The following is a 135,321-nucleotide window of genomic DNA, read 5'->3' as shown; positions in this document are numbered from 1 at the left end:
ATCTTCAGGTGAATGAAATGAAAATATAACACACCAAAACTTATGGGATAAAACAAGGACAGTGCTGAGAGGCAAATTTATAGCTCTAAATGAAGAAAGACTTCACATCAGAGGCCTAACCTCAAAACTGGAAGGACTAGAAAAAGAAAAGAAAAGTAAATCTAAAGCGAGCTGAAGGAAGGAAATAGAAAATATTAGAGAGGTGGTAAATGACATAAAAAAAAATAGGGAGAAATCAACAAAACCAAAAGTTGGGTCTTTGAAAAGATAAATAAATCCACAAACCTTTAGCTAGATTGACAAAGGAAAAAGAGAAAGAATACAAATAATGAAAACAAGGAATGAAATGGGGGACATTACTAACAACACTGGTGAAATAAAAGAACTGTAAGAGGATACTATGAACAATCATACATCAAAAAATTAGATAAACTAGATGAAATGGAGAAATTCTCAGAAACACACAAACTACCTACACAGACTCAAGAAGAAATGGAAGATCTCAACAAATCAATTGTTAGTAAAGAGACTAAATCAGTAACCAAAAATGTCCCAACAAAGAAAAATCCAGGACCAGATGTCTTCACAGGGTAATTACAGCAAACATTCCATGAAGAGTACCAGCCAATTCTGCTCAAACTCTTCAAAAACACTGAAGAAGACGGAAACTCTAATTCATTCAATGAGGTCAACATCACTCTCAGACCAAAGCCAGATAAAGATATCACAAGAAAAGATCAATATCTCTTTTTTAAAATATATTTTTATTTATTTTTAAAAGATACTCAGACTACATAAAATGCCAAACAATAACAACAACAACAACAAAAAACAACACAAGGGATTCCCACATGCTCCACTCCCACACCTTCCACCTTTCCCCACAATAACAACTTCCTTCATTAGCGTGATACATTCAATGCAACTGATGAACACATTTTGGAGCATTGCCACACAGCCATAGATCATAGTTCACACTCTCTCACTCCATTCTGCAAGTTATGGCAGGATATATAATGTCCTATATCTGTCTTTGCAAAGTCATTCAGGACAATTCCAAGTCCTGAAAATGCCCCCATATTACACCTCTTTTTCCCTCTCCCTGCCTTCAGCAACTCCAGTGGCTACTGTCTCCACATCAGTAATATAATTTCTTCCATTGCTGGAATCACAATAAGTCTGTAATAGAATACCAGTAAGTCCACTCTAGTCCATATTTTATTCCCCAGTCCTGAGGATTCTGGGATGGTGATGCCCACTTCACCTCTAATTGAGAGGGGGCTTCAATCCTATATGGCTGATGGATGGGACTCTCTTGCTTGCAGTTGTAGACTCTCTTGGTTCCTTTGTATGGTAGTTGTCCATCCTCACCTTCCTGTTAGCTGTCCTGGGTGAGTTGAATAAACTGGAGAGTAACTCTTGCAACTCTGCTGGCACATGGACAGCCTGGAGATTCAAGTCTCTTGGACATATGCCTACCAACTCTAGCCACAACTATAGGTTCAATATAAGGAACAGAAGAGGCATGCATAGAGAAGTTACATCTGAGTCCAACTCTGTCACACTTGGGACTACAAACTCCAAAGTAGGGCCCACTGGCAAGATGCGACGGTTTGCTCGGTCGGTAGAGGTGGGGTCTGGCTGTGGACGAGGGGTCGGTCCAGCTCTGGATGAGGGGTCGGTCCCGCTTGGGACGAGGGGTCGGTCCCACCTGGGACGAGGGGTCGGCCTGGCAGCAGACGAGGGATCGGTCTCACAAGGGGTTGTGCGGTTCGGCTGACGGGGTCGCCCGGCGAAGCCGGCGACGAAGGGGTCGCCCGGAGAAGCAGGCGACGAAGGGGTCGCCCGGAGAAGCAGGCGACGAACTGGGGACAAGGGAGGCCAGGCCCTTGTCGGGGAATCTCAGGACTGGAGGGCGCACGGCAGAAGAACTACCACGGAGACAAGGTAAACACGCAAGTCCACTTTATTGAGGGAGAGGCAACAGTTTTATAGGGGCTGGGGAAGGCTGATTGGTCGAAGCCATGCCCTGTTCTGATTGGTTGCCGGCAAAAGGTCAGTGGGCGGTACTGGACGGGGGAGGGGTGGTGGTTAGGGATTGGCTGTCGCTGTTGCTGGGGGAAGGGGCAGGGTTTAGGGATTGGTGGCTGCTGTTGCTAGGGTGGAGGGCAGACTTGAGTTTCCTGCCCACGCCTGGCTGTTGCTGCTGTCGGGGGAGGGAAAAGGGCAGACTGGAATTTTCCGCCCTGCGCCTGTGCAGGGAGAAGGAAGAAGAAGGGTGCCACCCCACAGGCATCCGGTGGCGCCATCCGGGAGGAGGGGCGGCCGCGGAAGCATGACTGCCGAGAAGGGGAGACCCGAGGGCACTCTGCGCCCATGCCGAGCTTCCTTCAGGGGTGGCGGTGGGCCCGACCAACCACCCTATTATGGGGGCAGCGGAATTAGGCCTACCGCGGCCGCTCCCCTCACCAGGCCAGCAAACCACACTTCAGCCCGAGGGGTGACCGCAGCAAGACATCAAACTACAGAGCTATTTGTCATGACCATAGGATCTAGATGTCTCCAGAGCCCTTAGGATTCTCACTATTTGGGGTAGTATCTACTTTGGCTATCTATGAGATCCTGCTGAGATGTGCATAAATGTTACCTCTCTGATGACCTCCTAAATCATTTTGAAGTCTCTTAGCCATATAAACTTATTTGTCTCTACCATTTCCCCCTCTCATTCAAGGTCTTTTTCCAATTGCATCACCAGCCAGTGCCTGGTGGTAATCCCTTGGTGCCAGGGAGGCTCATCCCCAGGAGTCATGTCCCATGCTGGGGGAACAATATCTCTGATAAATGCAGATGTAAATTCCTCAATAAAATATTAGAAAACAAAATCTAACAGCACATTAATATAATTATTTTTTTTAAAGATTTATTTATTTCTCTCCCCTTACCCCCCCACCCAGGTTGTCAGTTCTCTGGGTCTATTTGCTGCATCTTCTTCTTTGTCCACTTCTGTTGTTGTCAGTGGCATGGGAATCTGTGTTTCTTTTTGTTGTGTCATCTTGTTGTGTCAGCTCTCTGTGTGAGTGGCACCATTCCTGGGCAGGCTGCACTTACTTTCATGCTGGTCGGCTCTCATTATGGGGCACACTCCTTGCATGTGGGGCTCCCCTATGTGGGGGACACCCCTGCATGGCATGGCACTCCTTGCACACATCAGCACTGCATGTGGGCCAGCTCCACACAGGTCAAGGAAGCCCGGGGTTTGAACCGCGGACCTCCCATGTGGTAGACAGACGCCCTAACCACTGGGCCAAGTCCGTCACCCACAGAATTATAAATAATAATCAAGTGGGATTTATCTTGGTATGCAAGGGTGGCTCAACATAAATCACTTAATTTAATGGACATTAAGAGAATGAAGGGAAAAACTCCACATGATTATCTCAATTGATAAAGAAAAGACATTTGGCAAAGTCCAGCAACCCTTCTTTATTAAAACATTTAGAACAAGAGAAGTAGATGACAACTTCCTCAACATGATAAAGGGCATATATGAAAAACCCAAAGTTAACATTGACTTAATGGTGAAAGACTGAAAATTTTCCCTCTCACATCAGGAAAAAGACAATTTGTCCACTTTCACAACTTTTATTCAACATTATACCAGAAGTTCTAGCTAGAGAAAATGAAGAAGAAAAAGAAATAAAAGGCATTCAAATTGGAAAGGAAGAAGTAAAACTTTCCCTCTTTGCAGATGACATGATTCTATATTCAGAAAATCCTGAAAAATCCACAAGAAATCTAAAGCTAGTAAACAAAGTCAGCAAAGTGGTAGGATACAAGATCAAATGCAAAAGAGAAATATTTCTATACACAAGCAATGAACAATAAGAAGAGGAAATCAAGAAAAAAATTCATTCACAATAGCAATTAAAAGATCATACCTAGTAATACATTTAACCAAGGATGTAAATGAGTTGACACAGAAAACTACAAAACATTGCAAAAAGAAATAAAAGAAGACCTCAGTAAATGGAAGGGCATTCAGAGTTCATAGATTGGAAGGCTAAATATTGTTACAATGGTGGGGTGGCTTGCTCGGTCGGTAGAGGTGGGGTCTGGCTGCAGATGAGGGGTCGGTCCAGCTCTGGACGAGGGGTCGGTCCCGCTTGGGATGAGGGGTCGGTCCCACTTGGGACGAGGGGTCGGTCCGGCAGCAGACGAGGGATCGGTCTCACAAGGGGTTGCGCAGTTCGGCTGACGGGGTCGCCTGGTGAAGCCGGCGACGAAGGGGTCGCCCGGAGAAGCAGGCGATGAAGGGGTCGCCTGGAGAAGCAGGCGACGAACTGGGGACAAGGGAGGCCAGGCCCTTGTCGGGGGCTCTCAGGACTGGAGGGCGCACGGCAGAAGAACTACCGCGGAGACAAGGTAAACACGCAAGTCCAACTTTATTGAGGGAGAGGCAACAGTTTTATAGGGGCTGGGGAAGGCTGATTGGTCGAAGCCACGCCCTGTTCTGATTGGTTGCCGGTGAAAGGTCAGTGGGCGGTACTGGATGGGGGAGGGGTGGTGGTTAGGGATTGGCTGTCGCTGTTGCTGGGGGAAGGGGCAGGGTTTAGGGATTGGTGGCTGCTGTTGCTGGGGTGGAGGGCAGACTTGAGTTTCCTGCCCACGCCTGGCTGTTGCTGCTGTCAGGGGAAGGGAAAAGGGCAGACTGGATTTTTCCGCCCATGCCTGGCTGTTGCTGCTGTCGGGGGAGGGAAAAGGGCAGACTGAAATTTTCCACCCTGCGCCTGCGCAGGGAGAAAGAAGAAGAAGGGTGCCGCCCCACAGGCATCCGGTGGCGCCATCCGGGAGGAGGGGCGGCCACGGAAGCATGGCTGCCGAGAAGGGGAGACCCGAGGGCACTCTGCGCCCATGCCGAGCTTCCTTCAGGGGTGGCAGTGGGCCCGACCAACCACCCTATTATGGGGGCAGCGGAATTAGGCCTACCGCGGCCGCTCCCCTGCCAGGCCAGCAAACCACACTTCAGCCCGAGGGGTGACCGCACAATGGCAATCCTACCTAAAGCAATTTATAGATTCAATACAAACCCAATCAAAATCCCAACAAACTTCTTTGCAGAAATGGAAAAGCCAATTATCCAATTTATACAGAACACTAAGGGGCCCCAAACAACCAAATAGCCAAAGCTCACTTTCCAATCTTAAAACATATTACAAAGCCACAGTAAACAAAACATCTTGTGGTACTGGCACAAGGACAGATAGCAGCCAATGGAATTGAATGAAGAGCTCAGAAATCAACCATCACAACTAGAGCCAACAGATTTTTAACAAAGGGGCAAGGTCACACAATTGCAAAAGAACAGTCTCTTTAACAAATGGTGCTTGGAAAACCGGATCTCCAATTTGACAGAAAAAGGGAAAAAAAAGGAAGACCCTTACCTCACACCACATACAAAAATCCACTCAAAATGAATCAAACACCTAAATATTTTAAAAAGCCAGAACTATCAAACTCATTGAAGAAAACATAGAGAAACATCTTCAGGACTTTATGCCACAAAATAGTTTGTTAGACTTTACACCCAAAGCTCAAGCAACAACAACAAAAGATAAATGGAACATCATCAAAATTTAAGACTTTTTTTTTTAGTGTGGTACATTCATTGCATTTGATGAGTACATTTTGGAGCATTGCTACACATTTTGACCCTCAAAAGACTTTACCATGAAGGTAAAATAACAACCTGTACAATAGGAGAAAATATGTGGAAACCATATATCTGAAAAAGGTTTAATATCCAGAATATATAAAGAAATCCTTCAACTTAATAACAAAAAGGCAAACAACCCAATTAAAAATGGACAAAAGACTTGAATAGACGTCACTCCAAAAAAGATATACAAATGGCCAGAAACCACATGAAAATATGCTTAACATCATTAGCCACGAGGGAAACGCAAATCAAAAGTATAATGAGATACTATGTCGTACACATTAGAATGGCTGCTATTAAGAAAATGGAAAATAACAAAATACTGGAGACGATGCAGAGAAATAGGAACACTCTCTCATTGCTGGTGGCAATGTAAAATGGTACAGCCTCTGAGGAAGACAGCTTGGCACTTCCTAGAAAGTTAATTATAGAACTACCATATGGCATGACAATCCCACTTCTAGGTATATACCCAAAAAGACTTGAAAGCAGGGACTCAAATAGATATTTGTACACTGATGTTCATAGTGGGATTATTCCCAGTTGTCAAAAGATGGAAGCAACCCAAGTGTCCATCCGCCAATGATTAGATAAACAACATGTGGTATATATGTACAATGTCATATTATTCAGCCAAAAAAAGGAATAAAGTTCTGATGAATGGGAAGACATGGATGATATTCTGATACATGCAACAGCAGAGATGAACCATGAAGACGTCACACTGAGTGAAATAAATCAGACACAAAAGGACAAACATTATATAATCTGACATTAAACAATTAGAATAAGCAAACTTACAGAATCAATCTAGAATATAGGTTAACATGGGATGGAGTAGAAATAGGGAATGGGAAGTCAAGGCTTAAAATGTACAGGGTTCCTATTTGGAATCATGAAATGCTTTGATAGTGGATGGGGGTGATGATAGCACAACACTGTGAACATAATGAGCAGCAATGAAATATATATATGTAAATGTGGTTTAAAAGGAAAATGTTAGACTGTATATATAGTAACAGAATAAAAATTAAAAAAAAAAATCCATGCACTACACAAACAGTGAACCATAAGTTAAACCATGGACTACAGTTACTAGTACAATTTTTAAAGTGTGTTTTGAATAATTGTAACAAATGCTCCATACTAATGCAAGGTGTTAATAATAGCATGGTATATTGAAATCCTGCATTGTTCTGTAAACCCACTATTTTTCTAATAAAGAAAAAAAAGGAAGAGATTGTCAGATTAGATTAAAAAACATGATCCAATTACATGTTGTCACTTTCTTAAAAAACAAAACACACACCTACCAAACAGCCCAGCAGTTGCACTGCAGGGCATTTATTCCAGATAAATGATAATTTACGTTCACCCAAAAACATGAACACAAATGCCCAGAAGCCTTTTTTTCAATAACAAAAAATTAGAAACAACCAAAATGTTCCTCAATAGGTGAATGGTTAAACAAACTGTGGTACATCCGTACCATGGAATAATACTCAGCAATAAAAAGGAATTGACTTATGATACACAATAACTTGGAAGGAGTTCAATGGTATTATGCTGAATGAGAAGAGCCAGTATCAAAAAGCTACATATTGCATAATTCCATTTATTTAACATTCTTAAAATGGCAAAAATATAGAGGTGGAAAAAAGATTAATGTTGGCAAGGGGTTATGGATGTGGCAGAGGGAGAAGTGTGGGTGTGACTATATAGTTACATAAGGGAGATTTTTTAGGTGATGTAATATCTTGATTTTGGTGATATTTATATAAAACAGTAAGTGATAAAATAGTACATAACTAAATGTGCTACATTGTACCAATGGCAGCTTTCTGGTTTTGATATTGTACTATTTAGTAAAATACAGTAAGGATACAGCAAGCAGTTGAGTGCCTGCCTCCCAAATAGGAGGTCCCATGTTTGGTTCCCAGTGCCTCCTGAAAAACAAAAACAAACAACAAGCAAAATAAATGAAAAAAACAACTCAGGGAAGCCTATGTGGCTCAGTGGTTGAGTGCTGGCTTTCCACATTTGAGGTCCCAGGTTCAATCTCTGGGCCCTGGTACCTCAAAAAAAAAAAAATACCAACTGTATTGTACTATAAAATATAACCATTGAGTGAAACTGGGTGAAGGGTATCCAGGTGCTCTCTGCACTATTTTCACAACTTCTTGTGAATCTATATTTTGTAAAATGCTTTTTTAAAAGTAAAAAAGAAAAATTCTTGATCAGAATATGTAGAAGGGCAAAAAGCTTGTTCAAGAGAGCTCTTTGAGGATCTGTACTCCAGGAGAATGCTGCACAACCGCCAGGAGGGCAAGGGATAGAGAGATGAAGAAGCCTAAATGAAAATCCTGAGTTACTAACCCAAGAGGTGGAAAAGTTACCCATCCTTCACACTCAAGGCCAAAAACCTGGATATAAAATCTGTGACTCACTGCAGAGAACTTAGAAGGGAACAGATGTCTTCCTCCCTGGGAAGAGAGTGCCATGGAGGCCAAAAAGAGGTTTTTCTCGGTGAATTTGGCTAGCAGAACTCACTTTGAATCTTGGCTCTGGTCAGACTAGAATCATGGGCAAGTGGAGGCTGAAAGACACACCTCTGTAGAAAGATTTGCCAATGAGCAGCATCTGCCAGCCAACAGGGAAACAGCAAGGAGAAAAACTGCTTTTAGAAGTCTCTCACACTTGGAGTGGAGCTGTGACCCATTAGTGAGTCCCTGGCACTGTTTTGATAACTTAAACTGGGAAAATTTTAAGTTTTGGAATAAGTTGATCCAAATATCAAAGAACTGTGAAACAATAACAAAAAGCAAGAGAGAGAAATTGTCTCTCAGTGTAAATTTACCAACATATTTAGATGCCTAGACATCAGCAAAAAATTATAAGCCATACTAAGAAATATGAAGAGATCACCCAGCCAAAGGAACAAACCAAAAATCCTGATGAGACACCAGACATAAAACAAAATCAGTGATACTCACACAAATCTCCTAAATCAATTCAAGGAGTTGAAGGAAAATATGACTAAAAAGATAAAGGATATTAAGAAGACACCAGGGGGGCAGATGTAGCTCAAGTGGCTGAGTACCTGCTGCCCATGTATGAGTTTCTGAGTTCGATCCCTGGTACCTCCTAAAAAAAAATACTGTAAAAAAAATTATGACACTGGTGAGCATAAAGAACAATTTGAAAGCCTGCAAAGAAAGTTAACAGTGCTTATGGGAATGAAAGACACAATGGATAAGATTAAAAATACATTAGAGGCATATGACAGCAGATTTGAATGATGAAAGACTGAATTATTGTCTTGGAGGACTGAGCATCTGAACTTGAAAAGACAGGAGAAGAGAATGGGAAAAATGGAACAGGGTCTCAGGAAATTGAATGACAATGTGAAATGCACAAGCATATGCATTATCAGTGTCCCAGAAGGAGAAGAAAGTGGATAAGGGGCAGAAAGAATATTTGAGGAAATGATGACCAAAAGTTTCACAACTCTTTTGGAAGACATAAACATCAATATCCAGAAAGACAACACAAGCCAAACAGAATAAATCCAAATAGATGTACTTCAAGACACTTGCCATTCAGAATGACAAATATCAGAGATAAAGAGAGGATACTGAAAGCAGCAAAAGAAAAGCAGTGTATCAGTTACATGGGAACCTCAATAAGGCTAAGAGCCAGTCTCTCACAAGGAACCAAGGAGGCAAGAAGAAAGTAGTATAATGTATTTACCATACTGAAAGGGAAAAACAGTCAGCCAGAATTCTTTATTTGGCAAAACCACCTTCAAAAATGAGGGTGTGTTTAAAGCCTTCATAGATAAACAAAAACTAAAAAAGTATGTCACCAATAGGCTAGATTTACAAAAGATATTAAAGGGAGTGCTGCAGCCACAAAGGAAAAAACAAGGGTGATAGACTTGGAGAACTGTGTAGAAATGGATATTAGTAGTAAGGGCAACTTAAAGGGTAAAAAGACAAACAATAGTAAGATATGACAACAGAAAGCCAAATAATAAAATGGATTAACTAAGCAATGACTATACAGTACTAATATTGAACATTAATGACTTGAACTCCCCAGTCAAAAGACATAGATTGACAGAATGGATTAAAAAAAAATATGAGTCACCTAATATGCTGCTGACAAGAGACTCACCTCAGACATATGGACACAATCAGGTTGAAAATGAAAGACTGGAAAAAGATATCCCATGCAAATAATAACCAAAAAAAATCTGGAGTAGCAATACTAATATTGGACACGATTGATTTGAAATGCAAAACTGCTATAAGAAATGAAGGAGGTCATTATATATATTAATAAAAGGGGCAGTGGCAGACTTGGCCCAGTGGTTAGGGCATCCATCTACCACATGGGAGGTCCGCGGTTCAAACCCTGGGCCTCCTTGACCCGTGTGCAGCTGGCCCATGTGCAGTGCTGATGCAAGAAAGGAGTGCCATGCCATGCAGGGGTGTCCCCTGCATAGGGGAGCCCCACCCACAAGTAGTGCACCCCGTAAGGAGAGCCACCCAGCACGAAAGTGCAGCCTGCCCAGGAATGGTGCCGCACACATGGAGAACTAACACAACAAGATGATGCAACAAAAAGAAACACAGATTCCCATGCCACTGACAACAACAGAAGCGGACAAAGAAGACGCAGAAAATAGACACAGAAAACAGACAACCGGGATGGGGGGGAAGGGGAGAGAAATAAATAAATAAATAATTCTTTAAAAAAAATAAAAGGGGCAATTTACCAAGAAGAAATAAGCATTATAATTATTTATGCACTTAACCTGGGTGCCCCATGGTGCATGAGGCACACACTGGCAAAAAAGAAGGGAGAAACAAGACATTTCCCAATAATAGTTGAAGACTTCAATACACCACTCTCAGCATTGAACAGAACATCTGGACAGAGGATAAATAAGGAAAAAAAGAACTTGAATAATATGATAAATTAACTAGATTTAACAGACATTTATAGAGCATTACACCCCAAAACAGCAGGGTATACATTCTTCTCCAGGGCTCATGATTGCTTCTCCAGAATAGACCATATTTTGGGTCACAAGACAGGTCTCAATAAATTTTAAAAGACTGAATTTATATAAAACACTTTCTCTGATCAAAATGGAATAAAGTTGGAAATTAATAACAGGCAGAAAAAGGGAAAATTCACAAATATTTGGAGATTAAACAACACACTCCTAACTTAAACTAGATTAAAGATGAAATTTCAAGAGCAATCACTAAATACCTTGAGATGAACAAAAAATAAAACACAACATATCAAAACCTATGGGACACCTCAAAGGCAGTCCTGAGAGAGAAATTTATGGCCCTCAATGCTTACATTAAAAAAGAAGAAAGTGTGTGTGTGATAAATAAATAAAATGAATCTTTAAAAAAGAAGAAGAAAGAGATAAAATCAAAACCCTAATTACACACCTGGAGGAACTAGAAAAAGAACAGCAAACTAATCCAAAACCAAGCTGAAGGAAAGAAATAATAAAGATCAGACCATAAACAAATGAGAGGGGGAACATTACCATTGACCCTGCAAAACTAAGGGAGATCATAAGAGGATATTATGAACAACTGTATGCCAACAAACTAGACAATGTAGATGGAATGGAAACATTTCTAGAAAGACACAAAAATCCTACACTGACCCTAGAAGAAATAGAAGACCTCAAAAAACCAATCACAAATGAAGAGATTGAAACAGTCACCAAAAACCTCCCAAAAATGAAAGGACCCAGAACCAGATGTCTTCACAGGTGAATTCTGCCAAGCATTCGAAGAAGATTTAGTACCAATCTTACTCAAACTCTTCCAATAAATTGAACAAGAAGGAACACTACCAAACTCATTCTATGAAGTCAACATCACCCTAATTGCAAAACCAATTAAGATATTATGGAAAAGAAAATTACAGATCCATTTCCTTAATGAACACAGATGCAAAAATGCTCAACTAAATACTCACTAATGGACTTCAACAACACATTAAAAGAATTATTCAAGGCGGGGCAAGATGGTGGCTGAGTGAACTTGCCTGATAGTATCTCCTGCAGGGAGGCAGCTGGGCGGTGTTGGAGGCTCTTCGGGACCGGGCTGTTTTGGGATTTTTGCTGGTCGGGAGGTGTCTGGACATTGATTTGGTGGGAAGGTAACAGAGAGGATACGTCTATAAAATATACACGGAGGTCCCAGCTGCGCGCGGAAAGTTCCCTCCTTGGATAGGCGGAGCTGCGGCATCGGGCGCTGCCACGGCATGGGAGCTGCCACAGCGGTTTTTTTTTTTTTTTGAGGCTCTGCAGTACTGGGGAATTCGTGGGCTCTGGGCGGCCTATTGGGGGATTGATAGGACGGGAGGCGCTTGCAGACCGATTTGGGGAGACAAACGGGAGTTTTATGGCAAAGCGGGGGAAATTTTTAATTGTGGACACAAACAATAGCGCTTCTGCCTAGAGCCACGCCCCACCCCAAGCCCGGCTGCTGATCTACAGTGGTCTTAAAGTGATAGCAATAAAGAGATGCCACCAGGGTCTGGTAGGGTGGGAGACGTTTGGAAGCTGATTAGGGGAATATTTTGCGAATTGTGGGAATTTCGGGTTTGGACTCTGTTATTAGCGTTTCTGGCTGGAGCTCCTCCCCCGGACCTGGCTATTGATCTGAGTCATTAAATTGGCTGCAGCCTAGAGGCGCCCCCAGGTGGCCGTTCCGGGGGATCACAGGGTGGGAGGGGTCCTGAAGTCAATTGGTGATATATCCACAGAATAGACCGTAGTGAGTGAATGAATTGTAGGGTACAGAACACAGGATAGAGCTTGTGGATGTGACCTCATCCATAGGGCTGGCACCCAGCTGCGGGGATCCCTGAAGACTGTGATGCACTGTGGTGCTCCCAGGCTTCCTGTTAACCAGACTTGAGGTTGCCAGGTCTGAGTCCCCTAAACCCTGGTGGCCCACACCCCAGAGACTCACACCTCTTGAGTCCTCAATATCTCAGACTTTCCATCCCTGAATCCATCATGCCCTGAGGTCCATCTGAGGTCCTTGACTGTCCTAGCCCTCAACATTTGTGTTTTTTCTTTTTTGTTTTGTTTTGTTTTGATTTTTATTCTATATTTATTTTTTATTTTATTTTTTTAATGTTCCGATTGCTAACATTGCATTATCCCCTAGTCTTTTCTCCCAGCGTATCCCCCAAAGTCTTTCTTTTTTCTCTCTCTCTCTTGTCCCCCATCTTCTTCTTATTCTATTTTAACTATACAATAGGTGCTGCAGGAAACACCTCACATTTGCTGGGTTTCCTGATCCTCCACTGCCTCATTTCTGTGTGAATAGATTTTGGCTATCTACGCTATCCCCTTTCCCCTACATCTTGATATCCTCCATTATCTACTATCTCTCCTATATTCCACCTCCCTTTCTTTGATCCACAAAGTGTCTAACTCTTAATTTCTAATACCTTTGTTTTGTTTTCTGTCTGGTATCCACTCTTGAAACTATTACCTTTCTTTTCTCTTTCTCTTTGTCACGAAAACAATAGCTTTTTAGTTCATACCATATTCCTCCAATATTCAGTCGTCTACCTCATTATAGGTACTCTACCTACTGCTATAACTCTACACAATTTACATGAATCTAACCTCCATCCTCCCAGATCTCATATTGTTGCTTTGTTAACATATATCACCAATACTACTTTATACTTTTTCCTTGCTTACACAATTGCCTTTCCCCAGCACTAATACTTTCCTTTAAAGTGAACTTAACCAGCAATAAGAAATTATAATAAGAAGAACAAAGTGACAAAGAGAAGATATAACACTTACGCAAAAACAACAGCTAATTAATCTCCAAGACTAGACAAAGAAGCTAAGGAACTGATTAAACCCGTCAAGAAAAAATGATGACCAGACAGCAACAAAAATCTACAAACCAAACCAGTAATCAGGAAAACATGGCTGAATCCAATCAACAAACTAAAATCAGGAAGGGGAGCAGAACTTTGCACAAGCAATGAAAGATCTTAGAACATTTATCACCGACAAATTTGATGAAGTAAAGGAAGAGGTTAACAACATAAAGACAACATTTGGAGGGGAAATTGCAAACATACGCAAAAAGATAACAGATATGATGGGAATGAACACCACAGTTCAAGAAATCAAAAATACACTTGCAGCAAATATCAGCAGACTAGAAGAGGCAGAGCAGAGAATTAGTGATGTGGAAGACAGTGCATTGGAAATCAAACAGATAGTAGAAGTGGTCGATAAAAAGATAGAAAAAATCCAGCTAGGACTTAGGGACCTGAATGATAATGCAAAACACTCAAACATAAGTATTATAGGCATTTCAGAGGGAGAAGAGAAGGGAAAGGGGTCAGAAGGAGTGTTGCAGGAAATAATGGCTGAAAACTTCCCTAATCTACTGAAAGAGACAGATGTACATATCCAAGAAGCACAGTGTACTCCACTGGTCATGAACCCCAACAGGCCCACCCCAAGACATATACTTGTCAAATTATCCAATGTTCAAGACAAAGAGAAAATTCTAAAAGCAGCAAGAGAAAAGAAAACCATCACATACAAGGGAAGCTCCATAAGATTAAGTGCTGATTTCTCATCTGAAACCATGGAGGCAAGAAGGCAGTGGTATGATATAGTCAAGGTACTAAAGGAAAAAAATTTCCAACCAAGAATACTCTATCCAGCTAAACTAGCATTCAAAAATGATGGAGAGTTCAAAATATTCACAGATAAACAGAAACTGAAAGAGTATACCAACAAGAAACCTCCCCTTCAAGAAATTCTAAAGGGAGTTCTGCAGGAAGAAAGGAAAAAATAGGACAGGCAGAGTTGGAGGAGAGTGTAAGAGCAACAAAAAAGACAAAAATAGAAGGGAAAAAAATACAAACAAAATATGACAAACACAAATCCAATCAAAATATGGCTAACACAAATAATTCCTTGAAAGTAATAACACTGAATGTCAATGGATTAAACTCACCTATCAAAAGATTAAGACTGGGACATTGGATAAGGAAATATGACTCATCTATATGCTGTCTACAAGAGTCACATCTTAGACCCAGAGACTCATGGAGGTTGAAAGTGAATGGCTGGAAAACAATCATACAAGCAAACAATAACCAAGAAAAGGCAGGAGTAGCTATATTAATATCAGACAAAATAGACTTTAAATGTGAAACAATTGTGAGAGACAAAGAAGGATACTACATTTTAGTGAAAGGGACAATCTGTCAAGAAGATCGAACATCATAAATATTTATGATCCTAACAAGGGTGCCTCTAAATACGTGAGGCAAACGCTGGAAAAACTAAGTGAAAAAATAGATGCATCTACAATTATAGTGGGGGATTTTAATACACCACTATCAACTCTGGACAGAACATCTCAAAAGAGAATCACTAAAGAAACAAAACATTTGAACAGTATATTAGAGGAGCTGTATCTAATAGACATATATAGATCATTACACCCAAACACAGCAGGATATACATTTTTCTCAAGCGCACACGGATCATTCTCCAAGATAGACCATATGCTAGGCCACAAAGAAAGGCTTAAAGAATTCAGAAAGATCGAAATCATACAAAACAATATCTCTGACCACAGTGGAGTGAAGTTGGAAATTTGCAAGGGACAGAGGCCCAGATTTCACACCACGATTTGGAAATTAAACAGCACACTCTTAGAAAAACAGTGGGTCAAAGAGGAAATCTCAAAAGAAATCAATGACTACCTTGAAACAAATGATAATGATAACACAACATACCAAAATTTATGGGATGCAGCAAAAGCAGTACTGAGAGGGAAATTTATAGCCATAAATTTATACATCAAAAAAGAAGAAAGAGCAAAAATTGAAGAACTAACTGCACTTTTGAAGGAATTAGAAAAACAACAACAAAGTGTCCCAACAGGAAGAAGAAGGAAGGAAATAACAAAGATAAGAGCAGAACTAAATGAAATAGAAAATAAGAAAGCACTTAAAAAGATAAACAAGACCAAGAGCTGGTTTTTTGAGAATATCAACAAAATTGACAAACCTTTAGTGAGACTAACAAAGAAAAAAAGAGAGAAGATGCAAATACACAAAATAAGAAATGAGAAAGGCGAGATCACCACTGACCCCACAGAAATAAAGACGATCATAAGAGGATACTTTGAAAAACTATATTCCAACAAAAATGACAATTTAGAGGAAATGGACAAATTCCTAGAAACACATAAGCAGCCCATATTGATGAAAGAAGAAATTGATGATCTTAACAAACCAATCACAAGCAAAGAGATAGAATCAGTCATTAAAAATCTCCCAACTAAGAAGAGCCCAGGGCCAGATGGCTTCACAGGTGAATTCTACAAAACATTCTGGAAAGAACTAACACCAATCCTGCTGAAACTATTCCAAAAAATTGAAACAGAAGGAACATTGCCGAACTCCTTCTATGATGCCAACATTACCCTAGTACCAAAGCCAAACAAAGACACCACAAGAAAGGAAAATTACAGACCAATTTCTCTAATGAACCTAGGCGCAAAAATACTTGCTAATCATATTCAACAACACATTAAACGAATTATACACCACGACCAAGTGGGATTTATTCCAGGTATGCAAGGATGGTTCAACATAAGAAAATCAATCAATGTAATACACCATATAAACAGATTGAAGGAAAAAAATCACATGTTATATCTATAGATGCAGAAAAAGCATTTGACAAAATACAGCACATTTCTTGATAAAAACACTCCAAAAGATCGGAATACAAGAAACTTTTTGAACATGATAAAGAGTATATATGAAAAACCTACAGCCAACATTGTTTACAATGGAGAAATCCTAAAATCCTTCCCTCTAAACTCAGGAACAAGACAAGGATGCCCATTGTCTCCGCTCCTATTTAACATTGTCTTAGAAGTACTTGCTCGAGCACTGAGGCAAGAAGCAGATATAAAAGGCATTCAAATTGGAAAGGAAGAAGTCAAAATTTCATTATTTGCAGATGACATGATCCTATACATAGAAAACCCTGAGAGGTCTACAACAAAGCTTCTAGAACTCATAAATGAGTTCAGTAAAGTCGCAGGTTATAAGATCAATGCACAAAAATCAGTAGCATTTCTGTACACCAATAATGAGCAAGATCAGGAGGAAATCAAGAAACAAATACCATTCACAATAGTAAATAAAAAAATCAAATACTTAGGAATAAATTTAACTAAAGAGGTAAAAAACCTATACACCGAGAACTATACAAGACTCTTCAAGGAAATCAAAGAAGACCTAAATAAATGGAAGAATATTCCTTGTTCATGGATAGGAAGACTGAATATTATTAAGATGTCTATCCTACCAAAACTGATCTACACATTCAATGCAATCCCAATAAAAATCAACACAGCCTTCTTTAAGGAACTAGAAAAACTAACTATGAAATTTATTTGGAAAGGAAAGAGGCCCCGAATAGCCAAAGACATATTGAAAAAGAAAAATGAAATTGGAAGAATCACACTTCCTGACTTCAAAACATACTACAAAGCTATAGTAGTGAAAACAGCATGGTATTGGCATAAGGAGAGACACACAGACCAATGGAATCGAATTGAAAGTTCTGATATAGAACCTCATATATATAGCCATATAATATTCGATAAAGCCACCAAACCCTCTCAACTGGGAGAGAATGGCCTATTCAACAAATGGTGCCTGGAGAACTGGATAGCCATATGTAGAAAAATGAAAGAGGAATACCATCTCACACCTTATACAAAGATCAACTCAAGATGGATCAAAGACCTAAATATAAGAGCCAAGACCATAAAAACTTTGGAAAGCAGTGTAGGGAAACATCTACAGGACCTTGTAATAGGAAATGGCTTCATGAATATCACACCAAAAGCACGAGCAGCAAAAGAACAAATAGATAAATGGGACTTCCTTAAAATTAAAGCCTTCTGCACCTCAAAGGAGTTTGTCAAGAAAGTAAAAAGGGAACCCACACAATGGGAGAAAATATTTGGCAACCATATATCTGATAAGAGACTTATAACTTGCATATATAAAGAACTCATAGATCTTGAAAATAAAAAGATAAACAACCCATTTAAAAAATGGGGAAAAGATTTAAACAGACACTTCTCCAAAGAAGAAATACAAATGGCTAAAAAGCACATGAAAAAATGCTCCAAATCTCTAGCTGTCAGGGAAATGCAAATCAAAACTACAATGAGATACCATCTTACTCCCATAAGATTGGCACCTATGAAAAAAACAGAAGAATACAAATGCTGGAGAGGATGTGAAGAAAGGGGAACACTCATCCACTGCTGGTGGGAATGCAGAAGGATCCAACCATTCTGGAGGACAGTTTGGCGGTTTCTCAAAAAACTAACCATAGATTTGCCATATGACCCAGCAATACCACTGCTGGGTATATACCCAGCAGAACTGAAAACAAGGACACAAACCAATATATGTACACCAATGATCATAGCAGCATTGTTCACTATCGCCAAAAGTTGGAATCAACCCAAATGCCCATCAACAGATGAGTGGATCAATAAAATGTGGTATATACACACAATGGAATACTACTCGGCTGTAAGAACAAATACACTACAAACACACGTGATAACATGGATGAATCTTGAGAACCTTATGTTGAGTGAAGCAACCCAGGCATTGAAGGACAAATACTACATGACCTCAATGATATGAAATAAGCAACCTGCCTCAGAGAGCTAGAGACTGGAAAATAGGCTTACAGGAAATTGGGGGGTGGAGGAAGGATGTGAGCTGACGTCTGCAGGGGTGGAATCTATGATGAGCTGGCGCTAAGTATGAGCACAAAGAAGAGATAAAATGGGGGCAAGGGGATGCCTTCGGGTGGGGCTTTGTAGGTTTGAGGGGGGCTGGGGATGGGCGGAGGGGTAATATTGCCCAAAAAATTGGGGGGAGGGAGGGGCAACATATGAACATAGGAGAGTGTCAGGTGTTGGCTGAGAGTAAAATGCTGAGAAAATCGTATCAAAATATAATTAGGAGGGTTACCTGTTTAGGATGCTCAGAGGGGATGGTCTGATGCAGGACGGACTCCTGGGGAATGGCTGAAGACTCATTTTGCCAGGGTGGGTTGTACCATTGGGTAGAGACCCAAGAAGTGAGAATTGGGGTGGACCCACATCCTGGGGAGGACTAATGCATCAAATAGAGAGAACTGTATCTCTCGAGAGAAAGGGTGGCTCCCAGGGCATTAGGGCAGTTGAGAAAGTCCTGAACACTGCTGCAAGTATTTCTCTGGACGTGGCTCCTCGGGAAATGGAGATTGGCTGTCACTGTGGGCCCCAAGGGGAGGGGAAAATGGATGTGGAATGGATGGAACCAAGGTAAATGTGGGGGCAAGAGAGGAGTTTCGCGAGAGTACACGAGGATGAATATAAAACATGTAATATTACACCAAAAACATATAGGGGACGACAGACTAATAATGTAAACAAACATAGGATAACTAAAAAATTTAGAAAACTGTATATCCTAAAGTATGGACCACATTGTAAGCACAGATGTCTCCTTGTTTGAAAGCTATTGTTTCGGGGTCTGTACATCAGTTTCAGGAAATATGATATGAATAAGTTAAAAGATTATTGCTGTGAAAGGGAAAAGGTTTTATGGTGGATGTGTGGGGGTACTGTATATTGTATATATGAATTCCTGTGATCTAAGACTGTTGTGAAGAGAAGCTCAATAATTAGGAAAAAAGAAAAGAAAAAGATAGGATGTAGAAATTTTTCCAAATCAATATGTACTCTAGATCTAACCTTTAAACTCATCACTATATTCCATTTTACTAGTAAGGGAAACTGACATTATATTGGGATTCACTTTACAGGAAGTTTTGGATCACAGAGTGGTTCAACAATGGCGGCGGAGAAATACTGGTATGGGATGTTATTGACAGGCTATATATGGTTGACAGGGAGTTATACAGGGCATATGTCCAGGGTGCATGGTAATGTTTAGATACACTCATAGTGGAAACAATTAAAAACAACAGCTGGGGGGTACTGGGTTCCTGGCCGGGGGGGCTCTGTCGTGGTCCCTAAGGGAGCAGCAGCAGTCCCCCAGGTGCAACGGTAAGAACCAGGAAGGAATGAAGGTCCAACAGTGGGCTCCTGATACTAATGGCTATGCTTGTGAGCCTATACACCTGCAATAAGAACAAGGCCTAGAGCAGCATTGTGCCTGGGAGTTTCCTCCTGACAGCCTTCATGTTACTCAAATGTGGCCACTCTCGAAGCCAAACTCAGCATGTAGATGCAATGCATTCCCCCCAGCGTGGGACATGACACCCAGGGATGAGCCTCCCTGGCACCGAGGGATCACTACCAAATACCAGCTGAAGATGCAACTAGAAAATGACCTTGAATTAAAGGTTCAATGTGGATCAGCAGAATATCCCTGTCTACATATAATAACATGACTTCAAAATGCTGTTTGACCTAATGTAAGGGGGAAATGGAAAGGAGAAATGAGTTTATATGGCTATGAGTCTCTAAAAAAGAGTCTGGAGGTTGTCAGAAGGATTGCACTTATGCACAACTGAGCAGAGTCTAAGAGACAGATAAAGTAGATACAACCCCAGGTATTGGTTCTTTTGAGGGATAAAGAGACCCATGGGTTCTATGGTCATGGCAGATGGGGTTCACTGCCATATCAGATGGCCCTTCTTTGGAGCTGGTGTTTCTGCGTGATGGAACTGGACTCAGATGGGATCTCTTTTCACAAGACTTTCATGCTACTCTACTGGAATTGTAGTTGGTGCTGGGGTTTAAGATATATTTAGGGGATTTGAATCTCCAGACTGACAATATGATAGCCAGGCCCTGAGCCTCAACAGACTTCAGCTCCTACAATCTGATTTATTGGACTTACCCCACTCAGCTAACATGGAGTTGAAGAATGTCAACCACCACACTATGGAGCCTAGAGTGCCTACAACTGAAAGCAGGAGGATTGTATCCAGTATCCATGTGGAATCTAAGCCCCCACTTGACATAGAGGTGCAATGGACACAACCAATTCAATGTCCACAGAGAAAATGTGGCATTGATGTGGGAAGGGTGGCCATGGTGGCTGCTGGGTGTGGGGAATGGGGGGAAGAGATGAGATGGGGAGGCGTTTTCGGGACATGGAGTTGTCCTGGGTGGTGCTTCACGGACAACTACAGGACATTGTAGATCCCCCCCAGGGCCCACTGGATGGAACGTGGGAGAGTGTGGTCTATGATGTGGACCATTGACTATGGGGTGCAGCGATGCCCAGAGATGTACTTACCAGGTGCGATGGATGTGTCACGACGATGGGAGAGAGTGTTGCTGTGGGGGGAGTGGGGGGTGGGGGCGGTGGGGTTGAATGGGACCTCATTTTTTTTAATGTAATACTTTTTAAAAAAATGAATTAAAAAAATAAATTAAAAAAAAAAAAGAATTATTCATCAGGATTAAGTGGGTTTTATACCAGGCATGCAAGGGTGATTCAACACAAGAAAATCAATCAACATAATATAACACGTTAATAAATCAAAGAAGAAAAATCACATGATCATCTCAAATGATGCAGAAAAGGCTTTTGACAAAACACAGCAGCCCTTCTTGATAAAAATATTCCAAAAGATTGGAATTAAAGGAAACTTTCTCAATATGATAAAGGGCATATATGAAAATCCACAGCTAATATAGTACACAATGGTGAAAGACTGAAAGTTTTCCCATTGAGATTGGGGAAAAGACAAGAATGCTCACTGTCACCACTGTTGTTCAATATAATGCTAGAGGTTCTAGCTAGAGCAAGCAGGCAAGAAAAAGAAATAAAAGGAGTCCATATTGGAAAAGAAGAAGTAAAACTTTTGCTATTCACAGATGATGTGATCTGTAACTAGAAAGTCCCTAAAAATCTACAACAGAGCCACTAGAGCTAATAAATGAGTTCAGTAGAGTGGCAGGATTCAAGATTAATATGCAAAAATCAGCAATGTTTCTATACACTGGTAATGAGCAATTTTAGAAGGAAGTCAGGAAAAAATTCCATTTACAATAGGGACTAAAAGAATCAAATTTTTAGGAATAAACTTAACTGAGGATGTAAAGCACTTGTATTCAGAAAACTACAATGCATTGCTAAAACAAATGAAAGCTTATTGCTCAAGCAGTTGAGCACTGGTTTCCCACATATAAGGTCCTGGGTTTGATCCCCAGTACCTCCTGAAAAGCAAACATACAAACAAGCAAATGAAAAAACCAACTCGGGAAAGCCAATGTAGCTCAGTGCCTAGCACCAGCTTCCCACACACAAGGTTCTGGGTTCAATCCCCAGCACCAGTACCTTGGAAGGAAAAAAAGGGAAATCGAAGAAGACCAAAAATAAATTGAAGAACATTCTGTGTTCATGGATAGGAAGACTAAATATTGTTAAGATTTCAATTCTACCCAAATTGGTATACAGATTCAATGCAATCCTGATAAAAAATTCCACCAGCCTTTTTAAAAGAATGGAAAACACAATTATCAAATTTATTGGGAAGGGTAAGGAGCTTCCAATAGCCAGAAACATCTTTAAAAGGAAGTATGAAGTTGGAGGACTTTCACTTCCAGAACTTAAATCATATTACCTAGTTTCGGGGGTTAAAAAACAGCATGAAACTGGCATAAAGAGAGACATATTGACCAAAAGAACCAGACTGATGGTTCAGAAACAGACCCTCATATGTATGGTCAAGTGACTTTTTTTTTTTAAGGAGGTAGTCAAAATTGAACCCAGGACCTTATACATGGGAAGCAGGTGCTCAACCACTGAGCTACATCTGCTACCCATATGGTCAAGTTTTTTTTTTCCAAAGATTTATTTTTTATTTACTTTTCCCCCCTTCCCCCCCCCCACCCCAGTTGTCTGCTTTCTGTGTTCATTTGCTGTGTGTTCTTCTGTGACAGCCTCTATCCTTATCAGCGGCACCAGGAATCTGTGTTTCTTTTTGCCACGTCATCTTGTTGTGTCAGCTCTCCGTGTGTGTGGCGCCATTCCTGGGCAGGCTGCACCTTCCTTCGCGCAGGGTGGCTCTCCTTACGGGGTGCACTCCTTGCGCGTGGGGCTCCCGTACACGGGGACACCCCTGTGTGGCAGGGCACTCATTGCGCGCATCAGCACTGCGCATGGGCCAGCTCCAAACGGGTCAGGGAGACCTGGGGTTTGAACCACAAACCTCCCATGTGGTAGACGGATGCCCTAACCACTGGGCCAAGTCCGCTTCCCTGGTCAAGTGATTTTTGATAAGGCTGTCAAAGCCACCCACCTGGGGCAGAACACTCTATTCAACAAATGGTTCTGGGAGAACTGCATATCCATATCCAAAAGAAAGAGGACCCTTATCTCACACCATACACAAAAATTAACTCAAAATGGATCAAAGACCTAAACATAGATGCTAGAACCATTAAACGTCAAGACAAAAATATAGGGAAACATCTTCAAGACCTGGTGGTAGGTGATGGATTCTTTTTTTCTTTCTTTTTTTTTTTTTTAAATATTACATTCAAAAAATATGAGGTCCCATTCAAGGTGATGGATTCTTAAACCTTACATTGAAAGCAGGAGCAATGATAGAACAAAAAAAATGAGTAAATGGGATCTCCTCAAACTTAATTACTCTTATGACTCAAAGGCCTTTGCCAAAAAGGTGAAAAATTAGCCCATACAATGGAAGAAAATATTTGGAAACCACATATCCAATAAAGGTTTGATTTCCACTCTATATAAAGAGATCATACAACTCAACAATAAAAGAGCAAGCAATCCAATTTAAAAATGGGCAAAAGACTTAATAGGCATTTAATCAAATGACAAAAAAGCACATGAAAAAATGGTCAATATGATTAGCTATTAGGGAAATGCAAATCAAAACTACAATGAGATATCTCACACTTCATAGAATGGCCTTTTTTTTTTTTAAATTAAAAACAAAAACAAAAACAATGAACAAGTGCTGGAGAGGATGTGGAGAAATAGGAACATTCTTTCACCGTTGGTTGGAATATATAATGGTGCCATCTCTGTGGAAGAAATTTTGGTGGTTCTTCAGAAAGCTAAATAAAGAACTGTCAAATGACCCAGTAATCCCTCTACTAAGAATATATCCAGAAGAAAGGAAAACAGTGATGTTCAGAGCAACATTATTCACAATAGCCAAGAGATGGAAACAACCCAGTTGTCCATTCACCAATGGATATACAAAATGTGTTACATACATATGATGGAATACTGTGCTACTGTAAGAAGAAATGAAATTGGGACACACATGATAACATGGCTGAACCTAGAGGACATTATACTAAGTGAAATAACCCAGACACAAAAGGACAAAGATTGTATGGTCTCACTAATATTAACTAAATATGAAGAATAAACGCATGGAGTTAAAATCTAGATTACAGGTTACTAGGAGATGGGGGTACTGATGTTTATTGTTTTAAATTAGCTTAACTGTAAAAGTGTGGAAATGGATAGAGTTGATGGTAACACATTATGGTGAGCATAACTAACATGGCTGGTTTATAAATGGGATTGTGGCTGAAAGGGGTAGTCTAGGGATGTAAATGTCAATTAAAAGAAAGCTAGGGAATAATCTAGGGGCTGAATAACATAGTGAACCCATGGTGGATGAAGATTGTGGTTAATTATCTAAATATAATAATGTTCTTCTATGAACTAGAAAAAATGTACATCATTATTACAAGGTGGTAAGAATATGGAGATGCATCGGAAAATACAATTATTTTTAGTTATGGACTATAGTTAACAGCAATATTGTAATATTCTTGCATCGGTGTCAAAGAAAGTACTGTATCAATGCTAAGTGTCAATAATAGGGGAGCATGGGATTTTTTTCTTTTGGACTAAGGAAAACATTCAAAGATTTACTGGGGCAATGACTGCAGAATTCTGTAATGAAAGTGAAAGCCATTTAGTGTACAATTTGGATAGAATGTACAAAGCATGGGACTGCATAACACAGTGAAGTATATGTGGTTAACAGTACAAATATGAGAGTGTTCTTTCATGAACTATAACAAATGTACAATACTAATACAGTGTTAATAATGGGGGTATAAGGGAAAAAATATACCAGTGTACACTATGGACCATAGTTAGTGGTAAGAATCGGATCATGTTCTCTCATAGTCTGTAACAAATGTTCCACAAAAATGGAAAGTTCTGGTGAAGGGTTGATGTATGGGAAATTCTGCACGTTATGCATGATTGCTTTGTAAGCTCACAACTTCTCTAATAGAAAAATGAAAAAAAAGAGAGATCATACAACTCAACAATAAAAGAACACGCAATCCACTTTAAAAATGAGCAAAAGTCTTAAATATACATTTTTCCAATGAGGAAATACAAATGGTGAAAAAGCACATGAAAAAATATTCAATATCATTAGCTATTAGGGAAATGAGAATCAAAACTACAATGAGATATCTCATACCTCATAGAACAGCGATTATTATTTAAAAAAAAAACAAAACAGAAAACAATAAGTGCTGGAAAGGATGTGGAGAAATAGGAACACTCCTTCACTGTTGGTGGGAAAGCAGAATAGGGCAGCTTCTGCGGAAGACAGTTTGGCGTTCCTCAGATAGCTAAATACAGAACTGATACATGATCGGCAGTTCCTCTACTAGGAATATATCCTGAAGAACTGAAAACAGTGACACGACAGTGATGTGAACAGACATTTGCACACTCATGTTCATAGCAGCATTATTCACAATTGCGAAAAGAAACAATCCAAGTGTCCATCAATTGATGAATGGATAAACAAAATGTGGTATATACATATTGTGCTGCTGTAAGAAGAAATGAAATTGGAACACACATGGTAACATGGATGAACTTTGAAGACATGCTAAATGAAATAATCCAGACACAATAGGATAACTATTGTATGGTCTCACCAATATGAACTAAATACAAAGAATAAATTCATAGAGCTAAAACCTAGAGTATAGATTATTAGGAGACAGGATGAGGGCTGAGAAGGAGTATTGATGCTTAATGTATGTAGAATTTTTAATTAGCTTGACTGTGTGGAAATGGATAGAGTTGGTAACAAATTATAGTGTGTATAACTAACACAGCTCGTTTATAAATGGTATTGTGGCTGAAAGGGGTAGTCTAGTAAATGTCAACTGAAAGAAAGCTAGAGAATAATGTAGGGGCTGAATAACAGTGAACTCAGTGGTGGATGAGGATTGTGGTTAACTGTATAAATACAAGAAAGCTCTTCTATGAACTAGAACAAATGTACATCACTATTATAAGGTAGTAAGAATATGGAGATGCATGGGAAAAATAGAATTAATGTAACTTATGGACTATGGTTAACAGCAATATTGTGATTTTCTTGCATCAATATCAAAGAAGGCATTGTGTTAATAATAGGGGGGTATGGAAAAAATACACCAAATGTACACTATAGACCATAGTTAGTGATAATAGTCTGATGATGTTCTCTCATAATCTGTAAGAAATGTTTCACAATGTAATGTGTTGGTGCAGGGGTGTTGTATGGGAATTCTGCACATTGTGCATGATAGTTTTTTAAGTTCACAACTTCTCTAATAAAAAATATAAAATTTTACAAAGTAGGTATCAACTAATTCTCTGGATAAGCCATAAAAAAAGTGAGCTAATTTGCAATTTAAATCACATACTCATCCATTTGGCAACATAGGAAACTCTCTCTTCCCTTGATTCTCCAACTTTGAAAAATCCAGCGTTGGCGTTGAGAAGGCTCGCTGCCACATGGAGCCATGAATAAAATCAGATCGCAAAATCCAAATCAAATGCCAAAGTCACCATTACCTAGGGCCATAGAAAACTTCTCTTAGGCAATAATACACAAGGTTAAATTGGGCATCCTTGTGTCCGTATGTCTACCAAGCTCATTTCCAGCTAAAACAATTAAAATAGTAAGGATTCCATATGGAGTCAATGTAAAGAAAGTAGATTTTGCAGTCTTTTGAATTGTTTCACAACAACAGGTCAACAAATAAAAATAAATATTCCAATATGCAGGACACAGACATGAAATGGTGGTGATGATGATGACAATGGAGATAGTAAATCTTACATTAGTGTCCAACATTTACTGTAGTATCATGTGATAGCACCATGCTTATCACTGTATACATACTATCTCATTTAATCCATACAACATTTTGCAGATGATGAAACAGAAGCTTAAGTAATTTGCTTAAGACTGCACAGCTGATATGGGGAAGGACCAGGATTTGAACTGTTATCTTAACTACATACAAACTATCCCATAGCAGTAGGGTCTTTGAAGACAGAGCAAGAGCAAGACTTGGCAGCAAAGAGCAAATTTTCAATCTCTAGAAGTCTTTCTTCAGAAGGAAGACAGAAACATAAATGATTATGCCCATCCCTGAAATGAATGTTATATTTTTACAACCATCTCAACCTAAGATTTCAAAGCTTCTTTTATTAATTACCATTTTGTTCTTTTTACAATTTCTATCCTTATGTTCTCTAATTCTCCCAACTTTAATATGTCTAGGAATTCACCAGATGCACCTTATAAAACCAGGTGACTGGATGCCTATTCTATATTACTCAGAGAATGAGCTATGTCAGGGAATTTCCCGACAGACCTAGTAGTCTGGAATGAACTTAATTTCTATTTAATCAGTCTTTCTTATAGAAAGGCCACAAAACCAGCAGCCTCTAGGTCCTAGTCATCCCCTGATTATAAAAAACCATGTCAGAAATCCCAAACTAAGGGATATTACTTTCCTACCTAAACCTCCTATTATTTTGGGGGTGAGGGGATAAGGGAGAGACAATTACAATGTTAATGAAGCCTTTTCAGGCTTATGTTTCTTTGAAGTAAAAGACATTTAAAAAATCAAACATACACAAAAACAGAGTGAAAACAATAGAATTGACAGTACAGTATAAACCCATAAATTTAAGGCCAACTGATTTTAGACAAGGGTGTCAAATCCATTCAATGGGGAAAGAATATTCTCTTCAACAAATGGTGCTAGGAAAACTGGAATTTGACATGCAAAATAATGAAGTCAGATATTCACCTCTTACCATATACAAAAATTAACTCAAAATTGATCAATGGCCTAAATATAAGAAAACCATTAAACTATTAAAAGAAAATAGGGGTAAATCTCTATAACTTTGGATTTGGGAATGTATTCATAGATATGATACCAAAAGCATAAGCAAATAAGAAAAAATATATAAATTGGACTTCATGAAAATTAAAACATTAGTGCCACAGAGGACATTATCTTGAAAGTGAAAAGGCCACCTATTAAATGAGAGAAAATACTTGCAAATCATATATCTGATGAGGGTTTAATATCCAGAATATATAAAGAATTACAACTCAACGACAAAAAGGGGAAAAAAAGCAATTAATAAAAGGGTAAAGGACTTGAATAGACGGTTTTCCAAAGAAAATATAGAAATCCAATTAGCACATGAAAAGATGCTCAACACCATTAGTCATTAGGGAAATGCAAATCAAAACCACAAATCATACCCACTAGGATGGCTATTTTAAAAAAAAGGATGTGAGGATGTGAAGAAACTGGAATCTTAGTGTATGGCTGGTGGGAATGTAAAATGGTCCATCTGCTGTGGAGGACAGGTTGATGATTCCTCAAAAAGTTAATGAAAAATTCCCAAGCGACACATAAATTCCACTCCTAGGTATATGCCCCAAAGAATTGAAAGCAGGGATTCAGATATTTGTACACCACTGGTTACAGCAGCATTATTCACAAAACCTAAAAGGTGGAAGCAACACAAGTGTCTATCAATTGATGAATGTATAAATAAAATGTGGTATATACATACAATGGAATATTATTCAGCCATAAAAAGGAATGAAGTTCTGATACACACTACAACACAGATGAGCCCTGAGGACAATAGGTTGAGTGATATAAGCCAGACATAAAAGAAAACTATTGTATAATTTCTCTTATACAAAATACTTGCATAAGCAAATTGACAGAGGCAGAAAGTAGAATAGTGGTTAACAGGGGTCGGGGAGAGAGGGGTGGGGAGTCATTGCTAAATGAGATGAGTTTTGAGACGATGAAAACCGTATGGAAATAGTAGTGAAAGTTACACCATATTGTCAGTATACCTAATGGCAAAGAATTGTCCACTTAAAATGGTTAAAATAAACTTTATATTTTTCACAACTAAAAATAAATTTTTAAAACCTAAAAAAAAAAAGGAAAGATGTTCTGATACATAATGCAACATGGATGAACACTGTAACATTATGCTAAGTGAAATAGGCCAGACACAAAAGGAGAAACATTGTATGATTGATTCCGCTTGTATGAAATATCTACAATAAGCAAATTCATGGAGAGGGAAAGAAGATTAGAGCTTACCGGTAGCCTGGAAGAAGGGAGTATGGGGAGTTATTGTTTAATGGGCAGAGTTTCTGTTTGAGATGATAAAGTTCCGAAAGTGGATGAATACTGGTGATGGTAGCACAACATGGTAAATGTAATAAATGACACGGAATTGAATATTTAAAAATGTTTAAAATGGAAAATTTTACATTACACATATTTTATCACAATAATTTTTTAAGTGGGAAAAAAAGTTATTAAAATGATTTGAGTAACCATTTTCTTAATTCTCCCAAAGATGGTACATAAGTAGTACATACCATTTTAGATAAGAGGAGAAGTTAAATAAATTTTCAATAAATTTTTACTATTATAAAAATGAGTGTCAATAATTTGACAGTCTTATTCCTGGCCATCATAAAAAGACTAAAAAGGCAAGGGTGATGCCTGCACAATTAAGTAATATACTGGAACACTGCATTTGAGAGGACAGAGAAGTTTATTAAATCAAAGCAATTGGAGCATGCTGTTCCAGGCTGGACTGCTCAGACAAATGGGCCTTATACCAGCTTTTAAAAAATCATTGTTATTTTAGGAAAACTGATACATGAATATCCCTTGTTGCTGAAACAAACCTGCAATTATCTCTGTCACATACATGCTCCATCTCTTGGCATGGGTTCAGGAAGTTATCTTCTGGAGAAGAGCGAAAGCTGGGTTTTATGGGGTTGTATCTCTCTCGTTGGACTCATGCCCATACTCTCCCATGTTCTCTGACTCTGCCCTTTTATTCCACTTTGACCTATGGAACTTGGAACTACGTTGACAATGAAACTTGCCCACCCTTATCCCACTGTATACAAATAAAAGCTACCATTAGTCCACAGGAACACACCCTGAACAGAGAATGAAAAAACTGAAGGAAGAGTCAGTTAAAAGTTAAAATATAATTAATATATTAACAAGAATGTTAGAATTACAGGGTAGACTGGAAGTCTTTTGGGGTAAACTTTTCTTTTATAGAAGAGAAAGCTGCAGCCCAGAGAAGTTAAATTATTTTTCCCAAATCACAGTGGCAATGAATGAATGGAAAAGTAAAATGAGTGCTAAAGACTTTTGAGTAAAGATAAAAAATTAGGTAAAACTACTAAGCATGTAGAAATATTTGAAAATTTAAAAACAATTGGCTGACTCATTTAACAAATATTTATTCAGTCTACTAAATGCTATATTATGTATCAAAAAGTAAAGGAGAGAAAGGGAAGAGGGAGTATATGTGGAGGGAGAAGGGCAGGATGGGTAGGGAGGTTGCATTTTAGAATAGCGTGGTTAGGGAAGGCCTCTCTGATCATGCATATTTGAACAAAGACTTAAAAGAGGCCATGTTTGTTAGCCAAACATTATCTGAGAGAACAGCAAGCAGCAAATGCCTTGACGCAAAAATATCCCTGGAACGTTCAAGGAAGATCAAGGAAGTCAATGTGGCTGAGTAGGAGGAGGAAAGAGGAAAGTAGTGGGAGATAAGGTCTCAGAAATAATTGGGACCAGGCTGTGGAATGCTGTGCATGACCTTATAAGGATTTTGGCTTTTCCTCTGAGTAAAATCAAGGTCTCAGGAATAATTGATGGGATATGGTTATGAAAAGATAGTGGAGTAGGAAACTCCAGGAATCAGTCCCTCCACCAGCACAAACATTAAACAAGCTATAACTATCTGAATCAACTATTTCAAAACTCCAGAGTCCAACAGAACACTGTACAGCATCCAGGGAAGGAAGATATTGATAAATTGTAGTAAATAGGTAAATTGCTCTCTCGGCAGTGGTTACTGTCACCTATACCTCACCCTTGTGGCAGGTTGCTGTGGGGTCTGTCCCCTGGCATATCTTGCTGGTGCCAAAAAGGGACATAAAAATCCACTTGAGATCTGTGCGGGCACGGGCCAATCACTGCTCGTGGTTTTTGACCAGCTACTTTGGCTCACTGGGGGCCAGCTCTGAGAGTGGCATTGTTCTCCCTTCCCCCGGAAAAGGCGGAGGAAGACCCTGAAAGATGGCAAACCTGCTCAGAGCTGCAGAGGACAGGTGAAGGACTGAATTTGCTGAGCAGGTCAGGAAAGCACAGCTTTGGGGAGCTGTGGAAGAAGCTACCGGGGCCTTTCCTGGTCTCACCCTCACCCCAACTCCTGGGCAGTCTGGAGCCTGCCCACTCTCCTTTTGCCTTGTTCCATCTGGGGAGGACTGATTGGAACACTCCTCTCTGGGGTGTCTCTTTCCTCCTACCCCCCATAGAATTTGCCTGCTGGGCAAAAGCAGTTTGAGTTAACAAAAGAAACAATTGAGGCAGAGGGTCTGGTAAAGTAGACTTACCTAATTTAAGACTAGGAGTGGAATATCCAGGAGAGGGAAAATGTCTGTTTCCTGGGAAGTAAAGCGGGCATTCAGGCGCCGGTAAACAGACAAAATCCTAAAGCCACGAACAAACACAAGCCCAGACAAGATACAACATTATGAACATAATTAACAGCACTGAATTATATATTTGAATGTGATTACAAAGGGAAAATTTAGGTTGTATATGTTACTAGAATAAAATTTTTTTTAAAAATCCATGTAACTGCACAATATAGTGAGCTCTAAGTTGAACAATGGGCTACAGTTAATAGTACAATTGAAAAATGTGCTTTTATAAATTGTAACGAAAGTACAATACCAGTGGAAGATGTTAATAATAGTGCTGCTGGATTATCTCTAGATGCTTGGTTATGTTACAAAAAAGGAAATTTAAGTACATGTCAGTTTAGTTAGGCCAGTCGTTTACTAAGAAAATGAGAGAAGACATGTGGGAAAGAAGATGATGGGTCCCAGGCAGAGATAGAAAAGGGCTAAACTGGGCTAGAAAGGGCTGATTTACAGAATACAAGTCCCCCTTACAGATTACAAATCCCCAGGTGTACTTGCATGCTAATCAAGGCAGGGAGAGAAAGGGCAAAACAGAGAAGGGGTGATTCAGCTTTTGTGCTGGCTTTTTAAACCATTAATCACCCCTCCCCCCCCTTTTTTAAAGGTTTGTTTATTTATTTATTTATTTCTCTCCCCCCCCCCACCCCCAGTTGTCTGCTGTGTCCATTTACTGTGTGTTCTTCTGTGACCGCTTCTATTCTTATCAGCAGCACCAGGAATCTGTGTTTCTTTTTGTTGCGTCATCTTGTGTCAGCTCTCTTGTGTGTGTGGCGCCATTCTTGGGCAGGCTGCACTTTCTTTTGTGCTCCGCGGCTTTCCTAACGGGGTGCACTCCTTGCACGTGGGACTCCCCTATGCGGGGGACACCCCTGCATGGGGGATCAGCACTGCACGTGAGCCAGCTCCACACGGGTCAGGAGGCCCGGGGTTTGAACCGTGGACCTCCCATGTGGTAGGCGGAGGCCCTATCCACTGGGCCAAGTCTGCTTCCCTTCTCCCTTTGTTAATGTTTGGGGGATGAGTCCCAGATGTTGCAGTTTTGATTGGTTATCCCACCTGTCAATTCCCCTGGGGGGCCCGATGGCAAGGTTCCTTGAAAATATCCAGGACTTTTCCTTGATCCTGGACAAAATCCTGTTTCAAATGGGAAATTATCATGAGATTCTTCCAGCAGCTATCTTATGAGGTCCTTCCCTCAGGGATGATCCTCATGGCCATGTGTTTTACAGCTGTGGTTTTCTGCCAGGTCCCAGATTCATCTTCTCATTCCCTAAACTAGTCTGTTTCAATAGGGTGTATATGGGAGCCCTTTATTTTATGCATGATGTTCTGCAAACGTAAAATTTCTCTAATAAAAAATAAAATTTAAATTTTTTTTTTAAAGATTTATTTATTTAATTCCCCCACCCCTCCCCCAGTTGTCTGTTCTCGGTGTCTATTTGCTGCGTCTTGTTACTTTGTCCGCCTCTGTTGACGTCAGCGGCACCGGAAGTGTGGGCAGCGCCATTCCGGGGCAGGCTGCACTTTCTTTCACGCTGGGCGGCTCTCCTCATGGGTGCACTCCTTGCGTGTGGGGCTCCCTTACGCGGGGGACACCCCTGCGTGGCACGGCACTCCTTGCGTGCATCAGCACTGCGCATGGGCCAGCTCCACACAGGTCAAGGAGGCCTGGGGTTTGAACCGCGGACCTCCCATATGGTAGACGGACGCCCTAGCCACTGGGCCAAGTCCGTTTTCCCAAAATTTAAATTTAAAAACTGAAATAATCAGGACAGATTGTGGAAGGCCTTGCATTACGGTGTATAAGGACTTTGGCTTTTCCTTTAGTAAAATAAAGAGCCAAATGACTCAGCAAAGGAGTGATAGGGTCTTATGTTTTCCAAAAGAACTGCTCTGGCTGGTATGCTAAGAACAATCTCCAGAGGGTAAGAATAGATGCAAGAAAACTAATTAGGAAGCTATTGCAATACTTCTGCTGAGACATGATGACTTGGACCATGGTGGTACAAAGACAGATATTGAAAAATAGTTGTATTTTGTTCTATGCATGTGAATGATTTTTTGGCAATTTCACAACTTCTGTAATAAAAATATATTTTAAAAATATATATAATAGGGTGGGTTGGGGGAAAAATAAAACCAAATGTAAGATATGGACTATAGTTAGTAGTAAGATTCTGATGATATTCTTTCATAATTTGTAAAAAATGTTTTACAACAATGCAAGGTATTGGTGGTGGGTTGATATATGGGACCCTGTATGATGTTATGCATGTTTGTTTTGTAATTTCACAAATTTTATGGTATAATTATTGTTTATGTATATGCATGTATGAATGATATACTTCAATAAAATTTAAATCAATTAATGCAAAAATAGTTGTATTTTGAACATATTTTCAAGATAGAGACAACAATAATTAAAGGTGGACTGTATAAGAAAGAAAGAAGGGAAGCAGATATGGCTCAGATGATAGGGCCTCCATCTACCATATGGGAGGACCCGGGTTCAATCCCTGGGGCCTTCTGGTGAAAAAGAAGAGAAAGCATGCCTGCGCAGTGAGCTGAGAGCCGTGCGGTAAGTCAAGTGCCCACGCAAGTGCCTGCGTGGTGAGCCAGTGCCCATGTGGCAAGCCGAGTGTCCACATGGTGAGCCAGTGCCTGCGCAAGTGAGTCATGCAGCAAGATGATGACGCAGCAAAAGAGAGACAAAGGGGATAGTCAAAGTGAAGTGTATCAGAGACTAGGAACTAAGGTGGCACAATTGACAGGGAACCTCTCTCCACATCAGAGGTGCCCAGGATTGAATCCTGGTGAATCCTAGAGGAGAAAAAGAAGACAAAAAGAGAAACAGATACAGAAGATCACACAACGAATGGATACAGACAGCAAAAACAGCAGGACAGGGGGGTTGGGAGGCTAGAGGGGTAGGGGGGCTAGAGGGGTAGGGGAAAAAAAAGGAAGATGTTAACATTGATACCACACTTTCTTTTTGGCCAGAACAACCAGGAAAATGGAGTTGTCCATTTACTAAGATGGGAAAGATTGTAGAAGGAAGAGATTTTTTTGTCATTGGTTTATTTGATTGTTATGGATTGGGCAATGATCAAAAAGTTGACTTTTGGATGTGTTAAAGTTTAGGTGCTTTGTTAGGAAAGTAAGCAAGGGGGATGTAGACAGATTACTTAGAAAACTCTTCCAATAATCCATGAAAGAGATGATGGTACTTTGGACCAGGGGTCTGGTAGTGGAAGTAATGTGAAGTGGAAATATATTTTGAAGGTAATGCTGCCACAATTTGTTAATGGATTTATAAAAGTTGAAAGAGAAAGAAAGAGGAGAGTCAATGACTTTCCAAGGTTTGGTGGTAGCTGACGAAAGATATGGGATAAAGAAAAGTGGGTTTTGGGAAACGGACTTGGCCCACTGGTTAGGGCGTCCGTCTACCACATGGGAGGTCTGCGGTTCAAACCCCGGGCCTCCTTGACCCATGTGGAGCTGGCCCATGTGCAGTGCTGATGCGCGCATGGAGTGCCCTGCCATGCAGGGGTGTCCCCCGTGTAGGGGAGCCCCACACGCAAGGAGTGCGCCCGTAAGGAGAGGCGCCCAGCACAAAAGAAAGTGCAGCCTGCCCAGGAATGGCGCTGCCCACACTTCCGGTGCCGCTGACAACAACAGAAGCGGACAAAAAGAAACAAGATGCAGCAAATAGACACCAAGAACAGACAACCGGGGGAGGGGGAGGAATTAAATAAAATAAAAATAAATCTTTTAAAAAAAAAAAAAGAAAGAAAAGTGGGTTTTTTTCTTTCTTTCTTACAGGTCCCTGCTAATCTAGAAAACTGGTAGAATTTGTTATCACAACCCTGATTACACACCCTATAAATTCAAGAACACTCTTTAGATTCTAGGCTCATTTCCAAAGTATATTTATCCAATTCAAACAGAATTTGCCACATTACCATCATGAAGGGCCATGAGAATTACCTTTCTCTTTGATAGCTACTAGCTATCCCAGTATTCTCTAACTCCACAAAAAATAAATCATTAGGCATGGTCCACATATGATCAAATTACAATGCAAAAAGATTTATATTCATAGGCTGAGCCTAGATCAAGACAACTTGAAAGTTCCCTAATCCTACACAAGATCTAATCCAATCTTCACCCTATAACTAACTTGAAATCAGACAAGTTAATTCACCTGTTTCAGATAATGAAACTAAAAAAAAGAACACACACACAAAAGCAAAAATCTTGTTGTACTAAACCAAAGAAACAAACAAATGCAAACCAATACAACTTATCCTAGAAATGCAAAGTTGGATTAACATCTGAAAATCATTTAGTATATCACATTAATAAAGGATTAAACACTACATAATAATCTCAAAAGATACAGAAAATGCACTTGACAAAATCCAATGTCTTCTTCCAATAAAAATATTCAACAAATTATGAACAGGAGGGAACTCCCTCAACTTGATAAAGGGCATGTAGGAAAAACCCACAGCCAACCCCATATTTAATGGTTAAAGACAAATATTTTCCCCTAAGAGCAGGAACAAGGCAAAGATGTTCTCTTTACCATTTCTATCTATGGTAGTTTGAGACTGTATGTACCCCAGAAAAATATGTTCTTAAAACTGGTCCATTCCTGTGGGTGTGAATCTATCATGGGTAAGACCCTTTGATTAAGTTACTTCAGCTCAGGGCATTTGGAATAGGTTACTTCAGTTAAGGCATAGCCCAGCATAGGTCTTAATCCTCTTACTGGAGTCTCTTATAAATGGAATGAATTCAGACAAAAAGAGTGACTAGAGAAACAGGAAGCTGAAGGCAAGGAAGCCTGAATAATGGAGAGCCCAGCAGACACCACCATGTGCCTTGCCATGTTTCAGAGGAGTTCAGGATCACTGGCAACCAGGCTTTGGAGAGAAAGCATTACCCGATGATAACTTGATTTGGACATTTTCACAGCCTCAGAACTGTAAGCTTGCAAGCCAACCCATTTCTGGTACATTGCATTTTGGCAGTCTACCAGACAAAAACACTATTCAACACTGAAATGGATGATCAAGCCAGAGCCAAGAGAAAAAAAAAGGAATAAAAGCATTTCAGATTGTAAAGGTAGAAGTAAACCTATGTCTTGGCATATTACATAATCTTGTATATTAAAAAATTTCTAAGGAATCCATTTAAAAACTATCAAAACTAATAAATGAGTTCAGCAAGATGGCAGGATACAAGATCAATATAAAAAGTCTAATTGTATTTTTTACATGTGCAATGAACCATCCAGAAATGAAATTAAGAAAACAATTCCATTTTCAAAGCATTAAAAATAATAAAATACTTAGGAATAAATTTAATAAAGGAAGTGAAAATTTTATACTCAAGAAACAACAAAAATTGTTGAAATTAAAGATCTAAATGATTAGAAAGACATCCCATGTTCATGGATTGGATGACAATACTCTCCCAATTGGTCTACAGATTCAATATAATCCCTATGAAAATCCAAATTGGCTTTTCTTATAAGAATTGACAAGGTGAACCTAAAATACATTTAAGGAAACAAGGGGGTCAGAATAGCAAAACAATCTTGAAAAAGAAGAGCCATGTTGGAAGACTTACACTTTCCAACTTCAAAACCTACTATAAAGCTACATTAATCAAGGCAGTGTGGTAATGGTACATAAACATATGCACAGACATAGAAAAATGGAATAGAATTAAGAGTCCAGAATTAAATCCATACCTGTACGGCCAACCAATTTTTAAAAATTTATTATTGAAGTTGTGAGTTTACAGAACAGTCATGAATAATGTGCAGAATTCCTATATATCACCCCTCTACCACACCTTGCATTATTGTAGGACATTTGTTATAAAGTATGAAAGGACATGATCAAAATGTAACTACTAACTATGGCCCATAGCATATATTTGGTATATTTTTTCCATACACCACCCGATTATTAACACCATGCATTAGTATTGTACATTTATTAGAATTCATGAGAACATTCTCATATTTGTCCTGTTAAACATGGGCCATCATCCACCACACGGTTCACTGCATTATACTGTCCCATGCCTTGTACCATCCATCCCAAGTGTATACTCAGTGACTTTCACTAGAGTTCTGCAGGCATTACCTCAGTAAATTTGTGAACATTTTCCTTATTCTAAAAGAAAAAATCCCATACACCCATATTACTGATCATTAGTATTGATATAGTACCTTCTTTTACATTTATGAAAGAATATTTCAATATTGATGTTAACTATAGTCCTTAAATTACATTAACTATATTTTCCCTTGCATCACCATATACTTACCACCTTGTAAGATCACAGAACATTCTTGTATTATTTTACTATTATGACAACCCTCATCCACCACCGGGCTCATTGTGGTATTCAGCCCCTAGATTATTCTCTAGCTTTCTTTCAGTTGACATTTATGTCCCTAAACTATCCCTTTCAGTCACAATTCCATTTTAAAAATAGCTGGGCTATATCACTGTAATGTGTTCCTATCGATTCTATCCATTTCCACACTTCTGCAGTCAAACTAATTAAAAATACAACATACATTAGGCATTAGTACACACTCTCAACCCTCATACTATCTCTTAGTAACCTATACTCTAGATCTTAACTCCATGTGTTTATTTTTCATATTTAGTTCATATTGGTGACATCATGCAATATTTGTCCTTTTATGCCTGGTTTATTTCACTCAGCATAATGTTCTCGAGTTTAATCCATGTTGTCATATGTGTCCCAACTTCATTTATTCTTACAGCAACACAGTATTCCATCATATGTAAATAGTACATTTTGTTTATTCATTGGTGGATGGACACTTCGTAATTGTGATTAACACCACTATCAACATCAGTGTGCAAATGTCAGTTCTTCTGGATATATTCCTAGTAGAGGGTTTGCCAGTTCATATGGCAGTTCTATATTTAGAGTACTGGGGAACCACCAAACCATCTTCCACAGAGGCCATTACACATTCCGATCAACAAAGAAAGAGTGTTCCTATTTCTCTACATCCTCTCCAGCACTTGTAGTTTTTTGATTTTTAAAAATACTGACCATCCTAAAGGGGTGAGATGATATCTCATTGTAATTTTGGCTTGCTTTTTCTTAATAGCTAGTGATATTGGACATTTCTTCATATGCTTTCTCACCAGTTGTATTTCCTCTTTGGAAAAATGTCTATTTAAGTCTCTTGTCCATTTAAAAATTGTGTTGCTTGCCCTTTTATCATTGAGTTGCATGAACTCTTTTACAGTATGGAAATCAAACTCTTACTGGATAAGTGGTTTCCAAATATTTTCTCCCATTGACTAGACTGCCTTTTCACCAATTCTTGACAAAGTTCTTTGAAGCAAAAGAAGTGTTTTAAGTTCAACAAGTTCCCATATGTCCATTTTTTATTCCATTGCTCATGCTTTGGGTATAAGTTTTAAGAAACCACCACCTACCACAAATACTGGAAAATGTATCCCTACATCTCAGAGTTTTATGGTTTTAGCCTTTATATTTAGGTCTTTGGTCCTTTTGAGTTAATTTGTGTAAAAGGTGTGTTAGCTGTCCTCTTTCTTTCTTTTTGGATATGGATATCCACTTCTTCCAGCACCTTTGTTGGAGACTGTTCTGCTCCAGCTGGGTATGATTGACAGTCCTGTCTAAATCACATGACCATAGATGTGAGAGGGTCTGTTTCTGAGCAATCAATTCAGTTTCATTGGTCTACATGACTATTTTTATGCAAGTTTCATGCTGTTTTTACCATTGTAGCTAGGTAGTATGATTTAAAGTCCAGAAGTGAGAGTTCTCCAACTTAGTCCTTCATTTTTAAGATGTTTTTGGCTACTCAGGGCCCCTTGCCCTTCCAAATTTTTTTGATAATTGGCTTTTCCCTTTCTTTTAAAAAGGCTGTTGGGATTTTTATTAGCTTTTGCATTGAATCTGTAAATTAACTTGGGTAAAACTAACATCTTAAAGATATTTAGTCTTTCCATCCATGAACACAGAACTTCTCTTTTTTTAGGTCATCTTTGATTTCTTTTAGCAATGCATTGTAGAGTTCTGAATACAGATCCTTTACATCGTTTAAGTTTATTCTTAATATGTGATTCTTTTAGTCACTATTTAAATGGAGGTTTTTCCTGACTTCTTTCTCAGATTGCTCATTACTAGTGTATAGAAACACTGATTTTTGCATATTAATCTTATGTACTGCCACTCTGCTGAGTTTGTTTATTAGCTCTAGTAGCATTGTGGTAGATTTTCTTTTTTATTATTGAAGTGTATCATTCATACATGAACATACATAAACAATAAGTGCATAGTAGAAGTTATGAACTTACAAAATAAACATGCATGACATCATACAGGGATCCCATACATCATCCCTCCACCAACACCTTGCATTTCTGTGAAACATTTGTTACCACTATGCCAGAGCATCGTCAAAATATTACAACTAACTATAGTCCATATCTTACATTTGCTGTATTTTCCCCCCTAACCCATCCTATTTTTTAAAATAAATCAATTTTCACAATAGGGCAATCACACAGTATTTGTCCTTTCGTGTCTGGCTTACTTCACTCAACATAATGCTCTCCAGATTCATCCATGTTGTCATATTAATAAAGCATACAATGTATCCAAAATGCACAATCAATGGTATTTAGTATAATCACATAGTTGTGCATTCATCACTTCAATCATTACGAAAGCATTTTCATTATTTCAATTATAATAAACAAAAACAGACAAGAAAATTTATCACCTCTCAATCTCTCCATGTTTCCCTGCTGTACAAAGCTGCTATTTCTGGATATTCTTGCACAATGATTTATTTATTAAGCAGTTTTATCGAGATATAGTCACATATCATCTACTCAAAGTATAGAATCAATGGCTTGTAGTATAATCACAATGTGGTATATTCATCATCTCAAAACTTTAGAATAATTCCATTACTCCAAAAAAAGAGACTCCATATCCCTTAGCATTCCTTCCTCAGCCCTACATAACCACTACTCTAATTTCATCTTTATAAATTGGTTTATATTTACTTTTTAAATAAATGGAATCATACAATATGTAGAACTCTGTGTCTTGTCTCCTTCACTTAGTATAATGTTTTGTTTTGTCTGATAGTAACTTTTTGTAGAATTCACCTGTATTTGTTCAACTTCAAAGAAAAACGGTCTTATATTTGCAATTTATCCATATTCATATTTTACATAATATATTTACATTTCGCATATTTATTTAGTTCATAAAAGGGCAATCACACAATATTTGTCCTTTTGTTTCTGGCTTGCTTCACTCAACATAATGTCCTCCAGGTTCATCATGTTGTTATATGTTTCACAGTTTCATTTCTTCTTACTGCTGCACAATATTCCATCATGTGTATACTCCACAATTTGTTTATCCATTCTTTAGTTGATGGGCACCTGGGTTGTCTCCAACTTTTGACTATTGTGAATAATGCTGCTATAACATCGGTGTGCAGATGTCTATTCATGTCTCTGCTCTCAATTCTTCTGCGTAATTCCTAGCAATGGTCTTGCCGGGTCTCACAGTAAGTCTATATTCAACTTCCTTAGGAAATGCCAAACAGTCTTCCACAATGGCCATACCATTCTCCATTCCCACCAACAGTGGGAATAAGAGTTCTTCTCTCTCCACATCTTCTCCAACATTTAGTTTTCCAACTTTTTTAATAACGGCCAGTCTAACAGGTGTGAAATGATATATTATTGTAGTTTTGATTTGCATTTCCTTAATTGCTAGTGATGTTGAGCAATATTTCATGTGTTTCCTCACCATCTGTATTTCTTCTTTGGACAGTTGTCTTTTCAAGTCTTTTACCCATTTTTTCATTGGATATTTTATCTTTTTATTGTTGAGTTGTATGATCTCCTTATATATCATGGATATTAAACTCTTATCAGTTATGTGATTGCCAAATATTTTCTCCCATTGAGTTGGCTGCCTTTTCACCCTTTTGACAAAGTCCTTTCAGGTGCAAAGGTGTTTCACTTTGAGGAGGTCCCAATTATATATATTTTTTGTTGTTGCCTGTGCTTTGCATGTAAGGTTTAAGAAACTACCACCTACCACAAAATCTTAAAGCAAAGCTGGTTTCTTGGTAACAAATTCTCTTGGTATCTAGTTATCTGTGAATATTCTAAACTCACCCTCATTTTTGAAAGACCATCTTGCCAGATAGAAGATTCTTGGCTGGTAGTTTCCCCCTTTAGTATCTTAAAGATATCATAGTGCTTTCTTGTGTCATGATTTCTGAAGAGAAATCAGCACTTAATTTCATTTGGCATCCCTTGTGTGTGATGAATCACTTTTCTCTTGCTGCTTTCTGAATTCCCTTTTTATCTTTGACATTTGACATTCTGATTAGTATGTGTCTCAGAGTAAGTCTATTTGTATTTATTTGGATTAGAGTATATTGTATCTCTTGGACACTGATATCTATGTCCTTCAATAGAGTTGGTAAATTTTCTCCCATTATTTCCTGTAATATTGTTCTGCCCATTTTCCCTTCTCTTCTCCTTCTGGGACACCCATGGCATATATATTTGCATATTTTTTGTCATTGTTTATTTCCCTGAGACCCTGTTTGATTTTTCCATTCTTTTTTTCAATCTGTTCTTTTGTGTGTTCACTTTCAGAGGCCCTCTCTTCAATCTCACTGAACCTTTCTTCTGCCTCTTCAAATCTGCTGTTATATGCCTCCACCATATTAATTTCCTTTATTGTGACTTTCATTCCCATAAGATCTGCTATTTTCATATGTATGCTTTCAAAATTCTTTGCTCTCACCTAGCATCTTCTGAATATCCTTAATCTCTTTAAACTTCTCATTGAATTTATTAAGATTTGTTTGAACATCTGTGATTTTTTGTGTCAATTCCTTTATATGATCTGGAGATTTTGTTTGTTCCTTTGACTGGGCCATATCTTCCTGTTGCTTGGTGTGGTGTGCAATTTTTTGTTGCTGTTTTGGCATCTGATTTCCTTGTATTTATTGTGGTCTCAGTTTCTCTTTAGTCTAGGGCTTTCTACTTGATTAGCTTTGTGCTACAGACCTTCAACTTATTTTGGAATTTTACAATGGCTCGTGTTTAGCCAATTTGAATCTTTTCAGTTCTTTTTCATCTGTTTATTACCCATTGTATTAGTCAGCTAAAGGGGTTCTAGTGCAAAATACCAGACATGAATTGGTTTTTATAAAGGGTATTTATTTGGGGTAGGAGCTTACAGATACCAGGCTATAAAGCATAAGTTACTTCCCTCACCAAAGTCTATTTTCACATGTTGGAGCAAGATGGCTGCCAACAGCTTTTGAGGGTTCAGACTTCCTGGGTTCCTCTCTTTCAGGGTCTTGCTTCTTCCTGGGCTCAGGGTTCTTCTCTTCCTGGGGCTTGCTTCTGTTTGCTCTGTCAGTTTACTTCCCTGGGTTCCAGCTTAAGGCTTCAGCATCAAACTCCAACCTCAAAACTCCAACATCAAAAACCCTCAAACTCTCTCCTTTGCCATGCCTTTTATCCGCGAGTCCCCACCCACCAAGGGGTGGGGACTCAGTACCCTAATGATGTGGCCCAATCAAAGCCCTAATCATAACTTAATCATGGCCAGGTACAGACCAGATTACAAACATAATCCAATATCTAATTTTTTTAAAGGTTTATTTTTATTTATTTCTCTCCCCATCCCCCTTCCCCCATTGTCTGCTCTCTGTGTCCATTTGCTGTGTGTTCTTCTGTGTCTGCTTGCATTCTTGTCAGTGGCACCAGGAACATCTCTTTTTATTGCATCATCTTGCTGCATCAGCTCTTTGTGTGTGTGGCGCCACTCCTGGGCAGGCTATGCATTTTTCGCATGGGGCAGCTCTCCTTGCAGGGCACACTCCTTGTGCATGGGGCTCCACTAAGTGGGGGACACCCCTGCATGGCACAGCACTCCTTGCGTGCATCAGCACTGCATGTGGGCCAGCTCACCATGGGTCAGGAGGCCCTGGGTTTGAACCCTGGACCTCCCATATGGTAGGTGGATGCTCTACCAGTTGAGTCAAATCTGATTCCCCCAATATCTATTTTTGGAATTCATAACTATATCAAACTGCTACACCCATTTTTCCTTTTTGGGATGGAGATGGAGCCAAGGATGTGGTTGGTACTGTAAGCCATGGAGGCCGAAGCTGCCTGCATTGCCCCAGGAACCTATGAAGCTTCTCCCACCTATCTCCCTTACCAGGAGTGGGGATGGAACCACACTTGCGTGTAGTAATCCATGTTTTGCAGGCCAAGACATGTAGTTGTCTAGAGAGCCTAATGAAGCACCATGCCCTTTCCTCCCCTGCATGGGGGTAGGAATGGAGCCACAGGTATGAGTAGTAAACTAACTCTTATGGGGCAAAACTGAACACAGTTGTCCAGATAGACTGATGAAGCACTGGCCCCCTACCACCTCTGCCAGGAGCAGAGATGGAGCCACAGGTATGCCCAACATTCTAATATATATTGGCTAAAAGCAAGTACTGTTGCCCAGAGAAGCTGAGGGAGCACTGCTCCTCCTCTTGCACTGTCATAGGCAGGAATGGAGCTACAGGCATACCCAGTAACCCAGTCTGTGCAGACATAAAGTACTTTCATTGCCCAGAGAGGCTGAGGAAGCACTATCATTCTTGCCTTGTCAGGGGAGGGATGGAGCCACAGGTGTCCCTACAATCTAGTCCATGCCGGCCATAAGCACCTGTAGTTACCTGGAGAGTCTGAAGAAACACCGCCTCCCCTCCTCTCCTTTTGGGGGTGCAGACGTAGGCACATGGGTTTCCAATAATCTAGTCCATGCAGGTCAAAAGCAAGCACAGTTGCTCAGAAAGGCTAGTGTGCATCCCCTCAACTTCCTTCCTCTCAGAAGCAGGGCTAGAGCCCAGGTTAGGGCAACAACCCGACCTGTGTGGAAAGTAGCCAGTCCCTACCATCACTGAGATTTTCAACCAGCCCCACTGCCCCTCAGGCTGGGGATAGAGTTAAAATGGAGGCTACTGGCCTCTTTCTGACTTGGACTGCCAGCTGAATTTACTAATCAGAAACTGAAGTTGGTGCCCAATTGTCTCTTCCTCACAGTTTTGCAAAGTGGAGCTTCCCATTCCAGCCAGGAAATAGCAACCAAGACATTCTGTGCCACCAATGGGGCATTGGTACTGGCCTCTGTGGTGGGTAGTGCTCTACTCACATATCTTCACTGTAGATGGGCAGTCTCCTCCTTCCATTCTTCCAAGGATTTTGAAGGATGCTCTCCTGGTTTCCTAGGTCCCCAAACAGGTGATTTAGATACCCTGGCCAATTACTAACTGCACTGTAGGACAAGCTGACTCTTGGAGCATCCTACACAGCTGCCATCTTGCTCCTCCCTGGCCAACTGATTTTTGACAAGTGTGTCAAAATAATTCAATGGGGAAAGAATAGTCTTTTCAACAAATGGTACTGGGACAACTGGATAAACACATGCAAAAAAAATGAAGATGGGCCCCTGCATAACATAATACACAAATAACTCATTGGATCAGAGACCTAAATGTAAAAAGTATAAGTATAAAACACTAAGAAGAAAACACAGGTCTAAATTCTTGTGGCTTGGTTTCAACAATGGATTCTTACATATTACACCCAAAGCACTAGTAACAAGAGAACAAATGGACAAACTGGATATCATCAAAATTTAAAACTTTTGTGCTTCAAAGGATACTATCAAGAAAGTGAAAAGACAACCGACAGAATGGGAGAAAGCATTTGCATATTACATATTTGATAAGGGACCCATATGTAGAATATATAAAGAGCACTTTATCTAAATAATACAAAGACAAATAACCCAATTGTAAAATGGACCAAAGATCTGAATAAATATTTCTCTAAAGAATATTTCATGCATTAAAAGCATGAAAATATGTTCAATATCATTAGATATCAGCAAAATTCTAATCGAAACCAAAATGAAATGCCACTTCATATCCCCAAGGTTGGTTATAATCAAAAAGAAGAAAACATGTATTGTCAAGAATACAGAGAAACTGGAACACACATTCACTACTGATAGGTATGTAAAATGGTGTAGCCACATTGGAAAACTTTTGGCAGTTCCTTAAAAGGTGAAACATAGAGCTACCATATGGCCCAGCAATTTCACTCCTAGGAATTACCCAAGGGAAATGAAAACACATGTACATGCAAAAACTTGTACACAAATGTTCACAGCAGCATAAATAATAATAGCCAAGAAGGAAAAACAACCCAAATGTCCATTGACTGATGAATGCATAAATAAAATGTAGTATATCCATACTATGAAATATAATTTTCCAATAAAAAAGAGTGAAGTTCTGATACATGCTACAACATGGATGAAATTTGAAAATGTGCACAGTGAAATAAATCAGTCACAAAGACAGCATATTGTATGATTCCATTTATGTGAAGAGTTGAGAATTCCATTATGGAAGAGATTCCATTATGTGAAGAGTTGAGAATAAATATTAATAAATAGAGACAGAAGGGAGACTAGTGTTGCCTATGGCCGGGATGGGGCAGGGGTTTAGGCGAAAAGAGGAGAAACTGATCCTGGGTATAGGGTTTCTTTTGGGATGAGGAAAATGTTCTAAAATTGATTGAAATGATGGTTGTACAATCCTATGAATATATTAATAGTGAATGGCATAGTTTCAATGGCTGAATTGTATAGTATGTGAATTATATCTCTATAAAGTTGTCAAGAGAACAAAATCATTTTTTTATTAATTTTATTTATTCATTTTTTTAAAAAATATTACATTAAAAAAATATGAGGTCCCCATTTATCCCCACCTCCCCCACCCCACACAAAATAATTCTTAAAGGCTGAATCCAAGATATAATTGCTTCAAGGATCTTTATTGAAGTATGTCATTAATCTGGTAAAATAATGAGCTGATCTTGTCATATAGGTAATTTTGACTCCTATGTTCAATGTGCTGGCTAGAGAATTAAGCATTTATGGAGACCTAACCTAAGTTCTTCTTCAGCAATGAACATTAGAGAAAGTAGGAGAAAGCAGTTGTCAGTATCTGTTTAATTCATCGGGACTTGGAGTTGTCCTAAATGATATGGACATTATATATCCTCCCATAACCCACTGAATGTACTGGGGTAGAGTGTAAACTGCAATGTAAACTCTTACCCATGTGATGCAGCAGTGCTCCAAAACATATTCACCAAATGCAATTAATGTGCCACAATGATGAAAGAGGTTGTTGATGTGGGAGAAGTGGGGTGGGGTGGGGTGGGTGTGGGGTATATGGGAACCTCTTATATTTTTTGTTATCCATGTATCCTCCAAAAAATACAATTAAAAAAAAAAAGCAGCACATGTGCATGATTGTTTTATAAGTTTACATCTTCTGTCATAAAAAAATATATATTTAAAAAATAATAATAGGGTAGGTTGGGGGAAAAAAACACACCAAATGTAAGATTTTGACAGTGTTCTTTCATAGTTTGTAACAAACGTCTCATGATAATGCAAGGTGTTGGTGGAGGGTTGATGTATGGGACCCCTGTATGATGTTATGCATGTTTGCTTTTTAAGTTCACAAACTTTAACTATACACTTAATTGTTTATGCATGTTTATATATAAATAACATAAAGATAATAATCGGATTGGTTAGGGGAAAAATACTTTGTTTAGTAGTAATATTTTGACAATGCTCTTTAATCATTAGTTAAAAAGGTTTAAAAACAATGCAAGTTATTGGTGGTAGGGTGAGATGTTATATATGTTTGTTTTGTAAATTCACAACTATATTTATTGTTTATGTATGTTTATGTATGAGTGATATATTTTAATACATTTTTTTAAAAAGTGATATATGGTTAAATATATTAAACCTTTACATATTTTGTGTCAGGAAATATTATGAAAAAATACCAAATTTATACTAAATATAGCAATTTTTATTTCATCTGCTCTATAGGTGTGTCATTCACCAATTTAAAAAAAAAAAAGATTTATTTATTTATTTATTTCTCTCCCCTTCTCCCCCTCTTGGTTGTCTGTTTTCTGTGTCTATTCGCTGCGTGTTCTTCTTTGTCCGCTTCTGTTGTTGTCAGAGGCACGGGAATCTGGTTACTTTTTGTTGCATCATCTTGTGTCAGCTCTCCGTGTGGGCGGTGCCATTCCTGGGCAGGCTGCGCTTCCTTTTGTGCTGGGCGGCTCTTCTTACAGGGCGCACTCCTGGCACGTGGGGCTCCCCTACGCGGGGACACCCCTGCATGGCAGGGCACTCCTTGTGTGCATTGGCACTGCATGTAGGCCAGTTCCACACGGGTCAAGGAGGCCCAGGGTTTGAACCGCGGACCTCCCATGTGGTAGATGGACGCCCTAACCACTGGGCCAAGTCCGCTTCCCTCATTCACCAATTTTTAAAGAAAGGAAAATAAGGCAGGCTATTACTTATTTTAACTTCAGGTTCACTTTTAGAAATGATACAATTATTTCATGTAGAATATGCTCAAATGGCAGGGTTTATTTACTTTATTTGCAATAAAAAGTATAAAATTAAACATAAGAAGACATATGTCCAATGTCACTGAAAGGGGAAAGAGATAATAAATAAAATTTTTAAAATAGGAGAGAGAAACTTTGAAAAAATGTTACCAAATTCAGTCTTCTCATCTCCAACTGAAAAAGCTAATAGCAATAGCAGCCATAATACTTCTTAGAAACTCATTTCACCTTCTTTTCTGCTTCATCCAGGCACTTTCAATTTTGTCAACTCAAAGATCCAGTTTAGAAAGATGATGAATGAGGATTTCAAAGATTTCTCATGACCTCTTCTAGATTAGAGCAGAGCAAAGTAAGAGAAACCTTACTGGTTTGATCCTTTTTAAAAACAATATGGTTCACAACAAAGAAGAGACAAGTTTGAAAGTCACCTTTCTTTCTTTGTCCCAAGGCAAAGACTGAAAGTATACTTACGATCTAATTATAGAGATGGTTGGTATGTGGGACAATCTTTCTTTTCAGAATTATATATCTGATACATTTTTTCAGCTTTTACTAAATAATCTCTTTCAAGTGAAGACTGAAATACTACCACTTGATTTCAGATTCTTCTTACAGATTTTTCAAAGATCGTCCGTGTACAGAAGCAAAGTAGTGGATGATAGTTCGAAGAGCTGAGTTCCCCTCAGGGATATCACAGGAATTGATGACTGAATGGAGTGCCCGAGTATATGCTACAAATAAAGATTCACACAGTAATGAATGAAGTGAAATTCTGAACAACTCTCCGTCATGACCTCTTTCCTATTAGTACTGCTTCTCTATCCAGAATCCCCAAGGTGGTAACTACAACTATCCATTGAAAAATATTTACTACATGTCAAGCACTCTGTGAAAGCAAAAGATAATAGAAAGGATGGACACAAAAATAACTAAATTGCTGTATATTACTTTCAAAATAGAGGCATATATAATACATCATCACAAAATGAAGCTGGGAATGAATTAATATTTAGGAAAGGATAGAAAAGATTTCCAGAAGTGGTAATACTTAAGACGCGTTTTGATGGATTAATTAATAGAAGTTAAGGAGAAAAGGTATTCTAGGCATAAAAATGAATATGTGAGGCAAAAAAGTGCAAAAGAATACGGCATGTTCTGGAAATAGCAAGTCTGATATGGCTACAGTGGGATCTGGGGCCAGAGAGAAAGTATGGCAATATAAGCATTTTATAGTTTAAGTTGGGGAATCCTAGATGTTTTAGAATAGGAGAATGGTGTTTTTAAAAATACAATTCACAGGACTAATAATCAACTTATATCATGCAGATGGGGCACTAGGAACTGAATAGTGGAAGAATTTTCAGTGTGTACATGAGACACACCTAATTTCTAGACAATGGAAATCAATATATTTAAAGATAGACAGGAAACAAAAACATTAATGATAGTACGAAAGACTACATTTTCCCTATCAAAGACTCCTCATAAAGACAGCTTATACTGTTCCCCGTTTTTGTCAGGGTCCTCTGGCAGAAGTGACAGTCTAATGTAAATGCATATGCTAATATGTCTGTGTTAGATAATATTAAATTATTTGGATATCAGGAAATTCAACTGGACAGTCTTAATTTAGATGGCCATATAATCCAAGCTCTAATATTCCTCAGTTAAAGGAGCACCCAAGGCTCCTTATGGTGGAGTAAGCTGGAAATATTTCCTCAGCACAAAAGGGTAGAAGAATATAACAGATCTCAAAGAAAACCATAATTCACTGTAATTATTTTATTGACTTACAGGGTTGTTGTGTAAAGAGGTTACAGCAGTCTCTGTTCTACAGTAAATACTCACTGAATGACAATACTACTACTGTCACTATTACTTTTTTGTGTTATCAGGCCCAAACTGTCCTTCAAGAAACTTACCTCTGTGATTTCTGTAGAAAATACAATTGTTGGCGCAGGTATCAGGATGAGCATCCCAAAAGTCAGGACCACAACAGCATAGTGGAGGTAAAGTAATATTATACAGCTGCATTTTCTCCTGGATCTGGGCTCTTAAAGCATCTACATATCTATAACAATACAGTATGAGCAGGCAAAGTGAGTCAATAGGAAGAGAGGTGGGCATAAATTCATTGCAGAAGTAGTCCTGATTTTACTACGCGCTTTAAATGTTAAAAGTATTTCATATCTCTGTGTCTCTATCTTTCCTCTTGGTACTGGGAAATAGCACTGGGAAAAATGGGGTACTATTTCCTACTGGCATCAGGCAATGAAGAAATGTGGTGAAGTTTGTATCCCCATTGAACGAAAGTGTGAGAAGACACAGTCATCTCCTTTTTAAGGAAAATGAGAACACTGACTTTCCCCAAGCCTCCTTTACAACCAGAATTTCAAAAAGAACTTTTCAAAGTACCTTAGGTATTCCTTTTCTTTCTGTTGCTGTTTTTCTCTGGCTCCTTTTATTTCTTCAAGTTGTAACTGGGCTAATCTCTCACTCAACTTTTCCCTTGAATTTAGATCATCATGAAGTGTCATTCTCAGGATCCTTTGCTCTTCAGCATAACGTTGCTGCTCTTTCTTTTTCTTAATTCTGAGAATAAAACCATAATACTTTGAGGAATTACGTAAAATCATTATTTAGAATGAGCTTCTCAATGAAAATAACTCTAGACATTCCTAAAAACAAGGAAGTCAGGAAATTAGTTTAACACCTCAAATATATCTACAAAAATTTCTGTTGGCTAGTTTGAGTTCATATTGCAGCTCATCTATATTCAGAGGCTTTCAAAAGGAAATGACCAACGGTTAATATTAAAAGAGTCTTAAAAAGAATTTTTTGTAAAAATCCTAACACAAGAGCCTTTCATATTAAAACTACAAATAGAAAGGATTTCTGTTTTTCACTAAAATGGAGAAACAGGGACCAGATTTGCCCACCCACCTTAAAATGACAACAACAAAACAAACCAGACAAAAGAAAAGAAACAGTGGTTTTGAAGACATTGGATATCAGGCAACAAAAGACAGTGTTCTGGTGAAAGACAGGAAACAAGCAAGGTAAGTCCTATAGTTCCCCTAGTTTACTGCCTTGAAACTTTCCAAGCAATGGCTCAGGGAAGAGGATTTGATGTGGGGCCTGGTGGACTCCCTGACTTGAGAAGATGGAGCTGAGAGTCATGGAGATAATGGCAACTAGAATGCATAGGACAGAATACCAGAGAGGAGAAAGGTATTCAGAGAGAGAACCCCAGAGATTTACAGTTTCTTTGAGTACACATTAAACATAGACAAGAAAGATACAAAAAGGCTGAAACTGAAGTTCTAGAGATGAAAACTACATCGTCTGAGATTAAAAAACCAACAACACCGGATGGGATTACCAGCAGATTACACATCGCAGAAGTAAATCTGAAAGCAAAGTTTCAGAAACTATACAAAATGAACCACAGAAAAAGAATCCAAAAAAAAAAAATGAAAAGAGAATCAGTGAACTGTGGAACAACTTAAAGCTTTCTAATATTATTTGAGTCCCTGAAGGAGAGAGGAAAGAGGGACAGAAAAGAATTAGAAATAATAGTTGGAAATACTAGAAATTTAATGAAAGCTATAAGCCCACACATCTAAGAAGCTCCAAGGAACAACAACAATAAAGAAGCATTTAAAGTCTGGGGCAGGTAGGGAGAGAGACAAAAACCTGTCAACTTAGAATTCCATATCTGATAAAAATATCTTTCAAAAACAAAGTTGAAATAAAGATGTTTTCAGACATATAAAAGCTCAAGAAAATCATCACCAGTACATCTGCAATTATAAGACATGTTAAAGTATAACCTTCAAGCAAGAGGAAAATACTAATAATGCATTATATGTATAAGATTCTTTTTATTATTTAAATCTCTTTGATAATTGACTATTTAAAAATAACAGTGGATCTGAGGGAACTGCTTTAGGGACCAACAGACCAAGAGAGTGCTGCAGGCATTGTCCAGGAGGGCTGGGGACAGAGAGTAGAAGGGGCCAAAAGGAAAACTGTGAGCTGGCTCCTGCATTTGGAAAGTCTGCCCATCACCCCCCTACCTTCCACCCCCGCTCTGAGGTTTACAGCCTTGGTAAAACCTGCAGCTGGTCAGCCAATGGACTGGGGAAGAACCAGTCCTTCTTGGGAAGAAGGAGGGGGCAGTGAGGGTTGAGTATGGTTTCTCTTCAGTGACTTTTACCACCATAACTTGGTTTTGAATTGCTGGTTCAGAAGAGCTAGTCAGTGGAAACTGAAGGATTCATTTTCTTGGAAAGGTTTGCCAAAGAAAGCCATTTGGTAGGAAAGTGAAAGAAGATAAAGCTTTTTTCTTCTGTTTTTTTATCCCAAGTGCTGTAGATCTGTCTATGCCCCATTAGTGGCTGATAACTTAAATAATATTTTTGAAAAAACTGAATGAAAAAATCAAAGAAGAACTGTGAAATAACCACTATTCAAGAGAGAAAAATTGATCAACAGAGTAAAATCATCAACACAATCAGATGCCTGAATATCAACAAAAGCTAACAAGCCATACTAAGAAACAGGAAGATAGGGCCCAGACAAAGGAATAAACCAAGAATGCAGATGAGACACAGGATTTAACACAACTAATCAATGATGTTCACAGAAATCTCCTTACTCAATTTAAGAAACTGAAGGAAAATATGGTTAAAGAGATAAGGGATATTAGAATGATACTATGTGAGCACAAACTCAAATTTGGAGGTCTGCAAAAAAAGTAATAGCTTATGGGAATGAAAGACACAATGGATGAGATTAAAAATACATTAGAGATTTGAATTGTATAAGGACTGAATCAGCGAACTAGAAGACAAGCAGTTGAACTTGAAAAGACAGAAGAAAACAAAAACAAAAGAATGGGAAAAAAAAGAACAGGGTATCAGGGAATTGAATGATAGCATGAAACACACAAACATACACATTATAGGTGTCCCTAAGGAGAAGTGAATGGAAAGGGGGCAGAAAGAATATTTGAGGAAACACAAAAGAATATTGAGGAAAGACATGTATATCAACATTCAAGGACAATGTACACCAAACAGAATAAATCCAAATAGACCTATCCTGAAAAATCTACTATTCAGAATGTTAAATGCCATAAATAGAGGATTATGAAAGCTACAAGAGAAAAGCAATGTAACACTTACAAGGGAGCCTCAATAAGGCTAAAAGCCGATCTCTCATCAGAAACCATGGAGGCAAGATGGCAACGGCATGATATATTTAAGGTGCTGAAAGAGAAAAAATGCCAGCCAAGAATTCTTTATCTGGCAAAACTCTCATTCAGAAATAAAGGTGAGTTTAAAACCTTCACAGAGGAGGTGGACTTGCCCAGTGGTTAGGGCGTCCGTCTACCACAGGGGAGGTCCGTGTTTCAAACCCCGGGCCTCCTTGACCTGTGTGGTGCTGGCCCATGCGCAGTGCTGATGTGTGCAAGGAGTGCCGTGCCACGCAGGGGTGTCCCCCGCGTAGGGGAGCCCCACGTACAAGGAGTGTGCCCCATAAGGAGAGCCGCCCAGCGTGAAAGAAAGTATGGCCTGCCTAAGAATGGTGCCGCCCACATGGAGAACTGACATCAACAAGATGATGCAATAAAAAGAAACACAGATTTCCATGCCACTGGCAACAACAGAAGCGGATAAAGAAGCCAACGCAGCAAATAGACACAGAGAAGAGACAACCGGGGCAGGGGTGGGGGGGAAGGGGAGAGAAATAAATAAATAAATCTTTAAAACAATTAAAAAAAATAAAATCTCTTTTAAAAAATCTTCACAGACAAAGAAAAACTGAGAGAGTCTATTACCAAGAGACTAGATCTACAGGAAATATTAAAGGGTGTGTTACAGCCTAAAAGGAAAAGACAAGGGTTAGAGGCCTGGAGAAGAGTGTGAAAATGAAGAACATAAATAAGATAAATTGAAAGGGTTAGAAGACTGGCAATAGTAAGATATGACAACAGAAAGCCACGGGGTAAAATAGATGAAGGAAATAACGCCTTTACAATAGTAACATTGAATGTTAATGGACTGAACTTCCCAATCAAAAGACATAGAATGTATTAAAAAACAAACAAACAAAAAACAGGAGCCATCTATTTGTTGTCTACAAGAGACTCACCTTAGACGCAAGGACACAATCAGGCTAAAAGTGAAAGGCTGCAAAAAGGTATACTACACAAAGAGTAACCAAAAAAGATATGGAGTAGTGATACTAATATCAGATAAAATAGACTTTAACTGCAAATGACCTAACAGACATTTATAGAGCATTACACCCCAAAACAGCAGGATATATATATTCTTCTCAAGTGCTCATGGTTGCTCTTCCTGGGTAGACCATATTTTGGTCACAAGACAGGTCTCAATAAATTTAAAAAGACTGAAATTATACAAAGCACTTTCTCTGATCATAATGGAATAAAGTTGGAAATTAATAACAGGCAGAAAAAGGGAAAATTCACAGATATATGGAGATTAAAACAATACTCTTGTAATAACCTGTGAGTAAAAGAAGAAATTTCAAGAGAAATCAATAAATACCTCAAGATGAATGAAAATGAATAAAAAATTATGGGATGCAGTGAAGGTAGTTCTGAAAGGGAAATTTATAACCCTTAATGATTATATTTTAAAAAAAGAAAGCTAAGATCAAAGACCTATCTGCACTCCTAGATAAACTAGAAAAAGTATAGCAAACCAGTTCCAAAGCAAGTTAAAGAAATGATAATTAGAGCAGAAATACATGAAAAAGAATAAAAAATAATTGCATCAAAAGAACTAAAAGTTGGTTCTTCAAGAAAATCAACAAAATCAACAAACTCTTAGCTATATTAACAAATAAAAAATAAAGATATAAATAAATAAAATCAGAAATGAGAAGGCGGACATTACCACCGACCAAGTAGAAATAAAAGAAATTATGAGAAGGAACTATGAAAAACTGTACACCAACAAACTAGACAAGGTGGATGAAATGGACAAATTCACAGAAACACACAACCAACCTGCACTGACCCTAGAAGAAACAGAAGATCACAATAAACCCATCACAAGTAAAGAAATTGAAATATTCATCAAAAACTTGTTCAAAATGAAAAGTCCAGGACCAGATGAGTTTAACCAATCATTAAAAGAAAAGCTAATACCAATCTTTTCAAATTCTTCCAAAAAATTAAACAGGAAGGAATGCTACCAAACTCCTTCTATGAAGCCAACATCACCCATCACCCTAACACCAAAGCCAAATAAAGACATTATGATAAAAGAAAATTACATACCAATTTCTAATGAATATAGATGCAAAAATCCTTGAGAAAATACTTGTTAACTGAATCCAAAAGCATATTAAAAGAATTACACATGACAATCAAGTGGGTTTTATTGCAGGTATGCAAGGATGGTTTAACACAAGAAAATCAATTATTGTAATACACCACATAGATAAATCAAAAAGGAAAGATCACGATCATTTTGATTGACGCAGAAGAAGCATTTGACAAAAATACAGCAAACTTTCTTGACGAAAACATTCCAAAAGATAGGAATAGAAGGAAATATTCTCAACATGATAAAGGACATTTATGAAAAACACAGAACTAACATGGTACTCATCAGTGAAAGACTGAAAGCTTTCTTGCTAAGATTGGGAACAAGACAAGGATGCCCACTATTAACACTGTTATTCAATAGTGTGCTAGAAGTTCTAGCTAGAGCAATTACACTAGATAAAGAAATTAAAGGACCCACATAGGGAAGGAAGAAGTAAAACTCTCACTATTTGCTGATGATATGCTCCTATACCTAGAAAACCCTGAAAAATCTGCAACAAAGCTACTAGAATTAATAAACAAGTTCAGCAAAGTGGCAGGATACAAAATTAATACTCAATAATCAATAGTGTTTCTATACACTACTGATATGCAATCTGAGGAGGAAATCAGAAAAAAAAATTCATTTATAAAAGTAACTAAGAGAATCAAATATTTAGGAGTAAACTTAAGGACATAAATGAACTGTATTCAGAAAACTACAAAACAATACTAAAAGAAACCAAAGAAGACCTAAATAAATGGAAGGACGTTCTGTGATCATGGATTGGAAGACTAAATATTGTTATGGTGTCAGTTCTACCTAAACTTAATTACAGATTCAATGCAATCCCAATAAAGATCCCAACTGCCTTTTTTTTTTTTTACAAAAATGGAAAAGCCAATTATCAAATTTATTTGGAAGGGTAAGGGCCCCAAAGAGCCAAAAAAATCAATGACCTCAGTTTCTACCTTAAGAAAATAAAAAAGATGAGAATATCAGAGGCTTGTGGCAAGAGGTAAGAGTATGGAGCTCCAGGATTTAGTCCTTATACCAGAACAACTATTAAACAGAGAGGAACTGTCTGAAACACCTATTTAGAAACTCTGGAGGCTAAAAGAACACTGTGTAGCATCCAGGGATGAGCATGAGGAAGAAGCTGATAAATTACAGTAAAGAACAGAAAATTGCTCTCTCCATGGAGCAGCCACCAGAGCCCATTCCTGACTCTTGGAGTAGGCTTTTGTGGGATCCTGCCCCTAACTAGCTTGCTGGTGACAGAAGGTGACATAAAAAAGAAAACAAAGGCTAAGAGTACTTAAGTGATTTGCCCAGGATCACCCAAATAAATGGCAGCAGAGGGATTACCCTGAGTTTTTGGTCAGACCTGCTACTGTACTGCACTCTCCTGTAACCCCAATACCTAGCAGGTTGTCATTCTATTAATACTTGTCTGAATGATTATATAAACAAATGAATAAATGAAAACCAAAACCAAAACAACCCTCTACTACAAGACCAGGGGTGGACATAGCCAATAACTGAAAATGACTTTTGATTAGTGACTTCAGATCACCAGGGAATGGCTCTGAGGGCAGCCAATGGCTCAACCCACCCCAGACAAAGGCAGAGGTAGCCATTGTTTCAACCTACCTTGGACAAAGGTCACAATAGAGGAGACAAAGATTCTACACTTCCTTAGTGCTGCAGGGGACAGTTAGTTGAAGGGTTGCATTTGTCAGCAGGCCAAGAAAATCCAACTTTGGGAAGTCAAGAGAGAAACCTTTAGTCCCCTTCCTGATTCCCTCCACAGGGCACTTTAGAGGCAGTCTGCATTCACTTTGTGGGTCCTTGATCATTTTTTCTTGGGAATGACTGACTCCTTCCAGAATATGCCTCCCAGGTATAAGCAGCTTGAACACAATGAAAGGAGTATAAAAAATTATATAAGCATATAGTCTGGAGCAGAGGCTTGTCAGCTTCAAACACCAGGGAGAAGGTGGTTTGTCTCCTGGGAAACAGAGGGGACAAACAAATTCCTGTGAAGAGGGGGACTCCAAAACAACTAAAAAGCAAAAGTCTAGGACAAGACAAAGGCACAGAAAAAGACATGGAAAACTCTGTAAACTGCATTTGCCTTCGGCAAACCTTCCTGATAGAACGGTTGAAGCTCAAGAAAATCTCGGTCTTATCACAAGCAAGTTACAAAATCAAGAAAGAGACAACTCAGGAAATAAATACAAGATTTAAATTTTTTAAATATCAAAACGTACAGTGTGCAACATAAGAGTAAAAAACAAATAGGAAATAATAACCCATCCAAAGGAAAAGGATCTAAAAAAACCAGAAAATACCAAATGTGGTGTTTGTGTTGGTGAATGTGGACATACCAAACAACAACTTTTTTAAAAAAAGATCATAAAAATGCTCAAGGAGATGAAAGAAGAGAGAAAGTAAGAACTAAAGGATACCAGGGGGAAAATGAATGAGCAATATGAGATCTTAGTAGAGAAAGAAGTTTTTAAAAGGAACCAAGCAGAACTACTGGAACTAAAGACTATATTACTGAAGTAAAAAATTCCCAGGAGGATTTCAAGGGCAGATTGGAGCTGGCAGAGGAAACAACAAACTGAAAAACACAAAACACTTGAAATGAGTCAGGCTGAGGTACAGAAAAAAAAAACACAAGAATGATAAAAAGTGAAAATAGCCTAAGACACCTCTGGGACATGCCAATATACAATTACTGGAGTCCCATATGGAGAAGAAAGATAGAAAGGGACAGAAGGATTATTCAAAGAAATAAAAACAGAGAACTTCCCAAACCTAGGAAAAGATGTGAATATGCAAAACCGAGAAATCCAGAGAATACTACATGGATGAAAAATGAAGTAAAAATGTATCCTGCCATATTTGGATCACACACTATCAAATAAATGCAAAGGATAAGGAGAGAGTTCTGAAAGCTCCAAGATAAAAGCAATGTGTTAAGTACAAGGGCGTCCCAGGTAGATTGAGTGCCAATTTCTCATCAGAAACCGTGGAGGCAAGAAGGTAGTGGGTTGAAATACTTAAAAAGTGCTGAAAGAAAACAACTGCCAACCAAGAATTTTATATCCCACAAGACTTTCTTTCAAAAATGAGGAAGAGATGAAGATATTCCCAGATAAACAAAAGCTGAGGGAATTCATCACCACTAGATCTGCCCAAAAGCACTGCTAAAGGGAGTTCTTCAATTGAAAGGAAAGGACATAAAAGAGTGGATTAAAGCAGAATAAAGATATAAAGAAAAGATAATCATTTGCATAATTATAGATACCCAGTATTACAGTAGTATATTGTTGGTATGTAACTCCATTTTGCACCTCCTAAAAGAGCAAAAATGCATATGCCTAAAATATAATGATAAATCTATTTATTTTGTACTTACAATGTACAAAGATATGAGTTAACAAGTACACAAAAAAGGTGGGTGGACTACTGAAGTTAAGTTGATATCAAACAAAACATGATTGTTATATATTTAGAATGTTAAATCTTAACCCTATGGTAACCAAGGGAAAATAGATGAAAAACATATCCAGACAGAAAAGAGAAGACACTCAATATGGTACAATACAAAAAGTAGGCATAAAAAGAAGAATTGGTGGACAAAAAGGCAAAAGACAAAGGCTAAATAGCAAAATGGTAGAAGAGAGTCCTACATTATCAGAGTAACTTTAAATGTAAATGGGGGGAGCAGATGTGGCTCAAGCGACTGGGCTTCCACCTGCCACATGGGAGGACCTGGGTTCAGTGGCCGGTGCCTCCTGGAGAAGGCAAGCTGGCGCAGTGAGCAGGCATGGGGAGCTGACACAACAAGATGATGCAACAAAAGAGACACAAAGAGGAAAGACAATGAGAGACACAACAAACCAGGGAGCTCAGGTGGCTCAGGACCTCTCTTCCACATGGGAGGTCCCGGGTTTGGTTCCCGGTGCCTCCTAAAGAGAAGATGAACAGACACAGAGAGCACACAGCAAATGGACCCAGAGAGCAGACAGCAACTGCAAACAACAGGGGGAGGGGGTGATTGGAGATAAAGAAATAAAATAAATCTTTTTTAAAAATGCAAATGTATTAAACTCTTCAGACAAAAGGCAGAGATTGGCAGAATGGATAAAAAACCATGACCCAACTCTGCAAGAGACTCCCCTTAAATTCAAAAATACCAGAAGGTTGAAAGTCAAAGGATGGAAAAAATATACCACTCAAGTGGTAACCAAAAGAGAGCTGAGATAGCTATACTAGTACCAGATAAAATAGATGTTAAATAAAAAAAAAACAGATATGAAAGTAAAAAGATGGTCATTATATATTGATAAAGGAAATAATTCAACAAGATGTAACAATTATAAACATATATGTATCTAACAGCAGAGACCCAAAATATATGAAGCAAATACTGACAGATTTGAAGGGAGAAACTGTCAGTTCTACATTAAGAGTAAGAGACTTTAATATGTCATATTCAATAATGGACAGAACATCTAGTTAGAAGATGAATGAGAAACTACAAGACTTGAATGATATATTAAACCAAGAGGACCAACAGACATATATAGAAAACTTCAACCAACAAAAACAGAATACACATTTTCCTTGTGTGCATGTGGATCTTTGTTCACAACAGACCATACATTAGGTAACAAGTCTCAAAAAATATAAAAACTTGAGTCATAAAATGATATTATCTGACAATGGAATAAAGCTACAAGTCAATAATAACAGAGGGAGAAATGCAAAAACATACTATTAAAAAAATGGGTTAAAGAGGAAATCACAGGCAAAATTAGTAAATATCTTGAGGCAATTGAAAATAAAAATATAGCATACCAAAAGTTACAGCATGCAGTGAAGGCAGTGCTGAGAGGGAAATTTACGGCCACTTCAGAGCTACTTCAAAAACTTTGTTTTTTGATGTTTCATACTCTGTTCAGAATTCAGAATTATTTTTCTTGTTTTTATTTTTGGGTATTTGGTGCCATGTTACTGTTGGTGCCTTCACACCTATATGTGCAAGTATTTAATCACTTCTTTATCAAGTCCCACCTGGTTTGTGCTACCATAAAGCCTCTCCTGCCAGTTGTACAGTGTTGCAAAAACAGTAAATGAAAATGGTGTTTTTAATACAAAAAAAAGAAAAGAAAAAGTAAGACTTCAAATCAGAGGCCTAACCTCAAAACCAGAAGAACTAGAAACAGAAAGGCAAACTAAACCCAAAGCAAGCAGAAGGAAGGAAATAATGAGTAGAGCAGAGGAAAATGAAATAGGAAAAACAAAACAAAACAAGAACGAATCAACAAAACCAAAAGTGGTGCTTTGAAAAGATCAATAAAATAGGCAAATCTTTTAGGTAGACTGACAAAGAAAAAAAGAGGATACAAATAATGAAAATCAGAAATGAAAATTGCAGACATTAGTACCGACCCTGCTGAAATAAAAGGGACTATAAAGAATACTACGAACCAGTGTATACCAATACTGGATGAAATGGACAAATTCTTGGAAACACACAAACTACCAACATTGAATTAAGAAGAAATAGAGGATCTCAACAAACCAATCACTAATAAAGAGACTGAATCAGTAATGAAAAACCTCCCAACAAAGAAAAGCCAAGGATCAGATGGCTTCACAGGAGAATTCTACCAAATAATCCAAGAAAACTCGATTCTGCTCAAACTCTTCTAAAAAACTGAAAGCCAGGAACACTCTCTAATTCATTCTACACTTTCTAATTAATTCTTCATTTAATTTCTACTCTCTAATTCACCCTCAAACCAAAGCCAGATAAAGACACAACAAAGAAAATTTAAGACCAATATTGCTTATGAATATAAACACAAAAACTCAACAAAATACAAGCCAAATCAAACATCACATTAAAAGATTATACACCATGATAAAATGGGTTTATCCCTACTATGCACGGTTGGTTCAACTGAAGAAAATCAATTAATATAATATATCACATTAACAGAATGAAGGGGGAAAAAAAACAACACTGTCAACTCAACAGACACAGAAAATGTATCTGACAAAATTCAGCACCCCATCATCATAAAACCACTTGGAACACGAGGAGTAGAAAGAAACTTCCTCAACATGATTCAGGGAATATATTAATTTAAAAAACCCACCATAACATCCTACTTAATGGTGGGTTTTTTTCTTTTTGGAGTAAAGAAAATACTCTAATATTGATTTGCTGATAAATGCATGACTCTGTGATTATATCAAAAGTACATTTTAGATGGACTATATGGTATGTGATTATGTCTCAATAAAATTGCTTTAAAATAAAAATGTTATTGATATTAAAGAGCTAAACACATGGAGAAAGAAACCTTGCTCTTGAGTTAGAAGACTCAATGTTGTTAAAATGACACTGCTCTCCAAATTATCTATAGATTCAACACAATTAAAATTCCAAGAGGCTTTTTTTGGTAGAAATTGATACACTGATTTGATAATTCATATAGAAATGGAAATGCCCTAGAAGGGCCAAGACAAATCTGAAAAGAACAAAATTGGAGGGCTACAACTATCTGTTTTCTAGCATTATTATGAAGCTATACTAATCAGGACAGTACAGTATTAGCATAAAGATACACAAAAAGATTAATAGAACAGAAGAGTGTAGAAATAAACCCACATATATATGGGTAACAGATTTTTTAATAGCTTTAATGAGTTATAATTTATACACTATGAGTTTACCATCATCACATTATAATTAGAAAACATTTTCTTCACCCCACAAAGAAACTTTGTACCATTACCAATCACTCTGCATCCTTCCTCCCTCACACTCCTAGCCCTAGGCAATCACTAATTTACTTTCTGCTCTGTAGATTTGCCTATTCTAGACATTTCACATAAATAGGATCATACATATGTGGCCTTCTGTGACTGACTTCTTTCATTTAGTATGCTGTCTTTAAAGTTCATCTGTGTTGTAATGTGTATCAGTACTTCATTCCTATTTATTGACAACTAGTGTGGTTTGAAGCTGTATGAACCCCAGAAAAACATGCTCTTAAATCTAATCCATTCCTGTGGGTGCAAACTCATTATAAGTAGGACGTTTCGATAAGGTTACTTCAGTTAAGGTGTGTCCCACAATCAGGATGGGTCTTCATCCTATTACTGGAGTCCTTCATAAGAGAATGAAATTCAAGCAGAGAGAGAGAAAGGCACAGGAAACAAGGAGCTGAAATCAACAAGAAGGAAGAGACCAGGAGAAACCACCATGTCCCTGACCTTATGACAGAGGAGCCAAGGATTGCTGGGAGTCACTCTCAGAACACCAGTATTTGGGGAGAAGCATCACCTTGATGATACCTTTGTTTTGACTTTCTTTTAGTCTCAAAACTGTAAGCTAATAAATTCTCATTGTTTAAGCCAACTCATTTCAAGGTATTTGATGGGCATTTGATTTGTTTCCACCTCTTGGTTAGTATGAATATAGCTGCTATGAGCACTTGTGTATAGTTCTTGTGTGTGGACGTATGTTTCATTTTTCCTAGAAGGAATTGGTGGGTCATATGGTGATGTGGATAGGTCTCTATGTCTAACCTTTGGAAAAACTGCCAAATTGTTTTCCAAAGCAGTTGCATTATTTTACATTCCCACCAGGAACGTGTGGTGTTTTAGTTTGCTAAAAGCTTCTGAAAGCAGTATCCAAAAATGGATTGGCTTTCACAATGGAGATTTATTAGCCTAAAAGCTTACAATTCTGAGGATGAGAAAAGTACCCAAATCAAGGCATCAGGCATCTTCTCCTCTGGGCTCTTTAGGTTTCAGCTTCTATCTGCTTGTCTGTGGCTTCCTCTCTCAGATTACGTGGGTTCCTCTCTAAGTTCCTGTTTGTCTCTGCAGTCCCCTCTCTTCATATTCATTCTTTTTATAAGGGACTCCAGTAAGAAGATTAAAACCCACCTTGAGCCATGCCATATGGAAGTAATCTAATCAAATGGTCCCAACTACAATAAGTTCATACACACAGGAACAGACCAGTTTCAAGAATATGATTTTCTGGTGTACACAGAGTCTCAAACTATCACATAAGGGGACTCCAGTTTCACAGTATCTTAGCTAACACTTTTCATGTTTTTTGTTTTGTTTTTTATAGCCGTATTAGTGTGCATGAAGCTGTATTGCACTGTAGTTTTTATTTGTCTTATCCAGAAACCAAGGATGTACCCAAGGTAAAAGGTAATATATATCCATACAAAGAACTGCACATGAATGTTCATTACACCTTAATTTGTAATAGCCCAAAACTGAAAACCCAAATGTCCAATAATAAATGAATGGATAAACAAATTGTGGTACATCCACATAATGAAATACCATTCAGCAATAAAAAGAAATGAACTACTGATACCACAAAACAGCAAGGATGAATTTCAAAATAATTATGCTGAGTAAAAGGAGCTAGGCACATTAGAGTACACACTGCATGGTACCATTTATACAAAACTCTAGAAAAAACACAAACTAATCTATAGTGACAGAAAGCAGAAGAGTAGTTGCTTAGGAAAGAAGATACAGGGAGGGATAGGTAAGTACCAAGGGGCATGGGGAAATTTTGGAAGATGGATATGTCCACAGTCTTCACTGTGGTAGTGGTTTCACATGTATATGCATAGGTCACAACAAATTTTACACTTTCAATATGTGGAGTTTATTGTATGTCAATTAAACGTTTAAAATATGAAAGAAACTTCCTAAAAGTAGAGAAGAAATCAGTTTTCTCAGTGAGAAAATCATCAAAAACCTAAATAAAGAGCTTTTACCAAGAAATCTGACTGACTCAAGACTGGAATTCATAAACACATGCTAATGAAAACAGCTGTGAAAAATTACTTGGAAACAAATGAACTATTGTTTTCTGAATAATACAAGGCAACCTCACACTCACAGAATGCTGAAAACTCTAGGCTTCTAATAATTTGTGGTGGCTATTCACTACAGGGGAATTATACCCTTCCTTTATTTTAGATTAACACAGGTATAAGTTAAGAACCAAGAAGCTGTCCTACAAAGGCTGAAATGTCAGGTACCGGAAAAATAGAAGAGATGTGGTAGTTATTGTAGGTGGAACCAAGTCCATCCAGATTCTGAAAGCTGGTGGGTGGGGACTCACAGATAAAAGACATGGCAAAGGACAAAGTTGGGGGTTTTTGTTGTTGGAGTCTGATGCTGAAGGCTTAAGCTGGAGCTCCCGGAAGTAAACACACAGAGGAAAGAGAAGCAAGCCCCAGAAAGAGAGGAACCCTAAGCCCAGGAAGAAGCAAGACCCAGGAAGAGAGGAACCCAGGAAGCCTGAACCCTTGCAGATGTTGGCAGCCATCTTGCTCCAACATGTTAAAATAGACTTTGGTGAAGAAAGTAACTTAAGCTTTATGGCCTGGTATCTGTAAGCTCCTACCCCAAATAAATACCTTTTATAATGGCTAGCAGATTTCTGGTATTTTGCATCAGCACCCCTTTGGCTGACTAATAAAAGCTTCTAGCTAAATTGACAAAGAAAAAAGGACAGGACACAAGTAATTAAAACCAGAAATGGAAAGGGGGACACTACTATATTGACCCTCACTCAATTCTCCCATTAATGCCTGTCATATTCATTTCATTTTTTGCATTATACCATTTTGAGTCCCTTTTCATTGCTTTCTGAATGTATTTTTCAAGTATTTTCCTTGTGGTTACCATGGGGTTAAAATTTAGCATCCTAAATCTACAACAATCACACTTGACTTGGTACCACCTTATTTTCAATTACAATTACAAAGCTACAGTGGTCAAAACAGTACAGTGGTACTGGGAAGCGGACTTGGTCCAATGAATAGGGTGTCCACGGTTCAAACCCTGGGTCTCCCTTGACCTGTGTGGAGCTGGCTCATGTGCAGTGCTGATGCGTGCAAGGAGTTCCATGCCACGCAGGGGTGTCGCCCACGTAGGGGAGCCCCAAGCACAAGGAGTGCACCCCATAAGGAGAGCCGTCCAGGGCGAAAGAAAGTGCAGCCTGCCCAAGAATGGTGCTGCACACACCAAGAGCTGACAAAACAAAGATGATGCAACAAAAAGAAAACACAGATTCCCGGTGCTGCTTATAAGGATAGAAGCAGTCACAGAAGAACATGCAGTGAATGAACACAGAGAACAGACAACTGAAGGGGAGGGAGGGGAGAAAAATAAAAATAAATAAATGAATCTTTAAAAAAAAAAACCCAGCATGGTACTGACAGAAGTACAGATATATTGACCAACAAAATTGAATCGAGAGTTCAGAAACAGACCCTTAAATCTATGGCCAATTGATTTTATTTTAAATCAACTTTATAGCTACATATTCATAAAACATACAATCCATCCAAAGTGTACAATCAATGGTATTTGGTATAAACAGAGAGTTGTGCATTCATCATTTCAGTCAATATTCAGGTGTTTTTATCACTTCAATAATAAAAATAATAAACAAAAAAAACCCATAAAAAACAAACAACTCTACTTCTTAATAATCACCTCTCAATCTCCCTATCCTTTCCCTGCCATACACAGCTGTTATTTTGTTTCCCTCTCTCAAATTTATTTGTATTTATATTTAGTACAGATGGAATCAAGCAATATGTAGTACGTTTTGTCTAGTTTCTTTCACTTAGTATTTTCCTTTTTTTCACCCTTAATGGAATATTACTATATTGCTATACATTACTTGCTTTGGTTGCATTTTTGCCTGATAGTAACATCGTGTATCATCAACATACAGTTGTTCTGTTTCAATAAAAACAGTATTATATATGCAATATTACCCACATTCATATTTCATATGAGGTTTTGCTATGCTATGCTATACAGTCCCATGTTACATTTTTTAGCTTTCATTCTAGTAGTCTCATAATATCCTTTTAGGATCCTTCTAGTTCTGATTTTATATATTTGCATCTTTTTTCTTTGTTAGTCTAACTAAGGGTTTCTCCATTTTACGGTTCTTTTCAAGGAAACAGCTTTTGGTTTTGTTCATTTTCCCAAATGTTTTTTTGTTCTCAACTTCATTTATTTCTACTTTAATTTTTATTATTTCTTTCATTGTGCTTGTTTTGGGGGATAAAACCCTCGGCCTCTATGTAGTCTTGAAATTCACTGACGAATTCATCAGCAGTCTTTTTATCAGCACTCACTGCTTCACCATGCCTCTTGACACTATGGATGCCAAGCCTCTTTTTAAAATTATCAAATCAGCCATGGCTGGCCTGAAAAACTTCAATGCTCTCATCACTCAGCTCTGGTTTGAAAGAGCGGCATGCAACACTTTCACTTTTTCATTTATCATAGTTTCTGATACGCTGGCGCCCGCTGCTTCTTGTTTACCCAAATTACTAACAGCGTTTCCACTTAAGTATTTGGGAACGCTGCTTTGTTATTGCCTTAACTCCTTTCACAACATCAGCCTTTTTTTTTTAATCACTTCTTTATTCTTAATGATGGTGGAGACTGTTGTTCTAGGTATACCGTATTCCCTAGCAAGATCATATTTACCGTTTATTTATTTATTTATTTATTTATTTTTCTCAATGGTGGTACGAAGTAATTTTCTTTTCTGCTCAGTGCTATCACTGCTCATTTTCTTAGGACCCATGATGAGGAAAAAAAACACAAAAATACACAAAAGGACCACAGAAGCTACAAAAAGACCACAGCAGGATGTGCACAGGGCAAGACTAACATGCAATCCTTTGTTTCGACTTGATAAGGGATTTAGTCATGAGGCAACTGACACTGAAAAGTTCTAGCTTGTGTTTCAAGTATCAAACAAACAATGAGTACTGGGACAAAATTTTTCTGTCAAATTTCATCAGGTACCAAATTTGACAAGTTTCAAAGCAGTTGAATACCAAGTTATGACTGTATAGGCATTTAGGACTATAAATTTCCCACTCAGTACAGCCTTCACTGTATCCCATCAGTTTTTTTTCATAAGAATCCCATAAGTTTTGATAAGTTATATTCTTGTTTTCATTCATGTCGCGTTATCTACTAATTTCTCTTACAATTTTTTCTATGACCACTGATTAGGAATGTGTTATTTAGCCTCCACACAATTTGTGAATTTCTCCCTTTCCCACTTATTACTGATTTCCAGCTTGATTGCTTTATGATTTGAGAAGGTGTATGTATAATTTCAATTTACTGAGACCTGCTTTGTGACCCAACATGTGGTCTATCCTGGAGAAAGATCTATAAGCACTTGAGAAGAAGGTATAACCTGCTGATTTGGGATGTGACATTCTGTATATGTCTGTTAGGTCTAGCTCATTTATCATATTGTTCAAATTCTCTATTACTTTATTGATCTTTTGTCTCATTGTTGTGTCTGTTGATGTGAGTGACATGTTCAAGTCTCCAACTATTATTATAGAGATGTCTATTTCTCCCTTCAGTTTTGCCAAAGTTTGCCCTATGTATTTTGGGGCACCCTGGTTAGATGCATAGGTATTTATGACTGTTACGCCTTCCTGGTGGATTGTCCCTTTTATTAATATATAATGGCCTTCTGCATCTCATAACTTTTTGCATTTCTAAAGTCTGTTTTGTCTGAAATTAGTAGAGCTACCCCTGCTCTTTTTGGGTTACTGTTTGCATTGAGTATCTTTTTCCAACCTTTTACTTTTAGTCAATTTGTAACCTAGGGTCTAAGGTGAATCTTTTGTAGGCAGTATATGGATAGCTCATGCTTTTTTATCCATTCTTTCAGCCTGGACCTTTTGATTGGGGAATTTAATCCATTCACATTCAATGATAGTACTGTAAATGCATTCTTTTCTTCCACCATTTTATTCTTTGGTCTTCATATGTCATATCTTATTTTCATCTCTCATTTTGCCCTTTTGGTTATCCTTTCTGATAGTCTTCCCTTTACACTCTCCTCCAAGTCTCTCCTGTCTTTTCCTTTCAGGCTACAGGGCTTACTTTAGTGTTTCCTGCAGAGTTGGATTCCCTTTTACAAACTCTTAGTTTCTGTTTATTTGTGAAGGTTTTGAACTTACCTTCATATCTGAAGGACAATTTTGCTGGATAAAGAATTCTAGGCTGGCAATTTTTCTTTCAGTATCCTAATTATATCATACCACTGTCTTCTTGCTTCCATTGTTTCTGATGAGAAATTAACACTAAGTCTTACTGGACATCCCTTGTATGTAATGGTTTGCTTCTTCCTTGAGGCTTTCAGAATTTCTCTTTATCTTTAGCATTTAACATTCTTAATATGTGTCTTGGAGTAGGTCTGTTTGGATTTATTCTAACTGGAGTATGCTGCACTTCTTTAACATGGAAATTAATTGTTCATGGGAGTTGGGAAATGTTCAGCCCTTATTTCCTCAAATACTCTTTCTGCTCCTTTCCCTTCTCTTTTCCTTCTGGAATTCCCATTACACATATGTTGTTGCACTTTGTTTTATCATTCAGCTCCCTGAGCCTTTGCTCAATTTTTTTCATTCTTTTCTTTGTTCTTCTCACTCTTCAACCTCAGCTCTTGTGTCTTCTACATCACGTATTTTCTTCTATAATTTAGAGTCTACTGTTGTATGTCTCCAATGTATTTTTAGTCTCTCCTATTGTGTCTTTCATTCCCATAAGCCATTATTTTTTCTATTCAGGTTTTCAAATTTTTCTTTGTGCTTGTCCAGTGTCTTTTTTTTTAAAGATTTATTTATTTATCCCTGCCCCCATTGTTTTGCACTCACTGTCTGCCTTCTGTGTCCATTCGCTGTGTGTTCTTCTGTGTCTGCTTGTCTTCTCTTTAGGTGGCACTGGGAACCGATCATGGGACCTTCCAGAATGGAAGAGAGGTGCTCAATCTCTTGCACCACCTTGGCTCCCTCATCTGCTGTGTCTCCTATTGTCTCTCCTTTGTGTCTCTTTTTGTTGCATCATCTTGCTGTGCCAGTCCTCTGCATGGGCCAGCACTCCTGTCCAGGTCAGCACTCCTGAACCAGTCAGTATGCTGCATGGGCCAACACTCTGTGTGGGTCAACCCATCACTCAGGCCAGCTCACCATGTGGGCCAGCTTGCTTTCACCAGGAGGCCCTAGGAATCAAACCCTGGACTGCCTGTATAGCAGGCAGGAGCCCAACTGCTTGAGCCACATCTGCTTCCTGCTCAGTGTCTTCTTGATATCCTTTATCTCTTTATCATGTTGTCTTTCAACTCATTGACTTGATTTAGAAGATTTATATGAACCTCATTGATTGTTGTATTAAATCCTGTCTCTCACATGGGGCTTTGGCATGTTCTTTTCCTTGAGCCTCAAAATTAAAAAATTTTGTGCATCAAAAGAATTTGTGTCATGAAAGTGAAAAGACAGCCTACTCAATGGGAGAAAATACTTGGAAACCATGTATCCAATAAGGGTTTAATATCCAGAATATATAAATAAAGTCTACAACTCAAATGTACAATAGAGAAAATCAAAGTCAAAAGTTGATTCTTTGAAAACTTAGTTTTACTACAACATGACACTTTTTTTTTCTTTGTTAGAGAAGTTGTGGGTTTATAGAGCAATCATGCATAACATACAGGATTCCCACACACCACTCCACCACCAACACCTTCCACTGGTCTGGAACATTTGTTACAAGTGATGATAGCACATGTTTATAATTGTATTACTAATTAAAGTCCATGGTTTAACTTAGGGTTCACTGTGTGTACCAATGTAGTTACATTTTTTTTTAAATTACCGTATATACAATCTAACATTTCTCCTTTTAATCATATTCATATATTTCAATGCTGTTAATTACATTCACAATGTTGTGCTACCACCATCACCATCCATTACCAAGCAATTCCCATCATTACAAACAGGAACCCTGTACATTTAAAGCCTTAACTTCCCATTCCTTATCCTCACTACCATCTCCTGGTACCTGTATTCTAGATTCTGATTCTGTGAGTTTGCTTATTCTAATTGTTTCAAATCAGTGAGATCATATAACATCTGTTCTTTTGTGCCTGGCTTGTTTCACACATGATGACTTCAAGGTTAATCCATCTTGTTGCATGTCTCAGGACTTAATTCCTTCTTACAACTGAATAATATTCCATTGAGTGTATATACATTTTATTTATCCATTCATCAGTTGAAGGACACTGAGTTGCTTCCATCTTTTGGCAATTGTGTATAATGCTGCTATGAACATTAGTGTGCAAATATCTGTTTGAGTCCCTGCTTTCAATCATTTTGGGTATATGCCTAATGGTGGGATTGTCAAGTCTTATGTTAGTTATACACTTAGCTTTCTAAGACACCGCCAAACTGCCACAGCAGCTGCACCATTTTACATTGCTACCAACAATGAATGAGTGTTCTTTTTCTGCATCCTCTCCACACTTGTTTCCTTTTTTTTTTTTTTTTAAAAATAGGAGCCATTCTAATGGGTATGAAATAGTATCTCATTGTGGTTTTGATTTGCATTTCCCTGATGACTAATGATGTTGAGCACCTTTTCATGTGCTTTCTGGCCATTTGTATATCTTCTTTGGAAGCATGTCTATTCAAGTCTTTCATCCATTTTTAAATTGATTTGCTCATCTTTTTTTTTTTCAGTTGAAGGATTTATTTCTATATACTGCATATTAATCTTTTATCAGATACGTGGTTTCCAAATGTTTTCTCCCAGTCAGTAAATTGTCTTTTTACTGAAAGTCCTGTCAGTAAAGTCCTTTACTGATAAAGTCCTTTGAGGAACAAAAGTTTTTTTACTTTGATGAAGTCCCATGTTTTACTTTGCTTAAACTCTTGGGAGCAAAGTACCAAAAATGGGTGATCTTTTGTAATAGGAATTTATTAGGGTAAAACCTTACCATTCCAAGGCTGCGAAAATGTACAAATCAAGACATCAATAGAGATGCTGTCTCACCAAGGTCAGCTCCTGTCAATCCTGGACCCCTGCAAGGCAAAATGGTGGCTCTCCATCTGGGTCTCTGCCTTCTCTTCCAGGCCACTTTCTCCCCAAGCTCATCTGTGGGTGATCATGCACATGGCAGACTCGTCTCTTCACCTGTGAGCTGCTTTGTGGGCCTAGCCTCTCAAGGGCCTCTTTCCATGCCTCTGTGTGCCACTGATTCGTGTCTTGCCTGTCTTTCAGTTTCTCAGGGCTTCTCTAGTCCTCTTTCACATGACAGGGTAAAATGACAACTGTCTTTCTGTATTTCTGCTTTCAGTTCTCCGTTTACATAGGCTGCATCAGGCCTCACTGACGTAGTCCAAAGGCCCTAAAGCAATCTAATTGAAAGATGATCTAATCAAAGTTTCCCACACCCACAGGAAAAGATTAGTCCAAAGAACAAGATCTTTTCTGAGATTCACAAAACCTTAAACTGCCACATCCCATTTATCTATTTTTTTTTCTTTTGTTGTTTGTGATTTGGGTGTAAAGTCTTTAAAAAATTATCTCACACAAGTTACTGAAGCTGCTTCCATTTGTTTCTTCTAGGTGTTGGATAGTTCTAGCTCTTGTATTTAGGTCTTTGATCCATTTTGAGTTGATTTTTATATATACTGTGAGGTAGGGGTACTCCTTTATTTTTTTTTTTTGCAAATGTAGATCCAGTTTTCCCAGCACCATTTGTTGAAGAGACTATTCTTTCCTAATTTAGTGGTCTTTGCCACACTGTCAAAAATCAGTTGGCCATAAATGAGAGTATTGATTTCTGAGATCTCAATTCTATTCCATTTGTCTATATGTCTGTCTTTGTGCCAGTACAATACTGTTTTGATTACTGTGGCTTTGTAATAAATTTTAAATCAGGAAGTGTGGATCCTACAACTTCATTCTTCTTTTGTAAGATGGCTTTAGCTATTCTGGGTCCTTTACACTTCCATATATATTTGATGATTGGCTTTTCCACTTCTGCAAAGAATGCTGTTGGAATTTTTATTGGGATTACATAGAATCTATAAATTGCTTTGGGAAGTACTGACATCTTAACAATATTTAGCCTTCCAATCCATGAACATAAAATATCCTTCCATTTATTAGGTCTTCTTTAATTTCTTTTAGCAATGTTTTTTTGTTGTGAATTTTTCGGGATTTTCTGTATACAGGATAACATCATCTGCAAATAGGGAAAGTTTCTTATATGTTGAATGACACCTGCATACCAGGAATAAATCCCAGTTGATCCTGATAAACAATTCTTTTAATATGCTACTAGATTTGGTTTACCAGAATTTTTTTTTTTTTGAGGATTGTTGCATCTATTATTCAAAAGAGATATTGGCCTGTAATTTTCTTATCTGGTATATCTTTCCTGGTTTTGGGATGAGGATGATACCGGCCTTGTAGAGTGAGTTAAGGAGTGTTCCCTCCTCTGGAGGGGTTTATGCAGAATAGGAGTTAATTCTTCTTGGAATGTTTGGTAGAATTCCTCTGTGAAGCCATCTGGTTCAGGGATTTCTTTGTTGGGAGGTTTTTGATTACTGATTCAATCTCTTTACTAATAATTAGTTTGTTGAGATCATTTATTTCTTCTTTGGTAAATATAGGTAATTTGTTTCTAAGAATCATTCCATTTTATCTAGGTTATCTAATTTATTGACATACAGTTGTTCATAATATCCACTTAAGTCCTTTTTATTTCAGCAAGATTGGTAATATGGCCTCCTTTTGACTTCTGTTTTATTTGTATCCTCTCTCTTTGTCAGTCTAGCTAAGGTTTGTCAATTCTGTTGATCTTTTCAAAGAACTAACTTGGTTTTGTTGATTCTATTGTTTTGTTTTGTTTTCTATTTTATTTATCTCAACTCTAATCTTTGTTATTTCCTTCCTTCTTCTTGCTTTGGGTTTCGTTTGTCCTTCTTTTTTCTAGTTCTTCTGGTTTTGAGGTTAGGTCTCTAAATTGACACCTTTCTTCTTTTTTAATGTAGGTAGAGCTATTAATATAAATATCCCTCTTAGCATTGCCTTCACTACACCCCATAAGTTTTTGTATGCTGTATTCTCATTTTCATTTGCCTCAAGATATTTCCTGATTTCACTTCTGATTTCCTTTTTATCCCATTGATTGTTTCAGAGTCTGTGGTTTAATTTTCACATATATGTAAATTTTCCATTTCTCCCTCTGTTATTGATTCCTAGCTTCATTCCACTGTGGTCAGAGAATATAGATTGGATGATTTCAGTATTTTTTAATTTATTGAGACTTGTTTTGTGATCCAACATATGCTTTATCCTGAAAATGATCCACATACACTCAAGAATATGTATTATGTTTTCGTTGGGTGCAGTGTTGTATATGTGTCTATTAGGTCTAGATGGTTTAGTGTACCATTCAGGTTCTGTACTTCCTTATTGATCTTCTGACTAGATGTTCTATTATTGAGAGTGGTGTGTCAAAGTCTCTTACTAGTAATGTAAACTGTCAAAATTTCTCGCTTCAAATCTGTCAGTATTTGCATCATATATTTTGGGGCTCTGCTGAAGGTGCATGTGTTTATAAATATTATATCTCCTTGTTAAATTGTCCCCTTCGTCAATATATAATGACCATCTTTGTAATACTAGGTCCTTACTTACAAATATGCATGTCAGTCCTCCCTGAATATTCCATAGGCTCCTCAAATTTAATATCTAAAAATGAACTCACAAGATTAATATCTAATCTGTTCTTTGGGTATTCACTAAGTTAATGGCATCACCATTCATTCAGTTTTCCTAGAAGGAAGTTGGAAACTATCCTTGACTCTACACTTTATTTATCAAAACTCAATTTGTCATCAAGTCCTATAAATTCTACTTCCTAAATATCATTCAGTTTGTTCCCAATGCCCTCATCATCTCCTACCTCCATGAGTTTAATAACTTCCTAACTGGACTATGTGCTTTAGTCTTTTGTCCTCTCCAGACCATTCTGAACTGTTTCCTTTGTGGTCTTTCTAAAATACAAATCAGATCACAAGACTTCAGCCATCAAAATCTCTCAAAAGCACTACTATAGCCCCTTACCATTTCACTTCCACCAAAGTTCAATCACCCCAAGTTTTCACATTATTTTCCAGACATATCTTATGCTCCCATACTAACTTCCTTGACCATCCAGTTCACACTTTAAGACCTAATTTGAGTATTAATTCATCTATGAAGTCCTTCTCAATCTCCCTAGAGCCTTTACTGGTCCTGCCTTAGTAATGGCACTTTTCCTTTTTTTTTTAAAGATTTATTTTTATTTATTTCTCTCTCCTTCCCCCGCCCTCTCCCCCCGCAGCTGTCTGCTCTCTGTGTCCATTCACTGTGTGTTCTTCTGTGTCTGCTTCTATTCTTGTCAGTGGCACCGGGAATCTGTGTCTCTTTTTGTTGTGGCACCTTGCTGAGTCAGCTCTCTGTGTGTGCCAGGCCACTCCTGGGCAGGCGTGGCAGGCTGAACTTTATTTCATGCTGGGCGGCTGTCCTTACAGGGCGCACTCCTTGCACGTGGGGCTCCCCTATGCGGGGGACACCCTTGCGTGGCAGGGCACTCCTTGCACACATCAGCACTGTGCGTGGGCCAGCTCCACACAGGTCAAGGAGGCCTTGGGTTTGAACCATGGACCTCCCATGTGGTATGCGGACGCTCTATCCGTTGAGCCAAGTCCGCTTCCTAGTAATGGCACTTTTCATACAACCATATAATTTTATTTTTTACTCTCTTTCTCGATTTGTCTGGTCTCCCTTGGTGCTCATCCTATTCATCACCACTACCATCACTACCATCATAATAGTAGTAATAGATTCCATTTATTGTGATTTAGCTAAATGTCAGATAGAATGTTCTTAGCTTCCTAGGGTTGCCATAGCAAAGTACCATAAAGTATATGGCTTAAAACAATAGAAATTTATTGCCTCATAGTTCTGGAAGCTAGAAGTCAGAAATCAAGGTATAATTTCTGTATTATACTTGCTCTGAAATCTGTAGGGAAGAATATGTGCCAAGCCTCTCTCCTGGCTTCTGGTGGTGGCCTGCCAGCAATCCATGGTGTTCTCTGCCTCAGTGTCTGAGACTGATCCTATTTCAAAATGAGGTCACATTCACAAGACCTTGAACATGACTTTGTGGGTGAAACAATACAACCCATGACATATTAAGTACTTAACGCATGCTTTGTATTTCATTTTATCAATAATCTAGATGATAAGTATTGTAATCTCCATTTTATAATTAAGGATATTCAAGCTCAGAGGTAAAGTAACTTGCTTAAGGGTAAGGTTAAACAGCTAATAAGTAGCAGATTCAAACTTAAGTCTACTGGATCCCAAACCTGTGCTATGAATCAGTGTCCTGCTGCATATTCAAGCATTTATTCTCATCATATAGTACAGCGCTTGGCATGTAGTAAGTGCTCAATAAATTTTTGTTGTTGTTGTTGAAAAATACCAAACAAGATATTATATGAAAGCCCTAGTAAATTACAGTACTACTATTTTCTTCCTCCCTTTCTCTGTTGACTTCTATCTCACTATCCTTATCCCCTTATCCAACAAAAACATATTTATCCATCTAGGCACAATTGAAGCATAATTATTTTTCTACTTCCCAAATAGAATCTCTTCTTCTGTGCTCTCATGGACTCTGTGCCTACTTCTTCTATTTTATTAATTATTTTACTTATTTTTATACATTTCCTCCTTCTCCATTAGATTATGAGTTCTTCAAGAAAAAGAACCATATTCTATTTTTGTATCTCTAGTGCCGAGGACAGTACCTATGATATGAATGATACTAAATTAATGTTTGCTGAATAAATGCAGACTCACCCTTTACACCTAAATAAGAGGGAATTCCCTGCCTTTGGATCCACAATTTTAATAGCCCCACTTTGGCCTGCCTCTGGTCACATCTCTCCCCATAGGCCTTAGAGACCAAGCAGCTAAGGGAACATGCTTGCCCAGAGCCTATGCCTGCCCTTCTGCACCCTGTTCCAAGTACCAAGGTCCATGAAGACTTCTCTGCTTCAGTTTTCCAAGGCCATTTTCAGAGCCTACAGTCCTTTTCCCCAGGTATATCTTCCTGAAAGCAGGCTGCAACTATTGTGGGAAAGGGTCAACTTTAATTTTCACAAAGGGAAGCTAGAACCAGCTCTGCTGTCGGAGGAGGGAGGGTAGAGGTTCCAGCGGCTTTGGTGGGCCAAGAATTTAAAAAGTGGTGCTGAAATGAGGAAGGGCCTATGGTGAGTGCTGGGGGTGGGGCTAGAGCAGGGAAAGCCAATGGTGAGTGCTGCGGCGGGGCCAGGGGTGAAAGCGGCGCTGAGCCTGGCTAGCCTGCAGCAGTTGTAGTGAACATGAGAGCCAGGGAATCAGAGCGGAAACCGGGAAAGTCAGTTAGATCTCTCCCATAGGCTGTAACCCCTGAAGTACCCAATCAAGGGGGAACAGGGGAGGGACCCGCTGTTAGGTTTAGGTTATAAATATTGCTGTTTCTTGTTGTTTGGCACGCCAGCCATTTTGTCCAGGTCATGGCGCCTGTTCTTGCAAGATGGTTAATAAAATTCTTTTCTCCTCCACAATCAAGTGAGCTTTTGTTTTCTTATAGGTGCAGTGTTCTTTCTAACAACTATGATGTGTGTTCCTAGGCTCAAGGGGAACTTAAGGGGTGGCTGTTTGCATGGCACACATACAAAACTTGGATGACTGGGCTGCGGTAAGCAAAGCACATATTCAAGATCCTTTAGCAGCATGAAATGGCACTATGGGTAAAAAGAGAAGGGGGTTGGGTTGGGGGCTGTCTCTCCCCAAGCTCCAGTGTTCCAGCATGTAATTCAAAGGAATCCGAGAACTCTAAATTCAAATCTGACCTTCTAGGTCATTATGGAATCATATTTGTCAAGATAGAGAATTGAATATATTTTATTTAACAGTTTTTTAACTTGGTTTAAACTTTTAAATATTTAGTTGTAATTTGTAAGCTTACATTTGTACTCTAGCCCAGGCCCACAAATGTTAGAGCAGGCTTGAACAAATGATCTGATGATGAACTAAAAATCAAGGAAAATACAAGGCAAAACACTTGATAGAAATTAATAAAAAATTTCCTTTGCTATGGCCACTTCACCAGGGGTATTTGTTTTTTAAAATAATTTTTTTCTAAAAAAAGAATACTTCTGTGACAGAAGCAATCACTCATTAAGATAAAGGAAGGCTTATTAGTTATATTGGAAAAGGGAAGTGTTACTAATTAAATGTATTTGTTTTTATTGAGTTAAAATAGTACTGAAAAGAAATTAGTAGCCTTTTAGGTCCAAAGACTACCCACTACGCCACTTGACCCCATCATACCTTGCAGAAACCCTGTGGCAATTTATGTTATTGTATTGTATAACATGACAAAACAAAAGTGGTACTACCTTTTAGTTTATAGCACTTCACAAATTTCAAAGTATTTTCACATATTATTAGCACTTTGTTTAATGCCTTGTACATAGATGGTCAGTAATATCTGATTAATTGAATCCTTATGTTTGACTCACGAGATTCCATTATAACTTTGTAAGCATTCCTTAGAAGTCAATATGGAAGCATTCCTTAGAAGTCAATAAGCATTATAAAGCTTGTCAAGTTGAAAGGGCTCAGAGAGAATTCACTGAAAATTCTGTATATATTCACCATCTCTCAACACTCTACCTGATTAAAAATAGTGTTTCCACTATGGATCAGAAGAGAAAACCACTACCTGATTATTTCTAAACCTTAGCTTCCTAAACATTGTAACTGGCAATTTAATGCTCACAGTGAGGATCAAAGAACTTACTTTTCAATTTTTTTCTTGTGTTCTTTTTGCCTTTGCTGTTCCTTTACTTGTTCCCTCTCAATATCCATGAAAAGACGTCTATATCTCAGGTACTGCTTTTGACGCTGAAAGACAGAAGTTAGAATTTTTAAAATTCTGCTCTCAGGGGTCTTTCCAAAGAAGGAAAATATCCTTGTGCTACAGACAAGAGAACTGCATTGATAGAGAAGTTACACAGGACTAAATTGTTTACAGGAACTCGGGATAATATGTACAGCAAAAGTTTTATATTTTCAAGCACACATCTATTAGATGTTGCAGACAAACTAGAGAAATGCTAATTTAATTTCTCCTTAGTATAGTCCCTTGTTAAGAATATCTGGGGAAACGTACTTGGCCCAGTGGTTAGGGCGTCCGTCTACCACATGGGAGGTCCGCGGTTCAAACCCCGGGCCTCCTTGACCCGTGTGGAGCTGGCCCATGCGCAGTGCTGATGCGCACAAGAAGTGCCCTGCCATGCAGGGGTGTCCCCCGCGTAGGGGAGCCCAACGCGCAAGGAGTACGCCCTGTAAGGAGAGGCACCCAGCGCGAAAGAAAGTGCAGCCTGCCCAGGAATGGCGCCGCCCACACATCCCGTGCCGCTGACGACAACAGAAGCGGACAAAGAAACAAGACGCAGCAAATAGACACAGAGAACAGACAACCGGGGGAGGGGGGGAATTAAATAAATAAATAAATCTTTAAAAAAAAAAAAAAAAAAGAATATCTGAGAAAATGACTGTGTTCCCAAGTAGTCAGTACTATGAAAACAGATCCACAGAAAGAATGGGAGAGCCATTTCATCAAAAAACAATAGTTACTCTAACTTTTCAAAATTAAAACTAGGGGAGCGGATGTGGCTCAAACAGTTGAGTGCCTGCTTCCCACACTGGAGGTCCCGGGTTTGGGCCCTCATGCCTCCTAAAAACAAAACAAAACAAAACACAACAAGCAAATAAATGAAAAAACCAACTCAGGGATCTGATACGGCTCACTGGCTTCCCACATACAATTCCCACATACAATGTCTGGGGTTCAATCCCCAGCCCCAATAGCTAAAAAAAAAAATTAAAAACTACTCAACAAAATCAAACTCTAAGTCTAGCCTAACATAAGGAGGTAGAAAGACTGATGTCTATCAGAGCTTAACAGTCTTAAAGGGATCAGGTACAATCCTGTATGTGAACTGTTCATATCTGTGGATTATGTTTTCTTTTAAGGAGATTAGCTCCTCAAAAGGCAAAAACATGTCTGTGTACATATTAGAGCAGTGTAGGGCTTTTGGATTAAATTTATAAAAAGCCTAAATTGCAGTTCTCAATATTGCAGATCCATAAAAATCACCTGTGGTAATTTCATAAAACACAGATGCCCCAAATCTACCTTCTCAGATAATATGTACGGTTTGGTCCCCAGCATCTGTACTTTCATAAAAGCTCAATATCTCATTCTAGAGCATAGTCAGGGTCAAAAAACTACTAGTTTAAACTCACTTTCAATTGAAAAGAAAAAAAAGTATTAAGTTAAAATTTGCCCTTTAAATAAGTTATTGTGTCAAATATACACTAACTGGAGAAATTCACTAAGATTACATCTTTCGTTTAACATCAATGTACCCTAAATTTAGGAAGTTCAACATATTATAATGATTCCACAACTTCTTTGCCTTTATGAATTTTTATTATTAGGAAATGTGTTAGGACACAACAAATTGTTTCCAATTGAACATATACTGTCATAGAAATATTGGCGCCCAAAGGCAATATGATTACATACCTCTTTCTTATCTTCTTCTTCATCTACTCCAGACTGAAGTACCACTGGAGCTTGGAGTTCAGTGTTCAATCCTGATTGATATTCATCATAAACCTGTTAGAAGTCGAGTCACACAAAGTGACAAAATTAGCAAAGGCAAGCTCTAGCAACTCTTTGGTAATTTTGTCTATTGATTCTTTTCTCCTGCCACCTTGAGCTCAATTAGGTAAAGAATCATATATATATATAAAAGAATAAAAGCAAGAAGAATGAAGAGAAGCAATTTCAGAAGAACTTAACCAAATGAAAAATGATAAAGCAAAGACATATATTCAGAACAAAGGGACAGATGAACAACAAATTGAAATGTTCGGTATGAAATTTCTTCTAAAGATCACTTGCAATAATTCTGCTATGAATGGTCTTGGGATTGAATTCAAAATAGAAAGCCATAGCCCTTAAAATCTCAAAAAAACAATCGCTTTCAATATATACAACTCTCTTGATAGGGGTAAGTCCAGAGAATAACAGTCTGAAAATATTACATCAATCAACTGACAGGCAGAGAGGAAACTGGCATTAACTTTTCCAAAATCACTAAGAAAGTGTTATGACATAGCTTAATACCTGAATATTTATGGGCCAAATAATAATTCTAAAATTAATTTTAGAAATAAAAGTTTTAAGTTATTCTATCTCTATATTTTAAAAACACATTTTTCAGCAAGGTTGCAGGATACAAGATCAATATACAAAAAGCAATTGCATTTTTATATACTTGCAATTTAACAATATGAAAATGAAATTAAGAAAAAGATTCCATTTCCAATAATAGAAAAAAGAATAAAATTGGGAGGGGTCATTATTCAGTCCATCTCAACTGTTTAAAGCAAAACTAATAACACTGTATTATGAGATTTATATCATATATATAGAAATCAAATGTATGACAATTCATAAAGGAAAGAAATGGACATATACTGTTGTTTCTTATACTATGTGTGAAGTGGCATAATATCACTTGAAGGTAAATTCAAAAATTAAGGATTTTTTTTAACCTTAAAGCAACCACTAAAATAACAAAAGTTATAGCTAATAAGCCAACAAGGGAGATAAAATGGAATATTTTAAAAGTCCAGATAATACAAAAGAAGGCAGAAAAACAGAAAAAAAAAGGAACAAAGGACAGATGAAATAAAAGGGAATTAAAAAGATGGTAAATAAAAAGCCAATCAATAATTAAGTTAAATGTACATGGAAATGCCCCAATAAAAGGCAGAGTGACTGAATACCTACATTAGAAAAGAAAAAAGGTCTCAAATCAATGACCTCAGTTTCTACCTTAGAAAACTATAAAAAGAACAGCAACATGAGCAGAAGAAAGGAAATAATAAAGAGTAGAAATCAATGAATGAGAAAACAGAAAAACAATGGAGAAAATAAATTAAACCAAAGGCTGCTTTTTTGAGAATATCAATAAATGGTTCTTCCACAATTGGATCTCCAGGTGGAAATAAATGAATCTCAACTAAAACCTCATATCTTATATAAAAATTAACTCAAGACTGTTCATAGCAACTTTATTCATAACAGCTTCTAACCGGAAACAATCCAAATGTCCACCAACAGGAGAATTAATAAATAAACTGTGGCCTATTCAAATCATGGAATACTATGCAGCAATGTAAAGAACTACTGATACTAGTAGAAGCATGAATTAATCTCATAAATATGCTGGGTAAATGGAACCCCCTATACTGTAGATTACTATAAGATTTCATTTATATGAAGTTCTAGAACTAATCTATAGTGGAAAAAATCAGAACACTGAATGCTTTTGGTGGGAAGTAAGGATCGATTGAGAAGTATGAGGGAAAGTGGGGTAATGGTCATGTTCTACCTCCAGATAAGGGTTTAGATAACACAGATGTATGCATATTTCAACTCATGAATTATACATTTAAGATGTATATATTTCATTGTAAATTTTACTCCAAGAGAGGAAAAAAAAATTGCCATAAACAAAAGTCGAACTCTAGTTAATAATTTGTATGCTGAAGTGAATAGGAGCTAAGTGTACTGATGTCTGCAAATTACTTTGAAATGTATAAAAAATAAGATGCATGGATAGCTGTGATAAAGCAATTCAGTAAAATCCTGTAGAATCTAGGTGGTGGGTATATGTTTACTATAAGCTTCTTTCGATTTTAAGTATGTTTAAAATTTTTAATAATGAAATGCTGGGGAAAGAAGAATATCCCTACATTAATATGTATAGGAATGCTTAGAAAGTAGATTAAAAAGATGCACATCACTCTTGACAGTGATTAACTGTCAAAAGGGAAGAATTAGAAATAGAAGTGATGGCACTGAAGGAGAACGTTCATATTTTTCTGTATACTTCTGCAATAGTCTGGACCAGAATTTTTCATGTATTACATTTATACTTTTAAAAGTGTATAGAGTATTATTCTTATTTACCAATATTTCATATTTAAAGTTCTATATTATTGTTCTTATCACACATTAGAAGAAATACAAGATCACTTTTTCATAATTTCATTCTCCCCTCTCTCCCCCCAATTCTCTTAAAGCATGAATGTGTTCTCTACTCAGGTCTTCCAGGTGAAACAATATCTCATTAACACTGGTTTTAGTCCAAGAACGATATTATTCCCCCCAGAGGAATGTTCAGAAGCATTTCTGTTTGTTACAACCTGGGGGGACAGGGATGGGAGAAGTGTGCTGCTGGCTTCCAGTGGGCAGAAGTCAGGGATGCTGTGAGACATCCTATAATAAACTCCTCAAAACAAAGAATTATCTGGCCCAAAATGTCAATAGTGCCAAAGTTAAGAAACACTGGCCTAAATGTACTAAGTTGGAAATATCTCCAAGATATACCTAGTATAACGGAGTATATGTATACCTATACCATACACAAAAAATTAAATTATTACATTACAGCTTAATGTGAAAGAAACAAGCTGCAGAACAATTAATATTCTGGCAAACAGTACAATGCCATTTATATAAACACAAAATACATACAAAATTCAATCAAAACCATATTTGTGTGTGAATGTGCATATGCACATGTGTGTGTATGCAAAGAAAAAGACCGGGAAGATGCATATCAAACTACTGACAATGAATTCATTTGGAGAAGGGGAAGGGCTGAGGAAACAGAATAGTGAAAGGGAACTTTTACTTTTTTCTATATATGCTTTGTATTTTTAAAATTTTAATAAGAATACATTCTCTTATTATTTGGGTATATTTTAAACACTAAAAATTAAGCTATTTTCTAAAAATAAAAGGCTATCTTGTCAAGGATAAATTGGAATGTAGAAGGAAGCCTGAAAAAAGGAAGGCCATTTAGAAGATTCCTATAAAAGACCAGGTGAGAAATGATAAGGGACTGAGCTAATATTGTGACAGTGGGAATAGAAAGGAAAAGGTTTGAGAGGTAAAATTGCCAAAACCTAGTATTGTCAATAGGACCTAAAGGCTGAGGGAGAAAGGAGATTTAAAGATAAACTTCTAGGCTTTTGGCTTGAGTAACTATGGGGCAGAAGAATACTTTGATTGAATGATGTGTTCAGTTTTTAACATCTTGAGTTTGAGGTACCCATATAAAATTAAAGTTGAGATCATCTACAGATAGTTGGCAAGCTGCTGCTCAGAAGAAAGATCTGGCCTAAAGATAGACTTCAAAGTCATCGTCATATCAAAGGTAGCTGAAGCCATGGAAGTCAAATATCCCAAGAACTGCTGTAAAAGGATGGGAGAAAAGAGGTAAGAGCCTATGGAACACCAACAAGTAAGAAACCCAGGAAAGAGAAAAGACTCACAAAGAGTGGCCAGAATTTTAGGAGTTGTAAGAAGACAAGAAGGAAAAGTTTTATGAAGAACCAAGTAGTCAATAGTGTCAAATGTTGCAGAGAAGTAAAGTAACACCAAAAGTGAAAAGTTTCTATTATTTTATTAACACAAAGGACACTGATGACCTTGGTCAGGACAGTTCAAGATGGATGGTGGGGCAGAAGTCAGAGTATAGGAAAATGAGAAATCAACAGAAGGTAAAATGGGGATAGTAAATATGGACTATTCTTTAAAGAAATTGGTCCTGATCATGTAAACATTTATTTACAACATGATCACAATTATGCAAAAAAAAAAACCCAGAAGAGTCAAGAAGGAACTACATATGGGTCTAAAAAAAGACAACTTTTCCTCTGAGATAGTAAGAATAGGTAGGAATGGCAAAAAAAAAAAAAAGTAAATGGTTGAGGCAGTTACCACATGATGGCTTCTATTTTCTTTATGAAGGTTTATAAACTGGAAGTATAGGGGTACGATAAGAAATTAAGGAGTGTTTAAAATTTACAATAGCCAGTGTGAGGCAAGGGAGAGGGATCTGGCACTAACCAGCACTGGCAGCCAGTTGTGGTTAAAAACCGTAAGTATGAATGTGGTATAAATCCACTCTATTAAAGTGTTTTCTCCAATAAGGCTCGATTATTTGGGAGCCTAAAAGGAAAACACTGATCGAGTTGACAATTTTCAGGGCTGGTATGGAAGAAGGACATGAAAAAGAGGTTGACCACCAAAGCTGTATCGTCAGGATTAGGTACCCTCCTTCAGTGCTCTTTTAGGGCCTTTGCACCCTCTGTCACTAATTATGTTGCTTCATAATTACCTGCATATATGTCAATCTCTTTTCTTTAGACAGGCTGAAATTGGAAGGGTATGCCTTATTCACAGCTTTATCTTTGATCTTTAATACCTAAACAACGCCTAACACCTAATAGGTACTCAATAAATGCTGGATTGCTTGACACATTCATTCAAATTATATTTAGGGAAGTGGATGTGGCTTAAGCCATTAGGCTCCCGTCTACCACATTGGAGGTCCAGGGTTTGATTCCCACGGCTCGATTCCCAGGGCTCCCTGGTGAAGGCAAGCTGGCCTGCACAGTGAGTTGGCCCATGCAGCAAGCTAGCCCAAGCAGAGAGCTGGCCCACACAGAGTGCTGGTCCGTGCAGCAAGTTGGCCCAAGTGGACTGCTGGCCCGCACAGAAGTGCTGGCCCGCGCGGCAAGCTGGCCGGAGTGGAGGGCTGGTGCAGCAAGATGATGCAACAGAAAGAGACACAGAGGAGAGGCAATAAGAGACACAGCAGACCAGGGAGCTGAGGTGGTGCAAGAGATTGAGCACCTCTCTCCCACTCCAGAAGGTCCCAGGATTGGTTTCCAGTACCACCTAAAGAGAAGACAAGCAGACACAGAAGAACCCACAACAAATGGACACAGAGAACAGACAATGGGGGTGGGGGGGGAGAGGAGGAAGTGGGGGGGAAGAAATAAATAAATAAATCTCTTTTTCTTAAATTAAAAACAAAAAAAACAAAATATATTTAGTAAGAGACTCTCAGGTACCAGGTATTGTGCCAAGTGCTGTTCATACAACGGAAAACAAAACAGGTGTGGTGCTTTTCCTCATGAAGCTTACAGACTAGTGGGAAATCTCTAGAGAAAAAGAAAACATGTAAATAAATAAATTATTACAAATTTTGATGTGTAGTGAGAAGGAAAGAAACAGAATGTGGGGACAGAGAAAAGAGAAGAAGAGGTATCTATTTTTGGTCAGGAGGAGAGATTTAGGTTGAAACCTGAAAGATGAGAAGGAACCAGCTCTGCAAAGAAAAAAAGGAAAGAAAACTGAGGAAAGAGGAAACAACATTTGTAAAAGCTCTGAGGTAGGGAACAGCCTAGCATGGTTCAGGATATATAAATGACAACATAGAACATAGACAGCATATTCTTAGACAAACAGATATACCCAAACTAAAAATCACAAAGGAGCTGCAGAGTAGTTGTGAAAACCTCATCCCCAATCCTACTTTATGCCTCTTTGCCTCTTTTTCATTCTGCTCTCTTAAAGGGGAAAAGAGAAAGAAATTTCTCTCTTTCATATTCCTAACAACGTCAGTAGCCTGAAGCCTTTGCTTATTTTTAGAAACGACATAAAACCACAAAATAGAACTTACCCACAGTGGTAAAATTCTAGTAGGAATAAGTCAGAATTGAGTTAAAGCCATGGAGAAATCTTAGCAGGCCAGAGAATTTTCTAGAAAACTACAGATCTTAACTCAAAACCCCCAAACTTTGTCCATATAACTCTAACAAGCGCTAGCCCAAACTCTAGTTTATTACTCAGTGATCCTGTCTTATGCTCTACCAGCTCTCTGATGGGAGATCTAGTCCTGGACACTGGATTGAAGATCCTGATCCAGCCCTTACTCCAGGAAACTACTCATCTCTTCCCCTCTTACACCATAAAAGACAATGGCAGAGCAGATGTGGCTCAAGCAGTTGAGAGTCTGCTTCCCATAGGGGAGGTTCCAGGTTCAGTTCCCGGTGCCTCCTAAAAACAAAACAAAAACAACACGCAAACAGAAGAAAAGACCAACTGATGTAGCTCAGTGGTTGAGCATCAGTTTTCCACATATGAGGTTCCAGTTTCAAGCACTGGCCCCTGTACCTTAAAAAAAAGAAAAAACACAATGGCCACCCAAAATTTATCTTTTATAAAACATACACACATAGTTTTTCCAACAAGAATCAAATGCTCTCAACGGTACACTAGGTTTCAGTGAGAGGCCCAAGATAATCTTAGGTCAGGATAGGTTTTGCAAACTATGAAAAACAAAACAAAAAAAGGAATCTGCTTTTTGCTCAGCTTCATCACTCCCACCTGGACAGCTGCCTATAATCCTGCCTCAACTCCAGCACTCACACTCTATGGTCTACTCTACCTGACTTCTACTGGAAGCCTCTCCCTGGTGCCTGGGTGGAAGATGCTGATGGCCATCCAGAAGCAAATCCTCTTGCCATCTTTCAGCTCTCCCAACAGATGGCTGCTGCTTGAAATATAAGATCTAAAAGACACAAAAGCACTCACCAAATTATATGAGCAGTGACATGGTAGTGATAATATTGTAAGCTTCACTGATAGCCCTCAGGTAATCTGAATAAGTCAAAATAGTCTGATACCTTATGGTATAAATAGACATGACACTTCTTGCCAATATTATTGGCAAGAATTACCCACAAAGCAATCTTAAGTTTCTTCATCTATAAAATAGGGATAATAATGGGATCTATTTCTCAGGATTATTGGGAAAATTAAGTGAGATAATGCACACAATATGCTAGATTTTGCCTACGGTAAATTGTTATTAATAAAATTAATCACACTACTGATATTATAAGAAATAACTTCATCATTATCATCATTAGTAGCCTAGCTCTGCCACGCTTAACCCAAACTCTTAATCAATTTACTTTCTGCTGCTTACTCTCTAATATACTCTGCTCTGTCTGCTCTCTGGCAGAGCCAAGATCCTGGATTTCATGTATAACATACTCATGGTGCTCTGGAAATAACTCCTTTCTCCATCTCTCATCTGCCATATCACCTGACGCCTGCCCACAGATCCTGTGCTAAAAGACAACTACAAACATTTAGCATAAAGTATTGAAGTTGGAGCAATATGTCTGTGGCAAAAGTAAAGGCTTCAGTGAAGGGGTATGAATTAATTCAATAGGTCAAAATGGTGTGATACATCACAGAAGAAGAGCACATTATATTCTTTGCCCATTATTTTTGCCTTAACACTAAACCCCTGAAGTAGTTACATTGCCCTGCCAATCTTGAGTCAAATCCAAGCAATTTACTCTCCTACATATTCCTCACTATATTCTGCTCTACTTATTCACAAAGAGAAAATAGGTATTGAGTAATGACAAAACCATACTGATGACACTACAGAAGCATCTCCTCTTCCAATTTCCCATTTCTCAAAAAATGAGGGCTGCTTGATATACTTGTTCAAAAGAAGTAAGAAAAGGGAAACAGATGTGGCTAAAGTGATTGGGCTCTCATCTACCATATGGGAGGCTTTGGGTTCGATTCCAGGGCTTCCTGGTGAAGGCAAGCTGGCTGCACCACAGAGAGCTGGTGCAGTAGGATGACGCAACGAAGGGAGACAGAGGAGACAGTGACAGATGCAGCACACCAGGGAGATGAGGTGGTTCAAGCAATTGAGTGCCTGTCTCCCGCACCGGAGATCCTGAGATTAGCTCCCAGTGTCTCCTGAAGAGAAAGACAAGAAGAAAAAAGACAAGCAGACACAGAAGAACAAACAGTAAATAGACACAGAAAGCAGAGAGCGAGAACAAACAACAATGAAGTAGGGGGGAGGGGGTGGAAATAAAATGTGTAAAAAAAAAAAAAGGAATATAAACCTAATTGCCTAAGTAGAAATGCTGAACTAGTTAATAGAATTGAAGGCCTCACTGATAATCCAAGTACTGATACTAGATGAGGATGATATAACACAGTTAGGGGCATGTGTGTGCTCAATATAAAAGCTTCCAAACAGTTATGAAAGTAGAAAAACAATCATATTATATAATGAATCCCAAGATATCCATCACCTAGCTCCAGTGATTAACACCATTTTGCTTTTTCATCTTTCTCTTCCCCTACATTTTTCCTGGAGTATTATAAAACAAATTCAAGATGATTCTGGCATATTTTGGAAATAACTAAAGATATACTCAGTGCAACTCTGGAGGCCTTAATTCTATACCACACATACAAACTAGCTTGACAAGCGCCACTCCAAACCTTAAGCAATTTAGTCTCAGTCACTTTTTCACAACATTACACTCTACCTGATCTCTAGAGAAGGTTTGATCCTGGGTTTTGGGTGTAACATGCTGATAATACTCCAAAGGTAATTCCTCCCTCACTCTCTCCTCTCTCATAAGAGATGAGGGTTGCTTGGGAAACATGTCCTAAAGGAATGAAAAAAAAAAACACAAAACAAATTATTGAATCAGAGCAATAAACTAATCCTAATATGGGAGGCTTCATGAAAAGTCAAGGGAAATGATACAAGGTGAGCATATTCTGACAAATGTTGACATAGATAAAGATGTTATACTCTTAGCCTAACTCTGTAGACCATAATTTTTTTTGAGGTAACTATGTGTTACATAAAAATCATTTTAACCATTTTTAAGCGTAAAATTCTATGACATTAAGGACTTGACAATGTTGTGTAACCCTCACCACCATCTATTTCCAGAACATTTTCAATATTCCAAACAAACTCATCCCAAACAGAATGGGAGCAATAACTCCCCAGGCTCCTCTACCCTTCCCTGGTTATCACTGGGTTTTTGTCTCTAGGAGTTTGCTTATTCTAAGTATTTCATAGAAGAGAAATCATACAATAATTGTCCTTTTCTATCTGGCTTATTTTACGCAACATACTCTCTTTAAGGTTCATCCATGTTGTAGCACATGTCAGCATTTCATTTCTTTTTTACGGCTGAATAATATTCCATTTTGTATATATATCACATTTTGTTTATCCATTATGTTAGTGGGCAGGCACTTGGGTTGTTGCTGCTATGGACATTGGTATACAAATAACTGTATTTTGTTGGGTTTTTTTTCCAGATTTTATTTTTATTTCTCTCCCCTTCCCCCGCCCCCCGCAGTTGTCTGTTCTGTGTCCAACTGCTGCGTGTTCTTGTTTTAGTCCACTTCTGTTGTTGTCAGCAGCACGGGAATCTGTGTTTCTTTTTGTTGCGTCAGCTCTCCATGTGGGCAGCACCATTCCTGGGTAGGCTGCACTTCCTTTCGCGCTGGGCAGCTCTCCTTACAGGGCGCACTCCTTGCATGTGGGGCTCCCCTACGCGGGGACACCCCTGCGTGGCAGTGCACTCCTTGTGTGCATCGGCACTGCACGTGGGCCAGCTCCACACGGGTCAAGGAGGCCCCAGGTTTGAACTGTGGAGCTCCCATGTAGACAGACGCCCTATCCACTGGGCCAAGTCCACAACCCTACAAATAACTGTTAAAATACCTTTCTTCAATTCTTTGGGGTATGTACCTAGGATTGAAATTGCCAGATCATATGGTAATTCTATGTTCGACTTTCTGAGGAATGGCTAAATTGTTTTCGACAAGTGGCTGCATCATTCTTCATTCCCAGCAACAATGTATGAGGGTTCCTATTTCTCTGAATCCTCACCAATACTTGTTATTTTTCATTTTAAATAATAGCCATTCTAGTACTTGTAAAGTTGGTAGCTCATTGTGGTTTCAATTTGCATTTCTCCAATAGTTGATATTTGGCATCTTTTCATGTGCTTGTTGGCTATCTGTATATCGTCTTTAGAGAAATTTCTTTTCTAGTCCTTTGCCCATTTTTTATTGGGCTGTCCTTTTGTTGTTGAATATGTAGTTCTTTATAGATTCTGGATATAAGTCCCTAATCAGATACATGATTGCAACTATTTTCTCCCATTTTGTGGACAGTCTTATCATTTTCTTGATGGTACCATTTGTAGCACAACATTTTTTTATTTTGATATAATCCAATTTATCTATTTTTTGTTGTTGTTGCTTGTGTTTTTGGTGTGAAATATACAAATCCATTGCTTAATAGGAGATCCTGAAGATACTGTCGTATGTTTTCTTCTAAGAATTTTATAATATTAGTTATTTTACTTTGTTATTGATCCATTTTTAGTTAATTTTTGTATATGGTAGGAGGAAGGGGTTCAAATTCATTCTTTTGCATGTGGAAACCCAGTTGTCCCAATACCATTTATTGAAGAGCATATTCTTTCCCCCCATTGAATGGACTCGATACTCATGTCAAAAATCAACTGGTGGGAAGGAGATGTGGCTCAATCGATTGGGCTCCCATCTACCATATGGGAGACCCTGGGTTCACGTCCCAGGGCCTCCTTGTGAAGGCAAGCTGGCCCATGCCCATGGAGAGCTGACAGCCCACGCCTGTAGAGAGCTGGCACAACAAGATGACACAGCAAAGGAAGACAAGCAGACACAGAAGAACGCACAGCAAATGGACACAGAGAACAGGCAGCAAGCAAGCAAGGAGGGGAATTAATAAATAAAATAAATCTTAAAAAAAAAAATCAACTGGCCTGGGAAGCGGATGCGGCTCACGAAGTTGGGCACCCACCTACCACATGGGAAGTCCCAGGTTTGGTGTCCAGGGTCTCCTAAAGAAGATAAGCAAGACAGCAAGCTGACATAATGGGCTGGCTTGGTGAACTGGAGGAGTGAGCTGATGCAGCAAGCTGATGCAAGAAGATGATCAATGAGGAGACACAAGGAAACACAATGAGAGACACAACAATAAGGAAGGAGAGGTGACTCAAGCGATTGGCGCCTCCCTCCCACAAGGGAGGTCCCACGTTCGGTTCTTGGTGCCTCCTAAAAAGAAGACAAATAGAGATCACACAAGAACAGACATAGAGAACAGACAACAAGCATAAAATGGGGGGAGGGGGAGAAATCAATAAATAAAATAAATCTTAAAAAAAAAATCAACTGGCTATTGATGTGTGGGTTTATTTCTGGATTCTCAATTCTATCCCATTGGTCTTCATGTCTATTCTTATGCCAGTGCCACACTGTTTTATTTACAGTTGCTTGGTAACATTTGGGGGACATCGAAACTGTTCTGCATGATATTGCGGTGATGGATACAAGTCATTATACATTTTGTCAAAACCTATAAAATTGTGTGGTGCAAGGTGTAAACCATAATATAAACTATAAACCATGCTTAGTAAGAATGCTTCAATATGTGTTCATTTAATTACAACAAATGTACCACACTAATGAAAGATTTTAATGGGGGAAAGTGTGGGAGGAAAGGGGTAGGATATATGGGAATCCTCTATATTTTTGATATAATATTTATGTAATCTAAATCTTCTTTAAAAATAAAGGAAAAAATTACTGTTGCTTGCAGTAAGATTTGAAATCAAAGTGTGGGAATCCTCCAACACTGTTCTTTTTCAAGATTGTTTTAGCTGTTTGGGCTGTTTGGCTCCCTTGCAATTCCATATGAATTTGAGGTTTTGTCAACTTTATTGATCTTTTCAAAAAACTAACTTTTATTGATTCTCTCTATTCTTTTTCTATTCATTATTTCATTTATCTCTATTCTAATTTTTACTATCTCCTTTCTTCTGGTCACTTTGAGTTTAGTTTGCTCTTCTTTGTCTAGTTCTTTTAGGTTATTGATTTGTGATCTTATTTCTTAATGAAGGCATTTACAGCTGTAAAATTCCCTGTGAGCACTGCCTTTGCTGCATCCCCTAAGTTCTGGTATGTAGTGCATTAATTTTTATACATCTCTAAGAGTCTTCTCATTTTCTTTGTGATTTCTTCTTTGGTCCATTGGTTCTTTATAAGGGTATTGTTTAATTTCCACATACTTGTAAATTTTCCAGTTTTCCTTTGTTATTGGTTTTTTAGCTTCATTCCATTATGGTCAGATAAGATGCTTTGTATGATTTCAACCTTTTAAATTTACTAAGATATAATTTTGGCCTAAAATATGGTCTACCCTAGAGAATAATCCCATGTGCACTTGAGAAGAATGTGGATTTTGCTATTATAGGCTGGCGTGTCTCATACGTTAGGGTAACTAATTTTAATGTTGTTCAAGTCCTCTCTTTCCTCATTGGTCTTCTGTCTAGATGTTCTATCCATTATTGAAAGTGGTGCATAATAATAGTCTCTGACTATTATTGCAGAACTATCTATTTCACCTTTCAATTCTGTCATATTTTGGTTCATATGTTTGGGGAGTCTGTTGTTAGGTGCATACGTTTATAATTGTTACATGATCTTGCTGAATTGAACCTTTTATCAATAAAGTGTGTTCACTGTCACTTGTAACATTTCTTGGCTTAAAGTTCACTTGGTTTTCTTTTAATTACTATTTTCATAAAATATCTTTTTCCATCCTCTTACATACAACTCTTTGCGTCTTTGTATCTAAAGTGAGTTTCTTGTAAACAGCATATAGCTGATCATGTTTTTTCATTAAATCTGCCAATCTCTGCCTTTTAATATTTAATTTTTTAATAGGAGCAATTAATCCATTCATATTTAAGGTAAAAACTAATAAGAAAGGATTTACTTCTACCATTTAGCTATTTATTACCTGCATGTCATATGTTTTTTGTTTCTCATTTCTTCCATTACTGCCTTTTTTTGCATTTATTTGCTATTTTATAGACTATAGAATACCTTTATGATTCCTTCTTTCCTTTTCTCTGTATAGTTATTTTCTTAGTGGTTATATTTGTGATTACAGTTGACATCTTAGACTAATAAAAACCTAGTTTGAATAATACCAACTTAGTTTCAGCAGTATACTAACTCTCTACTCCCATACTTTCCCATCCCTCCCTCTTTATAGTGATATCAGCTCAGATTACCTCTTCATACATTGAATGCCCATTAACATAGATTTTAATTATTGTTTTTACACATTTGCCTTTTAAATCATATATGGGCAACAAAAAGCAGCTACAAACCAGAAGTACAATTATACAGGATTATATATTTATCTATGTAGTTACCTTTACCAATGTTATTTATTTCTTCTTACGGCTTTGAGTCCCATACTTCTTAATCCCAAACTATAAACAGAATACTGACAAGCTACAGCCCAACATAAGCAATTCAGAGCTTGTCACTTCCTCCACTGCATTCTGCTCTACCTGTTCTCTAGAGGCTTAGCTATTAGGTGTAACATACTGACAATACTCCAGAGGCAATTCCTCCCTCACTCTCTCTCGTCTCATAAAAGATGAGGGTTGCTTGGGAAACATGTCCTATAGGAACAACAAAACACAAAACAGACTCTAATCTGGACAACATGAAATAAAAATATTGTAGGCTTCAGTGAGAAGTCCAGAGAAATTACAGTAGGTGAGGAAATTCTGATAAATTTTGATATATATTAAGACATACTGTTAGCCCACTCTGTAGACCTTAATTTTTAATCCTAACTCACGTACAGAGCAGTTTGATAAAAACAGCTACCCCCCTCCCAAAATAAATAGTCTCTGTCACTTCCACCCACAGCATTCCACTCTACCTGTTTTTCTCTAGAGGAGGCTTGGTCCTGGATTTTAGGGGTAACATAATGACAATACTCCAAAGGAAATTCCTCCCTCACTCTCTCTCCTCTCATAAAATATGAAGGTTGCCTGGGAAACACATCCTAAAGGAATGACAGAAACACAAAACAAATTATTGAATCAGAGCAATAAGCTAATCATAATATTGTAGGCTTCATGAGAAGTCCAGGGAAATGATTCTAGATGAGGGTATCTTGATATATTTTGATATAAATAAGGATATTACACTGTTAGACTTAATTCTTATCCTCAAATTAAGTACAGAGCAGTGTGACAAACTCCCCAAATTTTAAGTAATTTTGGATATCCTACTTCTTCCTACATTGTTCATGTAAGAACAGTTGTGGAATAATCTTGGTATGTAGTCTACCCCATTCTGGAATGGGAACCTCTTATATGTTTTAATGTAACATTTTGTGTGATCTATGTATCTTTAAAAAATAAAAATTAAAAAAATAAGAAAATAAAAAAAGATATGAAGGTGATACATCAACCTTCTGAAAAAGAGACTTGATTTGATACAGTTGATTAAACTAGGGTATGCAGGTATATATGTATGTATCTTTTGTATTTATTTATTTATTTATAGGAGGTACTGGGGATTGAACCTGGGATCTTGAACATGGGAAGCAGATGCGCAACCACTGAACTATATCCACTCCCCTAAACTAGATTCTTTTGCAGCATCCTGCAAAGTAAAACAGAAAAGAAGAGAAAGATGAATTCTTTAAGGTTTGTCACTCTCCATTCATCCTTCCTGAAGCCAGGTCTCTTCCCACATTAGGAAATAAAAAAACACTATTTTCTCAAGTTATCTCCAAAGCGCCTGATTCTATACTTCAAAATATCAGTTGTATAGAATGTATAAAACCCAGTTAACACCCAAGACAACTCTCAATAGTCCACTGGGACTGTTGAGAGACAACTACTATACCAAGGAACAGAGAGAGTCTACAACTGCAAGCAAGGAAGTCCCATCCATAGGCCCTGTGGGAACACAGGCCCCTCTCAATTAGAGGTGGAGTGGACATCACATCCCAGAATCCTCAGGACTGGGGAATGACATACTGGTATTCTACTATAGACTTATTGTGATTCTAGCAATGGAAGAAATTATATCATTGATGTGGAGGCAGTGGCCACTGGAGGTTCTGAGGGCAGGGAGAGGGAAAAACAGGTATAATACGGGGGGCATTTTAGGGACTTGGGAATGGTCCTGAATGACACTGCAATGACAGATAGACATCATTAGAAATCTTGTCATAACCTACATAATTGTGTGGGAAAGAGTATAAACTACAATGTAAACTTTAATCCACGTTTAGTGGCAATGCTCCAAAATGTGTTCATCAATTGCAATGAACGTATCTCACTAATAAAGAATGTTGTTAATGTGGGAAAATGTTGGAAGTATGGGGAACAGGGCTTATGGGACCCCCTATATTTTTAATGTGACATTTAAATAATCTAAGTATCTTTAAAAATAATAACAATAAAATTAAAAAAACAACAACAACAACAAGTTAATTTCCTACTTCTTTCTCTTTTTTTTTTAATTCTTTGCTACCTGATCTTTGATGAAAGCCTGGTCCTGGAGTTCATGCCCTTCCTCATCTGTCTTATCAGAACAAGGATCCTTAAAGCGTACTTTCTAAAAAAGAAAAAACACTAACTAAAAATTGTGCAGTAGAAGTAATATAACAGCAATAATATACCAGGTTTTATTGAGTGCCTTAAGGTAATGTTTTTAAAACTCAAAAACATTTAATGTGAAATATGGAATAAAGCAGATAATTATACTTTTTGTCAGTTCTGAAGTTTAGCTGAGAACAATGTTTTCAAGCTCTAAACCCTAAACAATTCAGATTCTTTTGGTAACTCTCCTCTTTTTGTTTTACCTTGCCCCTGAGGGAAGCCTGATCTTGATGCCTATGCAGAAGATCTTGATGGACATCCAGAGGAAATGCCTCTCTCCCTCTCCTACCTATCAGAGTTGATGTTGGCTCCTTCAAATTTGCTTTCTAAAAAAGAACAAATAAATAAATAAATAAATAAATAAATAAATAAATAAATAAAAAGAACAAAAAATAAAAAATAAAAATAAATAAAAAAGAACACACAAAATATCATTTGTTAAGTTCAGAATAACAGGTTAACAGTTAGTAAGGTTAACAGAATTAGTAAGAATTCTGGAGTTAACTGAGGTCGGAGTATAATAGGACATCTTATGGAATAAAACAAGAAACAATACTCTATACTACATATTCAACTATAATACAATCTGCATAAACCCAGCCATGACCCCAAGTAATTTACTTCCTGTTGATCCCTTTCTTTTGCCTCTTGGTCTAATTCATCTCTGGTGGAGGCCTGGCCTTGGAACCTGGGTAAAAGATACTGTTGGGCACTTGTGAGTGGCTCCTCTATCCATCTTTCAGTTGTCAAAGCAGATGATGGCCACCTGAAATATTTTTCCTAATGAAGAAGATAAAAATTTTAAAAATAAATTGTCTAGATAAGGGCAATACAGTGCTGACAATTCTTTAATACTTAGTGAGAACCCTGGAGTTTTGAGAAATTGATCAGTATTTTTTTCCAACTCTTGTACTCCAAATCAGCTGCACTATAGTTCTTGAAAATCCCACTCCAAACCTTAAGTAGCTTATTTTTTCTTATTCCGTATCCTTTCCACTCTATTTTGCCTGATCTTTAGATATAAAATACTGATCTTGACTTTTGGGTAGAATAGTCTGGTCCTTGGGAGAATACCCCGGTCTTTGTATAGATAAACCTGGTTCAAGGGTAGAAAATCCCGGGCTTCCAGTGTAATACTTGCATCTTCCAGGTCCATACTCCTGGCTTCCAGCATAACTCCCTGAGTTTCTGTCTCAGCAGTCTGGGTATGGGGCTCAACATCCTGGGCTCCCAGTAAAACAGCCTGGACCTCCAGCTCCACAGCCTGGGCTTCTGGCTCAACAGCCTTGGCTTCTGGCTCAACAACCTGGGCTTCCGGCTCCACAGCCTGGGCTTCTGGCTCCACAGCCTGGGCTTTCAGCTCAACAGCCTTGGCTTCTGGCTCAACAACCTGGGCTTCTGGCTCAATAGCCTGGGCTTCTGGCTCTACAGTCTGAGTGTCCGGCTCAACAGCCTGAAATCCCAACTCAATAGCCTGGGTGTCTGCCTCAATACTCTGAGCTTCTGGCTCAACACTGTAGACTCCTGGCAAATCATCCTGGGTTTCTGGTAGATCACCTTGGACTTCTGGAAGGTAATTCTGTGCTTCTAGCAGAGTATTCTGAGAGCTCTGAAGCACCTTTCTCTTTAACTCTCCCTCTTCCATGATAGCAAATAATGGATTTTTGAATTTTACTTTCTAAAATTGAACAGAAACAACAAATGTAGAATGTTAGACAGTAGCAACATTCTAGGCTTTCTGTGAGATTCCTGAAATAATTAAAGGATATAGTAGTCTTACAAATTATTAGAATAAAATGTGAAATTATAGTCTTTGCCCAACTTAACAGAAGTTAAACCTGCAGTCCCTAAACAGTACAATAGTACTAGCAACCCCTAGTCAAAATTATAATAAACTTATTTTTTGTTACACAAACTCCTTTTCACTCTACTTTACCTGAACTCTGCTGAAATGCTTGTCATTAACTTCAGAGAGGAGATTCTCCTGCTCTCCCAAATGCAAATTATCTCTCCCTTCATCATCTGTCATAATAAATAAAGATTCCCCAAAGTCAAGTTCCTAAAGAACAAACAACAAATACATATATTAAAAAAAACAAAAACACCAAATGTAGATATTACAGGTAGAAACAACATGATTGCAATAAAACCCTAGGCTTCAGCATACTACTGGTATAATTTCAGTAGATCAGCAATAAACATAAAAAACTGGACATAACAAAGAAGTAGAAGACTTGTATGCCAAAAACTACAAAACAATGCTGAAAGAAATCACAGAAGGCCTAAATAAATGGAAAAACATCCCATGTTCATGAATTGAAAGACAATATTGTTAAGATGCCAATATATCCCAAACTTATCTATAGATTCAACCAATCCTTATCAAAATGCCAGCTGGCTTTTTTTGCAGAAATTGACAAGCTAATCCTAAAATTTGTATAAAAATGCAAGTGACCAGAAACGCAAAATAAACTTGAAAAAAAACCAACAATGTTGCAGACTCATTCTTCCTAATTTTAAAACTTACAGAAATAGCAATCAAAACAGTGTGATACTAGTGTAAGAATGGACATACAGATCAGTTGAATAGATTTGAAAGTCCAGAAATAAACCCATACATCTATGACCAATTGATTTTAGACAAGGGTGCCAAGTCTACTTAATGAAGAAAGAATAGTCTATTTAACAGATGGTCCTGGGACAACTGAATTTCCACCTGCAATTCCTTACACAGTTCAAAAAAATTAACTCAAAATGGATTATAGACCTAAATGTAAGGACTAAAACTATAGAACTCTTAGAAATAAACAAAGGAATGAATCTTCATGACCTTGGGTTAAGCAATATTTTATTAAAATACAACACCAAAAACAAGCAACAAAAGAAAAAAATTAATTAGACTACATCAAAATTTATATTATGCTGTAAATGAAACCACCAAGAAAGTGAAAGGGCAACAAATTAAACATAAGAGCTATCACATGACCCAGCAATGCCACACACAGGTATATACCCCAAAGAAACGAAAACATACATCCACCCAAAAACCTATTCACAAACATTCAAAGCAGCATTATTCATAATAACCAAGCAGTGGAAACAACCCAAATGTCCATCAGCTGATGAATGCAAAAATAAAATTTTATATGTCCAGAAACTGGAATATTATTCAGCAATAAAAAGGGTTGAAATACCTAGTCACTTTATAGATGAACCCTGAAAACAATATGCTAAGTGAAGTCATTTACAAGATATGATTCCATTTATATGAAATGTTCAGAATAAGCAAATCTAGAGATAGAAAGTTCATTAGTGGTCACTTAGGACTAGGAGTAGGTTTGGGGAGTGACAGCTAATGGATACAGGGCTTCTTTTAGGGGAGACAAAATATTCTAAAATTAGATTTCATTATCGTTGTACAACCCTGTGAATATGCTAAAAAGCAATGAATTGTATACTTTAAATTGGTGACTTACATGGCATGTGAATTATACCTCAATAAAGTTATTAAGAAAATACTGGATATTATAGCCATTACCCTTGATCTTATTCTTAATTAGTTGTGGATAGTTCTGACAAGTCATTGTTTTTCTCTCTACTCTTTACATTTCCCTACCTGATTTTCCTCTAAGTTCTGATAACGTATAGCAGTAACATGACCTTGATGGACCTTCAAAGGGAATTCTCCTCTTATTCCTACGTTTACCCTGATGGATGCTGGTTTCCTACAAAGTGTTGTTCCCTGGAAAGAAAAAAAAAAAGTATGTATATATATATATATATAAATTCTGGAGTGATCTTAGTAGGTTACAGTAGACTAATATAGAATAAAGGAAAACAAATAGTGAGCCCTACTTCAAATGTACACACAAATCACCTAGACATCAAGCACATGGTAGGTAACAGGTTGGTAGGAGAGTATATTAACTGCATAAATAACAACTTGCCCTTCTATTCTAGCCAGTAACAATTTCAGAAGACTCATGATTTTAGTCTTGGCAACCTGACAGAGGGCAAGCAAATATATATTCTATTTGCAGCACGAAATCTGGAACAATAATAAGAGCCAGACAGATTGTAATGTCCCTAAAGATAAGTCTAACAAGGATATGAAACCAGGATTCAACTGGGTTATAGATTGTTTCTCCTATGCTGATTGGCAGATTCCTACTTCACATGATTGAGCAGATAGAGAACTGTTCAAATCTAAGGAAAAGACTACATAACTTGATATATGAAAAATAAAAGCTAGAAAAATTTTCTTAGATCATTCACAATTATATGGAGTAGATGTGTTTCTGATGTTTTACCCGAAAAACACACTTGTATTCTTCAGAAGCAGGTAGTTAGCCAGTATTCCTCACCATCATCATAATTATGAAGCACACTTAAATGGCACCTTTGACGTATAAGACTGGTTTATACAAGAATATTATCTCAGACTTAATCCTCCCTTCTACTAGATAAGTATTTAAGGCACACCTGTGAACAATACTCTTTTGTAAAAACATCAGTTGAAAGGTTTGAGCATGTTTCACACAATATAAATTATTAGTCTCTAGGACCTCTCTTTTTTCCTGGTTTATTAAAAAGAGTCTAATCATCTCATTCTAACAGTACCTTAGAATAGGTCTAATGGTCCAAACTACAGTACTGTCAAATCTGTGGTAGCTATGAAAATTATCAAGAAATCAAGTTATTGAAAAATTTTAGGTAAAAAAGAATTCTATCTTATGAGTAATGACAAAATGCAGAAAAATATAACCATACTGAATGCCTCTAGGATGCAGTGCCATATGTAGACAGACACACATCCATGCCCTTGCTTTTAAAATTTAACTCTAAATTTTGTAATTATCACCAAAGAGGAAGACATTATAGTTTAGTATTCCACAAACCTCAAATATATAAAACAATTGTTTTTGATGGTTATGTTGAGACACTTAAGGAAAAAATACCAAAAAATATATATCAATAAATTAATCTAATAGAATAGAATAAACCAGTTAGGAAGCTAAACTGGGAAAGATCTAAAAAAAAGAAATGATGGTGGCAAAATAACAATAAAGTAAAAAACATTTGGGAAGCAGATTTGACTCAACGGACAGAGCATCCACCTATCACATGGGAAGTCCAGGGTTCAAACTCAGGGCTCCTGACCCATGTGATGAGCTGGCCCACCCACAGCGCTAATGCGCATAAGGAGTGCTGTGTCACGCAGGGGTGTCCCCCACATAGGGGAGCCCCATGTGCAAGGATTGCGCCCCATAAGGAGAGCCGCCCAGCGCAAAAAAAGTGCAGCCTGCCCAGGAGTGGTGCCGCACACATGGAGAGCTGACGCAGCAAGATGATGCAACAAAAAGAGACACAGATTCCCAGTGCAGCTGACAAGAATACAAGCGGACACAGAAGAACACACATTGAATGGACACAGAGAGCAGACAAATGGGGGGGGAGGGGGGGAGAGGAGAGAAATAAATAATAAATAAAAAATAAAAATCTCTGAAAAAAACACAAAATCCACTAATGGTCCATGTTACTAGATGCTATGATCAAAACTTGAAAGTAATGACAAAATTAAGTAAACAGAGGAAAATATGTGAGGGTAGCAAGCAAATATCACCTGTAATATTCATTTGCAGTTATATTAGGCTTTTATGTAAATAAATCTTTATCTGTACTTTTTAAAGCTCTTTATTAGAAATTAATTAACCTCTTCAGTGGCAAAGCTTCTCTTCTACCACTTAGAATCACTGATGCCCTTTTTCTACTCACAGTTTTAAAGGATGCCAGCTGATGACGTGCCTGTTTCATGGTTTGACTAAGCTGCCAGGGAAAGAGGGAAAAAAAAAAAACAAATAAAAACAGGCTAAAGTCTTAATACCAAATGCACTAAGTATTCCAACAGGAAACAGGTCCCTATTATTAAAAAACGCCAGACTAAAACAAGAGGATTACATGCAAAGGAGACTTTGATCTGCTAACAGTGTTTTTACATTACTTTTATTATTCTAAGAGGCTGCATTTCATAACTTGATTTAAGTGCTGTTATCTAAATCATCCTTTTATTTGATATTGTATGTTTTATATTAAGTATGAACAAAAATATCAGAACATAAAAGTTTAAAGTAATACACTTGGAAATCATTGAGCAGAAACATTCCTTACCTTCTATCCATCTTTTTATAGGGAGTTATCTCTTCAACTGTCTTTGTGTACTCCCTGCCAGGAAACTTTATTTCTAGTTCCCTTAAAAACACTTTTTTCCTTATTCACACAAATTCCCCTTCAACGCCAACATTTGAAGACGACAGCCATTTAAAGTCTTTGCTCAAATCTCCCTGCCTAGGGAGAGTATTTGTTTGTTTAAGAAAAATGAAAAGAAAAGAAAGAAATCTTCCTTCCTCCAGGAAACCTTCCTAAGTTAACTTAGAACACAAACTCAAACATCTAAATAGAAACACTCTGTTTCAATTACTCTAAGTAACAGCTGGTAAATGAGTATCAATATTAAGTATGCTGACTTCTGTGTTCATTTCTTGTCTCTACCTAGCAATTTCAATATGCACCCATTTTAATTTCTTTCTTCATAAAAGCACAGCCTATTTTATAACTCACCAATCTGCACAGATTTCCCCTTAGGGAAAAGAAAGAAATGAATCATGTATCATTTTTTTAGGCTAAGTGTTGCAACAAGTGGAGGAAAAGCATATTCCTATACTTCTCAGTGAAATTATGACAAAGCCAGGACCAGTTCTAACCCATCCATTGAAAATTTCATTATATCAATTCTCCCTTTAAATCATGACTCTGATTTCTAGGTGTAAAAAACAAACACTTTACGATTTCTACTAATGATAGTGAACTAGGCATAAAAACACTCTCTTGTTACCAGTCCAGTCCAGTATCCTTTCAACATACCATCTGTGCCCTGATCTTGCTTCTAGAAAGAAAGTCTATACCTGCAGCCAGAGAAATCGGCTTGAAACATGTTACTCTTTGTTCTACCAAAAGGAGGACTTCTAGATTTGGCTAGCTGCAGAGTGGCTAAAGGGGTTAAGACTGAGTTATTTACAATGCACAAAGACATATGTGTACAGTTAAGGTTATATATTTATATACACATATACATACATATACATACATATGTATCATATATAGATATAAAATACAGAGCCACAAATAGGCCTGCTTTTATTCACTGCCAAGTATAGTAGGCATTATTTACCTGTACCATGTGACCAAGGACTCAAAACCCCCATTGTAACAGCTTTAAAATAGGGATATATAATCTTCATTTCCCATCAGACCCAAACCTTTGTTACAGTCACAGATCACAGCCCCTTAAACAGGCTATTTCAACTTGTCCATCAGTTAAAATATATATTCTATTCTTTCTGTTTCTCTGTCATTGCCATAACCCTGTACCAAACCTCAACCCAAAGGTCCTTTCAATGACCTGCCATAAGGACTGTGGTAGGCTGAATAATGGCCACCAAATCGGAAAAAGTGTCTTTATATATGTGATTAAGTTAAGGATCTTGAGATGAGGAGATAATCCTGGATTATTCAGGTAGGGCCTAAATGTCATCACAAGTCCTTAGAAAAGAGAGGTGGAGGAAGACTGGACACACAGAAGAAGAAAAGGCACCGTAAAAGCAGAAGCAAACATTGGAGTGTTGCAGCCACAAGCAAAGGGATGCTGGCAGCCACAGAAGCTGGAAGAGGCAAGGAACAGATTCTCCCTTAGAGCCTCTGGAGGGAGTACAGCATTGATATTGGCTCAGTGAAATTAATTTTGGACTTCTGGTCTCCAGAACTAAGCGAGAATAAATTTCTATTACTTTAAGTTATTAAATTTGAAGTAATTTGTTATAGTACCCACAGGAAACTAATAAAAGGACCAAAGTTAATGTTAATAGGTATTAAATGAAAACACAGAAAATAGGGGGATATTACTAATTGGATTATGTAAAATGAATATTGCTGGGGATTAAATCACATTCCTTACAAAAGGCCTGTTCAAGTCCTAACCCTGGTCCTATGGGTGTGTACTGATTTGTAAATAAGACCTTTGAAGATGTTATTATTAGTTAAGGTGTGCCCAAACTGAATGGGGGTAGGCTTTAATCCAATATGGCTGAAGTCTTTATAAGAACAGGAAACTGGACACAGAATAAAGAAGGCACAGGGAGGAGCAGGAAGCCAGAAATCAATGGAACCCAGAAGAGAATGGAGAGGACATGAACCATGTGATGGGAAAGCCAAGGATTGTGGGCCAGTCAGAATGCTACTGACCCCAGGATGAAGCAAGTCCTCCAGCCTCTGAAACCATGAGCCAGTAAATTCCTGTGGTTAAGCTAACACATTGTGTGGTATTTGCTCTAGAACCTAGGAAACTAAAAGAAGTAAATAAGTACATTTCTCTTAATACAAGACATCTGTGATCACTACATACATATGTGTGAGTATGGATGAAAAAGGGCATGTGTATATTATATATATGCATTTGAATATGTATATATATTTATGTTTAGTATGTGTACATTTACATGTATGTGTGTGTGTGTCTATGTGCATATGTTTGTGTGTGTAAATAGTCAAAACATAAAACTTGGCCAGAAGTCTTTCTATTCAAGGAACCTGAGACCCACTATTTATTTTTTTGCAGCTTTTAACTGTTATTAACAAAAACTGACACTGAATCTCTGACCAGGTTTAAAGACTCCCTGATGAAGAAGAATTATTCATAATTACATTGAAAACCTAGCAAATAAAAGATCAATATAATTTTAACTTCAGATTAAACAAAAAGCTATATGAAAAAGGAAAAGTAATCATAGTTTCTACCTGGCTCAGCTGTAATTAGTATTTGCCTAGTCATAACAATGTAAATGCTGAATATCTATTTAAGCAGAATTATACATTAACTATAAAGAAAGGGGGAAAGGGAGGCAGGGTACATGTATGGTGGCAGCAGGAGGTAGGAGAGGGGTATAATCCACATCTTCAATAGTGGGACATCAACAGAAATGGTTAATTTTTTTTTTTAATCAAGAAGGAACATTACAAGCATATTGCATAGAAATATGAATAGTAATATCAAAAGACAACTAAAAATTTAAATAGTTGCTTTTAAGAAGAAAGACATGAGGGAATAAACAGAGTGCTACTCTGTTTTAATTGCAAATATTGTGCACAACTATTTATTATACTTGTTTAAACTATGTGCATACATAATTTAATAAAACTGAAAGTGTAAAAAAGTAAAAAAAAGCACAAAAACCAAAAAACTCCCTGATGATTTCTCTCAAACAGTTACATCTCCATGAAAAGACAAAGACATGTAGATGCATTTTGGATTCAAATATATTACATATAAAATTTTATGTAAAACTGTAGACCTCAGGAAAATCCTACAAAACTCAATCCTAGACTTTCTTCTACCCAGTAAAAAAAACTACTGCCAACAAAACTACTCTCCCATTAACTTCTAGACTATATCCCAGATATACCAAACAACCAATCATAGTACGTGGACCAGCTAGCCTTCACCAGAAGGCCCCGGGAATCGAACCTGGGACCCCCTATATGGTAGATGGGAGTGCAATCACTTGAGCCACATCTGCTTCCACCATGTGTATTCTTGAAATAAACTTCCCCTTTGCTTGGGTTAGCATAAATTTTTGCAACCAAAAGAGCTTAAAACTGTAACACTGATTTTTCACTGGATCTTCAGTGGTAAATTACAGAGAATTTAGCAGATTATTTCACATTACTGAAAATTTTACTTGACTACCAAAATTATTGTTATTTTCCAGGTTTTAAAAAGCTGGAAAGGGAAGCGGTTGTGGCTCAACTGATAGGGGGTCCACCTACCATATGGAGGGTCCAGGGTTCTATACCCAGGGCCTCCTGATCCGTGTCAGGGTCCATGCACAGTGCTGCTGCAGGCAAGGAGTGCCGTGCCACACAGGGGTGTCCCCCACGTAGGGGCGCCCCACACGCAAGGAGTGCACCCCAAAAGGAGAGCTAGCCCACCCAGGAGTGGCACCACACACATGGAGAGCTGATACAGCAAGATGACACAGCAAAAGAAAGACGTGGTTTCCGGGTGCCGCATGACAAGAATGTAAGCAGACACAGAAGAATACACAGCAAATGGACACGGGAGAGCAGACAACGGGGGGGGCGGGGGGGGATAAGTAAAATAAATCTTTTAAAGAAAAAAAAACGCTGGAAAATATTCATGGTAAAGAGAATATAAAAATAAAAAGATAATAAAGGATTCAGTGAGAACAAATAAAAAGCTGAGATAAACCATGCTATGAAGAATGGCAAACAATCTTCTATAGATAAATAAAAGGTTCTTATATGGGCAAGAATGAAACAAGGAAACAATGATCCCTTGTTATTCAATTCCCCACCAAAGTGAAATTATCAAGGGAGAGGACAGAAACTCAATCCCTAGAGATAAATATCAGTCCTAAAAAATAGCAGGGGGCTGTTTCTATTTTATTTTATTTTATTTTTTTAAAGATTTATTTATTTACTTAATTGCCCCCTCCCCCGATTGTCTGTTCTCGGTGTCTATTTGCTGCGTCTTGTTTCTTTGTCCGCTTCTGTTGTTGTCAGCAGCACGGGAAATGTGTGCGGCACCATTCCTGGGCAGGCTGCACTTTCTTTTCACGCTGGGCAGCTCTCCTCACGGGCGCACTCCTTGCGCGTGGGGCTCCCCCACGCGGGGGACACCCTTGCGTGGCGCGGCACTCCTTGCGCGTGTCAGCACTGCACATGGGCCAGCTCCACACGGGTCAAGGAGGCCCGGGGCTTGAACCGCGGACCTCCCATGTGGTAGACAGACGCCCTAACCACTGGGCCAAGTCCGTTTCCCTCTATTTTATCTGAACACTTGAAATTTCTTCCAGTTCTATGATTCTAGTTCCTAACTTTAGGTGCCCAATATTTAGAACTAAGTAGGTAATACCAATTATTATAAGTGGAGGATGGAGTGGGGATACAAAATAAGAGACCAGCCAAATCATATTTGGAACACAGTATTATGCTCAGTTTAAGGGTCATATTTGGGAAGAACAGCATTTAGAAGAAATCAACCAAGATAATAATCTGGAAATCATGTCATATGAAAAATTACTGAAAGCATTAGGAATATAGAAACCCAAAAAGAGAAAACTTACAAAGGATATAATAGCTATAATCAAATACTCCAAGTGTTCTAAGAGAAAATTATGGTATTTTATTCTCTATTACTTAAGATGGAGAAACTAGGATGATTGGGTAAAAGTAACAGGAAGGAAGATTTTGACTCAATAAATTTTTTTAAAGTTCTTAAATTTTATTTCAAGCTTCCTAAAAGTGAAATGAACACTCTGAAAAAGTAGTGAGGTCCCCAAATCAGTGGAAGTGTTTTAGCATAGAACTGGATGACTAATATATAGATATTACAAAAATAATCTCTTAGAAAGAGAAAGGTTGGACCAAATAATCTCCTTTTTAAACTTTTAATTAAAAATTTTAATAAATTCAACATACAGAAAATTTCAAACATAAAAAGTTTGAAATTCCACCCCCCCCATATTTACATATGGCCCAGTTTAACATCATCAACTTTTGGCCAGTCTTGTTTTATCTACAGTTCCCTATTTTACCATACTCTATTATTTTGAAGTATATCCCAGATATCAAATCATCTCATCCTTAAAATATTCAATACACCAGACGATCTTTTAAAACCCTTCTGGGAAGCAGATGTGGCTTAACTGATAGAGCACCGCCTACCACATGGGAGGTTCAGGGTTTGAACCCAGGGCCTCCTGACCCATGTGGTAAGCTGGCCCATGGTCAGTGCTGCCGCATCCAAGGAGTGCCATGCCATGCAGGGGTGTGCCCCACGTAGGGAAGCCCCATGTGCAAGGAGTGTGCCCAGCATTGAGCCGCCCCGTGCAAAAAAAGTGCAGCCCGCCCAGGAGTGGCGCCGTACACACGGAGAGCTGATGCAGCAAGATGATGCAACAAAAAAAAGACAGATTCCTGGTGACCTTCGAGAATCCATGCAAACACAGAAGAATACACAGCTAATGGACACAAGAGAACAGACAATGGGGGGCAGGGGGTGAAGGAGAGAGAAATAAATGAAATAAATCTTGAAGAAAAAAAAAAAAAAGTAGAAAGATAAAACCCTTCCGCAATTATATGTTTCTATAGCTCCAAAACACAAGAAAATTGAAAAGCCCACTAACACTACGTTTACTATTCATTCAACCAGTTCTAGATAAATTAAAGGAATTAAGGCTTAACACCCTCTCATTATCTAGTTCTCAGTGACATCTAGTGGACAAAAACTGTAACATTAAAGTAAAATTAAAAAGCAAGTATTGTTATAGGGTAGTAAGGGCAAAAGTTTATAGGTCAAAAATAGTTAAGGCACCAAATGTTTTTCAGTGGTTCAACTTCTTTCAAGAAAAGGATACAAAACATTTTAAATTTTTGTAATTTTTTTCATAACCTGATTTCCTCCTAACCTCATTTTCTGCTATTCTCTATAAACTATCATTTAGAAAGGCCCCATCATTTATTCCCAAATGTTATCAATCTCAATGCAGATTCTAGACCTTAAACTGTTCTACCTATTTCAAATATTCTGTCTCCCCTCCTGCATATCTAAAGCTTAGCAGCTTAGGAAGTGGATGTGACTCAAGCAATTGAGCTCCTACCTACCACATTGGAGGTCCCGGGTTTGGTTCCCAGTGCCACCTAAAGATGAGCAAGACAGCAAGCTGACACAATGGGCTGGTGTGGTGAGCCAACACAACAAGATGATGTGACAGGAGACACAAGGAGGAAGACATAATGAGAGATACAACAAAGCAGGGAACAGAGGTGGCTCACGCGATTGGGTGCCTCCCTCCCACATGGGAGGTCCCAGGTTCAGTTCCCAGTGCCTCCTAAAGAAGACAAGCACAAAATGAACAGACATAGTAAGTGCAAACAATGAGGGGGTAGAGAGAAATAAATAAAATAAATCTTTATAAAATAAAAATAAAAAATAAAGCTTACCAGTTCAAGATATACAGCTTAATTCCACCTCCTTCATGAATTCTTCCCCAAATATTTCCATGGGATTTAAAAAATTCTGGGGAGACTTCTGGGAAGATGGTGGATTAAAAAGATACAGGACTCTCTCCTTTTACAGAAAAATAGCTAGAGGACAAGCAGGCATAACCTGGGGGAAAAATTCTAGGGTGTAGAACACCACGGGAATGCTGGACACTGCCCAGAAGAGAGAGGAACAAGAAAGGAACCTCGACATTCAGACCATGAGTAGGGAGTAGGTGTGGCTCAAGCAGCTCAGTGCCTGCCTCCCACATGGGAGGTCCTGGGTTTAGTTCCCGGTGCCTCCTAAAAGAAAAAAAAACAAACAAACAAATGAAAAAAATCAACTCAGGAAAGCTGATATGGCTCAGTGATTAAGCACTGGCTTCCCACATATGAGGTTCTAGGTACAATCCCTGACCCCAGTACCTCAAAAAAAAAAAAAAGAGACCATCTATGAGTAGACTGCAGCTGCAGCTGCTGGCACCCTACTCCTACCCTATGAGGAGAAAGCAGTGAATTCTCTGGACTCAGGCCAGCAGCTACAGACAAAGGGGACAACAGGGATCTACCTCCCGAGGAAACAGGAGAGAAGGACACAGCTTTCAGCTGATTCAGTTTCTGACCCACAAATTTGATCAGCTGTGTCCCAGCAGCCCTTCCAGGCCAGGCGGGGCTGCACCACTGTTTGCCTTGGTGGCCTACACAGGACTAAACAGATCCGACCCTCTCAAACACCCACCCTACTGATCAGGACTGGTTGTTGAGGATACAGAGAGAAGTGGAAGTATTTACTACCCAGGAAAAGAGAGGGGGTTGGTGGCAAAGGCTGGAGAACTGCCTCTGAGAAAGTTTGAAATACTAAGCTCTGGCCTCTAGGCAGGAACCTCTATCACATTGATCCAGTCCCTGTTACAGCAAATACACTCCAAACAGGCACTGAACAGAGAGGGCTGCCAAGGAACACCATCTACTGACAGATCAAGGAAGTGCACTTGAGTAAATTAAAATTAAGTAAGACAGGCTTTTTCCAGCCTTTACAACCTCCCTCCCCAAGACCCTAGGAAATGGGTCTGCAACCCATTACTGGGTCCAGGGCCCAGTTTTGAGCAACTAACAGGAACAATCCTAAAGACCCAGAATAGGTTGAACCAAGAATCAAAGAACAAGAAACAGAGTGTCCCACCAATAAATCCCTATGAAAGAAAGAGAAATCAGGCATCTGAGTAATCTCACCATCCTAATCAGATGCCTAGACATCAGCAAGAAATTATGAGCCATACTAAGAAAACAGATATGGCCCAAGGAAAGGAATATATCAAAGCCCCAGAAGAGATGCAGGATTTGAGACAACTAATTGAGATGCCCACAAATTTCCAAAATCAAATTAATGATTTCAAAGACAATATGGCTAAAGAGATAAAGGCTATCAAGAAGACACTGGTCAGAGAAGAACTTGAAAACCTGAATAGAAAAGACACAATAGGTGAGATAAAAAACACATTAAAGGCATACGACAGAAGATTTAAAATGATTCAAAATGATAGAGGAAAGAATAATTGATACTGAAGAAAGAACAGCTGAAATTGAAATGACAAAAGAACAGAGAGAGAAAAGAACAGAAAATTTGAGCAGGGGCTCAGAAAGTTGAATGACAACACAAAACGCAACAACATACATGTCATAGGTGTTCCAGAGGGAGAAGAGAAGGGAAAGGGAGCAGAAAGAGTATTTGAGGGAATAATGGTTGAAAATTTTCCAACACTCATGAAAGAAATGAACTTAATGTCCAAGAAGGACAGCATACCCCAATCAAAATAAACCCAAATAGACCTACTCCAAGACACTTACCACTCAGAATGTCAAATGTCAATGATAAAGAGAAAATTTTGAGAGCAGCAATGGAGAAACAAACCATCAAATAGAAGGGATGCCCAGTAAGACTTAGTGTGGATTTCTCATCAGAACCATGGAGGAGAGAAGACAGTTGTATGATACAATTAGGATACTGAAAGAGAAAAATTGCAAACCAAGAATACTTTATCCAGCAAAACTGTCCTAAAATAGAAGTTGAGTTTAAATATTAATATTACAAACGAACAGAAACTAAAAGAGTTCATAAAAAAGAATCCATCTTTCTAGGAAATATTAAAAGGAGCTTCTTACAGCCAGAAAGGAAAAAAACAGGACAGAGAGACTTGGAGGGAACAGTAAGAAGGCAAGAACAGCAGAAAGGATAATCAAAAGAATAAAAAGACATGATATAAGACATATAAAAACCAAAGAATAAAATGGTGGAAGGAAATAATGCATTTACAGTAATAACACTGAATGTGAATGGATTAACTTCCCAATCAAAAGATATAGGCTGACAGAATGGATTAAAAAAATCCACGTGCTGCCTGCAAGAGACTCACCTTAGACCCAGGGATGCAAACCAGGTAAAAGTCATCAAAGGTTGGAACAAAACAGTCCAAGTAAACAGTAACCAAAAAAGGGGGAAGGAGAGTAACTAAACTAATATCAGACAAAACACTTTAAATGCAAAAAAAAGTTTTAAGAGATACAGAATGCCATCAGTCATTATATATTAATAAAAGGGACAATCCATGAGGAAGACATAACAGTCATAAACATCTATATACCTAACCAGGGTGCCCCAAAATATACAAGGCAAACTCTGGCAAAACTGAAGGGAGAACTAGACATCTCTACAATAATCGTTGGACACTCAACACTCACATTATTAGATAGAATAACTAGACAGAAGATCAACAAGGAAACAGAGAACTTGAATAATATGATAAATGAACCAGACCTAACAGACATATTCAAAATGTTGTATTCCAAGTGAGCAAGTTATACCTTCTTCTCAAATGCTCGTGGATCTTTCTCGAGGATAGACCACATGTTAGGTCACAGAGCAGGTCTCAATAAATATAAAAAGACTGAAATTATATAAACACCTTCTCAGACCATAAGGGAATGAAACTGGAAATAAATTAAAGATGGGAAAGGGAAAATACCCAAATGTGTGGAAGGTGAACAACACTCTTGTAAATGATCTGTGAGTTAAATAATAAATTGTAAGAGAAATTAGTAAATATGTTGAGATGAATGAAAATGAGAACACAGCACATCAGAACTTATGGGATACAGCAAAAGCAGTGTTGAGAAGGAAATTTATAGCCCTAAACATCTATACTAAAAAAGAAGAGCTAAAATCAAAGATCTAACTGAAAAACTGGAGAAACTAGAAAAAGATGAGCAAACTACAACCGAAGCAAACAAAAGGACAGAAATCATAAAGATTACAGTAGAAATAAATGAAATTGAGAATAACAAAACAAATAGAGAAAATCAACAAAACCAAAAGCTGCTTCTTTGAGAAGACTGATATAATTGACAAACCCTTATCCAGACTAACAAAGAAAAAAAAGAGAAAAGACCCAGATAAATAAAAATCAGAAATGAAAGGGGGCAGTTATGACTGACCTCACAGAAACAGAAAGGATCAGAAGAGGATATTATAAGAAACTCTATGCCAACTAGAAAACTTATATGCAATGGACGAATTCCTAGAAATGCACAAACAACCTACACAGACACTACAAGAAATACAAGGAACTCAACAAACCAATCACATTTAAAGAGATTGAATGAGTCATCAAAAATCTCCCAACAAAGAAAAGTCGAGGATCAGATGGTGTCAAAGGTGAAATCTACTAGGCATTTCAAGAAGAATTAACACCAATCCTATTTAAAGTCTTGCAAAAAATTGAAGAGGAATGAAAATTACCCCAGTATATTTTATGAAGCCAACATCACCCTAATACCATAGCCAGATAAAGACACTACAAAAAAAGAAAATTACACACCATTCTCTCTAATGAACATAGTTGCAAAAATTGTCAACAAAATACTTGCAAATAGAATCCAACTGCCTATCAGAAGAATTATACACCACGATCAAGTAGTATTTATTCCTGGTATGAAAGGGTGATTCAACATAAGAAAATCAATCAGCATAATCTATCATATTAACAAACTGAAAGAAGAAAACCACATAATCATCACAATCAGTGCAGAAAAGGCATTCAACAAAATCCAGCATCCTTTCTTGATAAAAACACTCCAAAAGATAGGAATAGAAGGAAAATTCCTCAATATGATAAAGGGCATATATGAAAAATCCACAGTCAAATTTGTACACAATGGGGAAAAGATCAAAGCTTTTCTTCTAAGATCAGCACGAAAACAAGGATGCCCATTGTCACCACTGTTATTCAACATTGTACAAGTTCTAGCTAGAGAAATTTAGACAAGAAAAATTTAAAAAGGCATCCAAATAGGAAAAGAGAAAGTAAAACTCTGACTATTCGCAGATGGCATTATCTTATATTCAGAAAATTCTGAAATGTTTGACAAAGCTACATGAACTAATAAATGAGTTCAGCAAGTGGAAGGATACAAGATCAACATGCAAAAATGAACGTTTCTGTACACTAGTATTGAACAGTCTGAGAAGGAAATCAGGAAAAAAATTCCATTTACAATAGCAACAAAAAGACTCAACTACCTAAGAATCAATTTAAACCAAAGAAGCACAGGACCTATGTGCAGAAATCTACAAAACAATGCTAAAAGAGGTCATTGAAGACCAAAAGAAATGGCAAGACATTCTGTATTCATGCATTGGAAGACTAAATATCATGATGTCAATCCTACCCAAACTGATTTATAGATTCAATGTAATACCAATCAAAATTCCAAAGCCTCCTTTACAGAAATAGAAAAGGCAATTACCAAATATATTTGTAAGGGAAAGTGCACCCAAATAGCCAAAAACATTCTAAAAAAGAAGAATGACACTGGAGAAATTTCACTGCCTGACCTTGAAACATATTACAAAGCTACAGTGGTCAAAACAGCATGGCATTTGCATAAAGATAGACATAGACACATCAATCAGTGGAATAGAATTGAGAGTCCAGAAATAAACCCTTACCTCTATGGCCAACTGATTTTCAACAAACCTATCAAAGCTATGTTAAAAGAACAAAACAGTCTCTTTAACAAATGGTGCTAGGAGAACTGGATATCCCTAACCAAAAGAATGAAAGAGGACCCTTAGCTCAGCATCAACTCAAAACGGATCAAAGATCTAAACATAAAAACCAGATCATAAAACTACCTAGAAGAAAATGGAGGGGAGCATCTTAAAGATATTGTGGTAGTTGGTGGTTTCCTGGACCTTACACTCAAAGCATAAGAAACAAAAGGAAAAATAGATAAATGGGACCTCCTCAAAATTAAAAAAATTTTGTGCAGCAAAAGACTGTCACAAAAGTGAAAAGACAACCTACTCAATGGGAGAAAATATTTGGAAATCACATATCCGATAAGGGTTTAATACCCATGATATATAAAGAGATGCTACAACTCAACAATGAAAGGACAAACGACCAGATTAAAAAATGGGCAAAATGCTTTGAATCTCGGATCTAGAGATTCAAACAGGAACACAGGAAAGCCGAGACTGAAATACCTCCATGAAAAGGTGTGCTGACTATCGCCATCTGCTGGTCAGTCTGGAAAATGCATGGACAAACACTTCACTTCTGTATCCAACCTCTGGGAGAAAATCTGTGCCCCACTAGTTAGACCCGGCCCGATTTTGAAAACTTAACCTGGAAAATTTTAGAGACTGAGAATAAGTTGAACCAAATATCAGAGAAGAGCTGTGGGGGAAAAAATAGGCAAAAGAGAGAAACTGACCATCAGAGTAAATTCACCAACATATTCAGATGCCTCAATATCAGCAAAAAATTACAAGCCATACTAGGAAACAGGAAGAGATGGCCCAGCCAAAATAACAAAACAAACATCCTGAAGAGATACAAGATTTAAGAAATTAATCATTGATAACCACAAAACTCTCCTAAATTACTTCAGAGAATTTAAAGAAAATATGACTAAAGAAATAAAGGATATTATGAAGATGCCAGAAGGGCATAAAGAATAATTTGAAAGCCTGCAAAGAAAAGTATCAGACCTTAAGGGAATGCACAATGGATGAGATTTAAAATACATTAAAGGCACATAAGAGAAGATTTGAATTGCTTGAAGACAGAATTAGTGATTTTGAAGGCAGAACATCTGAACTGGAAAAGACAGGAAACAAAGAAAAGAGAATGGAAAAAATGGAAAAAATGAAACAGTCTCTGGGAATTGAATAACAATGCAAAACACACAAATATTCGCATTACTGGTGTCCCAGAAGGGGAAGAGAACGGAAAAGGGATAAAAAGAATATTTGAGGAAATAATGACGGAAAACATCCCAACCCTTATGAAAGACATAAATATCAATATCCAAGAAGGACAATGCACCCCAAACAGAATAAATCTGAATAGACCTATCCTGAGACAGCTACTATTCAGAATGACAAATATCAGAGATAAAGAGAAGATTCTGAAAGCAGCAAAAGAAAAGAAAAGCATCACATACATGGTAAACTTGATTAGATTAAGTGTCAACCTTTCAAAAGAAACCATGGAGAAGAGAAGAAAGTGGCACGATGTATTTAAGGTACTGAAAGAGAAAAACTGCCAGCAAGAATTGTATATCCAGCAAAGCTGTCCTTCAAAAATGAGGGTGAGTTCAAAGTCTTCACAGACAAACAAAAACTGATAAACTATGTTACCAAAAGACCAAACTTACACAAGATGCTAAAGGGGGTGCTGCAGCCTGAGAGGAAAAAAAAAGGGCGAGAGATTTGGAGAAGAGTTTAGAAATGAAGATTATTAGGAAGGATAAACTAAAGGATAAGAAGACAGACAAAAGAATGACAACAGAGAGCCAAAAGACAAAATGGATGAACTGGATAATGCCTTTCCATTAATAACACTGAATGCTAATGGACTGAACTCCCCAAACAAAAGACATAGACCGACAGAATGGATAAAAAAATATGATCCGTCTATATGTTGTCTATAAGAGACCCATCTCAGATTCACATAAGGACACGTCAGGTTAACGGTGAAAGTTTGGAAAAAGGTATTCCAGGCAAATATTAACCAATAAAGAGCTGGAATAAACCAGATAAATGTAAAAAATGTGCAAAAGACATGAATAAACATTTGTCCAAAGAAGAAATGCAACGGTAAAAAAACACATGAAAAAAAGTTGAACATCACTAGTGATTAGGGAAATATAAATCAAAGCTACAATGAGATCATTTCACACCTATTAGAATGGCCATTATTAAAAAGATAGAAAACTACAAATGTTGGAAAGGATGTGGAAAGATAGGAACACTCATTCACTGTTGGTGGGAATGTAGAATGGTAGAGCAACTGTGGGGGACTGTTTGGCAGTTCCTAGAGAAGTTGAATAGATTTCCCATGTGACCCTGCAAGAGCACTACTGGGTATTTACCCAGAAGAGCTGAGAACAGTGACATGAACAGACATCTTCATACCAATGTTCATAACAGCATTATTCATGATTGCCAAAAGATGGAAACAACCCAGGTATCAATCAACTGATGAATGGATACAGAAACTGGTCTATACACATGATGGAATATGATGCAGCCGTAAGAAGAAATTAAGTCATAAAACATATGACAACTTGGATGAACCTGGAGGACATTACTTTGAGTGAAGCAAGCCAGACACAAATGAGCAAATACTATATGACTGCACATTATGAAATAAATATATTGTGTAATCTTATGGAATTGATAATTTGAATATGGGTCATCAGAAAATAGAATAAGTTTACAAAATAGAATGCTGAGGATTAACTACTGCAGAATTAATAAAAAGGATGTGTGCTAATCTTTAGAAATGAATAGAAAGGTGAAAGCACATCACAGTGTTGTAACTAGCAGTGCTTTTATACAGGTATGACAGTGGTTGAAAGGGAAAGTCTAAGGTCATGTAAATTACTAAAAGGAAAGCTAAAAAATGTAACATGGGACTGCAGAGCATAGTAAAACCTCATGTGAAATATGAATATGGGTAATAATACATATATGACTGTTTTTCTTTGAAACTGAACAAATCCATGTTAATGCTACAGGATGTGAATATCAGACAGAAAAAACATTTGCTAAGTGAAAGAAACAAAACACACAGTAAGACATATTGTATGATTTCATTTATATAAAATGTAAGTATAAATTTATAAAGATTAAATTATATTAGTGATTATGTAGGGTTTTGGAGGGATAGAGGGATTGAGAGGTAACTGCTAAGGAGTGCAGAGTTTTTCTTTTGGGAATAATGAAATTGTTCTAAAATTTTTTTTGCTGATGAATGCACAACATTGTGATTATACTAAAAGCCACTGATTATACTACACACTTTAGATAGATTGTATAGTATGTGAATATACCGCAATAAAATTGCTTTTAGAAAATAACTTCTCATAGCACAACTTTATCACCAAATACAGCAACTGTCTCTGTATTATTATTTAATAGATTAGGGTATATTGGCTTTATATCTCTACCTGGAAATATAAACACATTTCGTTAATATCCCTACAATGTTTAACAAACACAGCATATCTGAATGATGAATTTTATTCGGGTATTATATAGATGAAGTAAAGTCCCTACATACCAGTGGCATGTATAACTACAAGCACCACAAAGGCAAGGACTGTATCTATTTTAGTCAACATCCTATCCCTTGTATCATGTGCAGTACCTGGCTCAGTAAATACTTGCTAAACAAATTGTACTCTTAAAAAGTAAAGCAAAAATGAAAATAAAAGTGATTGCTACAGACTGAACAATGACCAAAAAAGTTCAGAAAAAGTTATTTCAATGTAATATGTGCTTCTAAAGATTCCCCAATTAAGACTAATATCACAGTCAGATTTGCTTCATATTTATGACCAAGCAAGTTAACTTAGGCATTTATAAACATTTATTTTCACATATTTATCATTTTCAACATTGTCTCTCTCCCTCTCATTCTTCCTAGGAATCCATTTTTAAATAAGTTGTCACAAAGCAGAGCTGAAAATATGACATCTATTGGACAAAAGTTTAGGTATATAAAGGAGAGAGCTAACTGGATGTAGACAAATTATTTGAATGGATGAGTCTACATAAAAGAATGTGGTTTAGCATAGTGGTAAATTTTTAAATATTCATTATGTAAAATAACTGATTCACTAAATAAAAGTTACATTATTCTCAAAACTCTGGATATGTTCATTGAGAGTTTACTATATTATCACTTGACCTATAACTATAAATCCATTTACTGGGATAATCAGATTAAAAGGACAGAAATAATAAGGAAAAAAAGACAAAGATAAATAATGAATGAATGAAATGCGCCATATATGTACTGAGCCTCTTTGTAACAGAGGTTAAGAATCACACTGGCAGACACTACTAATCGATAACAATTTACCCATAATATAATTTTAGTATCAGAAGGAAAATCCATGTTATTTCTAATAAGTTTTGAACTCTAATATTTTAATACCTTTTTATCTAGAAAATTCTACAGTGTCTTACCATAAATAAATAAATAGAAATTTTTTAAAAAGTAGAAAATAAGCATAACTTCACTAGTCTCCACTTTACAAAGATAAAAAAGGAGATGATAAAAAGTGAAGTCGAGCGTGATGCCTCCTAATTCCTACTTCATATCCTATTTTTAGTTTATGTGATGGGGGGGAAATCATTGACATAAAATAAATATGTACTCACAGCCTGGGCTTGTTGTTGGAATAATTCATTCTGATTCTCTCCATCTTCTACCCCATCCCCAAGCATCTGGGAAGGGGGTAATCTAGAACTCACAATAGCAGCATTCAAACTGTTTGGAAAAACACTTGTTCTCCTTTTAGGAGTTAAGTGTGCTGGATCTGAAGAGTGCATGGCTATAATGCCTTCTTTTTCTGCCTATACAAATGAAGGAAAGGAGATAGTGAAATTCTACTCAAATCTAGCAGAAGCAAATAATGCCTCTACATAGCTGGGGGCAGGGGGGTGAGGGGAAGAGAGATGTGAACAGGCTTTAGCAGGGAAAGGAACTAATATTTACTAGTCACCTACTATGTGCCAATAATTTACATGATCTCATCTAATACTCACAACAAACCTGTGAGACAAGTATTATATCTCCATTTTACAGATAAAGAAACTACAGTTCAGAGAAGCTAAGGAATTAGCCCAAGGCCACATAGTTACTAAGTACCAAAATCAGAATTCAAACCAAGTCTGAATCCAAAACTCTGACATTGTTTTTAACTATTTGGTGAAGCCAAAAAAAGTGAATCAGAACAACACAGGAATAACACTTGGTTATTCTCTACATAAAAATCTCCTGCTTTCACTTAAATCAGATTAAACAAATCACAGAATCAAAAGAAAGTGATTTTGTATAGTGTAAGCATTAATTATACAGAGGTGAAGAAAAGGTTTTAGTAATGAATGGTGATGATGGTAGCACAACAATGTGAAAGTAATTTACAGCTCTGAATTATTTATCTGAATGTGGTTAAAAATTTAGGTTGTATATGTGTTATTAGAATAAAAATGAAAAAGAAAACAAAACCAAACAAACAAACAAACAGGTTTGGACAACACAAACAAGGAACCTTAATGTAAACCATGGACTATAGTTAACAGTACAGTTATAACAATATTCTTTCATCAACTGTAACAAAGATACCACACTAATGCAAGGTGTTAAATAATGGGGGCAGGGCTAGGGGGTAAATAGGAACTCTGTATTTTCTGTATGATTTTTCTATAAACTTACAACTTTCCTAATTAAAAAAAAAAAAGTGATTCTGGTCCTACCTAATAAATTATCTCCAACACACATGTAATTTCCATTCCACCTTTACTCGGGCCAATTTTAAACTTACTGCTTCATAAGACCTCTGAAGCTGTTGCTTTTTTCTCAGCCTAATTTGTTGATTTACTCGGTGTTTGACTTGTCTCTGAAAATGCTTCAGAGCTGCTTCTTTTTTTCTTAGCTGTTCCTTTATTTCTTCTTCAATCATATATGCTGAAGTCTTTAAAGATAAAAGACAGAAAATGAACTTAAAAGTCAGCAATTTTGCCTATTAGGACTCTATTGTAAACACAAAGCAGTCAGGATACAATTCTGAAAAAAAAAATTCAGTTCTATAATCCAAAATTCCTAGAAGAGTAAGGAAATCACAGAATTCAAAACTGATAAACTAGACATAGCTTGTGAGCACCAAGAATTTAAACCAAATCACAAACTAAAAATTGGAATTTGTGAGTACTCAAACCAAATCTTAATTTTCTATTTAACTGAGACCTAAAGATTTCCTCATTATTTCCTAATTGAACAACTCAACCCTATCTTACATTATACACTTTTTAAAATGAGTAAACAGTCCAGACATACTAGATTGTTCACCACTCACCAAATATACTCTAACATAAAATGCCTTTACACTCAAAATTATGCTCCATTTTCAATATAGCATATTCTTCCTCTCTTCTCCATCTTAGGTCTTCTTCAAGACTATCTAACACCCAACCCCAGTCCTTTCCACAGTCCTTGTCACCCCTGAGTTCTCTGATGCTCTGGGCACCTCTTATGCTTATTAAAGTTAACTGAATACAGTGCTTCTTGACTTCCCAACTAGATTATGAATTCTCTGAAGACAAGAAATTTACTTAATTCTTCGTTTCCCCACAGCATATAGCACAGAGCCTTAAATGTAAAAGTTACTCAATAAATATTTGTAATTGCTCAATTCCAAAACATATTCTAAATAATCTGGAACATTTTGTCCCATTTGAATCCCTGATTGTTATTCAGAAACTTGGAGGAAGTGAGTGCCAATCATAATCATCATCACAATAGCAGTCACCATTATTAAGGGTGTATTATGTAACAAGCATCTAACTACATTATATCACTGAACTTCGGTAGTAGGTATTCATGTTACAGATGAGGAAACTGGGTCAGAAAGATAAAGTAATTTGCCTATGATCCTATAGCTGGCAAATAGCAGAGTTAGAAGTTTCTCTGATTCAAACACTTATGTTCCCTACTGTATACTACTTTTCTATGGACTGTTCCTCCTTCATTAGGAATTTTCAAATTAAACAAAATCATCATCCTACCTATCTATCCCTTCTAACTTGGTGACTCCAAATTCTAATTATGAAGAGTACATCAAGTTATTTCATAGTTGTCATCAAATTCTTAAAATCAAAATAAATTAAAATTCATTTTTTAGAAATCTATTCCATCAACTATTCTGTAAGAATATCATGCACCACAGGGACAGAAAATACAAATATCAAAGAACAATTAGATAAAATAATTCCAAAGAAGAGATCTAAATAGTAAACCTAAAAAAATGAGCCAATTAACTAAAGCCCCAGACAAGTTTAAAGCAGGGTTTCTTAACCTTTTTTGTTCCACGGACCCCTCACTAAGTCTACACTATACTGTGTATTATTTAATAAATAGATCATACCCACACCAAGATGTCTCCACAAGAATAATGTTTTTGAATTCCAATTCAAGCTCATGGACCCCTTGTTAAGAACCTCTGTTTTAAGGGATGCAGTCTCTTAAGACTTCCATGTTCTGTCTGTCCCTCTTTTACCCCCTTGCTAAGAACATGGTTGATTCCAGATAGTGGATCTCAACTGTAAAGCATAGGTAAGTGTTCCAGATTTTAGGAATACTGATTTTCCTTAGCAAACACCACTGTGTAAGGAACAGGAATCCAAGAATACTTTTTCTGTGGGAATCTGAGAACATTTGTTCCATGGAATGTTAAGAGGTTCCCAGAGTCAAATAAATTTCTGAAATACCTACTGAGTTACACAAAGTTATATATTGTTTCAGTTGTTCAAATGACTTTTCATAGCCTTTTCACAACCTATGTACTATCTAAGGGGCAATATAGAATTAAGTTCCTCATAACAATTGAAGAAACACATTTTGTCAAATTCACGATAGAATTGGTAATTAGATTATGTGGTAGTCTCCAAAGATGACCCCACCCTCCCACAAGGAACCCAGGCTCCCTGTAGTCATACACTTGTGTGGTCCTCTCCCACACAATCTGATCTGCCTCTGTATATTCAATAGAATAAAGCAGCAGTCTATATGACTTCCCAAGCTAGGTCTTAAAGCAACTTCAGCCTGTCTCTCTCAGAACGCTCTCTGGGAGAAGTCAGGCACCATATAAGAATTATCACTATTCTGAAACTACCATGCTGTCTTCTGGAGGAAGCCCAAGTTAGCCATATAAAGAGGCCATGTGGAAAGAGTAAGCTATTCAGCCAGACCCCGGCTATTCAAGTCATCTTGGCCTGGGTTCCAGATATGAGTCAGAAAGCCATCTTGGACAGTAAAGCCCAGCAAATGTCACATGGAGAAGAACTAAGGAATCCACCAACAGCCAGAACCCAGTCAAGATGTCCCAGGTGTCTCCGGCTGTCTGGGCCACCCCAGCTGAGTTTCTAGACATTGTGAAGCAGAGAAAAGACATGCCTGCTGTGCACTGCTCCTGACTTGCACAGTACTGTTTGCTTCGTACCACTAAGTTCTGGGGCAGTTTGTTACACAGCAATAGATAACCAGAACAAATTATAAGATATGAAGCCATATATGATGATAGAATAGCAGTGTTTTTTTATGCTAATTTAATTATGATTGGGATGGGGAAAGTCTGGTGCTGTGACGTTTTTAGGAATCCTAATGGCCCCTTTAAATTTGGGGGGTGGGGCAGGGGTGTTAATAAGGGTGGATTCCCCAAAATACACATGCTAAAATAAAAGAGGTCTATTAGATGTTTGATCAAACTTAGATGTTTGATCAAATTGCTTTTGGCTGGAGTTGATCTGAAAATTTTAAATGAGAGAAAGGAGACAAATTTGTACATGTTCCAATACTTTAATATTTTGAATGAATGTGTGGAACATGAGATAACTCTTTTTAATACAGAAAAGGGAAAAGGCTTGTTGGTGTCCAATACTACTGACAATATAAAGATGTCATAAGTTGAGCAGTTAAAAAGAGGAACCAGTAACTTAAGTACCCAAACACCTTCAGACAAAATCATATTGATTCTCCTGGGATGTTTCTTGCATTTATTTGTCCCTTTTTATTCTAACTTCAACCATCTTTTTTCAAGGCTTTTCCTCTTTATTCCTTTCTACTAAATAAGTCTTGATACTGTACTTCATGTTTTTCATGACAATTACATCCTAACTAGTCCCCTCAAGGAGCGAGTATCTCCCTAATCTTTAAAAACTTTGAAGTAATTAAAACGCTGATTATGTAGAAATATTATAAGTGGGATTATGGCTGAAAAGGGTAGTCTAGGGATATAAAAGTCAATTGGAAGAAATCTAGGGACTGAATGACATAGTGAAATGTGGATAAGAATTGTGGTTAATAGTACAAATAAAAGAATGTCCTTCTCTGAACTAGAACCAATGTACATCACTATTGCAAGATGGTAAGAATGTGGAGAAACATGGGAAAAATACAATTAATGTAACCTATGGCCTACAATTAATAGCAACACCATAATATTCTTACATCAGTGCCAGAGATATACTGTGTTAATAATAGGGGCGTATGGAAGAAATACACCAAATGTATGCTATAGACATAGTTAGTGGTAATAGTCTGATATTATTTCATAATCTCTAACAAATCTTCCACAACAATGTAGCATGTTGGTGGAGGGTTGTTGTATAAGAATTCCATGCATGTACACGATTGTTTTGTAAGTCCACAACTTCTCTATTAAATATCTATTTTTTAAAAAGATAAAGAAAAGCACAAAGCCCACATTTTCCGAGAAGACTTTTTATATTCATCAACTTTTATATTCATCACTTATGGTCAGTTTTAAGGACATTAAAAAGTTTCAATATTGGTGTCAGCTGGGAAATGTTTTTCTATGACTATACTGAAATACAAACAAAAATAAATCCTCTTGTCACTGGAAAATGTAATACATACATATATATATATATATATATATATATATATATATATAAAAAAAACAGTAAATGATGTTGCTATTTTTCATCAATCCTATCAACCAACACACCCTTACTAAAACTTCCACTCAGATCAATCTCATCTACACCATAGTAGGCTGAACACACCTTGCTTACTTCCACTCTCTCCCATTCTCCTTAATTAGAGCATCATCCCCTTCTCTGATATCGAAATTCTTCATTCAACTTTTCTTAGTCACACCAATCCAATGTCCTACCCTCTCTTCTTTGATTAAGTACCATATTCTTAGGCCTTAGCTATATACTATGCAAATTCTCTAAATCCTTTTTGGAAATAGGCAGGGTAGGAATGAATGAATGAGTACATATATAAAAACAGAGAATGAATGAATAAACCACAGGGCATTGGTATTTAACATTACTTACACATGTCCCATTTCTCCTCTGAGATCAAGTATAACTAAGGAAACATACTTCACTACCCATGTTTAGCACCTTGTCTATACATTCAGAAGATATTCATGCATTTTGTGCAATCCATAAATATTTACCAACTACCTATATTTATTAGTCACTAAGATAAAGGTGGGGATATGCTGACTAATAATAGTTGTTCTCTATGATCAAGGAACTCACACTCCATCAGGAAAAGTAAACACATAAACAACTGGCTATAAAACAGTATAGTACATGCCACAATAAAATTTGAACAAACAGCTCAAGAACACAATTTGGTGAAAGACTACCATAAACCTTTTCAGTAAATCATGTGTTAATTGGCATGCATGCGAGGTATCATGTTAAACATGCATACACGTAAACTTTGCAAAAATTTCCCTTCCTCTGAAACATTCTTCCTATCATCTGTGCTCACTATACATCCATTCTTCAAAGACCAACACAGACCATACTTCCTCATTCATTCCTTCAACAAATGTTTTTTGAAGATTATATGCCAAAATTGGAATGAACAAGACATAGAGGTCCCTGTCTTCATGGAATTTATAGATAAGTTTGACTGCAAATCACAGTCAGAATTAATCTCTTCCTCTTTTATTCTCTTAGTACATTTTGCCTGAATTCCTATTATGAAACTCATCAAAAACTTTAAGGAATCAATGTTACTTGAAGTGTGGCCAACTGTCACCCCCACTTAGTTGTAGAGGGTCAGGAAGATGAAGACAATGCTTGTGCCTCCTGCAAAGCAAGCGAATAAGAGTTTGTGGCATACACTGAAATTGTCATATATATCCTCTCCTGTCCCAGGAAATGGTGAGATATAAATATCTGATTATGCTAACTGAAGCTGCAGCAGGTTTTGGTAAATACATGGCTGTTCTACAATCCCAATGCAAGACATATCTGTATATGACAATATAGGAAACAGCGTCCCTAGACGGTTCGTCTTTATCCAAGCATCAGAGATCAGAGAAAGTTAAATGTAAGAGAAGGATGGGAAGGAAGAAAGTAAGAAAAGAAATAGGAAAAGAGAAAGCTACCATATTTGGATCAAACTGACACTCACATGTGCTGGGATTTCCGAACTATCTGGTAGAGCAGGCTCCACCCATGCCCCAACTGGTACTATAGACTGGTTCCTCTCAGCCAGCACTGCCAACACCTCCTTGCTTTTCAGGGGGTTTAATGCCAGGGGCAAGCTTGGGGGATTTCGAGACTTCTTGAGGGGGGCCATCTTTCCTGGCATCTGTGATTCCTGGTTGGGAGAAAGGAAAAATTTTAAAATCTTTAAACCAACACTTTAAAAGTGCAACGTCCTAACGCATGGAGCTCCTGAAAAGAAAAGAAGTCCCGGGGGAGCCAGAAGCCTGGCATGGAGTCGAAGAACATGGATTCTAGTGAAAAAGGAAGGGAAGAGAAATGAGTAAGAAATAGAGAGAAAGAATAAAAGGTTTAAAGATCGACTCCTGGAAGGAAATAAGGGTGAGAGAGGAGAAAAAAAAATAATCAGATTAAGAGAACGAAGCTTCAGGTAGAGATGGGCACGGCAAGGAGGGAGGAGAGACGACAGTAGCAGCCAGAGGGTGGGGATGGGAGGGAATCGGAACCTGGGTCTGAGGCAAAAGAGTCGAAATAATCGGTATCCGGTTACAGGGGAAAGCGTTGAAGGGAGGCAGTCGAGGGCCAGACAAAAGTCTGCTTCTGAGATCTTGGGGGCCCACTCCTGCAGAGCTAGCACTTGCCCGGTGTGAGCCCCAAAATCGCCACAGACTACTCGAGCTACTATGGAAACTGCCTCAAGCAAACCGCCACTTACGGCCAGGCCAGCATGCCCCGCCCCTCCACGGCTTGTACCCGCCCCTTCCGGCGCCGCTCTCCCTCCCCGGGCCAGGGAGGTGCGTGGAGCGTGGCCTCGGGCTCCGACGCTGCGTCACCTCCGCTTCCGGTCTGGCTGAAGGGGAGGGACTTGTGAGGGCTCGAGGGAGGGGCGGGCCCTTGTGGGTGCGCCAGGCTGCTGGGTAACGCGCGGGCGGGGCTGGGAGGGTAGACTCTACCGAACGCTTCCGGCGTTGGGGCGAGCTCCAATCCCTCCCGGAATTAGATGAAGATTCTGACTGGCGGGCGCGGGGACCCAGCTGAGGGAAGCACGGGAAAAGGATGGAAGGGCTTACACGTGGAACAAACTAAGGCCACAGTAGATCACACTGACCCTTTGTGCGGCTCGTTACGTTTACAGTGCTACTTTGAACCGATTCTTGGATTTGAGTATCACAGTCTCGTGAGATCGCTCATGGTTTCCCGCTCTGCTCCAAGCCCTGCTGAAATCCTGGGATATAAAATTATCCATGTGGAATACCCATTCATTCATTCATTTAACGTTATAAAAACATTTTATATGTTGTACTGTGCCAGGTACTTAGGGGATATTTATCAGTGAACGAAACAAATATTCTTTGCTCATGGAATTTACAATACAGTGGGGGGAAGTAACCAAATAAACACAGGAATAAGTAACTAAATGTGCTTGATGCTGATGAGTGCGCTGAAGAAAAAGCAGAGTCAGAAGATAAGGAGTGTTGCGGGGGTGGAGGGGTAAAATTTTAGATAGGAGAGCCTGAAAAGGCCTCACTGAGGTACTTTTTAGCAAAGACTTAAATGACTAAACGAAAGAAGTTTTTATAAAAGTGTTCTAGATAGTGGGAACGGCAAGTAGGAAGACCCAAAGTGAAAGCATACCTAGTGTTTAAAAAATAGCAAGGGGGATAGTGTGGAGCAGGGTTAAGAAGGGAGAGTGTTAAGAGATCAAAGATTGGAGGGTGGGCAGTCATGTGGAGCATCTTAAGCCACTGTAAGAAACTGAGCCAGGGAGCTGTTGGAGGGTTTTGGGCAAAGGCATGCCATAATGCAACTTAAATTTTTTTAAAATCATTCTAATCGGGCAAGGAGACCCATCTGGAGGTTCTTGCAATAATCTGGGTAGGAGATTATGATGTCTTGAAACAGGCAGTGTGGGGATGATCCAACTCTGGGAGGTAGCACTTTCAGTGTCCGTTGAAGGTTTGGATATGGATTGTGGGAGAGAGAACAGAGTCAAAACTCCAGGGCAGGGGTCCTCAACCTTTTTTTGTTCCACTGACCCCTTTGCAAGTCAGGTGAAAACTATAGACCCCTTAGTAAGTCCACACTATACTGTATATTATATATTATTTAATAAACTCTCACACCCACACCGACATGTCCCCGCAAGAATTTTTTTTTAATTTTTAATTCAAGTTCACAGACCCCCTGAAATCTTTCCATGGAGCCCTTGGGGCTCCATGGATCCCTGATTAAGAACCCCTGCCCTACGGGATTTATCCTGAGCAACTGAGAGGTTGGAATTGCCATTTACTGAGAAGAGGAAGATGGTGGAAGGAGCAGGTATGGGAGGGAAAAAGATGAAGGAATTCAGTTTATTACAGATTAAGTTTTATTTATCTATTTGATGTTGAAGGAAGTAGTTTGATTTTTTTTTCTTTTAAAGTCAGGTTCAGAGGAGAGTTCTGAGCTGGAGAAACAAATTTGGGAGTTGTTAGTCTATCAATTCAAAGGCTGGAGACTGGATGTAATCTTCAAGGGCCTGAATATAGACAGATAAGAAAAGAGGCCTAAAGGTCTGAGCCCTGGTGTATTGCAACGCTGAAGAGGCTGAGAAGAGGAGGGGAAAACAAAGAAACTGGGAAGAATCAGCCAGTAAGCTAAGGAAGAAAGCCAGGAGTGATACCTTGAAAGCCAAGTGAAGAATATGTTTCAATGAGTGTTTTAATTTCCTGACTCCTGAAGCACATACCATGAAACGGGTTGGCTTAAAATTGAGAATGTATTGGCTCATGATTTTGAGACTAGGAATTGTCCAAAATCAAGGCGTTGCTTTCCTCCCAGACGACTCTGGTATTCTGGGGCTGATCCTTAGTCCTTGGCTTTTCTGTCACTTGGCAATGCACATGATGGCCTCTCCGGGCTTCTTTCTCTTCAGTGGACGTTCAGCTTCTGACTGCTCCCTCTGGCTTTCTCTCTTTCTGTGACATCCTTATAAGGCTTTCAGTAATAGGATTAACACCCATCTTGATTCAGCCAGGCCACTCCTTAACTGAAGTAACCTTATCAAAAGGTCTGTTTACCCACCAGAATGGATTAAGTTTAAGAACATCTTTTTCTTGGGTAAATAGCTCCAAACCACCATGAGGAGAATAGACCATTTGTGTTTAATGTTGCTCAAAGGTTACATAAGGTGAAGACCGAGAATTGACTATTGGATTAGCAATGTGGAGGTCATTAATGACCTTAGAATGAGTATTTTCTTTGGAGTAATTGGAGAGCAAAAGCCTGATGGGGTAGTAAGAGAAAGTGGGAGGAGGAATTGAAGACAGCAAGTTTGTGGAACTCTTTTGATGAGTTTTGTTATAAAGGGACACAGAGATGTAGGGTCTGAAAAGAGAGAGAAGGTCATGGGAGAATCCTTTTTTTTTTTAAGATTGAAGCACCTGATTTTTGCTGATGGGAATTTTCCAGTAGATGGGGAAAACTTATGATGCAAGAGAGATTAATGAATTTGGGGATCAATGTCTTTGAGTGAGCAAGAAGGAATATGATTTAGTGAACAAGTGAAGGGATTGACCTTAGATAGCAGCAGGGCGAGTTGATTATGAAAGCTGTAAAGGGAGAATATATACCATTAACTGGGTAATGTGATAGTGGGAGCTTGCGGAAGTTCTCTTCTGATTACTCTATTTTTTCTGTAAAATAGTATTGTAGCCAGACTCCACGATGGTTAATGATCCCCTCTCCTGGTATTCACACCCTAATGTAGTCTCCTCCCATATTGTTTCAGAGCTAGTCTGTGTGATCAACAGAAGGAAGCAGAAGTGATAGTATAACACTTCAGAGATTAGGTTTTAAAAGGCATTGCTGCCAGAAACTGTGAGATAAGGCTTGTTGTTTTAAGTTGCTAATTTTGGGATTGTTTGTTCCACAGCAAAAGATAACTGATACAACTAGGAAATAAGAAAGTAGGGAAGAGATGTTGGAGGTTTGAAGAAGAAAGAGAAGGCATACAATGGTTGTCCAGAAGAGTAGAAGTGTGTGCAGAGACATATACAGTTGCTAGATGGTCTTTTTTTTTTTTTAGATTCATTTTATTTATTTCTCCCTCCCCCTTGTTGTTTTGCACTCACTGTCTACTCATTATGTGCTCATCTTTTTTGGAGGAACCAGGAACCAAACCTGGGACCTCCCATATGGGAGGGAGGCACCCAATGGCTTGAGTCACCTCTGCTCCTGCTTGTTGTGTCTCTCATTGTGTTTCTGCATTGTGTCTTTTCATTGTATCATCTTGTTGGATCAACTCACCATATTAGTTTGCTATCTTGCTCGTCTTCTTAAGGAGGCACCAGGAATCAAACCCAGGCCTCCCATGTGATAGGTGGGCACCCAATTATTTGAGCCACATCCTCTCCCCTAGATGGTCTTAAGGATCCATGTGAAGTTTTTAATTATGAATTTAAATTGAGACCAATCAGAATAGTTGAGTTTTTTCTTCAGCTACTTGGGTACAGGCATGATATAGGTCAGGGGTTCTTAACAAGGGGTCCATGAGCTTAAGTTGAAACTCAAAAAAACATTATTCTTGTGGGAATGTGTTGGTGAGCATATGATATATTTACTAAATAATACATAGTATAGTGTGGACTTGGTAAGGGGTTTGTGGTTTTCATCTGACTGGCAAAGGGGTCCATGGAACAAAAAAAGTTAAGAACACTTGATGTATATGGAGAATTCAATTTTAATCAGGATTGAGGTTTTGCCAAAATATTGTTATGAAGCAATAAAGGAACAAGAGAGTTGACATTTAGTTCAAGGGAGTAATTAATGGTTGATGATGGAATTTAATCCAGGTATTAAAGGTAGGAAGTACAAGTGGGAGATAAGAGACAGTGAAAAGTTGATAGGATCAAGAGATTGTGGATTTCATTTGGGGTGGGGGAGGGCAGGATCCTAAGGCTTGTTAGCACAAGATACTAGAAGGAGTGAGCTAAAAAGACAGGAAGTAGTAGTCAGAGAATGGGATGCTTGCAATTGAGAGTATGGAGGGGCTGCAATTATTGGTAACTGTCAAGATCTATGGAATGACCAAGGAAGAGATATGCTGAGGTAGATTAAAAAGTAAGATCACTGGGAAAGTGTAGGATGGATTATAGATAAAGATATCGAATCACCAAAAAATAGAGCAATAGAATAGGAGAGAGTAAGGGGCAAAAATCTTCAAGGAATTTCGAAGAAAGATCTAGGGATAGACAAGTATAACTTTGAAAGCAATGAGTGGTATTTAGTCTGATGGCACGAGATTCAAAACTAGGGACAAGGTTAAGAAAAACAGAGGGAGAATGGTTTGGAAATAGCATTAATAGTAGCAAAAAGGAAACTCATTCCACCTCTACCCAAAAGAGTAAGATGTAGAAAACAGCCACCACTTGAGAGGGCCAGAGGGAGGTTGATTTGCAACCCCCACCCCCACTGCCATCCCCTACTTACACATTCATCCAATATTGAGAAGAAGTATTTTAGATATCTCCTTAATGCTCTCCAACCCTCTACCTCAAGGTCTCTGCCTCTCACTAACACCTAGACCAGTGATTTCACATGAATCTAAACTCTCGTTATGTCCAGAGAGCTTGCATATTCGGCCTTACTCCTATTTTCTGATCTCTTCACAAGGCTTATCTTCTATATGACCAGAGTTGGTTTCTCAGCAAGGGAGCAGGTTACTCAGAAATGTCCCTCTTCTTTAGAATATTAAAAGGGGTGTTTCTGGCACCCCTTTTTCTGGAGTCTCGAGGTCCGGCTCCAGAGCACCCTTCATTAGAGCTGGATAGTCCCCTTTCTATGGCTGGGGGATCTCTGGCCATCTCTGCTGTGGTGACTTGGGGCTCTGTCTCTCAGAAAAAAAACATGTTCTTTATCTTAATCCATTCCTATGTGTGTGAACCCATTGTAAATAGGACCTTTTGAAGAGGTTCCTTCAGTTAAGGTGTAGCCCAATTGAATCAGGATGGCCTTATAAGAAGGCCACAGAGAAAGAAGCCACAGGGAGCAGCCTGTAAGTCAGTGGAACACAAAGGTGAAAGGAGTGGATGACGCCATGTGACAGAAAAGCCAAGGAACCCCAGAGCAGGCTGGCCAGACAGAAGATACAAACCCTAGGGGGAAGCAAGCCTTCTAGCCTCTAAAACTATGAGCCAATAAGTTCCTGCTGTTAAGCCAACCTATTGTGTGATATTTGTTATAGCAGCTTGGAAATTAACTTTGTGCAGATAGGCACAAAGCCCAGAGGCATAAGAATGGCCCCACACAAAATTAATAGATGCTTAGCACCAGGGTGTGATTAGCTGTTTGGCCACCAGCTATCCCGTTTATGGCTAACTGACCCACACCTGTAACCAATTAGAAAGCTTAGTCACATGGCAGTTCTAAGGGTCTGTCCTAAGGAGTTCTCTGTAGACATGAGAAACCTGCCTGTCACCATTTGCAGACTAGAAGTCATACACTTTCAGTCCCCAAGTTTGAGCTGGGATTCCTAGGGCTAACCACTGTTCTGGGCTATTTCCTAAAAGCAGACCATATCACTGTCCTCCTCTGTTCTTCCTCCTCCTTATCCACCTCTCCTGTGGCAGTTTGATATTATTTTATGAATCCCCGAAAAATAAAGATTATATTTGTAAACTAATCTATTCCTCTGGTTGAGATACCCTTTGATTGCATTAAGTTCAGTTGAGGGAACTTTAATTAGATTACCTGTTAAGATTGCTTTAGGACTTTTGGTTGGACTATGTCTGTAAGGCATGACTCTGGTTGAGTCCCCCCACCCCCCACTATGTCTGATATAAACAGATTCATACAGTCAAGGAAGAGAGAGCTCTGTCATTTTTGCCATTTCCTGCCATGTGATAGAAAGGAGAAGCCTCAAACAGCTGAGGCCCCAGGGAGAGAGGAGCCATTTGCCTGATAGCTTACAGCTGAAATTGGGAAGAGAGCAGAACAGCAAAGACTGATACAGGAAGCCTGGAAAGAAACAAACCCTATGTCAGGAGAGAGAGTACTATAGGATCACTTAAGCCCAAAGCCTCAAGAGGCTTGGCCCACATGGCTCAAAAGGAAAGGGTGAACCGGGAGGGGAAGGCTTTCAGAGTTAGGCAGCCATCTTGCATCAATACATGACAGCTGACTTTGGTGAGAAAGCACTTCTCCTGGTGCCTTGAGTTAGACTTTCCATGGCCTTGAAACTATAAACTCTTTTTTTCCTTTTTCCCCCAAGTCCATGCTCTCAATTCTTCTGGGTATATACCTAGTAGCGAGATTGCTAGGTCATATGGTATTTCTTTTTTTCTTTTTTTTTTTTTTTTTAAAGATTTATTTATTTATTTTATTTCCCCCCCTCCCCTGGTTGTCTGTTTTTGGTGTCTATTTGCTGCGTCTTGTTTCTTTGTCCGCTTCTGTTGTCGTCAGCGGCACGGGAAGTGTGGGCGGTGCCATTCCTGGGCAGGCTGCTCTTTCTTTTCACGCTGGGCGGCTTTCCTCACGGGCGCACTCCTTGCGCGTGGGGCTCCCCCACGCGGGGGACACCCTTGTGTGGCAGGGCACTCCTTGCGCGCATCAGCACTGCGCATGGCCAGCTCCACACGGGTCAAGGAGGCCCGGGGTTTGAACCGCGGACCTCCCATGTGGTAGACGGACGCCCTAACCACTGGGCCAAAGTCCGTTTCCCTTTCTTTTTTTCTTTTTAAGACTTGTTTTATTTATTTATTTATTTCTACCCACCCCCTCATTGTTTGCACTTGCTGCATGCTGTGTCTTTAGGAACACTGGAAGCTGAACCTGGGGCCTCTGATGTGGGAGGGAGGCACCTAATCGCTTGCGCCACCTTCAATCCCTGCTTTGTTGTGTCTCTCATGTTTTTCTTCTTGTGTCTCTTGTTGTGTCATCTTGTTGCATCAGCTTGCTGCACCTGCCCATCATGCCAGCTCATTGTCTTGCTTGTTTTTTTTTTTTTCTTTAGGAGGCATTGGGAACCTCTGTTCCTGCTTTGTTGTGTCTCTTATTAGGTTTTTCTTTCTGTATCTCTTGTTGCATCATCTTATATCAGCTTGCCATGCCTGCCCATCATGCCAGCTTGCTGTCTTCTTTATGAGGTACCTGGAACTGAACCACAAACTTCCCATGTGGTAGGCAGGAGCTCAGTAGCCTGAGCCGTAGCCACTTCCTCATATAGAATTTCTGTACTTAACTTTCTGAGAAACTGGCAAACTTGTCCACAGAAGCTGCACCTTTTTGCACAGCCACCAGCAACGAATGAGTGTTTCTATTCCTTGAATGCTCACCAACACTTGTTATTTTCTGTTTTTTTAGTAGCAATCATTTTAATAGGTATGAAATGAAATGGTATCATTGTAGGTTTAAAAAAATTTTTTAAACAGATCCGTTTTATTGGTACATATTAATAAAGCATACAATTCATCCAAAGTGTACAATCAATAGAATTTGGTATAATCACATAGTTGTGCATCCATCACTTCAATCTTTATTAGAGCATTTTCATTATATGATCTAGCCAAAGTATATAATCAATGGCTTTTAGTATCATCACAATGTTGTGCATTCATAACCACACAAAATTTTTAAAAAATATTTCATTACTCCAAATAGAAAACTCCACACAGCTTATCTAATTTCCCCCAACCCTAATCTAATTTCATCTTTATAAATTGATTTATATTTATATTTTATATAAGTGGAATCATACAATATATTACACAATATATTTAGTTCATAGTAACACAATCATACAGTATTTGCCCTTTTATGTCAGGCTTACTTCACTCAACATAATGTCCTCCCAGGTTCATCCATGTTGTCATATGCTTTACAACTTCATTTCTTCTCACAGCTGCATAATATTCCATCATGGGAATGAACCACAGCTTCTTTATCCATTTATCAGTTGATGGAAACCTGGGTTGTTTCCATCTTTTGACAATTGTAAATAATGCTGCTATGAACATCAGTGTGAAGATGTCTGTTTGTGTCACTGTTCTCAGTTCTTCTGGGTAAATACCCAGTAGTGCTATTGCAGGGTCATGTGGCAAATCTATATTCAACTTCTTTAGGAACTGCCAAACAGTCATCCACAGTGGCTGTACTATTCTACATTCTCACCAACAGTAAGTGTTCCTATCTCTCCACATCCTCTTCAACACTTTTAGTTTTCTGTCTTTTTAATAGTGGCCATTCTGATACATGTAAAATGATATCTCATTGTAGTTTTGATTTGCATTTCCTTAATCATTAGTGATGATGAACATTTTTGCAGGTTTTTTTTTTGCCATTTGTATTTCTTCTTTGGACAAATGTCTATTCAAGTCTTTTGCCCATTTTTCATTGGGTCATTTGTCTTTTTATTGTTGAGCTGTAACATCTCTTTATATATCCTGCATATTAAACTCTTATCAGACATGTTACTTACAGATGTTTTCTACGATTGACTTGGCTGCCTTTTCACCCTTTTGACATAGTCCTGTGAGGTCAAAAAATGTTTAATTTTTAGGAAGTCCCATTTATCTATATTTTCTTTTGTTGTGCTTGCTTTGGGTATAAGGTCCAAGAAACCA

At 38.0% G+C, this 135,321-nt stretch overlaps 1 protein-coding gene across 12 annotated transcripts; it reads right to left on the bottom strand.

Annotated features, from left to right (window-relative positions):
• Window positions 1–48,324: 48,324 nt before the first annotated feature.
• On the bottom strand, window positions 48,325–126,481 carry CCDC15 (coiled-coil domain containing 15). Of its 12 annotated transcripts, XR_009183771.2 has the most exons (20): window positions 126,229–126,422; window positions 125,688–125,876; window positions 120,052–120,201; window positions 118,886–119,080; window positions 101,809–101,859; window positions 99,650–99,775; window positions 97,970–98,092; window positions 97,130–97,711; window positions 96,655–96,813; window positions 96,237–96,359; window positions 95,906–95,989; window positions 94,296–94,421; window positions 89,023–89,145; window positions 87,099–87,221; window positions 80,303–80,395; window positions 78,509–78,612; window positions 50,741–50,917; window positions 50,248–50,396; window positions 48,797–49,056; window positions 48,325–48,654 (listed from the first exon to the last, which is right to left on the bottom strand). XR_009183771.2 is itself a non-coding variant. In XM_058289181.1 (19 exons), the coding sequence occupies exons 2-19, from the start codon at window positions 125,865–125,867 to the stop codon at window positions 48,935–48,937; spliced, it is 2,790 nt and encodes a 929-aa protein (XP_058145164.1). In that variant the 5' UTR covers window positions 125,868–125,876; window positions 126,438–126,481; the 3' UTR covers window positions 48,325–48,934. The 12 variants fall into 12 exon arrangements, 11 of the variants coding, with proteins under 11 accessions (XP_058145164.1, XP_058145163.1, XP_058145165.1 ...); XM_058289181.1 differs by lacking the exon at window positions 126,229–126,422 and adding an exon at window positions 126,438–126,481 and having other exon boundaries at window positions 48,325–49,056; XM_058289180.2 differs by having other exon boundaries at window positions 48,325–49,056.
• Window positions 126,482–135,321: the final 8,840 nt, after the last annotated feature.

This window comes from Dasypus novemcinctus, chromosome 27 (genome assembly GCF_030445035.2).
Source record: "Dasypus novemcinctus isolate mDasNov1 chromosome 27, mDasNov1.1.hap2, whole genome shotgun sequence".
NCBI lineage: Eukaryota > Metazoa > Chordata > Mammalia > Cingulata > Dasypodidae > Dasypus > Dasypus novemcinctus.
This window is presented reverse-complemented; position numbering and strand designations above follow the sequence as displayed.

What these genes read in the sequence shown, in the direction of transcription:
- CCDC15 (XM_058289181.1), bottom strand. Translation starts at nt 125,867, where the DNA reads ATGCCAGGAAAGATGGCCCCCCTCAAGAAGTCTCGAAATCCCCCAAGC. An exon ending in TTCAGAGGTCTTATGAAGCA is followed by an intron (nt 119,081 to 120,051) that starts GTAAGTTTAAAA and finishes TCATTTGTATAG; the next exon opens with GCAGAAAAAGAAGGCATTAT. An exon ending in AGGCTTCCCTCAGGGGCAAG is followed by an intron (nt 95,990 to 96,236) that starts GTAAAACAAAAA and finishes TTTCTTTTTTAG; the next exon opens with AAAGTACGCTTTAAGGATCC.